This window comes from Callithrix jacchus, chromosome 7 (assembly GCF_049354715.1).
Source record: "Callithrix jacchus isolate 240 chromosome 7, calJac240_pri, whole genome shotgun sequence".
NCBI lineage: Eukaryota > Metazoa > Chordata > Mammalia > Primates > Cebidae > Callithrix > Callithrix jacchus.
This window is the reverse complement of record NC_133508.1, coordinates 71,420,913-71,547,274: the sequence shown is the minus strand read 5'-3', so window position 1 is coordinate 71,547,274 and position 126,362 is coordinate 71,420,913. Positions and strand designations below refer to the sequence as shown.

General features: G+C 45.4%; 3 protein-coding genes and 2 pseudogenes across 11 annotated transcripts; 4 read left to right on the top strand and 1 right to left on the bottom strand.

Annotated features, from left to right (window-relative positions):
- Positions 1–29,805: 29,805 nt before the first annotated feature.
- LOC108592736 (mitochondrial intermembrane space import and assembly protein 40 pseudogene) lies at positions 29,806–32,093 on the top strand (annotated as a pseudogene).
- A 5,197-nt stretch (positions 32,094–37,290) lies between these two features.
- Positions 37,291–38,630, bottom strand: LOC103794356 (guanine nucleotide-binding protein G(I)/G(S)/G(O) subunit gamma-5 pseudogene; annotated as a pseudogene).
- A 7,980-nt stretch (positions 38,631–46,610) lies between these two features.
- DLGAP3 (DLG associated protein 3) lies at positions 46,611–114,943 on the top strand. 7 transcript variants are annotated; one of them, XM_078331148.1, is made up of 14 exons: positions 51,034–51,177; positions 51,416–51,519; positions 53,781–53,828; positions 69,416–69,498; positions 73,666–74,823; positions 78,826–79,031; positions 79,369–79,441; positions 91,321–91,534; positions 91,817–92,130; positions 92,535–92,620; positions 107,271–107,755; positions 108,712–108,803; positions 109,124–109,267; positions 109,985–114,943. In XM_078331148.1, exons 5-14 carry the CDS (start codon positions 73,717–73,719, stop codon positions 110,201–110,203), a joined length of 2,940 nt encoding a protein of 979 aa, XP_078187274.1. In that variant the 5' UTR covers positions 51,034–51,177; positions 51,416–51,519; positions 53,781–53,828; positions 69,416–69,498; positions 73,666–73,716; the 3' UTR covers positions 110,204–114,943. The 7 variants fall into 7 exon arrangements, with proteins under 7 accessions (XP_078187276.1, XP_078187275.1, XP_035106630.3 ...); XM_035308667.3 differs by lacking the exon at positions 53,781–53,828; XM_078331146.1 differs by lacking the exon at positions 51,034–51,177 and having other exon boundaries at positions 51,414–51,519.
- Positions 114,944–116,570: 1,627 nt separating this feature from the next.
- On the top strand, positions 116,571–120,982 carry SMIM12 (small integral membrane protein 12). 3 transcript variants are annotated; one of them, XM_078331152.1, is made up of 4 exons: positions 116,571–116,673; positions 118,246–118,318; positions 119,544–119,618; positions 120,044–120,982. In XM_078331152.1, exon 4 carries the CDS (start codon positions 120,049–120,051, stop codon positions 120,325–120,327), a length of 279 nt encoding a protein of 92 aa, XP_078187278.1. In that variant the 5' UTR covers positions 116,571–116,673; positions 118,246–118,318; positions 119,544–119,618; positions 120,044–120,048; the 3' UTR covers positions 120,328–120,982. The 3 variants fall into 3 exon arrangements, with proteins under 3 accessions (XP_078187278.1, XP_035164555.1, XP_035164556.1); XM_035308664.3 differs by lacking the exon at positions 118,246–118,318; XM_035308665.3 differs by lacking the exons at positions 118,246–118,318; positions 119,544–119,618.
- Positions 120,328–120,982, top strand: LOC103794354 (uncharacterized; the record flags this gene model as incomplete). The annotated part of the gene is made up of 1 exon (XM_009000864.5): positions 120,328–120,982. A coding segment is annotated over one exon (582 nt), but the record flags the coding sequence as incomplete, so codon positions are not given.
- Positions 120,983–126,362: the final 5,380 nt, after the last annotated feature.

The following is a 126,362-nucleotide window of genomic DNA, read 5'->3' as shown; positions in this document are numbered from 1 at the left end:
AAAAAAAAAAAAAAATTTACCCAGAGTGGTCAGCAAGGAAGAAGAGGGCGTAGACAATGGTTTCTGTCACTTATGAGCTTATTTGCAATATTGCTTATCGATATTATTAAATATCAATTTGTTTTACAGGTGAGAAAATGGATTTGGAAAGCTTAAGTGCCTATATATCAGACCTGGAACTAGACCTAAGGCCTAATTGATTCCAGAACCCAAACTTTTCACTACACCAGCTGCCAAAGCTGAAAATGGACAGGCATGGCACCCCTGTTCTGTTCAGCCGGAGGGTAGAGGGGATGACCTGCCTGGTGTGATGAAATCTGCCCTGCTTTTCAGCATTTTCCCTCTGCTTGGAATTTCTTTTTTTTGGGGGGGTGGGGGGTGGGGTTTTGCCATGTTGGCCAGGCTGGTCTTGAACTCCTGAGCTCAGGTGATCCCCCTGCATCTGCCTCCCAAAGTGCTGGGATTACAGGCATTAGCCACCGTGCCCAGCCTTGCCTGGAAGTTTTGAAGCCCCTAGGATCCTGGCCTTAGACTTTCTTCACCCTTCCAGGATGCCACCACCAGTCTCCTGCCAGGACAGACTTTGAGTAAAACTTCTTGCAGCTAGCATTAGATTGAAGGTGCCTGTTTACCAAGTCTGGGCCTGTAGGCTGATAAGCAGCTATAGGACCCCCCAAGCTTGGCTGTAGGACTGCCCAGCAGCTGCAGGAAAGTCAGGGTGCTAGAGGAGTAGGCTGGCCAGCTGGTATGTACTACAAGCAGTTGGGATTGACAGCAGCAGGACGATCTGGAGCCCAAGCAGTGCCTCCCTAACAGCCCAAGGAGAAGCCAGACCTCAGGAAATGTACCCCCCAAACTACAGCCTAAATCTAGGTCAGCTCAGCACAATGACGTTCAGCTGTCTGCCCTTCCTAATACGTTTTTATGTCCCTCCCTGTGCTGAAGGCTCTCCTGTCCTCCGATGACACTCCCCTCGGGGCCCTGGCTGCACCCCCACAAACCCAGCTCATAGCTGCCACAGGTGGGCTCCAGCCCTTCCAGCTGTTGGGCCCATTCTTCATGTCGTTTCCTGGGATTAGCTGGCTGATGAGAGGGTCTGGGATGTGTGGGTGGGAGGGAATTCTGCCCTGTCTGAGATCCTTAAAGTCAGGACCCCAGAGATAGCTCCAGCAGCCATTATAGCAAGAGGTAAGAAAGGAACAATCTGGGCTGGGCACAGTGGCTCTGTAATCCTGTAATCATGGCACATTGGGAGACCGAGGAGGGTGGATCACGAGATCAGGAGTCCCAGACCAGCGTGGCCAACGTAGTGAAACCCTGTTTCTACTAAAAAAACAAAAATTAGCCGGTCATGGTGGTGCACGCCTGTAGTCCCAGCTACTCGGGAGGCTGAGGCAGGAGAATTGCTTGAACCCGGGAGGCGGAGGTTGTGGTGAGCTGAGATTGTGCCACTGCACTCCAGCCTGGGCAACAGGCTGTCTTAAAAAAAAAAAAAAAAAAAAAGGAGCAATCTAGTAGGATGACAGGGGATGGGTCAGGGTGGGGCTACAGCCATGAAGAACAGAATAGAGGAAGTGGGGACAGGAAATACAGTTACCCAGGGTCTCAGAAAGGATTGGAGCCTGAGATGCTCAAAGGCAAAAATCCAAATTTTGGAAGAACTGAGTTTTAGGACCGCCTAAGGATGTGTAAGTGTGTCACAAATAGTATCAGGACATTGGTTTGTGCACTTACCTCCCTTGGGGAGAGGGTAGGAATGTGCCCAGATGTTTTTGTGTTGTTTTGTGTGCCTGGGGTGTTTGTGTCTCTGACACTGTGTGTGCCTGTGTGAGTGTACACATTTATCTATGTGCTGCCTAGAAGGGAAGGGAGCTAACGGTAATGAAGTGTCTCCCCAGTGACAGCCACAGGGCTCAGTTTTACTTATGTTTTCTCATAATCCTCCCAACAATCCTGTGAGGTAGGTATTTTAATCTCCATTTTACTGCAGCAAAGACAGTCTCAGTGAAGCTGAGTAATTTGCCCAAGGTCACATGGCAAATAGATGTGTGTATCTAGAATCTGCCTGATTGCTGGGCCTGTGCAGTTTTTGCTTTTCTGTCCAAAGTTTTGAGTCTGACTCAGGACTTCTTTGTGGTCAAAAAGTGACGGGGAGGAAACAGGCTAGGAAGGCTTGAGAGTGGCAAAACCTTTTCAGCCCACCCAAGGGTGCTTCAGGCAAGCGCTGGGGCAGTTCTGTAGGAGAGGACCAAGGCAAGTCTGAGGTCACTGTGCACAGGCTTGTCCGGTGGGTCACTGCATCATCCTCCATCCATGGAGAAGCTCATTCCTCCATCCATGCTTCTCATCTGGGTGGCACAGGGACAGGGGGTTGGGGCTTTTTCTGGAAAGGACCGTCCTTTATATTCCAGCCTGTTTCTCCAGAACTCCCTGTAGGCTCAGCCCTATGTGGGCTTACTGCACAGGGCTGTGCCCCAACGTGTACAAACCATACTCCATCTGTGAGGGGCAGCTCTACCCTCTCAGTAACCAAGGCTGGAAATTTCCAAGCTATCTAGGACTCCTGCCTCATTCTCACTTCCCCCAGCTCATCACCAAAAACTCTGGAGTCCATCCCCTCCTCTCAGTAGCTACCTGCTGGCCGGGTTCGGTCCTCATTCCCTCTCACGTGGACTCTGCCTCTAGTGTCCTCTCCCAGCAAGTGATGAAGAAGCGGGGACTGGCTGGGAGAAGACAGAACGGGGCTGCCCTTGTGGCTGGCCTCCACAGTAGTCTTTCTTCTGCTACTTCAAGGTCAGAGATGAACAGCAGTGCCGGGGACCTGGGTGTTGGTGACTGCAGCTCCTGGGATGATCCCACTCGCTTCTTCATGGTGCTGGCGGCCTATGCCTTGGCACTGGGCCTGGGGCTGCAACCCACATGGCTGCCTGGACAGTGTTTGTCCACAGCAGCGGGCGCCTGGGCCAGGCCCTGCGTCTCTACTTGCTCAACCTGGCCCTGGCCAATGTGCTGTTCACACTCATGCTGCTGCTGTGGCTCACCTACTACCTGGGCCTGGCCCACTGGCCCTTCCCAGAGGCTGCCTGCCACACGGCCAGGACGGCCTACTACGTGTCCACCTACCTTGCGGTGGCCTTCTTCGTGGCCACCTTCTTGCTGGTGCTTGCGGCCTATGTGAGCCTGGCGCCAACACTCTAGGCGCCCTTGGGCCTGGGCCCTGCTCCTGCCAAGACCATGGTCCTGGGGCTCCCGCTGGTCTTTGTCCTCTGTCTGGCACCATACCACCTGCTGCTGACACCCTGGGTGGCTGGGCGGGGCAGCAACGGAGACTGGTGTCACACCACCTCCACCCTCGACGTCCTGCACACCCTCAGCCTGGTGCTGCTGAGCCTCAACAGCTGCCTGGACCTGTTCATCTGCTGCTGTTTTGTGCACCGCTTCTGCCAGGACTGCTGGGCACTGAGCTCCTGCCCCAGGAGGGGGGTGCCCAGGGTGCATGGGGTCTCCTTGGCCTCCACCTAGAGACTCTTCTTCAGCCTCCCTGCCTGTTTCATCCCCCTGCCACCCTTCCAGTGGCATCTAGGGTGGAGAAAGCTATTTGGAAAGACCTAGATTCTGATCCTCATGCATACTACCACATACTACCCCTGTAGCTGTGAACCTCCAGGCTCATCTGGAGGGCATAGAACATTCTTTGTAACCCGAATGTTCCCTGGAAATTGCCAGCTTTTGGATACAAAGAATACACGATTGTGTTTTTTTAAACCTCTTGAGATAAAACCCAGAGTCCTTATCATGGTCTACAAGGCCCTATCTGATTTGGCTCCCCCTTCTCTCTAGACCTTATCCCACCACCCCTGCTTCCCTGTAGGCAGTCACCTTCTTCTCAGGCCCAGGAACATGCCAGTCTCCTACCCTTCACGGCCTTTGCACCAGACTTGGCCAGGAATGATCTCTGTTCCTCTCTTTCACTAGGTTAGTTCTTCACCCTTGTTTCCTCTAAAATAACTCCTTATAGGGAAGTCTTTCTTGGCTGGCAACACACACAGACACACACACACACGCACAGGGCTGAATCAGATCAGATTGCTCTTTTGTAGCTCTTTTCATAATTATAATGAAGCAATTAATTGGGTTATGTGTTGTTTTCTTTCTCTCATGCCAGAATGTATTCACGTTGATCCATAAGAAATTATCATTTTTATAAGTCCTCAAAAGTTGAATATTGGCAATTTTATTTCCATCCAATTCAACTTAATAAATTCCGTGTTTACCTTGTTCACTGCTGTATCTCCTGTGGTTGGTACTGTGCCTTGCATATAATAAGAGCTCAGTGTATCAGATGAGTGAGTGAAACCTGAATATCATTAATTTAAATTGCTTAAGTACTCACTCAGACATTCCAGTCTCTGATAGCTTTTCCTCAAGTGTTTCTGAGATTCTCCAAGCTTGTCTTACCCGCCCCCTACTATGCATTCCTAGTCCAGTCCTGATGACTGCCTCCTGCTGTTGCTGGATGCCTGCAGTTCTGCCGTCACCTCCACCGTACCAAGACTTGGTGGTAACTAAGCTGGAGATCCAGCCTAATGGAGATCCAATCCCTGCTGCCTCCAGACTCTTTCATGAGTGCCAGGCTGCCAGGGGCTCCAGCTACCATTGCTTCCCCTTCTGTGCTTTGAGAACTCCACAGTCTGCTTCTAACGGGAAAGGGGACCACAGCAAGGTTGCCTGCGTCTCAAGGAAATCAAGCTTAATGAGTGAGAGCAAACGCCCAGTTCATTTGGCGATGTCAGCCGGTTGGGAAGGGTCCATCAGTCAGCCACCATGTCTTACCTGCCTTTAGGTCCTATGGCTGAGTTTGGCTTCTAAGGATACATTTGGTAAATTCCTTTTTTTCTTGATGAATTACCTCTTACTGGTCCCTTATTTTTTCTTTAACTTTTTTCTTTTCCATTTAAAAAGTAGTATAGGTTCATAAAAGTAAATTCAAAGCAGTAGAGAAAAATGTAAGATAGGAAGTACTAGCTTGGACAACACAGCAAAACTCTGCCTGTACAAAAAATACAAAAATTAGCGGGGCATGGTCCTAGCTACTCGGGAGACTGAAGTGGAAGGCTTGCGTGAGCCTAGGAGGTCGAGGCTGCAGTGAGCCATGATGGCGCCACTGCACTCCAGCCTTACAGACGGAGGAGACCCTGTCTCAAGAAACAAATAAATAAAAAGAAAGTAAAAGTCCCTAGTGATAGCCCCTATTCACAGCTTCTCATGTGTGTTCTTTCCAGATGTTTTCTATTCCACTGTAAGCCCGTATGTCATCAGTTTTCTTTAAAAACCTACAAATGGGATAGTATTGCAAGGTTCTTCTGCAATTTACTTTTCTAGTTTTATCTTATACATTGTTCCATATTAGCACATAGAGACCAATCTCATTTTTTCTTTTTCCTTTTTTTTTTTTGAGACAGAGTTTTGCTCTTGTTGCCCAGGCTGGAGTGCAATGGCGTGATCTTGGCTCACTGCAACCTCTGCCTCCCAGGTTCAAGCGATTCTCCTGCCTCAGCCTCCCAAGTAGCTGGGATTACAGGCATACGCCACCATGCCCGGCTAATTTTGTATTTTTAGTAGAGACGGGGTTCCTCCATGTTGGTCAGGCTGGTCTTGAACTCCTGACCTCAGGTGATCTGCCTGCCTCTACCTCCCAAAGTGCTGGGATTACAGGCGTGAGCCACCATGCCCGGCCCTATCTCATTTTTTCAGTAGATACAGAATATTTATTTTACTCAATTGGTCGCCTACCGATGAGCATTTGTTTCCATTATTTTACATTATAAACAATGCTTCAATTTATGTTCTTGTTCACAAACGTTTGCATACTTGTAAATCTGTAGAATAAATTCTTGGCAATGCAACTGCTGTCATAGAGTATGTGTGTGCAAATGTTTAACGACAGCAAATTGCCTTCAAGAATGCTGCACCAGGCCAGACACAGTGGCTCGCACCTGTAATCCCAGCACTTTGGGAGGCTGAGGCGGGTAGATCATGAAGTCAGGAGTTCGAGACCAGCCTGGCCAAGATGGTGAAATCCCTTTTCTACTATAAATACAAAAAATTAGCCAGGCACAGTGGCAGGCACCTGTAATCCCAGCTACTCAAGAGGCTGAGGTAGCTTGAACCTGCGGGGCAGAGGTTGTAGTGAGCCAAGATTGAACCACTGTTCTCTAGCCTGGGTGACAGAGTAAGAGGCCATCTCAAAAAAACAAAAACAAAAAATGCTACACCAATTATACACTGATCAAAAGCATGTCATGAGCTGGGTGCAGTGGCTCATGCCTGTAATTCCAGCACTTTGGGAGGATGAGGCGGATGGATCATGAGCTCAGGAGATCAAGACCATCCTGGTCAACATGGTGAAACCCCATCTCTACTAAAAAAAAAAAAAAAAAAAAAAAAAAGGTCCCTCACCAGCCCTGCACATTATCACCTGCCCCTTCTTGACTTCTATTGGTGCCCTAGTTCCTCTAGATGTATCTGAATATATCAGCATTCTAACTGTGAGCATGGTTAATTTGTTTCTTTTTCTTAGAAGACTTCTCAGTCTCCTCCATAGCTATTTGAAACCTGACTGGGTCAAACTAAGATCTCATACTAGCCAAATCTTCGCTGTCTTGCTTGTTGACGGGATTAAATGAAAACCCAAATGCAAACTGGTAGGTCCTTAATAATTAATTCCCTCCCCTTCCTTGGGAATTGGGCTGTCTCATGCCATGTAGTGCTGACCAGCATCTCAGCCCAAGGCTAGGAGGCAGCCTGGCCCCACATCATGAATTCATTTGCTGTGGTAGAATGAGTCGCTTAGCCCCAGGGGCCATGCAAGGTTGGGTCTTTGAGAAATAACCTGGCATCCATCCACACTAGAGCCAGCTGAATCTCCTGAGGCAGAATTTGATTCTGCCTAAATAAAAAATAATTCCCTTTGGCCACATCCATCCCTGCAGTCTTGTACTATCATGCTTTTGATGTGACTTTTCCCCTAGTAAAGTAGTCAGTTTCCTTTGGGAAATGTCTAACTTAGTCTTTTGTGTCTGACCTGGGGAAAAAGAGCCTGAGAGTTGATTGCTTCTAGGAGGTCAGAGACGATGGAAAGACGCCTCTGTCTGCAGTGATAGTGTGGGGGAATCCCCTCCTCCCTCTGCATCGACTCAGGGAAGGAGGAACATTGGGTGAGGACCCAAAGGTGAAGAACCTAAGGGATGAGAGAACAGACTGCCTTTCGCTAGCAGTCCTTTTGGACTCAGTCTTTACATTCATTTCAAACCTTCAAGAATTTGACCTACGATCCTTCCTCAGTCTAGAAAGGAGGAGAATGGAGTCCAGGTTGGTCAGTTTGCTTGGAGAAGAGAGCTTCTTTCCTCTAGGAAAAAAAGAAAGGAGCTTGATTAGATAGATGCTGGACACCCACTTACTCCAAGGATTTAGGGAAAACTCTGCAGCTATTCTCAGTAGCTACCAATTAGTCTGCGCCAGACCCCCCAACAGTCTTGCAGGGCCAGAAATACCCTATCCCTGCTCCTACCCACCCAGGCCACACCTTATGGCTGTGAAGTGCAGACATGGTCCAAGGAAGCTGCTCCTGGCACACAAAGAACAAAATTCCCTTTCTCTGCAGGACTCTACTCTTTCCCTCACTCAGGTCAATCACAGTCCAGGTCTCTGAACTCAGTCCAACCCAGTTCTTGACCTCAGCCAGGACTGGCCCAGGTCCTTGGCTGTGCACACACCCACCTGGGCCCTTCCATCAGCCATGCATCCTCTGTGACCCTGCCTGCTCCTGCTGGGGCCCTCATGTCCAGCCCCCATGCCACCTGCTCCCCAGGCCTCTGTAGGAAGGCCTGTCAGACTCAAGCTTGATCTCTGTCTTTGGGCCTCAAGGCATTCTCTGCAGCTGATTCTTTGCGTTGACATCTGTCTCCCGCTCCTCTGGCCCTAGGAGGAGGATAGTGTTTGCCCCTCTGGGTCCTGCAGATCTCCGTTGGGCTGCAGCTATCCTTTTCTGACCTTGAAACCAACTCCTTGAACTATATTCCAGCTTTAGGGACAGCAGCCTCCTTTCTTGAAGAACTATTCCTAGGCCTCTCCTGGGCCTGCCCTTTCTTGCCTTTGGTGTGGCACGTACCAATCGCCTAGCCCTAACAGGGAACTGTTGTCATTAAATCAGGCTTCCTCACCCCTCATTCTCAGTGCTCACCAGCCTAGTTCTGAAATGTACTTGTGGTTGGGATGCTGGGCTCATGTTGGCCCCTAGCATCCGTGGCAAGAGGATGAATGGTGGCCCACATACTCTATGTCTATATACTTAAAAGTTATAAATCAAGCTCAAACATTGCTGAATAAAATGTATTTCATCCTGCGTCGACAAATCTACCTTTATAATGACAAAGTAGAAAAATATGTGGGAAGCTGTGGTTTTCAGGACGAAAGTAAAAAAGTTATCAAAGATGACCGCATTCAATTTTACATATTGTGTTTCAGCATTGTGTTTGGGTCATGTATGATACATGATTATCACAGGAAATAGAAAATATTTGAATTTCATAATATAAATTACTGTCATCCATAATGTGAGTTTTTTTTCGCAATTTCTTCAAGCCATATTTATATTCATACAGTATTTCTTAACTATTTCTTTTTCAAAATCTTCAATGATGGTCTATTAATTAAAAGAACAGAAATTTGCTATTGTATAATGACAGTTTGTTGTTAAATTTGTTTAAATCTCTCTTCAATAAATTTATGCCTCAATCTGTAACAGTCAAAAACCAATCTCTATAGCAATTAGTTTTGAGATTATTTGACTGTGAACTTAGTCATTGTCATGCAAACATTTTTCTTTCATTGTTCTAATTGCCTTATGTTTAATTGAAATTGAAATTGCACTTTGGTTGTATATTTCATATGCAGTTTTTTTCCAAACTAGAAAAACCATGTTCTAATACCTACAGAAATATATATATTTTTTAATTTTAAAAGCAGAGTAGTTAAACTTACTTGTCTGTGTCGCTATAAAGGAATATCTGAGACTGAGTGATTTATAAAGAAAGAGGTTTATTTGGGTTACGATTCTGTTGCCTAGAAGTTTCAAGATAGGGCATCTGGCGAAAGCCTCAGGCTGCTTTCACTCATGGCTGCAGGTGAAGGGGAGCTGGCTGTGCAGATATCCCATGGTGAGGGGGGAAGCAAGAGAGAGAAGCAGGGAGGTGCCAGGATCTTTGTAACAAGCAGCTCTTGCAGGAGCTAACAGAGGGAGAACTCACTCAGAATTGCAAGGACAGCACCAAGCCATTCATGAGGGATTCCTCCCAGTGATCCAAACACCTTCCATTAGGCCCCACCTCCAACACTGGGGATCACATTTCAACCGGAAGCTTAGGGGGCAAACGTCCAAACTACAGCATTCATCAATTGTTTAGAAAAGTGTTTACTAACATTTTAAATAGCAAACAATAGTACAAATCAACTAACAATAATACATCTCTAAAATTAATGTTTTTCCACCAAAGACCACAATTTGTTTTTTGAGAATATTAGCTGTTTCATTTAACTTTTCCAGTACACCTCACATCTTAAATAAATTCAATTTAATTTATTCAACAGCATTTAGTTGGGATTGCCATCATGTGTCTGAGAGTAGTTTCGAGGTCAAATTTGATGTGTTTCATCCATATGTTCTGCCTTTGGATATATCCGGAAAATAATGTGTATAATCTGAATTACACCCAAAAACGTCATCAGTATCAGCACAGTTGAAACTATGTCTTCATGGCCAAACAATACTTCTAGAGTTTTGGCCGAAATTTTGCCTCGTGTACCTTTCTTTGTTAGTCATATCACCCTCATGACTGTGGGCTTGTCATAGGCAGTCCTTTAAATCACTGCTGACAATTGAAAGCTGGGTTGGTTGGTTTGTTTTCGGATCCTCATTCAAATCAAGCTTGTACTTTGAGAGTCTGATTGGTATAGGAGGCAGGGCCCTAACACTGCACTCTGCTTGCAATAACCAAATAAAGCCAAATAAATTACAAAAAGCATATATTTAAGATACTGGAGAGCTGTGGAAGCAACAATGACTAGAATTGAAATTTAGACAGGGAGTATACTTTCTGAGTTGAGCTGATGGTCATGGGATGTTTACTTCCTGGAAACATTTGCTTGTTCTGCATATGAACTGAATATTGGGCTTAATTCGTACAGAGCGCTTCTACAATTGCAAGTAGTTAAGAGGGGCTGTTGTGAAAAGTTGGGATTTCAAAAAACACAGATTGCTGGGCATGGTGGCTCACGCCTGTAATCCCAGCACTTTGGGAGGTCAAGGTGGAAGGATCACTTGAGGTCAGGAGTTCAAGACCAGCCTGGTCAACATGGTGAAACCCATCTCTGCTAAAAATACAAAAATTAGCCAGACCTGATGGCAATGCCTGTTATCCCAGCTACATGGGAGGCTGAGGCAGGAGAATCGCTTGAACCTGGGAGGCGGAGGTTGCAGTGAGCTGAGATCGTGCCATTGTACTCCAGCCTGGGAGACAAGAGCAAAACTCCATCTCAACAACAACACAGCTGGTTGTAACCGTAGGACATTTTCCAGGTCCTGAGACTGAGTGTGGAAGGCTGGGAAGCTAGGCTGAGGGCTTCTAAAAGCTAGAACGAAATCCCCCCTACCTTGAAATGGTTAGAACAGAAAGTCGAACCAGAGGAATGAAGCCTGATTCAAAAACATGACCATTATCCCCCTCAAAAAATTAGCCAGTTTAGTCTGGGCATGGTGGTTCATACCTGTAATCCCAGCACTTTGGGAGGCCAACGCAGGCAGATCACCTGAGGTCAGGAGTTTGAGACCAACCTGGCCAACATGGTGAAACTCCGTCTCTATTAAAAATACAAAACTTAGCCAGGTGTGGTGGCATGTGCCTGTAATCCCAGCTACCCAGGAGACTGAGGCAGGAGAATCGCTGGAACCCGGGGGCAGAGGCTGCAGTGAGCCAAGATCACGTCACTGCACTCCAACCTGGGTGACAGAGCAAGACTCTGTCTCAAAAATAAATAAATAATTAGCCAGTTTATAGCTGCAAGAGTAAAGAGGAGCTTGGGAAAAAGGCTAAACTGCTAAGCTCAGAACCTTCAAAGGGCAGAATGGAAACTCCTGTAGGTCTAACAGGGCTGAGGAGACAGAGAGCTACAAGACTTTCAATCAAAAGCCTAGGAAGCCCCGCATGAAAACAGGAATGCATTACAGGTGGACTGCATCATCTGTCTATCTATCATCTATTTATCTGTTATCTTTTTTTTTTTTTTAGAATCTCATTCTGTTGCAGTAGTGTGATCTCAACTCACTGCAACCTCCACCTCCCAGGTTCAAGCAATTCAAGTGATTCTCCTGCCTCAGCCTCTTGAGTTGAGACTGCAGGCATGCACTACCAAGCCTGGCTAATTTTTGTATTTTTTTATAGAGACAGGGCTTCACCATGTTGGCCAAGCTGGTCTCAAATTCCTGGCCTCAAGAGATCTGCCCACCTCAGCCTCCCAAAGAGCTGGGATTACAAGTGTGGGCCACCACACCCAGCCACGGACTGCATCATATTAAAACTGCAACCCAGCCCTGCCTCAGTTACTCCTGATTGGATTGAGGTGATCGGTCAGTTACTCAGTTCCTCATTCTGTCTGCCTTGAAGAGGAAAGGTGGAACTTGGTGGGAGATACCATGCAGAACCTCTTCAGGTGTTTCAGATACAGGCCTCTGCAGCTCTTTTTAAATAAAAAGTCACTAGATATCCAAAGAGGCAGGAAAATATGACTGACAATCAAGAGAATAGAGAAACAACAGAAACAGACCCATAAATGATCCAGATGTTGAAGTAATCAGACAAGGACCGTAATTAAAGTAACTGTAATTAAATAATTGTAGGCTGGGTGTGGTGGCTCATGCCTGTAATTCCAGCACTTTGGAAAGCCAAGGTGAGAGGATCACTTGAGCCCAGGAGTTCAAGACCAGCTTGGGCAATATGGTGAGATCCCTGTCTCTATGAAAAACATTAAAAAAATTAGTTGGGTGTGGTGGTAGTACACACCTACCGCCCCAGCCACTCAGGAGGCCGAGGTGGGAGGATCACTTGAGCTGTGGTTGCACCACTGCACTCCAGCCTGGGCAACAGAGAGAAGCTATCTCAAAAAAAAAAAAACAAAAACCCAAACTATAATTAAATAATTATAATGTAATGATATAATTAAAGTGATTTTAAAATAGAAAATATTAACAAATGAGTGAAAAAATGAATATATTTTTACAATTGGAATTCATAAAAAGGAATAAAATTATTGATTTGAGAACTATAGATAAGGTAACATTGGCAAGATGTGGGATTCTTTTATAATAGAATAACAGCTAATAAGCAGAATTTGATATTGTATAGTTTCTCTCAGTCCAAACCCTATTAAGTACAACAAGTTAATTAACCTCTTGCTGGAAGCAAATCTATCAATAAACATTAGTAATTCATGTTACATGGTAAAATTTCACCAGAGATATCTGGGAAGAAGGAATCACTGGCATTTCAACACTGATGGAAACAAGGTAAGAAAAGTCTGCTATCAAATGTTTTATTGGCCTCAGCCATTCAGGAGGATGAGTGGTGCAGGACCTCCTGACATCCTGTAAGCTGCCAGAGCTTTTATCCAGGGGCATTAGAGGAAATTAGAGGTGGGATAGATTACCCTTGAACACTCTAAGAGCAGCAGCAGTTTTCAGGGACAAGGGGGAACCATAGGAGAAAACTATCTTTATAAAAATGCCAGCTGAGAAAAAATTATATATCATTTTGATTTGAAAGAAAATGCAAAGTCTAATACTCTAATTAAAATAAGTTTGCTTGGATTGTCAAATTCTGCTTGGAAATGAAGGCATGACGGAAGTCTGGAATACAGATGGGAAAAAGCATGGAATCTGGAGTTAGAGAGACCTAGGATAAAATCTCAGCTCCAGCATGCTCCAGCTAGAGACTCTTAGCAAAATGTTGCCCTTCCACATGCCCGGTTTTTCCCAGGTGTAAAAAAGGAGGCAGCATCCATAAGGCATTTCATACAGTGCTTGGGTATATCAGGTCAATTGGTAGTGGTGATAATTCTTACAAATGGGATGCAACTGATATTTGGAGATGAAATGCTCATTATTTTGAAGATATTTTTTAACCTCCAGTTTCATGCTGGAATTTGTGTGTGTGTGTGTCTTGCTCTGTTGCTCAGGCTGGAATGCAGTGGTGTGATCACGGCTTACTGCAGTCTTGACCTCCTGGACTCAAGCAAACCTCCCACTCAGCCTCCCAAGTAAGATTTTGTTTCTAACCAGGAAGAAGTCAAATCCCTGAATAGACCAATAACAAGTTTTGAAATTGAGGCAGTAATTAATAGCCTACCAACCAAAAAAAGCCCAGGGCCAGATGGATTCACAGCTGAATTCTACCAGAGGTACAAAGAGAAGCCAGTACCATTCCTTCTGAAACTATTCCAAACAATAGAGAAAGAGGGACTCCTCTCTTAACTCATTTTATGAGGCGAGCATCATCCTGATACCAAAACCTGGCAGAGAGACAACAATAAAAAATATTCCTGATGAACATTGATGTGAAAATCCTCAATAAAATACTGGCAAACCAAATCCAGCAGCACATCAAAAAGCTTATTCACCACGATCAAGTCGACTTCATCCGTGGGATGCAAAGCTGGTTCAACATATGCAAATCAACAAATGTAATCCATCACATAAACAGAACCAATGACAAAACAACACACGATTATCTCAATAGATGCAGACAAGGCCTTTAATAAAATTCAATACCCCTCATGATAAAAACTGTCAATAAACTAGGTATCGATGGAACATAGCTCAAAATAATAAGAGTTATTTATGACAAACCCACAGCCAGCATCATACTGAATGGGTAAAAGCTGGAAGCATTCCCTTTGAAAACCCGCACAAGATAAGGATGCTGTCTCTCACCACTCCTATTTAACATAATATTGGAAGTTCTGGCCAAGGCAATCAGGTAAGGGAAAGAGATAAAGCATATTCAAATAGGAAGAGAGGAAGTCAAATTGTCTGTTTGCAGACAACATGATTGTATATTTAGAAAACCCCATCGTCTCAGCCCCAAATCTCCTTAAGCTGATAAGCAACTTCAGCAAAGTCTTGATACAAAATCAATGTGCAAAAATCGTAAGTATTCCTATACACCAATAATAGAGAGCCAAATCATGAGTGAACTTCCATTCACAATTGCCACGAAAAGAATAAAATGCCTGGGAGTACAACTTACAGGGGCTGTGAAGGACCTCTTCAAGGAGAACTACAAAACACTGCTCAAGGAAATAAGAGAGGACATAAACAAATGGAAAAATATTCCATGCTCATGGGTAGGAAGAATCAATATCGTGAAAATGGCCATATTGCCCAAAGTAATGTATAGATTCAATGCTGTCCCTATCAAGCTCCCATTGACTTTCTTCACAGAATTAGAAAAAACTACTTTAAATTTCATATGGAACAAAAAAGAGCCCATGTAGCCAAGACAATGCTAAGCAAAAAGAACAAAGCTGGAGGCATCACACTATCTGACTCCAAACTATACTACAAGACTACAGTACCCAAAACAGCATGATATTGGTACCAAAATAGATATATAGACCAATGGAGCAGAACAGAGACCTCAGAATTAATGCCACACATCTACAACCATCTGATCTTTGACAAACCTGACAAAACAAGCAATGGGGAAAGGATTTCCTGTTTAATAAATGGTGTTGGGGAAACTGGCTAGTCATATGTGGAAAACTAAAACTGGACTCCCTCCTTACACCTTATACAAATATTAACTCAAGATGAATTAAAGATGTAAGACCTAAAACCATAAAAATCCTAGAAGAAAACCTGGGCAATACCATTTAGGACATAGGCATAGGCAAAGACCTCATGACTAAAACACCAAAAGCAATGGCAACAAAAGCCAAAATTGACAAATGGGATCTAATTAAACTAAAGAGCTTCTGCACAGCGAAAGAAACTATCATTAGAGTGAACAGGCAACCTACAGAATGGAGAAAATTTTTGCAATCTATCCATCTGACAAAGGGCTAATATCCAGAATCGACAAGGAACTTAAACAAATTTACAAGAAAAAAACAAACAGCCCCATCAAAAAGTGGGCAAAGAATATGAACAGACACTTTTCAAAAGAAGACATTTATGTGGCCAACAAACATATGAAGAAAAGCTCATCAACACTGGTCATTAGAGAAATGCAAATCAAAACTACAATGAGATACCATCTCACACCAGTTAGAATGGCGATCATTAAAAAGTCAGGAAACAACAGATGCTGAAGAGGATGTGGAGAAATAGGAACACTTTTGTACTGTTGGTGGGAGTGCAAATTAGTTCAATCATTTTGGAAGACAGTGCGGTGATTCCTCAAGGATCTAGAACTAGAAATACCATTTGACCCAGCAATCCCATTACTGGGTATATGCCCAAAGGATTGTAAATCATTCTACTATAAAGACACATGCATATGCATGTTTATTGTAGCACTATTCACAATAGCAAAGACTTGGAACCAATCCAAATGTCCATCGATAATAGACTGGTTAAAGAAAATGTGGCACATACACACCATGGAATACTATGCAGCCATAAAAAAGATGAGTTCATGACCTTTGCAGGGACAAGGATGAAGCTGGAAACCATCATTCTCAGCAAACTAACACAGGAACAGAAAACGAAACACCACATGTTCTCACTCATAAATGGGAATTGAACAACAAGATCACATGGACACAGGTAGGGAAACATCACACATCAGGGCCTGTTTGTGTGTGGGGGTCTAGGGGAGAGATAGCATTAGGAGAAATACCTAATGTAGATGACTGGTTGATGGGTGCAGCAAACCACCATGGCATGTGTATACCTATGTAACAAACCTGCATGTTCTGTACATGTGTCCCAGAACTTAAAGTATAATAAAAATAAATAAATAAAGTGAAGAAACTTCAGGAGGTGATGGGTACATCCATTATCTTGATTGTGGTGATTGGTTCATATGCATGTATGTATATCAAAACTAAACTATACAATTTCAACATCTGTAGTTTTTATATTATAATACATATATAAAACAGCTCAATAAAGTTGTTTAAAAAACGAAAAAGATTTTGTTTTTTATTGGGCTGGTTTGAACAGATTTGCTTCTATGGTTCTGTAGAAATAAAATACAATATGATTGAATATGAAATGTGGCATCGAAACACTGGTCACATGCTCAGGACACACACTGAAACTATACATCTACTTCTGAATATTGAAGTGGAAATCTGAATATGTGAAAATGTATTTATATTTATGTATTTTTTTCCAAAGCAAAACAGAGAAGATGGAATGTAACAATGAGCAGAAACTAATTAGCAGCACAAATGTCAGAAGTGGAGAAGTTTGAGATTCTGTGCTATAATTTATCTTCTGTGTTGTGAATTTTAACTAAAACAAGAGTCTGTGCTAAAAAAATAGATTCCTCTGGCTAATTCAGGGGAATGGCCATTCTGAAAAGCCTGCTGTTATCACAAGGTGGGACAAACTTACGCAAATGGGAACAGCAGCTTATATTCCCTGCTGAAAGAAATGCTTACGGATTTCCATTGCAAATGGAACAGAGAATGTTTTTTGCCAGAAGGGTCCTCTTCTAATACTATTTCTTGGCAAGGACTGTGGCAATGACTGGTCAGAGTTGGGCTTCCAAACTGAGCCTACAGCCCATCTTTGTCTAAACTCCCCAGGTATCACCATTTGCCAAGAAAACAAAAAATAAGACTGAGTTTCTCCTTTTTCCTTAAAAAAAAAAAAAAAAGGGACCAAATGGACGTCTAGAACTGAAAAATACAATATCTGAAATTGGGAATTCCTTGAATGGATTTCAGAGAGAACTTGATGGAGATAATAAAATTAGCCAACTTGGAGACAGGTCATTGGAAAATGTCCAAACAGAATGTAAAGAGAATTAAGAATACATTTATTAGTTTGTTTGTTTATTTATATTATATTTATTTATTTATTGAGATGGTCTCACACTGGTCCCCAAGCTGGAGTGCAGTGGTGCAATCACAGCTCACTGCAGCTTTGATCTCCTGGCTCAGGTGATCCTCCCACTTCAGCCTCTTTTTGCAGCTGAGACTATAGGTGTGAGCTACCATGCCCAGCTAATGTTTTTAAACGTTTACTTTAGGTTTGGGGGTATATGTGAAGGTTTGTTATATAGGTAAACTCATGTCACGGGGGTTTGTTGTACAGATTATTTCATCATCCAGGTATTAAGCCTAGTATTCAATATTGGCTAATTTTTTGGATAGACTATTTTGGTCATGCTGTTCAGGCTGGTCTCCAACTCCTGGCCTCAAGTGATCTGCATGCTTCGGCCTCTCAAAGTGCTGGGATTACAGGTGTGAGACACCATGCCAAGCCAAGCATAATTAAAAAAAAAACAGGTCATAAAAGACATGTGGGGTCAATCAAAATGCCAATATGCTTGTAAATGTAGTGTCAGAGGAGAGGAGAGAATCTTTTCTAGGTTGCCGTTTTTTTCCCCCCTCAACACTTTAAAGATGTCATTGTATTGTCTTTCAGCTTGCCTATTTTCTTTGGAAAAATATTTGTCAATCTCATTGTTCCTTTGACTGAAATTGTCCCTTTTCTTCTGTGTAATTTTAAGATTTCCTACTGTCTTTGGATTTCGGCTGTGTGACTATTATGTGCCTATGAGGGTTTAGTTTGGTTGCTTGCTGCAACAAAGAAAGAGAAAGAAGTAAATATTAAAGAGATTGGAAAGGAAGAAATAAAACTATCAATACTTGTAGATAATCGTATACAAATCCAAAGAATCGACTATTAGAATTTAAAAATGAATTTACCATGGTCACTGGATACAAGATCAATGTTCAAAAACAATGGTATATCTATATTGAAGCAAACAATTAGGAAATAATATCAGTCACTGTAGTGTAGGTACTCATACACGCAAACACACACACAAACCCTATGAACAAAGCCAATGAAAGTTGTTCTTGACTTACAAACTGCAAACTACAAAATAGTTAGATATTCTTAAAGAATATTTATGTAAATGAAAGGATATACCATGCTCATTAATTGCAAGTCTCAATGTTTTTGAAATGTCAGTGTTCCTCAAATTGATCCATAGATTTAATACAATCTCAGTAACAATCCAAACATGGTTATTTTTTGTGAAAATCGACATGCCGATTCTAAAATTTATGTAGAAATATAAAGGACCCAGAATAGCCAAGGCAGTCTTGACAGAAAAACTAATTTGGAATACTTACACTTCCAGATGTAAAGACATATATATATTTAATTTATTTCTTATTTGGACCTCAAGAAAGAGACATGTTTTTAAATTTAATGCTTGATCCAATTTGCTAATATTTGTTGTAGACTGTGTTTATATTCATCAGGTATGTTGACCAATAGCTTTCTGAGATGTCTTTGTATGACCTTGGTAACACAGTAATGCTGATCTTATAAACAAGTTGGGAAGTGTTCTTATTCATTTTCTGAAAACATGTACTGTAGAAGATGTTTGATGTTTCTAGGGTGCCCCAGTTCTCCCCATTTTTTCTCTTGTTCAGACCGAGAAAAACAGAGTGACTTGACTGCTCTGTGCCCTTGCCAGCTGCATGTTTTATCATGCAGGCTTCAACCCAAACCTGGACCTTGAATATTCCCAGACACTGATAAACTTGGTTAGCTGTTGCCTGAAATACACATTGCTAAACATGTAGAAAAAAGTAGCTCTCATTCTGAGCCAAATTCCTTAAACCCTCATGTCAACTCCATAACCTGATCCCCTCCTTGCAGATATTGTTTGGCAGAACCTCTCTCTCACCGTTGAATGCAATGATTGCTGCATCAGGTTATAAGTCGCCCTAATACATGTTTTGGACTGATCACTCTGGTGTTTAGTGCTTCTTTCTTTGGAATGCAAATCAGCCCCATGTCCAAAAGGTCTGGAGCAGGCCCTTGCAGGAATTCCCCTGCCATCGCTTTTGGGGAAACTCTAGCCATGGGTTCAGCTAGATGGAACAATGATAGAATTCACCAGAATTCATCTGGGTTGAGAGTTTTCTTTGTGGGAAGGTTTTTAATTAGAAAATCTTTTTTTTTTTTTTTTTTGAAACGGGATCTCACTTTGTTGCTCAAGCTGGAGTGCAATGTTACAGTCATGGCTCACTGTTACAATCATGGCTCAACCTCCCAGGCTAAAGCGATGCTCCCACCTCACCCTCCTGAGTAGCTGGGACCACAGGCGTGCACCACCTGGCTAATTTTTTAATTGTTTTATAGCAATGAGGTCTCCCTGTGTTGCCTGGGCTGGTCTTAAGTGCTCCTCCCACCTCAGCCTCCCAAAGTGCTGGATTACAGGTGTGAGCCACTGTGTCTGGCCCAATGTCTTCAAGAATATAGAGCTATGGAAGTTTTCTATTTTTTCTCCAGTCAGTATTAACTATTTGTTTCTTCCATGGAATTTGTCAGTTATGTCCAAATTGTTGAATTTATTAAAGTTGCCATAAGATTATCTTAGCATTTTAATCCCTGTAGGATCATGATGTTTACCCTTTCATATTTGACATCAATAAATTGTCTTCTTTTTGCTTGATTAATTAAAGGTTTATAAATATTATTGACCTTTTAAAGAACAGCTTTGACCAGGCGCAGTGGCTCACGCCTGTAATCCTGGCACTTTGGGAGGCTGAGGTGGGCAGATCAACTGAGGTCAGGAGTTCAAGACCAGCCTGGCCAAAATGGCAAAATCCTGTCTCTACTAAAAATACAAAAATTAGCCTCTCATGGTGGCAGGCACCTATAATCCCAGCTACTCAGGAGGCTGAGGTAGGAAAATCACTTGAACTGTGGGGGAGGAGGTTGCCGTGAGCCGAAATCAAAAAGAGCAAAACTTTGTTTCAAAAAAAAAAAAGAAAGAAAAGAACAACTTTAAGTTTCATTAAGCCACTGCATTCCAGCCTGGGCAACAGAGCAAGACTCCGACTTGGGGAAAAAAAAAAAAGGATACATTCTTTGCTAAGCACTACTTTAGTCACACCCTTATACATTTTGATACGTTGTGCTTTCATTTTTATTTAGTTTTAAATATTTCTTTTTTTTTTCCTTTTTGTGGAGAATGGAGTCTCGCTATATTGCCCAGGCAAGTCTCGAACTCCTGTGCTCAAGCTATCCTCCCGCCTCTGCCTCCCTACGAGGTGTGAGTGCTAATTTCTCTTGTGATATTTTCTTTGACCACATACAGCTGTTTTTTTACTTTTAATTTAATTTAATTTTTTATTTTTTTGTTTTTGCATATGTTTATTTTTTAATTTCTTTAATTGCAAAATTTAATTTTATTATGGCCAGAGAACACATTCTGTATGATTGAAATCCTTTTGACTTTATTGAGACTTATTTTGTGGCTCAGTGTATGGTCTATTTTGGTGTACATTCTCTGTGCGCTTGAAAAAAATGTTTATTCTTCTTGTCGGTAGAGTGTTCTATTAATGTCAATTAGGTCAAGTTGGTTGATAATTTTCAAGTCTTCTACATAGTTATTGATTTTTGTCTCCTTGTTCTATCAATTACTGGGAGAGGAGTATGGAAATTTCTAACTATGATTGCAGATGTGTCTGTTGTTTTTCTCTTCTCTCAGTTTTTGCTTTATGCTGCTTAAATCTCTTTCATAGATGAATGTACATTTAGAGTTATTATGCCCTCTTGTTTAACTGACTCCTTACTCTTATGAAATGTAGCTCTTTATCTCCGGTAATAGTCCTTGTTTTGAAGTCTATTTTGGCAGATACTAATATAGCCACTTCACTTTATTTTGGTGTATGCTGTATCTTTTCAATCCTTTTACTTTTAGCCTATGCTTTTTTTTTTTTTTTTTTTTTTGAGACAGGGTCTTGCTTTCTGCAATGCAGTGGTGTGATCTCAGTTCACTGCAACATTCACCTCCAGGGTTCAAGTGATTCTTGTTCCTCAGCCTCCCAAGTAGCTGAGACTACAGGTGCCACACCATGTATGACTAACTTTTGTATTTTTAGTAGAGATGGGATTTTGCCTTGTTGACCAGGCTGGTCTCAAACTCCTAGCTTTAAGTGATCTGCTCACCTTGGCCTCCCAAAGTGTTGGAATTACAGGCATGAGACACTGCGCTGGGCATGGGCAATTGGCTGGGCTTGGTGGCTCATGCCTGTAATCCCAGTAGGCTGAAGTGGGAGGATCACTTGAGGCCAGGGGTTTGAGGCCAGGGCTTCAAGGCCAGCCTGAGGAACATGACAAAACTCATCTTTACAAAAAATACAAAAATTAGCTAGGTGTTAGAGCATGTGCCCATAGTCCCAGCTACTCGGGAGGCTGGGAGGCTGGGAGGCTGAAGTGGGTTGAGGCTGCAGTGAGCCATGATTATGCCATGCACTCCATCTTGGATGACAAAACTCTAATAAATAAATAAATAAATATGGCTCTCGCCTGTAATCCTAGCACTTTGGGAGGCCGAGATGGATAGATTACCTGAGTTCAGGAGGTTGAGACCACCCTGGGCAGTATGGCAAAACCGCATCTCCACTAAAAATGCAATAAATAAATATAGCAGGGTGTGGTGGTCCCTGCCTGTAGTTGCAGCTACTCAGGAGGCTGAGGCATGAGAATCGCTTGAACCCAGGAGACGGAGGTTGCAGTGAACCAAAATTACACCACTGCATTCCAGCCTGGGTGACGGCAAAATTCTGTCTCCAAAAATAAATAAATAATAAAATAAAAATAAAATGGGCGATCTCTGCTGCTTTATTGGAGTGTTTTGACTATTTACAATTAACGTAATTATTGACGTGGTTGGTTTTAAATTTACTGTCTTGCTTTTTTAATTTCTATTTCTCCCATCTCTTCTTTGTTTCCTTTATCCCCTTTTCCCATTTTCTTTTGAAGTGAGTATTTTAAAATTCTTAATCTCCACTACTGACTTATTAGCTATATTCTTTGTTTTGTTTATTTAGTGGTTGTTCTAGGATTTACAATATAAATATTTGAACTTATTTCTACTAACTTCCAAACAATATTATGTTATTTCACATTTTACATATTATGTGAGAACCTCACAAGAGTATACCTCTGTGCCCACCCTCCCATCCTTTGTGCTAGTGTTGCCATGCAATTTATTTCTACATATATTATAAACTCCAATGACAAATTATCATTTTTCTTTAAATATAAATGTTTTTATTGTGGCAGAAAAAACCACGTAGCATACAATTTACCTTCCCAACAATTTTCAAGTGTAAACTACAATATTGTCAACTACGTGCACTTTGTTGTGCAGCAAATCCCCAGAACCTCCCTATTCTGCGTGACTGAAACTCTCCATCCGCTGAATAATAACTCCCAATGTCCCCTCTGTCAATTATGGTTTACAGACCTTAAAAAATAATAAAAATGTTTTCATAGTCACTGTTTCCAGCACTTTTCATTCTTTTGTGTGGATCCATGTTTTCATCTGGGATCATTTTTCTTCTACCTTAAGAATTTCCTTTAATATCTCTGCAAGTGCAAGCCTGGTGACTATGAATTATCTCAGTTTATTTTGGTCTGAAAAAACTTTAGCTTCTCTTGATTTTCAAAACAGCATTATTGAAGTGTAATTTACATACCATAAGATTCGCTCATTTGTCTTCATTTTAGAAGAGTATCTTCTCTGCATACAGAATTCTAGGTTGATGGAGTTTTTTTGTTTTTCTTTTCCTTTCAGTACTTTCAAGATGTTACTCCTTGTCTTCTGGAACTTGCTTTGTTTCTGATAAGAAATTTGCTTCCATTCTTATTTGCGTTTTTCTTATTTGTATTTGGTGTTTTTCCCTGATTGCTGTTAATATTTTCCCTTGATCACCACTTTTTAGGAGTTTAAGTATAATGTGCTCTTTTTTTTTGAGACGGAGTTTTGCTCTTGTTACCCAGGCTGGAGTGCAATGGCGCGATCTCGGCTCACCGCAACCTCCGCCTCCTGGGTTCAGGCAATTCTCCTGCCTCAGCCTCCTGAGTAGCTGGGATTACAGGCACGCGCCACCATGCCCAGCTAATTTTTTGTATTTTTAGTAGAGACGAGGTTTCACCATGTTGACCAGGTTGGTCTCGATCTCTTGACCTCGTGATCCACCCGCCTCGGCCTCCCAAAGTGCTGGGATTACAGGCCTGAGCCACCATGCCCGGCCAGGAGTTTAAGTATAATGTGCTCTTATGTGCTTTTTTTTTTTTTTGGTGTTTATGCTTTTCTGGGTTCTTTGGGCTTTGTGGATCAACGACCTTAGAGGTTTCTTCATATGTGGACAAGTTTTGGATTGTTTCTTAAAACAATATTTTGTCCTCCTCCTCCTGTTTTTCTGTGACTCCAATTACAAATATGTTCAACCACTTGAAATTGTTTTATTGAGTCTCTGTTTATTTTTCCCACTCTTTTTTCCCACTATTCTTCATTTTGAATATTTTTTATTGTGTCACTGATTTTTTTGTCTCCAGTTTCTAATTTGCTAATAATTCCATCCAGTGATTTTTTTCATGTTGTATTTTTCATAGATGTTCTATTTAGTTATTTTATTTTTATTTATGTATTTATTTAGTTATTTATTTCGAAACGAGTCTCACTCGGTTGCCTAGGCTGGAGGGCAGTGTCATGACACTGGCTCACAGCAACCTCCACCTCCCAGGTTCAGGCAATTCTTCTGCCTCAGCCTCAGCTGGGATTACAGGAGTGCGCCACCACGCTCAGCTAATTTTTGTATTTTTAGTAGGGACGAGGTTTCACCATGTTGGTCAGGCTGGTCTTGAACTCCTGACCTCGTGATCTACCCGCCTTGGCCTCCCAAAGTGCTGGGATTACAGGTGTGAGCCACCACGCCTGGTCGAAGATCTCTTTTAAATAAATGATAGAGAAAAAAAAAATGAACCATATCCCTACCTTACATCATTCATAGAAATTAATTGGGGATGGAGCATAGATGTATGTGTAAAAGAATAAAGCTTTCAAAACAAACCATGGGAGAATATCTTCACGACCTTCAGGTTGGCAAAGATTTCTTAAATAGGATATAAGAATAACTAAAAGAAAGACTTGTAATTGACTTCATTAAAATACAAAAAAACTTCTCCTCAATAAATCACAAAATTAAGACAGTATAAAGGCAAACCACAACTTCGGAGAGAATTTTTACAATACATATTTTGGAAAAAGAATTCATAACTGGACTATATCATGAACCTTTTCAGAGCAATTTCTTAAAGAGACTGACAACTCAAGTTTCAAAAAGATAAAAGACTTAGGCATTTCACAAAAGAAGATATCCAAATGGCTAACAAACATTTTTCTATAAGTGTTGAGTGTTATTATCTATCAAGTATAGGCAAATTAAAACTACCATGAGATACCACCTCATATCCATCTAATTTTAGAATGGCTAAAGTGGATAGACTGACAATTCTAAGGGTTGACAAAGATATAGAGAAACTAGGAGTCTCATATATTGCTATGGGAGTATAAATTTCTGTAAACATTTTAGAAAACTACTTGGCAGCATCTACTAAAGCTAAGCAAACATATACTGTATGACTGGGCAACTCAGCTCCTGGGCTGACTACATACCCCAGAGAAATGAATATGTATGTTCACTAAAAGATATGTATATAGCATATTCATAGCAGCATTAATAATAATAGCCCTGAATTTGAAGTGAGCCAAATGTTAATCAATAGTAGAATGAATACATATGGTATAGTTATATCTGGAATACTACACAGCAATGACAAAGAATTAACTGCATTCAGTAACTTGGGTGAGCCTCACAGACATAAAGTTGAGCAAAAAAAGACACGAAAGGCTGGGCGTGGTAGCTCACACCTGTAATCCCAGCACTTTGGGAGGCTGAAGCAGATCATCTGAGGTTGGGGGTTCAAGACCAGCTTGACAAACATGGAGAAACCCCGTCTCTACTAAAAATACAAAAAAATTAGCTGGGCATGGTGGCTCATGCCTGTAATCCTAGCTACTTGTGAGGCTGAGGTAGGAGAATCGCTTGAACTGGGGAGGTGGAGGTTGCGATAGAACTGAGATCATGCCATTGCACTCCAACTTGGGAAACAAAAGCGAAACTGTCTCTGAAAAAAAAAAAAAAAGGATAAAAGAAAAGAAGAAGACACGAAAAATTACCCTATTTAGGCTTCTTTTTATGTAAAGTACAGGTAAACTTATTCTATGATGATAGAGTTCAGAATAGTGATAATATTTCTTGAGGGATATTAGCTGGTACAGTGCATAAGGGAGACATTTTGGGGTATTAAAAATTTCTTATTTTTATCTGATGGCAATTACATATATAACAATGGATCTGTACACTCAAGATTTGTACACCTTGTTTCCTATAAGTTACATCCCAATTTTAAAAAATCTTGTACTTCTTACAGTAAGCATAAAACTAGTGATGTGCTAATTATTTTTGACTTTCATATTTTCTTCTGGTAGTTCACACTATAAATATTAAAGTTAGTTGTTCAACATGACTCTGGTTTCTGCACAATCTAGTTGAATGGAGTAATAGTTACATTTTGAACTTTTATGTATCCAGTGGTTCCTTGGTATCCATGGGGACTGGTTCCAGGACCCTCTTGGATGCCAAAATCTGCAAATGCTCAAGTCCCTGATATTAAATGGCACAGTATTTGCATATAACCTATGCACATCCTCCCGCATACTTTAAGTCATCTCCAGATTACTTACAATATCTAATACAATGTAAATGTTATATAAATAATTGTTATATTGTATTGTTTAGGTAATAACAACAAGAAAAAAATCTGTGTATGTTCAGTGCAGACACAACCATTCATTTTTTTCCCGAATATTTTTGATCCCTGCTTTCCATCCTTGGACGCAGAACCATGGACACAGAGGGACAAGTGTTATTTCTTCTCTCACCATGTTGCCCGTTAAAGTATTAATTTCATTTTGAACTCACCATCTCAGACAGTGATTGTTTATCATTAATTTTTATCCACTTTACCTGTCTGTCCATTCTGTCATCAAATTTCAAAATCTTTTCTAGCAAACCTAGAAAATATATATTTTTCTTTTCTGGAAATAATGTGCTTTTGTTGGCTAAATATCAAAACATAACATTATTCTTTGAAGGCTATCATGCCAATGTTTTATATCAAAGTTTATATTCATTTAATACTCTCAATTGTTGCTATTTTTAAGCCTCTTTTTCCAGATGTAATTACTAGATACAATTTCAACAGCTCTGGATTCAGAGAGACAGATATTCATGTGTTTTTTAATAAATTGTGGTGTGTGTGTGTGTGTGTGTGTGTGTGAGAGAGAGAGAGAGAGAGAGAGAGAGAGAGAGAGAGAGAGAGAGAGAGAGAGATGTAAGTCCCTCCAAAGCACAGGGACCAGAGATAGACTCCTTTTGCCTCGATTCAAAGAGGCTACTGGCTGGGTTCATCTGTTTTTTTCCCCAACTCCTGTTTGTAGTAAACAGTTGTAAATATCCCAATATTGAGAGCATGTCTCACTTCAAATATTTAGTTCTGTTGTCCCTAAAGGAAAGAGTGGCTAACATTTACTGAGTGTTTCCTATGTGCCAGGCATTGTTCTAAGCATTTTACATTTATTTACTCATTAACTCAGTATTTACTCATAAGAATTCTATAAGTCTGGATGCGATGGCTCACGCCCATAATCCCAGTACTTTGGGAAGCTGAGGCAGGTGGATCACCTGAGGTCAGAAGTTTGAGACCACCCTGGCCAACATGGCAAAACCCTATCTCCAATAAAAAAAAATAAAAAAATTAGCTGGGCGCTGGTGGCTCACGCCTGTTATCCCAGCACTTTGGGAGGTTGAGGCTGGTGGATCACTACCTCCTGGAGTTCGAGACCAGCCTGGCCAACAATGGCAAAACCCCGTCTCCACTAAAAATACAAAAATTAGCTGGGTATGATGGTGCATGCCTGTAATCCCAGCTACTTGGGAGGCTGAGGCAGGAGAATCGCTTGAACCCAGGAGGCGGGGGTTGCAGTGAGCTGAGATCACATCATTGCACTCCAGCTTGGGTGACAAGAGCTAAACTGTCTTTAAAAAAAAAAAAAAGGAATTCTATAAAGTAAGTACCATAATTATACCAATTTTACAGATGAGGATACTGGGGATATAGAGGTTAAGCAAGTTACCTAAAGCATTGAAACATCCCATGAATGTCAATACTTTGGTATTAAAATTTTCTCTCTTAAGTTTGGGAAAAGCACAAAAATGTGCTTGTCATTAAATCTACCTACTCAGTCCCAACATTTCTGTGGAGTTCTAATCCCATAATTCCAACTGAGTACTAGAAATATTATTGTTATTATTATTATTATTTTGAGACAGAGTCTCGCTTTGTCACCCAGGCTGAAGTGCAGTGGCACAATCTCCATTCATTGCAACCTCCGCCTCCTGGGTTCAAGGGATTCTCCTGCCTCAGCCTCCCGAATAGCTGGGACTACAGGTGCGTGCCACCATGCCCAGCTAATTTTTTGTATTTTTAGTAGAGACAGGGTTTCAAAGTATTAGCCAGGATGGTCTTGATATCCTGACCTTGTGATCCACCCATCTTGGCTTCCCAAAGTGCTGGGATTACAGGTGTAAGCCACCACGCCCGGCCTAGAAATTTTATTTTGTGTATTCCATAGGTATCTTCAACTCATGTTCAAAATCAAACTCATAATTTTCTCCTCGGTATCTCCTTTCCCTCCTGTGTTTCTTATTTTAGTGAATTTCACCACGATCCGCTCAGTCAGCCAAGCCAAACTCTGGGGTGATCTTGGGCCCTTCTTTCTCATGCCACCGAGTCCTTCTTATTTGAACATATACATTAATACTGATAATGCTCTGGTTCTTGATCAGGGTTGGTGACAGGCATATGTTTACTTTGTGACAGTCATCAAATTGTACGTTTACAATGTGTGCACTGTATGTAGATATACCTACATATGTATACATATATAACGCAATTACAATTTAATAAAACTATTTACATTTTAAAATTTAATTCATTAAACATGAAAAATATACTTTAAAAATGTACCTCTAAAACCACTTTAAATTATATAAATGTAACAGAATACCATGGTTAGATACCAATCAGGGCTCAGGTCTTTTGCAGAGAGGTTAGGCAAATCTTCTTCCCCTTGGTATTCATTTGCATTTATGATGTACACAAGGCCTGAGTCATCTCTGAAGAGAAGTCCTGACCTTTTTTTCAGACATACAATGCTATGGACTGGGGGTGACCCCAACAGAAGCCAGAGGGCAGGGAAGGAGATCAGAAGTCAGTGAGGGAGAACTCACTATAAATAGGAGTTGGGCACATTAACCAACTCTAGCAATAGATCCTACGTAATGGAATGGAGTGCTGGTTTCAGGTACCAGACAGAGACTGATACTGGAGATAGTTTCAATTTGGTCACTCCGGTGGTAGATATGCACCCTGGGAGACATGGGTTATGAGTCTGAGTTGAAGGAATGGAACCGCTGATCTCTAAAACGTGATGAGGTTCAGTCAACCTTCCTGATCCCCTCCTCTCTTCCACTGAGTACTCCTCAAAGGGAGATCTCTTTCTTCCTCCCAAGGAGCAAAACCACAAACTTTCTGCCTGGAATGCAATGCAGCCTCCAAGTTCCATGGCCTTCAGGCTACAGCTGAATTCCCGTTCCACCTGCATGCTGCATGGCTGAGTATCCTGCTTCATTGGTTCCTGGTGGTGATGGTGGTGATAACATCAGCAGGAATGGAGTTGCAGCAGGAGTTTGACTCTTGTGAAATCATTAGGGCCTGAGGTTATGGAGTCCCTGCCTGGATGTCCATGGCAATGAGAAAAAGAGCCATATAACTAACAGCTCAAGCAATTTTACTGCAGGACTTCTCCAACTGAGCATAACACAGAAAAATCGTTCTCTCCATTTCACAAGAGATAACTTTAATCTCAGGCATCAAGCCAAAGTAGCAGCATTTCAATTCCACTAACAATGGCACATGGCAATGATTAGAGTCAACTGCCGGTGTGGAGAGACCCTTCCCTGAATGGTTGGGTTCTGAGTATGCAGATTTATGGCTTCATTAGCCATGGCCTAAAGCCTCCACTTTTTACTTGCTTGCAAAAACTCTAGGTTAGCCGGGCATGGTGGCTCATGCTGGTAGTCCCAGTACTTTGGGAGACTGAGGCAGACTGATCACCTGAGCTCGGGAGTTTGAGACCAGCCTGGGCAACATGATGAAACCCCATCTCTACAAAAAATACAAAAATTAGCTGGTGGTGGGAGTGTGCGCCTGTTGTCTCAGCTACTCAGGAGGCTGAGGCAGAATTGCTTGAGCCTGGGAGGAGGAGGTTGTAGTGAGTTGAGATTGTGCCATTGCACTTCAGCCTGGGTGACAGAGCAAGACCATACATATATATATATATGTATATAATATATATATAAATTATATACAATAATTTTATATAATAATTTTATATATAATATATTTATATATTTGTAATATAGTATATATAATAATTATAAATATTATATATAATATAATATAATATATAATATATTTTATATATATAATCTCGGCCTGAGGAGAGGGAGGTTACGGCATGAAGCTGCAGCTGCCGCCGTGGCTTCTGTAAGGTCTCAAAGCCAGGCTGCAGTCATGTCCTACTGCTGGCAGGAAGGGAAGGATCAAATCACATTTGTAACCAAAGAAGACCATGAAACTCCAAGCAATGCAGACTTGGTGGCTGATGACCCGAATGATCCGTATGAGGAGCATGGATTGATATTGCGAAATGGAAACATTAACTGGAACTGCCCGTGCCTTGGGGGAATGGCCAGTGGCCCCTGTGGGGAACAGTTCAAGTCATCATTTTCCTGCTTCCCCTATAGGAAGGAGGAGATCAAGGGGTCAGACTGTGTAGACCAGTTCTGGGCCATGCAGGAATGCATGCAGAAATACCCAGACCTCTATCCCCAAGAGGATGAGGATGAGGATAAGGAAGAGGAAGAAAAGAAGAAGCCAGCAGAACAAGTAGAAGAAACAGCTCCCTCTGAGGCCACTGCAGCCAAAGAAGAAGAGGGGTCAAGTTAATGAAGAACACAAGGCACTGGGCTCCAGTCCTTCCACTTCAGTGATATGGACCTTTTGCAGATGCCTTTTCGTTTTCAAGAAAGTGTCTTTCCCTCTGTTGTCCTGTGCACTGTAATATACAAAATAATTTATTTTGGTGACCAGGGGTCTTGACCTCTTGACATATACACTGAAAAAAATGGGGGTTGTATGTGTGTCCTACCTAAACCTGTAGCCACAACTTTGAATTCTCTTCTCAGATTGCCCTGAATTTTGCCACTTTTAAATAATGTGCTGAATAAGCTCAGCAACTAAAAACCATTACCCAGGAACGTTTCTTGTGAGCGAGCTGATTTATTCTGATTCATTATATTCCTCTTCATAGATTTCGTACCTCTTGGGGAAATAATACAAGTAATAGAAACAAAAACATCTCATCTTAAAATCGCTGGGGTGGGGCCATATCTACTAGCAGAGGCCAGATGGTCAGATACAATTTCTGCAAACCCATCTTAACCTTGAGTATGTGAAGGGAACTGTACTTCTTCATGATACATTTTGGTTTCCATGTTGGCGTTGAGCTCCTGGTTTTCTGTGTTTGGATGATGAAGATTTGGACCCTCCTGTTCATACTCCTTTTCTAAGTGAAGGGAGAGGCTGCTTTGCTGTTCCTCATTATTCTGAAAGCCCTGGTTTGGGGCCCATGTTCACACTGCCTCTCAGTCTGGTCAGGTGCAATGTTCTTGAGAGGTGGGGACCTAATTATTACCAGAGTAGCAGCAAGAGAGGAAACGTGAATTAAGTATTCAATTAAAAAGAAACATGATTTCTAATACATAAATAAATAAAAATAAAAAATCTCAGAAAGTTTGAGATTTTTGCTTATTTTTATGAAATTTTTAATTTTAATTTTTTAGACAGGGTCTCACTATGTTGTCCAGTCTGGAGTTCAGTGGCTATTGACAGGCATGATCAATATCGCACTAAAGCCTCAAACTCCTGGGCTCAAGCTATCCTCCTGCTTCAATCTTCTGAGTAGGTGGGATTACTCGGAAGTAGGCCCTGCATCCAAACCTTTGTGAGATTTTATAATATATCGCAGAATGAAGGTCTAGGATGCAAGAAATAATAAAAATAAAATAGTAAATATGGGATAAATAGGGTCAAGCATGGTGGGTCACACCTATAATCCCAGCATTTTAGGAGGTTAAGGCAGGAGGATTGCTTGAGTCCAGGAGTTGGGCACCAACCTGAGAAGCATAGTGAGACCTCATTGCTACAAAAGATAAACAAAAATTCTCTGGGCATGGTGGTATGTGCCTGTGGTCCCAGCCACCTGGGAGGCTGAGGTGGGGATCGCTTGAGCCTGGGTGGAAGAGGCTGCAGTGAGCTGAGATTGTGCGACTGCACTCCAGCCTGGGTGACAGAGCAAGATACCCTGTCTCAAAAAAAACGGGGGGGATAAATATAAGTAGATCTTGAGTGTATAAAACTGTAATAATGAGGTCTAGTGGGATTTTCAAAGATAGAATTAAAACATATGGCAATTGTGTGTGTGTGTGTGTGTGTAGGTATAAATATAGAGACAGGAAAGAATGGAGTTACAGTGTCTAAGTTTTTTGTATTTTGGAGCCTGATTAACTTCAGGCGTTGATAAGTTAGGTATGTATGTCAAAATTTCTAGAGCAATCATTAAAAGAATAGGAAGAATGTATAAATTACAAAATAGTTGTAGGAAATTTGAAATAAGAGACACTCAAGGGAAGTGGGAATCCAAGTACCATTTCAGAATGATTAAACTGTGTGAGGATAGTGGTAAGAGATGAAGTTAATGATACAGGCATAGACCTCATAAGTGTGATAGCTTAGATCATATATACATATATATATATATAATTTGAGCTGTGTGTGTGTGTGTATTTCCAGACACAGTCTCACTCTGTCACCCAGACTGGAGTACAGTGGTGCGATCAGTCTGGGTGACAGAGTGAGGTACAGCAGCCTCCACCTCAACCTCCCAAGCTCAAGCAATCCCCCTACTTCAGCCTCCACGTAGTGGGACTACAGGTGCATGCTGCCATACCTGGCTAATTTTTTTTTATTTATAGTGGAGATGAGGCCTTGCTTTCTTGCCTGGGCTGGTCTCAAACTCCTGGGCTCAAGTGATCTGCCCACCTCAGCCTCCCAAAGTGCTGGGATGACAGGTGTGAGCCACTGTGCCTGGCCTGGATTTCTTTTTAATTATTCTACTTGAAATGTGTTGGGCATCTGTAGCTTTATATCGTCATTGGTTCTGGAAAATCATCAGCCCTTGTCTCTCTGCATATTGCTCCTGCCCCAACCTTTCCCTCTTTTTTTTTGGGGCTTCCTTTTAGATGTACCTTAGGCTGTCTCATATTCCCTTCTTAACCTGTCTCTCACAGCTTTCTCTCTCTAGGATGCTTTTTGAGTATGTTTTTCAGCTCTCTCTTCCTGTTCATTGATTCTATTAGCACCTGATTCTAGTTGGCTGTTCAACCAATTTATTGAGTTTTATATTTCAGTTATATTTTTCACTTCTAGCTGCTCCATTTAGGTCCTTTTTTCTTATTTGCTTGGTCATTCTTTAAAATTTCTGTTTTCTGCTCATATTTTGTCTTTTATTTTTTAATGAATTTAAGATGCACAGAATTGGATAAATTGTAATTATTGGTTTATGGTTCACTGCATATGAACCTCTTATTTGTGAATGAGTGTATATCTGTAGGTATTTATAAAAGAATGTATTGAATGCCTATAATCCCATCACCCAACCCAAGAGCTACAAGAGCAGCCTCCCTGATTCTCCCCTATCCTACAACTCTGCCTCCTCCTTTCCAAATTTGTGATTTACATTCCTTTTGTTTTTATAGTTTTATCAATTATATATGTAGCCTAAATATTCAGTTTTAGTCACTTTGTGGTATGTACAATCTTCTGGGACTTTTCCAAAAAACCTCAACATTATATTAACTTAGATTTATTCATATTTTTGCATGCTGTATATAATATTTCATTGTGTGACTATTCTATGATTATTCTATCCATTCTTCTGTTAATGGGCATTTGGCTGTTTCTAGTTTTCTTTTCCCTACCACAAACTATCTTTCTATGAATATTCTTGTATCTGTCTCTTGATTAAATATAAGCAGAAGTTCCATTGGGTACATATTAATAACTAGGGGGGAAATGCTAAGTTGTAAGTGTATGTAAGATTGTAGCCGGCCAGTACACATCAGCAGAACTATTGGCTAGCATCAGCTTGGCTGAATCTGTTCTGCTTGGTCATCCCCATGTGGTGCTGGCTGTTAAAACTTTGAATGCTGTCCTTGAGGGACTATGAACGGCAAACTTTGCAAGCCAAATGATTTTAAAATGATTATTCCAATCTATACAACACCAAAAATGTGTAAGAAATCCTGTTCATTCACATTCTGTCCAACACTTGAGCACTTGAGATTGTCAGATTTCTTAATTTTTGCCAATCTGATGAGTGCAAATTGGTTTCTCATTCTGGTCTTCATTTGCATTTCCCTGGTTACTAATACATTTAAGCATGTCCTCAAGTGTGTATCTAGTATATGTGTTTTCTCTGAGAAATCCCTCTTATGTATCTCGCTCATGTATCATGTATTTTTCTATTTGATTGCCTTTTTCTTATTGGTTTGAAGGAGTTCATATTAAAAACTAAAAGAAATCTTAGATGCTGATTCTTGGTCAGTTATGTATGTTACAAATATCCCCTCCCCTTTTATAGTTTGTCTTTTCACTTTCTTTAAGATGATATACGAATGGAAGTTCTTAATTTTAATATATAGTCAAACATATCCAGCTTTTCTTTCCTAGATAGTGCTTTTTATTTTTCAACTTGTTTAAGAAAATCTTCTTAATCCAAAGTCAGAAAGACATTTACCTATACTTCTGTGATGGTTATTTTATGTGTTAACTTGAGTGGGTCATGGAGTGCCCAGATACTTGGTTAAACATCATTTCTGTGTGTGTTTGTGAGAGTGTTTCCGAATTAGATTAACATTTAAATTGCAGACTGAGAAAGCAGATCACCCTCCCCAGTGTGGATGGACCGCATCCAGTTCATTGAAGCCCTGAGTAGAATGAAAAAGCTGAATAAGAAAGAATTATTTTTCTTTGCTTGACTGTCTTCAAGCTGGGACATCAGTTCTTCTCCTGTCTTTGGACTTGAACTGGAACTCTACTATTAGTTCTCCTGGCTCTCCAGCTTGCCTACTGCAGACCTTGAGACTTCTCAGCTTCCGTAATTGTGTGAGCCGGTTCCTTATACTCCTCTAATTATCTGTCTGTCTACGTATGGATCTGTGCATCTATCTATCTAGCCATTCATCCATTCATCCATCTACACACACACACACACACACACACACACACACACACACACAAACACCCTTGTTGGTTCTGTTTGTCAAAAGAACCCAGACAAATGCAACTTAAAAAAAATTTTTTTTGAGACGGTCTCTCTCTGTTGCCCAGGATTGAGTGCAGTGACACGATTTTTGGCTCACTGCAACATCCACCTCCTGGGTTCAAGTGATTCTCATGCCTCAGCCTCCCGAATAGCTGGGACGATAGACACACGCCATCACATCCAGGTAATTTTTGTATTTTTTTTTTTATTGGATTTTAGGTTTTGGGGTACATGAGCAGAGCATGCAAGACAGTTGCATAGGAACACACATGGCAGTGTGCTTTTCTTTCCTTCTCCCCTTCACCCACATTTGGCATTTCTCCCCAGGCTATCCCTCCCCACCTCCCCCTCCCACTGGCCCTCCCCTTTTCCCCCCAATAGACCCCAGTGTTTAGTACTCCCCTTTCTGTGTCCATGTGTTCTCATTTTTCATCACCCACCTATGAGTGAGAATATGCGGTGTTTCATTTTCTGTTCTTGTGTCAGTTTGCTGAGGATAACGCTCTCCAGATTCATCCATGTCCCTACAAACGACACAAACTCATCATTTCTGATTGCTGCATAATATTCCATGGTGTATATGTGCCACATTTTTCCAATCCAGTCTATTATCAATGGGCATTTGGGTTGATTCCAGGTCTTTGCTATTGTAAACAGTGCTGCAATGAACATTCGTGTACATGTGTCCTTATAGTAGAACGATTTATAGTCTTTTGGATATATACCCAGTAATGGGATTGCTGGGTCAAATGGAATTTCTATTTCTAAGGCCTTGAGGAATCGCCACACTGTCTTCCACAATGGTTGAACTAATTTACACTCCCACCAACAGTGTAAAAGTGTTCCTTTTTCTCCACATCCTCTCCAGCATCTGTTGTCTCCAGATTTTTTAATGATCGCCATTCTAACTGGCGTGAGATGGTATCTCAATGTGGTTTTGATTTGCATCTCTCTGATGACCAGTGACGATGAGCATTTTTTCATATGATTGTTGGCCTCATATATGTCTTCTTTCGTAAAGTGTCTGTTCATATCCTTTGCCCACTTTTGAATGGGCTTGTTTGTTTTTTTCCTGTAAATCCGTTTGAGTTCTTTGTAAATTCTGGATATCAGCCCTTTGTCAGATGGGTAAACTGCAAAATTTTTTCCCATTCTGTTGGTTGCCGATCCACTCTAGTGACTGTTTCTTTTGCCGTGCAGAAGCTGTGGAGTTTCATTAGGTCCCATTTGTCTATTTTGGCTTTTGTTGCCAATGCTTTTGGTGTTTTGTTCATAAAGTCCTTGCCTACTCCTATGTCCTGGATAGTTTTGCCTAGATTTCCTTCTAGAGTTTTTATGGTGCCAGGTCTTATGTTTAAGTCTTTAATCCATCTGGAGTTAATTTTAGTGTAAGGTGTTAGAGACGGGGATTCACCATGTTGGCCAGTCTGGTCTCAAACTCCTGGCCTCAAGTATTTCACCTGCCTCGGCCTCCCAAAGTGCTGAGATTACAGGCATGAGCCACTGTGCCTGGCTGCAACTTCTGTTAAGAGTTTTGCATTTGACATTTAAATCATTAACCCAATCCAACTGGAGATAAATTGTGTATTGTGTGAAGTAGGAATTCAATTAATTACTTTTCCAAATGGGTAATCCTTTTCCCACTTATCTGCCATGCCGCCTGTTACACATCTAAGTTCTGTATATAAATATGTTTTTGAGCTCTCTAGTCTCTTGTACTGATCATGTTGTTTCTCTGAGCCAGCACCACGTGGTCTTGATGCTACATCTTTTTAATAAGTCCTGATTCTGATAAGGCAAATAACACCTCTTTATTCTTCTTCAGAAGTGTTTAGGTTAATTAATGAGATCTCCTAGTACCCAGTTTGGAGCTTTTAATACCATTTTTGAATTAAAAGCACTCTGAATCTTTGAAAAAATGGTTACCTTGTACAAAAAATGCACAAAATGAGTTGAAATACTTTCTTGTATTAAAAAGCAAGGAAATTACCAAATATGAGCTTGTGAAGGACCCAGAAGCCAACTTAAAGAGGCTACCTTTGGTCAAATTTGGGAGAAATAGGGCATAATAAAAGAATACTTTCAATGGATTAAAATATACCAAACATGTTTAAATGCATGAGTTCCTTATCTTACCAAAGGCAGGGCACAGTGGCTCATGCCTGTAATCCAAGCTCTTTGGGAGGCTGAGACGGGTGGATTATTGAGGCCAGGAGTTCGAGACCAGCCTGGGCAACATGAAAACCCCTGTCTCTACAAAAAATACAAAAATTAGCTGGGGGAATTGGCATGTGCCTGTGGTCCTAGCTATTCTGGAGACTCAGGCGAGTGGAGCATCTGAGCATGGGAGGTTGAGACTGCAGTGAGTTGTAATAAGTGCCACTGTACTCCAGCCTGGGTGACAGAGTGAGAACCTGTTTCAAAAAAAAAGTATAATTTTACCAAAAAACCCCCCCACAAAACCCTCGTCATTCACCTTTGTAATATGCAAGGGAACAAAATTATTACTTTTATTTTATTTTTATTGAGTTAAAAAAAGACAAATACTAAAGTACATCTTTTTTTCTTTCTTACTAAGTTTTATTGTATGCTGCCGCCAGTGTATATAAAACAATTACCCTTGTGAAATAGAAATTCATGAAAATTCAGAGAGGTAGATGTTAAGGACTGACATAACTAGAAGTTTGTATATTATGGCACAAGTGTTACAGGGATAAACTTTTGTACAGGCTTCAAATGGAGCTCTCTTGAATATTCACTGGATCATAAGAAGTGGTTTGGGAAACCTTTGAAAGATTCATTTTACTACAAAAAGGAACAGACTTTCTGGGGTCTGAATGGATTTGTACTTGAAGATACTCCAGTCAGCAGAGGATCATGTTGAACATTCTGCAGACAGAATTGTTTCAAGTCTGCAGCTTCCTGGGAAACTTTACGCAGTTGAGTCCGGCCTCCAGCCGGAGCTGTTGAACCACTTTCTTCATAGCGGCGACGCTGGAGGAGCCAGACATGGTGTACTGGAGGGCTGGGCCGATTCGTGGGTCGGTAGGTCGTGGGCCGTGGGTCGACAGGGCCAGACAACTGAGCGGTGCGCAGCGGGGGCCTAGAGTACATCTTAAAAGCATAGATCTTAATATATACAACCTAATGTATAATCTTAAATATATTGATTGATGAAAATTTACATTTATGTATATGTCTATGTAACCATTACTCAAAAGATATATATCTACTAATGGAAATATACAACACTACTAATGAAATCTTGCCCCAAAATTGAACCTGTGTCTGATCAAACCTCTAAAACTAGTTACAAATTTACAAGAAATATAGGCAATAGAGAAATATGATGGAACTCCAGAGGCAAAATCCAAACTGGGAAATTCTCAGGATAAATAATCTGGTTTCTTCAACAAATACAATTGCTGGAATTAAGAAAAAAAAGGAGGGAATCTATAGATTTAAAAAGACTTAAGTGGGCTGGGAGCCATGGCTCATGCATGTAATCCCAGCATTTTGGGAGGCCAAGGCGGGTGGATCATTCGGGGTCAGGAGTTTGAGACCAGCCTGGCCAACATGGTGAGCCCCATCTCTATGAATAGCACAAAATAAGCTGGGTGTGATGATGCATGCCTGTAATCCCAGCTACTTGGGAGGCTGAGGTGGGAGAATCGCTTAAACCCAGGCAGTGGAGGTTGCAGTGAGCTGAGATCGTGCCACTGCACTCCAGCCTGGGTAACAGAGTGAGACTCTGTCACAGAAAAAAAAAAAAAAAGACTTAGATGACATCAATTGATTATAATGTATGAGAAGAATCAGAGAAATTCGATTGGATATTTGACTAGATGTTTAATGATATTATGATATTGAGAAATTATGTCACATATGAGAAAATATGTGATTATGTTTAACAAAAATTTCTTTTATTATAGAGATACCTACTAAAATATTTATTAACAAAGTACTATGTTTAGCAATTGCTTCAAAATAGTACAGAGGAAGAATAGAAAACAGATTATGGCTGGGCATGGTGGCTCATGCCCGTAATCTCAGCACTTTGGGAGGCTGAGGTGGGTGGATCACCTGAGGTCAGGAGACTGAGAACAACCTGGCCAACATGGTGAAACCCTGTCTCTATTAAAAATACAAAAATTAGTTGGGCATGGTGGTGCCCACATGTGGTCAGCTACTCAGAAGGCTGAGGCAGGTGAATCACTTGAACCCGGAAGGCAGGGGTTGAAATGAGCCCAGATTGCACCACTTCACTCTAGCCTGGGCAGCAGAGCAAGACTCCATCTCAAAAAAAAGAAAAAAAGAAAATATAAATTTAAATTGGCTAAGAGTTTATAATCATTGCATCTGGGTAACAAACACATGGGGACAAAAACACAGTATTTTTCTATTCTGTTAAAAAAATATGTTTGAAATTTGTCATAATAAAATGTAAAAAAAAAGGAACGGTTCTTGGTTCTTCACTTTTTCATACTAATTTCAGAATCAGTTTATCAAATTGCATGTATTTTTATTGAAATTGGATTGAATCTAGGGATTAATATTGGAAGAACTGACATTGCAAATTAAAAGTTTTTACTCCATGAATGTGAAATCTCTCCATTTATTAAGTCTTTTAAAATGACTTCCAGTAAAAAATTGTAATTCTATTTCTCTTTTACTAGATTTATTATTAAATATATAACATTTGTAATGATTGTGATATACTTTAAAAAATTATGTTTTATTATTGTGCAAATATAAGCATGCAAATGACTTTTGTACATTGATACTTTATCCATACTCCTTGCTAAATACAAGTACTCCTAACGACTTGTTTAGAGTCCTTTTTATTTTCTAGGTAAGTTATCATGTCCTCTGAAAGTAATGATAGTTTCATTTGTTTCTTTTTTAATTCTGAAAATAATAATAGTTTTGTTTCTTTTTTAATTCTGAAAATAATGATAGTTTTATTTGTTTCTTTTTTAATTCTAATATGCATGCACCTAATAAAAAAGCATTAAAATATATAAAAAAATTTGATAGGGCTACAATAGACAAGAGGCAGACAAATCTTCCACCATGGGGGGAGATTTCAACACATTTTAAAAAGTTGTTGTTAGGTCAAACAGATCGAAATTTAGTAAATATGTTGAAGATATGAACAATAAAATTGAAAGAGGCTTAACCTATACAGAATTCTGCTTCTTACAGTCAGAGACTACGAAATTTTCTCCAGAATTGTCTTAGTTGTCCAATTGCTGCAGAAACTTGGTAGTGTAAAACAAGCACAGCATTTATTATTTCTCAGTTTCTGTGGGTCAGGAATTTGGGAGTGGCTTAGTTGGGTGGTTTTGGCTTAAGATTTCTCATGAAATTCAAAGAGAGCTTGTCAGGAGCTGCAGTCATCTGATGGCTTGACTGGAGCTGAGGGATCTGCTGATAAACTCACTCACATCATCACAAGGTTGGTGCTAATGGCTGGAAGTGATGCAGGACAAGGTGGCGCTTAGCCCAGGAGGGTCCTTGGCTTTCCCAGGAAGGAATTCAAGGGCGAGCTGTGGTGTTAGACAGCAACGTCTATTGAAGTGGCCATGCACAGTAGCAGCAGAGGTGCTACTCCTTGCAGAGCAGGGCTACCCTGTAGGCGGAGTGCCCAGAGTTGCTGCTCAGAGGGAGTTCTGCACTCATATTTATGCCTACTTTTAATTATATGCAAATTAAGGGGCACTGTACACAGAAATTTCTAGGAAAAGGGTGTTAACTTCTGGATTCATTGCCAAGTCAGGTAATTGCCATGGAAAAGGGCAGTAACATCTGAGTATTGCCATAGCAATGGTAAACTGACATGGCACCCTGGGTGGGCATGTCTTACAGAAAGCTGCTTTTGTCTCACCCCTGTTTTAGCTAGTTGTCTATTTGGTCCCGTGTCTCACCTCTGGGGTTGAGTCCCACCACTTACCTTAGAAGGAGGGCTCAGTTCCTCCCCATGTAGGTCTACTTGAGTGTCTTCATGACATGGCAGCTGGCTTCCCAGAGTTAGATATTGAGCAACCTCAGACAGCAAGGTGAAAGCTGCAATGTGTTTTATGATCTAGTCTCAGGAGTCATACACTGTCATTTCTGCAAATTTTATTGCTTGTCCATGTTAGCCCTATTATCCAATGTGGGAGGAGGCTACCCAAGGCCATACACACAATGAGGTGAGAGTAATTGAAGCCACCTTGGAGACTGAGAGTTGTGAGCACACACAGAACATTTAGAAACCGCAATCAGATACTAGTCACAGAGCAAGTTTCAACAAACTTCAAAGAATATAAGTACCACACAAGCAAGATTCTTTGATCACAATTCAATTAAGTTAGAAGTTAATGACAAAAATGTAAACTAAATATTACTATCTGGAAATGAAAAATACACTTCCAAATAACTTGTAGGTCAAAAAAGAAATCATAATATGAATTTAAAAACACTTAGGCACCCCCCACGATGCCCGGCTAATTTTTGTATTTTTAGTAGAGGTGGGGGTTTCACCATGTTGGCCAGGCTGGTCTCAAACTTCTGACCTCGAATGATCCACCCACCTCAGCCTCCCAAAGTGCTAAGATTACAGGGCTGAGCCACCACTCCAGACCTAATTCTTAAATGATTAAAATATGGACAAACCGCTGGCAATGTGAATCAAGAAAAAGAGAGCAGGTATAAATAAATATTATAAAGGAGGACATAATTACAGGTAAAGCAGAGATTTAAATGATAAAATAATTTTATCAATAACTTTGTGGCAACACATTTGAAAATTTAGACAAAATAGACATATCCTTTAAAAATATAACTTGTTAGAAGTGGTTAAAAAAATAGAAAGCCTAAACTAGTACTTTAGACAGTCCTGTGATATGGTTTGACTGTGTGTCTCCACCCAAATCTCATGTTGAATTGTAATCTGCAGTGTTGGGGTAGGAACCTGGTGGGAGGTGACTGGATTACGGGGGTAGATTTTCTCTTTGCCATTCTCACGACATGAGTTCTCACGAGATCTGGTTGTTTAAAAGAGTGTAGCACTTCCCCCTTTGCTCTCTCTTTCTCCTACTCCCACATGTGAAGATGTGCTCATGTCCCCTTTGCCTTCTGCCATAATTGTAAGTTTCCTGAGGGCTTCCAGTCATGCTTTCTGTATAGCCTGCAGAACTGTGAGTCAATTAAGCTTCTTTTCTTCATAAATTACCCAGTCTTGGGTGAGAGTTGGGTAATTTACAGCAGTGTGAGAATGGACTAATACACCCTGTTAAGGAAATAGAGGCAATAGTAATAAAGACAGTTCTACAGATGAAACACGTATCTTACACAAATCTCACAAAATCTTACAAGTATTTCATCATTCCAGTCTTACACAATTTTTTTCAGAGAAAAAGAAAAGAGGTAATAATCCCCCAACTCATTCTACAAGGCTAGACTAACCTAGATGCCAAATCATAGGTAACAAAGACAGGAAAATGTCAGGCTCATTTTCGTTTATTAATATAGATGCAAAAACCCAAAACAAAATATTAGCAGATTGAATCTTATTATATTATTTATGAAATAAATCCTAACACTCTATGAGTAAGTTGGATTTCTCTCAGGAAAGTAAAATTTAATATTAGGAAAATCTCTAAATATAATTGAACACATTATATGGTCAAGTGAAAAGATCCAACCTTTGATTAATTTCAATGTACATTTGATAAAAACTCTCAGTAAATTAGAAATAAAGTAGAACTTCATTCACCTGATCAAGAGGGGTCTCCAAAAACCCTATAATAAATGTCATCCTAAAGAGGAAATGTCAGAAACATTATAGTTATGAACATGACAAATATACCCACCATCACCACTTCTATCCAACGTTGTACTCTAGGACCCAGCCAGTACAATAAGACAAGAAAAATAAGCCAGAGGAGCAGGATTATTTTATTTCTCTAAATATATTCAACATAGTTATTTTATATTCTGTGTCTCATAATACTATTAGTTGTTATTTGTAGGTATTTGTCTACTACATGTTGTTTTTGCTGGCTGTATCATTTAGAGTTCTCCAGGGAACAGAGCCAATGGCCTATATATAGACATATCCAAGGGGATTTATTAGGGGAATTGGCTCACAGAATTATGAAAGCCGAGAAGTCCCACAGTATAACATCTGAAAGCTGGAAAATCAGGAAAGCCGGTGGTGTAATTTAGCCTGAGTCGAAAGGCCTGAGAATTGAGGCAGCCAATGGTATAACTCTCAGTTTGACGCTGAAGGCTTGAGAACCAGGAGCTCTAAAGTTTGAGGGCCGGAGAAGATGGATGTCCCAGCTTAAGATGTACAGCAACTTTGCCTTCCTCTGCCTTTTTTGCTCTATCTGGGACCTCAGTGGATTGGATTATGCCTGCTTACACTGATGAGGTCAAATCTGTACTCAGTTTACTGATTCAAATGCTAATATCTTCTGGTAACACCCTCACAGATATACCAAGAAATAACGTTTTACCAGCTATCTGGGTATCCCTTAGCTAGTCAAGTTGACACATAAAAATGAACCATTACACTGTTTCTTGTTCACATTTCCATGTTTCCTTGTGTGTTCAGTGATAAACATTTAACTGTGAGTTATTCATTTTCTTTGGAATTTTATCTTTGGAAATTATTTGAAACCTGAGACAAAGATTTACATTTGCTTCTGCTGAGCACCTGAGGCACTACCAATCTGGGATGTTTTACACCTAATTCTTGGCTTGAGTTTTTCCAGATCCTCTAGGTAGAGTGGATTTGACTACATATGATGTGAAATCTAACCTGTAGTAATGGATACTCAGGAGGTGATTCTTCCTTTCTACACTCATTACTACTGCCAAGATTTAAAACATGCAACTTTCTTATAATTTCCTAGGTTTGGTGATGGGGTGAGCTTTTTCTAGTTCTCCTGTACATTGAGAATACAGCCCTTTGGGGTTCTAAGCTTATGCAGGGGAGTATGTGACCATCTTGGGCAGACTCAGGTTTTATCTTTTATCTCTGGTGCCCTGAGAGATGATGAAACTTAAGTTAAATTTCATCTGTGAGCAAATGACCTTGTATTAGTTATTAATTGCCACAATATTGTGGCATAATACCATACCATACTAAAACTCAGTAGTTGAAATTAATAAGCATTCATTATTGCTCAAGAGTCTTTAAATTAGCTCGATGGTTCTTCTCATTCAGCTGGATCACTGAATGAATGCGCTGCAGTCAGCTGTGGGCAGGTAGATATCTCTGCTGCACTTGTCTAGGCTCTCTCACATGTTTGGAGATCTGCTGGCTATAGGCTGGTCCACAATGATTTTGGCTTGGATGGTTGGGTTGGCATAGCTCTCTTCCACCTTGTCACTCATCCTCCAGCTGTCTTAGGCTTGTTCTTATAGTGGAGGCAGGAGACCAAGAGAAAGAGTAGAAGTATTCATGTCTCTGAAGGCCTAAGCTTGGAACTGGTACACCATGACTTCCCCAGATTCCATTGGCCAGAGCAAGTTACAAGTCCACTCAGATTTCAGTGTCCACCTCCTTTTTTTTTTTTTTTTAATTCTCAGAGATCCTTGTTCCAAAGAGTCCACCTCTTTGGATGGAATGAGTTGCAAAGTCACAAGGCAAAAGAGATGGATTCAGGTACAGATAGAGAGTTGGTGCCCTTTTTGCAACAAATCTATCCAGCCTCCAAGGCTAAAGATGGCTTCAATGCTCTGCTTACTTCTCTGGTTCTGCCTTTACTTAGATTTTGGCTGCAGTGATTCTGATTTTCTTGCCAGCACACTGATACATTTAAGAAGATTTAAAAATATATATATTTATGTGTATATATTCTCTTTTGTGTTTTAATAAAAATATTTTATTTATTGATTGCTATTTATCATGTTTTCAGTAAGAAGGTCAACCAAAGCACCTGTCCTACTGTCTGATTGACACTTTGGGTGAGTCTCTGTCTTTGCATATGTGACTCTCTACCTGAAAGTCTCTCTCCCAATCTTTGAGACTCCACTCAAATATCTCCTTTGAGCTTCTTTGACTGTCCTCTTCACCTAGGCAGAGCTAGGCCCAGGGTGGGCTCCTTGTTCAAAAATTATTAAAAGTTCTAAGACAGTGACAGCAGAATATTCAACCAAGAGTGAAGCCCTTCTATGTGTGGGGCTTTGTATGAGACTGCACAGGTCACACTCCCATGAAGCTGGCCCTGACAGTAATTATTGGTTTACATCTCCATCTCCCTGATTAATCACTGGATAGCTAGGAGAGAGCACTGTCTAAGGTAAGCCTGTCTGATTAATCTGTATGTCCCCAAGAGGCTATCAAGGTGCCAGGTAGAATCAGTATAGGGTTGTTGAGTGAAAAAATACAAATAACCTGTTCTCAATTCTAAAATGCACCAACTCTGATAGCTTTAACAGAAAGGTAGAAGAGCCATTTTAAATGTCCCTGTTTATTGTAAGATGCTTTTCAGTTTCAGAATAGTTTACAAAATACAGAATTGTGAAAACACAGTGGTGCCTTTTAGCATCCTCTATGATGACTGTTCTCTCTCTCTCTCTCTTTTTTTTTTTTGAGACGGAGTTCCAGGCTGGAGTACAATGGCGCGATCTCCACTCACTGCAACCTCTGCCTCCCGGGTTCAGGCGATTCTCCTGCCTCAGCCTGCCGAGTAGCTGGGATTTGTGGCTGGGATTACAAGCGCGCGCCATTGCACCCAGCTAATTTTTTGTATCTTTAGTAAAGACGGGGTTTCACCATATTGGCCAGGCTGGTCTTGAACTCCTGATCTGAGGTGATCCACCTACCTTGGCCTCCCAGAAGTGCTAGGATTACAGGCGTGAGCCACCGTGCCCAGCCTGATGGCTGTTCTTCTGCTCCATGGAAAGTGAGATGTTTCCTTCAGTTCTAAAGTGGATTCCTGGGAAGAACTTTCTTTCTTATTTACTCTGACATCTGCTCTTGACTGGACCCTGGGCTGGGAATGGTCTTCAACCTCAGTTCATGATTGAAGAGACAATGAACTGTTCTTGTGAGCGGCAGGGTAGGTGATCAATCTACTAGTCTCTTATCAGACTTGTAGGTTTCCCTTGGGAGGAGGGCTCTCCAAGCCCTTTATGTCAGTTGATGTATTGTGGCATCTTCAAACATCATCTCCCTGGGGAAAAGAGGTCTTGGCTCCCAGTATTAGCTCTTCTGGGCCTTTGACTTCGCCTTTCCGTGCCTCAGTTTCCCCCTTTATACAGGAAGAAGAGCGAGTGGCCCCACAGGGAAACAAAGAACAGGGAGTTGTTGGGAGCGGGGGTGGGAGTGGGGTGGCGGGGTACCTTGAATCAGAAAAACTCCAAGGGGTCTGTTCCTAGAGGTGAACAGTAGTCTCCCAAGCCTCCCAAGCCCACACCTCACCACCCTAAGCTTTCAAGGCCGGAAAAGGGAGAGGAGGGAAGAGGGCTTTAAGGATGCCCACTAAACCTCCACCCCCAACTTTCAGCGCCAGAGGCAGTGTTCCCTCACACCCACCCTGGAAAGCCGGAATCCGGAGCGACCCCTTCCCCCACCGTCTTCAGTCCCTCCTCCTGCGGCTTCCCCACCGCGGTCCCCTCCCCCCATTCATTACAGCATCGCTCTGGGCGCCAAGACGGATTCAAGCCAGGGACTGCTGCAGTCAGCTCTCCGCCTCTCGGTTCCCGCAGCCTGTGTCTAGGCTCCGCAGCCTCCAGCTGTGCTTAGGACAGTCCCTTTTCCCCCCACCCCGCCCCCGCCATGGCACAATCCCAGGCTCAGGGCCCAGAGGCAGGCGGGCACAGTGGGCGCGGGCGGGGGCCCAGCACAGGAGGCAGGTACAGCGGGGCTGTCCCTCCACACTGGGGATGCCTCGGCTGTGCGGACTGTGGGTGGGAGACGCCTGCCAGCGGCTCGGAGGACGGGCACAGTGCCCCATCCTGGCAGGGGCTGGGGCAGAAGAGGGGGGCTCCCTGACCCGAGGCCAGGAGCTGAGGTCCGGCGGCTGACCGACCGGGAAAGCCCTAAGGAGAGTCTCCCAAGCAGACGGGCCTGGGGGGCTGTGTGTGACATTCAGGGCGAGACTGCGCCTCCGCCGGGTGCGAGACCCCCTCTGTGCGGCTGAGCCGGTCCCCGGCCGCCCGCCCGCCCACCCGACTCCGCGCTTGGGTCCCCTGTGCCCAGGTCGGCTGTGCGTGGCGGTGACACTTTAGGTGCCTGTTCCTGGGTCCCCGGGGAGGGGGGATCTCACTGGTGCCCCCAGGCTGGGCGCCCCCAGCGCCGTCGTTCCGCCAGGTGGGCGCTCCTCTGGGACCCCGGCAGCCGCTCGCGGGTGGCGACCTCGGCCCTCCTGGGTCCGCGCGGGGGCGGGGAGCTCAGTCCCCCTCCCTCTTCCTCTCCCTCTCGCTGCTCGGCCGCCCTGCGCGGGGGCGGGGGCGGGGGCGGGGGCGGAGCGCGCGGGCGGGATCCCCCCGCCTCCCCTTCCCGGTCCCCGGGAAATCCAGCCTCCGTGGCTTGGCCGCCTCCCGCTCCCGCGCCCGCTGCCGCTCGGCGCTCGCTCGGGGCTCCGCAGCCGGCGCGGCCCCTCCGCTGGGGGCTCCGCAGTGCCGGGCCCTGGTCCCTGCCCGCCCGCTCGCCCGCCCAACGCCGCAGCGCCCTCGGCCCGGGCCGCCGGCACCATGTAACCCGGCCGGAGCCCGAGCCGGGCCAGGTAAGCCGTGGGGAGATGAGGGGACGGGGCCGCGCTCGCGGCGCCCTCTGCAGCGCCCCCCAGGCTCGGCCCGGCTGCGGCCCCGGCGCCGCCCACGCCTCGGGCTCCGGCGGCCTCGGCTAGCGGCCCCGGGAAGGGGGAGGGGCTGGGCCTCCTCGGCCGCCCCCGCCCTCGCCCCGGCCTAGCTGCCAGCTGGCCCGACCTGAGGGGCGAGCGGGGGACCACGCGGATCGCGGACCCACTCTCCCGGTCAGGGTCGCGGGGGCCCGCCAGCCCCGGCCCAGCCCTCGCCCGGCTGGAGGCTCGGGTCTGGAAGGGAGTAACCCGCTGGTTGTGGGGGGAAGTCGTGGTGTTGGGGAGATCCGGAGAGAAGTTTCCTCTGCAGGTGTGTGAATGTGAGTGCGTGTTGCTGTGTGTCCGTGCCGAGTGTGTCACTGTGTGGGTCTGTGGGTGATTGTGTGTGCCGGTGAGTGTATGCAGTGTGTGTGTGCGTGTGTCACTGTGGGCGAGACTGTGTGTGCATGTAAGTGGGTGTATGCAGCGTGAGTGTGAAGGGTGGTACTGTGTATGCATCTGTGGACATGTGAGTGAATGACTGTGTTGTCCCCGAATGTGCCTGTGTGTGTCTCTGTGAGTGTGTGTGTGAATGGATGTGTGTGCCGGTGTGACTGTCTCTGTGAGTGGGTCCCGGTATCTGCCCTGTGTGACTGTGTGTGTGTCTGTGTGTGTGTGTGTGTGCGCGCGCGCACTGGCTGTGTGAGAGAGAGTGTATCTGAGCACGGTTCACTCTGAATCACCCACACCTGTGCTTTGTCTCACCCCCCAATCCCCCCATTCCTGGTGGGACATGGGACAGGGAGATGAGACTTTTCTGAGGTTAGATCATACCCCCTTGTCTGGGGACCCTGACCCTTGATTCAGGCAAGAGCTTGGTGGCACTCCCCACCTTGTTCTCCACCTTCACCTACCTCAGGGGGTGCCCTCTGGGATGCTGCTGGTCTTGTCCTTCCTGCACACTGAGGCCCCTGGTGGGTGGGAGGGGGGACCTGGGGTGAGCTGGAGTATGTGCTTGCATGTGCTGCTTCTCCTTTTGGGGACCTGGGAACTTGTGTCATCTCAGTAATACTTCACCCACCGAAGGCCTTTTAGAGCTTGGAGCTGAGGAGGCCAGGTGGAAATCATCAGAGCAGGTGGCACTCTCCCAGACTTCCAAGTCCCAAACCTTCAAGTTCTGGGCCATTGGTTCAGTCCACTGGCTCCTGGTGGGTCCCTACTAAGCTCTTTGAAGTAATAATAATAAAATAATGCCCTCATATTAGTTCAGGGCTTTTGAAAATGCTGTCCTCTGAACTTTTATTTCCCCAACAGCCTTAGGAAACAGGCAGGACACGTATCACGTTAAGCCATTTGAAATTGTCAATATTCAACTGTTTTTATTTAACCTATAAAAACAGCAATTTCCCATGGTTCAACCAAATATAATGCCGATTTACAGATGAGGGTGTTGAGGCTTGAGAAAGGAATTGCATTTCCCACAACCAGACACTGCCAGTCAGCGGTACAGAGAGACTTCAGCCCAGGTCTTTCAGTGACCCAAAGAACTGGGCTGGGCCAAGGTTAGAGAGTGGTGCTTCCTGGTGTGCTCTCTCTGACCCTGGGGGCATTGTCCTCTCCCTCTTCGAAGTATTCCCTGAATGCTGGGGCTACTTCTGCACCCAGCTGCCAATGCCTAAAAGAGAGAGGAGGGGAGAAAAGAGGAGGAGAGGGGAGGGAGAGGCTTCGTGAGTTGGCAGTGAATCAGGGTCTAAAAAGGGAGCTGGGAGGGCTGGGGTGGCAGGTGTTTCTAAAAGGAACATGAACATAGGATGAACGGCCTCAGATGCAGCCCCTACATCTCCCACCCGCCACTGCCCCACTGATCCGGCAGGCAGTGCCCACTGCATTTTGTGCCGGGGGCTCACATCCAAGTAGTGAGCTTGTATGTAACTACAGAATGATGACCAGGAAAGGAACCTTAGAATTGATTTGGTCCAACCTCCTCATTACAGACTAGGGACTCTGAAGCCCAGAGAAGGGAGGGGACTTGCCCAAGGTCACACGACAAATTCATGGGTTCCTAGGCTAATCTTAGACCAGGAACTTTGCAGTCCTCCATGTTGCCTTCTATTCCTGAACTCTCCCCACCCCCATCAGAGCTGAGTACTGGGGATTTTGGAAAAGAAATGAAGACTCAAAAATCCTAAGGCTGTACATCTTTCAACCTGGGACTCCTTGCCAAAGAGAGGGCGCTACAGATGTCGCTGGGGATGGGGATTCCTAGCCACACCCCCCGAGATACACCACGGGCTTGTCTTGATTCCTGCTGGTGAGGGGCTGGAGCTGCTGCAGGCCAGACTCCCAGACTTTCTTGTGTCAGTCCCTGCTTTCAGTGGCTGCCTGACACCTAACATCATCTCTTCCAGCTGATATTGGGGCTTGAGCTGGCTAAGCTTGTTTTCCTTCATCCTACCCAGTTTTCAGTGCATTTCATCTCTAGCTGGATGGACCCTTCCTTACCTTATTGGGTTCCTAAGGGGTAGAGAAACTTCTGAGGCCTGTCTGATTTAGGAAGGGTCTGTAGTTACCCCCAAACCCTTTCTAATGAAATCTTCCAGAAGTGTAGGACAAATGATAAAGGGATTGCCCCCATTTTACAGGTGAGGAGACTGAAATTCAGCAAGGGGCCCCGTATTTGGTTGTTTTTAGTTGTTTTGGGGTGAGGTGATGAAGGGAGCAAATGACAACAAAAGCTTTTGCCTAGAGGAGCTTCCAAAGACCCCTTCTGGTCTTACCATCCCCACGGTCAGGAAACCTTCCCAGATTCTGATTTCATTTCTACTTGGTAGAGTCAAAGCTTTGTCACTCAGTGGGGGTTGGAAGAACAGCTGCGTACCCTCCACTATGCAAGCATTATGTCTTGATTCCCTCTTTATCCACCCCCCGCCCCAGTCTGAAGGCTGCTGGCTCAGCGGGCCTCCTGCCGTCTGGGGAGTCTGGGTTTGAGCTGGGGTGAGGTGATGGCACCATCGTTATGGTAACGAGCTGCCAGCTCATCGTTGCTAATAACTTGTCAGGCCTCTGAGCTCCAAGCAGCATCTCTTCCTCCCAGCCCTTCTTCCCATGTCACAGACAGAAAAAGTGAGGCTTTGAGGGAGGGATCCGGGAATAAGAGAGTTTGGGAAAGTGGGTGGCCTTGTCCCTGGGATTGTAGCTGGAAAGCTGGGGGGAGGTTGTTTGGAGCTGGTTTACACATATGGTTACATAGGCTTGCATATGATTGCATGGGCTGTTTACGTGTGAAAACACTCAGAACATGCTTGAATAAACTTATACATGCTAGCTGACATGTTCATGTGTTTTTATACAGCAGCCAGCCCACAGGCAAACATGCTTCCAAGCATCAGAACATGCTTGTGCCTGAATACCGTCTTTACCATCTGCACATAAGGCACCCAAGAAATCTGGGTTTGTGGGGGTGTCCAGGTATGTGGGTGGGGATCTGATCTTTTTCTGATGCAGCTTCAAAGTGTCTTGTTAACAAAGGGACAGAATGGTCCCAGGGTTCCTTCTTCTTCTTTTCAGTTAAGAGCTCAAGAGTGGAAGTGGGCTGGGGATGGTGTCAGGGGCCCAAGCTCCCAGCTCCCAAAGGCCCCTGCCTCTATGCCCTTTGAGCTCAGGTAGCCCCTGCCCCCCTCACTCTCTGTTCTTTCTCATCCTCTCTTCCTGTGTGTAAATATTAAAGAGCTGAGCCTGCAGGGCTGATGTAGACATGGGGAGAGAATGAAATTAAAAAGGATTCCCTCGCCCCCATCTCGACACCCCCGCCCCGCAGTCCCTCGCTCCTGCTTCTTCCCCTCTCCCCTCTTCCCTCCCCTCACTCAGTGCTTCCACATGTCTCTCCTCCCCCCAGTCCAGATGGGAGCTGGCTCCTTCAGAAAGGGGGCTCAGAACAGGGTGTGGGGAGCTACCTCTCTCTGCCTCCCCCCACCACATCTGCCTGCAGGGCCGGGAGCCCCCATGTGAGTATTTCTTTTATTTTTGGGGTGATGGTTAAGAAGGAAAGTGGTTTTTAGAACCAGCTGTGAGTGGCATTGAGAGGCTCTGGGCTGAAGGAAGGTGGGTGGGGTCCTCTCTCTAGGTTCCTTCAGGGAAGCCCCGTGTCTGGGTTTCTTTTCTCTCTTGGGACATAGAGGGAAGGTGAGGTGGGGTTTGTCAGGTGCCCCCGGTGGATGGGAGCGACAGTGGGAGGGGCAGGGGAGAGGGGCTTCTGTTCTAAAGAGGGTGTGTGGCGGGGTAAGCCTGTTTCTTCCTGGCATCCTGGGTTTCTGGTTACCGGGACCGGGAGTGTCGCTGGGAACTGTCCCGGGTGCTGAATAGGACTCGGCGGAGATTTGTTCTTTTAGAGCTGTCCCTAGTGCTGAATGGGGCTTCGTTCGGTCCCGATGGTGGAAAGGCGGTGGGCAGTGCGGAGGGCTCACTAGAAAAATTCTCCCAGATGACCCATTTTCTAAGGGCAGAATCCCTGGATCGAAATATGGATTTATGGTTCTCCCTATGGTTTAGGTGTCACAGTTGTTAGTGGTATTTAGGAGCCCTTCCCCGAAGGGGTCCCTCTCCCTTTTTGTTCCTCCTCTCCCTTCCAAAACCATCCTACTGTTAGTGTGGGGGTCGAGGTGGAGAATAATATTGTGCCTGTGAGATCTCATCTCCTGGGAACGTTTTTTAGTGCAACAAGCTCAGAGGTATTGATACCAGCCTTTTACCTACTGGGTCCCAGAAGTTAAGTCTCAAGGTGGTTCTGGATTAAGAGAGCTTGGATCTTTCTGGTTAGGTGTAAGGTGGTTAGAGCTCAGGAGTTCAGGATAACTTGATTGACCACTTGATATTCCCTTGCCCATCATACTTTGGGATTTTGGACAGGGGACACTGAAATATTCTACAAGCCTGTCTTCTGTTCTGCCCATTTCGAAACCTAGCTCAGAGCAGCATTTGGGAGAGACTTTTGTTGGGGAGGAAGATTTTTAAGCAAATGATTCAAGGAGTGGGTGGGGTTGTTCAGTGCCACGGAGAAGAGAAGGAGGAGGCTACTGGAGACAGGGCAGTGGGAAAAGAGGAAGATCTGGGGGAGTAAAAAATATTCAAATGGAGGGATGAGGTCTGGGCTTCAGTCTTTAGTTTTCTTGGATATCTTTCTCCTTATGGCTTTGAGTCAGGGTCATTTCAAATACCTGTATTCTTATGGATTGTCTTTGTAACCATGAAGAGAATAGAGCAAGAGTTATTTCTCAAGGTCCCTTCCCTTGTCATCCCAGGGGGATGAGAGCCAAATGTCAGGACATGCAGATGAGTTTGTGGGGTAATAACAGGCAGGAGGGGTTGATGGTGGCTTCACCTCCCATCCCCAAGAGCACAATCAGATATTCAAATGGGATCCTTCCTGTAGGGAGAGGAATGAGACAGTTTCCAGATAATCCTGGGCAAAAATTGGGTGTGGCAGGGAGTTCAAGAAAAGGGAGAGGTATCTAGGGACCTCAAACTGAACTAGTTATCCCTTCCCAAATGTGACTTCTAGTTCATAAGGAGCCCCTCACCCATCATGTTTTTGATGTAACTCATCAAGATGATTCCTGCCTTCTCTAGCTGCTTGGGAGGAGCTGAGTTTTCCTCTGCTGTGGGTGCTGGGAGGTGGTGGGTGTGGGTGTGGGTGCCTGTTTGGGGAGGGGAGGTGTTTGTGCTCCACTCGGCTCCCTTGGTTACATAACAGCTTTGATAAGACTTTACTTTGGAGCTGCTGCTACTGCCTGAAGCAGTCACCCCTCCACCCCCACATGAAATGCTAGATGTCCACCCCCTTTTCCCTGGCCCCTTGGAGAGTCCTGCTCTTCCTGATCCACTGTTCCAGCAGCTGCTTCCCTGCCAGGAGGTGTCTGCAGCTTGCCTCCCTGCTCTCTTCCAAGCTCCTGTTTTTTAAAATACTTGCTTCTTTTGTTATTTGAGCCTAGTTTACCCTCTTTACATTTTTCAGCCTCCTGGTCTACCTTCTCCCTTGGCAGGGCCCACAGGCTGGGAAGGGAGGGGTTCACTGAACATGAAGCTGCCCTCTAGGGAAGAAAAGAGGTATCCTAAGAGGTTTTAGTACCTACAGTTAATTTCTTTACTGTTTCTTCCTCTGCCTCAATAACTGTTTTGGAGTTTGAGAGTGTTAGACCTTGAGGTACTGGGAGGAAGGACTTTGGCCTTGATATTTTCTCTTTCTTTTCTTTCATTCTTTCTTTTTTAGAGTTAAAGGGTTGCACATATGAAGGGATTGTCTCCTGGGTTTGAAGAGGTACACCTACTTTATTGTTACTCCTACCCAGGTTTTCTGAGAAAATATTCGTTTCTCTAGGCATGGGATGAGGGGATGACAGAGCCCTTTTTAAAAAATGACATTTTTTTCCCTGAGAGTGGGTGGGGATGGGATGTGTCCAGGAGTGGGTATATACCATTGATAACAGGACCAGCTTTCCAAATAGAGAAGTGGGAGACTAACAAGAGGAGAGAGCAAATGCAAACTTGTAATATACTTGAAGAGAATATGAACTTTGTGGACAGGATAGAAGCCAGGGGAGGGGCTGGATATCTCTGCAGGACCTGGGACTGCAGTACATATGCATGTGTATTTCTGCCTGTGAGTGGGTATATGACTGTGTATACGCACATAAGTATGTGTGAGTATGCTGTGTATATGTGTATAAGCACATTTATTTACATAAGTGTGGATGTGTATGTATATATGTGTGTATGACTATGCATTCATGGATATATGTCAACGTGAAGAAAATTACTGAATTAAACCTGTGTGTGTGTGTGTGTGTGTGTGTGTGTGTGTGGTGTGCTTACCCAGTAATGCATATATGTGAGTTTAAGCATGCATGTGAGCATGTATTTGGGGCATGCATATATATACCATATTAACCACATATGAATATATGTATTTAAGTTGAGTCAAACGTGAATAAATTTAAGAAAGAGAGAGACAGATTCTCACTGAACGTTGGGCTACCCAAAAGTGTTTTCCCATTAGCTTGAACTGGATAACCCTACTACCTGGAGCTCTTCTCCAGAAAGTAGGCTCCCTGAGGTCTCTCAAATTCTCATGTCTGTGGGAGCCAGCTGTTCTCTATCATATGAAAGGGGTTTGCTGAGGGAAAACATAGAAGGCCTTGGGGATAGATGAGTAAGAAATCCAGGCTCCAGGCTGTTCAGTTGCTGTGGTGCTTAGGGCTGTATGTGGGGAAAGAGGATTGGGGCTTTAACATTAACATTGCTGTAGAGTTTTCAAAATTCAACAAATTGGGCTTAGTGGATGAAAGGGGTAGTGAGTAAAAGGGGGGCCAAAGTGCATGCATAAGCCTCATACATGTGACAATGCACATGTACAGGTATATGTGCATATTACTTGTCTGTGCCATCATATGCATATATCAACATAGGTGCACTTTTTAACGTGTACATACATTAACAAATCTACAGGAATGTTTGTACCAACATGGGGATTTGTCAGCATGCACATGCATGCTAACACGTATACATGTGAACATAATATACAGAAATATGTGGGCATATGCTAACACTTGTCTGATTACAACCCATGGCCATATATATGTGCATCTCACTCATCCAGGTTGACAGTAGCCTGCAAACATACCCTTCCCCATCATACATGCCTCACCCAGTGCAGCCATTCATTCAACCAGTGTTTATTTTATGCCTCTAATGTGCCACATGTTGTGTTGGGCACTAGGGATGGTCGTTGACTCAGATAACTTGCAATCTTGAGAGGGTGAAGGACCTGGAACCAAATAAGGAGAGGGTTAGGGAAAGTAGACACACGTAAGTGTTCATTGGAGGGAGTGGGGACCTGAAGAGAGGTAGGTTGGCTCTGGAGTGGGGAAGGGAAAGGTTTGGTAAAGGATTCATAGAAGGGGAGCCTTTTGAGTTGAAGCTTAAAAGTTGAACAGGTGCTTACCAGGTGAGCAACTGTGGGAACAGGTATTTCAGTGACCGAAAATGTTCCAGATGGTCTTCTTACTTCCACCCTTGCCAGCCCCACCTCCACAGACTCTTCCCCAAAAGGCGGCCAGAGTAAAATGAGGTCTTGACTTTCCAGTGGCTTTCCATCTCACTCAGAGTGAAACTCAAACTGTCATGAGTCCTGAGTGACATGAGTTCTGTGTGTGCAAAGCCCCCTATTACTTCCTAGATCTCAGGGCCACTCCTACTGTGGGCTTCCTTTCTGTTCCATAAAAAGCACAGTTCCACCTGGAGGCAATTGTGCTTGCTTTCCCCCTCATCCAGAAATGCTCTTCCCCCAGATATCTAGGCAACTCACTTCCTCACTGTATCTAAGTCTTTGCTCAAAAGTCACATTTTTAGAAAGACCACCCCAATAGTCTGTCTTAAATAGCCCCTTGACATTCTATCTCCTCACTCCATTATTATTAATATTTTTATCTCAGTACTTGACACCACCATCATTTCCTAGATTTGGTTATCATCCCTCTTTTTCCACTGGAATATAAACTTCATGAGCATGGGAGCTTCATCTGTTTTGTTCATTGCTGTATCTACAGTGTCCAGAAGAGTATTCAGCTTGGAGTAGGAACTCGATACGTATTTGTTGAATAAAGAAATTTTAGATAGCTGGCAGCCAGTGGGGAGAAAGGATCGAGGTGGAATAAGATGCAAGGCAGGGAGACCAGTTAGGAACCTGTTGTCATAGCTTTGGTGAGCAGTTAGGATGAGAGTGGCCTGACGTAGAACACCAGCAGTGGGGGTGGAGAAAAGGAGACACAATGTACAAACACATGCATGCACAAATATACATGCATGTGCTTGTACTTTAATCACATCTGCTATTTTAGTAGGGGAAGGCCAAGGAGGAAAGTAAAAGTGTCTTTATGTGTATATGCGGTATGTATGTCATGAACAACTCATGACAAGCTGGATACCTTCCAACTAATGCTGACTGCTGTTTTCCCTTCCTTTTGTGTCTTGTCACCACCATCCCATGTATGTTCATCCCTGCCAGCCAGGCTGCAGAGGGCTGCCACGAGGGGGTCTCTGTGGTTCCACCCTGTCAGTGAGTCAGGGCTCCTGCTGCGGGGAACAGGAGTCGGGAGCCAGGTCTTGAACAAAGGGAATAGTCTTAGGAGGTCAGAGCCACTGACAGAGACTTAGAGACACTTGGACAGAGGCACATGGACTGTGAGAGCAGTAGAGAGAAGGGGAATGGCTGCAGAGCTCAGAGATGGAGCGCCCAGGCATCGCCTAGACTTCCTGAAGCCAGGTGTGGTGGGGGCGGGACAGCATCCTCAGGCAGCTTCTAATGCCTGGTCCCAGCCTCTTCCCTTCTTCCCTTCTTCTCCTGCTCCACTCCAGGTCCTCTACCCTGGTGATGTGGATGCCTTAGCCAAGTATGGGCTTAGGAGTTATTGGTCCTGAGAGTTGTGATGTGAATTCAGGTATATGGAGAGACCTAGAGAAAGGGGTCCTTATTTCTATGAAATATTTGGTGGTCTGGCAGTAGGGGAGAAATTTCTCTGAGTGTCTCAACTTTGGTTGCTTTCTTTCTTTCTTTTCTTTTTCTTTTTCTTTCTTTCTTTCTTTTTTTTTTTTTTTTGAGACAGAGTCTTGCTCTGTCACCCAGGCTGAAGTGCCGTGCATGATCTCGGCCCACTGCAACCTCTATCCCCCAGGTTCAAGTGATTCCCCTGCCTCAGCCTCCCAAGTAGCTGGGATTGTAGGCACGTGCCACCATGCCCGACTAATTTTTGCATTTTTAGTAGAGACGGGGTTTCTTCCATGTTGGCCAGGCTGATCTTGGACTCCTGAGCTGAAGTGATCTGCCCACCTCGGCCTCCCCACAAAGTCCTTGGATTATATGTCTGAGCCACTGTGCCCGGCCTGGTTGGTTTCCTTTCTCCCAAGAGAGCATGGAGTATTGAGCTTGTGTTGCAAAATGAGCAACTAAGGTTAAACCTCAGGGAGGAGCAATCAGCTGCTAGCATGAAGAGACTAAGGCATAGTATGGGGGAAAGCTGGGAAGATAGCTGGTAAGAAAAGGAGGAAGTGGAAGTTGGGGATCTGCCTCACCCCATGCCACTCTGGGGACCTCTGGTGGAGGGGAGTGGTCAAGGCCTAAGATTCTCTTTGTACCTCCCCCAGACCTACAAGCCTGGGGCTGGGTTGCTTCATGACAGAGAGGCCAGTAATAGAGCCCTTTCCAGGTTTTAGGGGTCCTCTTGCCTCTCTCTTCTCTTATCTGGGCTAGGGGCCAGGGTGCTGCAGCCGCTCCCCTCCCACCTGGGCTGTGAGCATGGGGGTTGGGCCGAAACAGCCGCCAGAGCCGCCCACCTGCCCGCGGTGTCATGGCAACGACTCTGCCCACGTGGACGACGAGGAAAGGGAGGAGAAGAGAGGAGAGGAAGCATCACAGCAGACACGAGGATAGGTGGGGGCTCCTCAGAGTCCTGCGTGCTGAAGCCACCACCCCTCTAGCTTGGCCCCGGCCCTAACTCTTTTCACCCTAGATTCCCCAGGGCAGGGTGGGGCTGGTGTTCCAGCCCTGGCCTCGGAGTGTGCATGTCCTTGGATGTCCTGAGTAATGATGACCTTGTCTTCCTGCACTGTGGGGTGCTGGCCAGGGTCCTGGGGTACATGGGGCTTTGGCATGTTCAGGCGTCGTCTTCTCTCCTTACTCCGCAAGTCGGGGATGGTGCCTGGGGCTGAGGGGATAACAGCCCGACCTACTTCTCCATTTTCTCACTATTTTTCAAAAGGAAAATGACCCACTTTTCAGCCAATCAGACTGGGGCCTGTTCCCCGGTTGATTTCCTGAGCCCCCCTGCCCGGGCGTCTGCCCCATCCTCAGCCTATTAGCCGCGTGCTGGATCCACTTCCTCCGGGTAGCAGGTGAACCCATGTGGAGAGGTCCTCCCCTGCCATCTGCACCAGGCTGAGCCTGTTCTCAGTGGGACAGGGGTGGGACAAGGCCTGACTGAGACCACGTCAGCTCCACATTGAGCAGACCCCTTGCCTGCCTCCATCCTGGGCATTCTGAGGGTCCTGCCTGCCATCCCCATAGACCTCCAGGACACACCTCAAGGCAAGGCAGGAAGGGCTCTAGAAGGGTGGAAGGAGGATTCTGCCCCTCCTCTCTCCCTGTGTCAGTGTATGGTGGCAAGCCATCTTCCCAAGCTGCTTCATTTCCACGTGGAAAGGGAGTCTGTGGCACTGCAGAACCTGTCTGTCTGTCTGTATGCCTGGCTGGCAGAGTTCCTCTCAGAGACCACCCCTGCCCCCACAGAGGGTTCTGACTGTGCCTCACTTCCCAAGCCCCTCCTTTTCTCTAGGATATTGGTCTGGGCCTCCGAGCCCCCTCCCTCCCTCAGCTATATTGGCCTGGGCTGGCTTGGGGGGTGATTAGGGATTTAATTATTTAGTTTCTCCAGCTCAGTAGATTAATTCCATCCATCACAGGCAGGCTGAGCCTTCTTCCCCTCTCTGGACTGCCTGGCCAACCCCAGAGAGAAGGAGCATCATGGCTCACCTGGGCCTAGTACTGGATTTGGGAACAATGGATAAAGTTTTTTTTGGGGGAGGATTCGGTGAATGACCTTGAGCAGGTGTGGATGCCTAAGTGCTGTGAAACAAACATGTATTTCTGTCATCTGGGGATAAACATGTGGACACGTATTTAAGGTTTTGTATCTGTGCAGCTTCTATGCACACGAGCATCGAAGTCTATTGAGTGGCTAGGCACGGTGGCTCAAGCCTACAATCCCAGCACTTTGGGAGGATCACTTAAGCCCAGGAGTTCAAGACCAGCTAGGGCAACATAGTGAGACTGTCTCTACAAAAAAATAAAAAATCAGTCAGGCACAGCATTACATGCCTATAGTCCCAGCTACTGGGGAGGCTGAGGCAGGAGGATTGCTTGAGCCTGGGAGGTCAAGGCTGCAGCGAGCCATGATAGCGGTACTGCACTCCAGCCTGGGTGACAGAGCAAGACCCTGTCCCCGCCCCCTTCAAAAAAAAGGAAAAAAGATCTATTGGATGGAGATGCACATGTGGTGTATGAATCCTCATAGGAACAAGTGTGTGTGTGTGGTCAGGTGCTGTGTAAGTTGTGTGTAGATGACTACATGGCTGTGTCATTTGCCTCTGGCTGAACACCTGCTAATTTGTGAATGAGCAATTTGGGGCCATGTATGGCTGTGAATGAGGAAGAGATTGCAGAGATGGAAGGTTTCCTGAGGCTGAGTGATGAGAAAGGGCACACTGGTGTCTGCCTCCTGGCCTCCTTAGACCAGTTTGGTCAGGGAGACATGCTACTTTAAAGGTGCTCTGAGGCCGGGTGTGGTGGCTCACGTCTGTAATCCCAGCACTTTGGGAGGCTGAAGTGGGCAGATCACGAGGTCAGGAGATTGAGATCATCCTGGCCAACATGGTGAAACCCCATCTCTACTAAAATATAGAAAAAAAAAGAAGGAAAAATTTAGCCAGGCGTGGTGGTGCCCCCCTATAGTCCCAGATACTCAGAGGCTGAGACAGCGGAATAGCTTGAACCTGGGAAGCAGAGGTTGCAGTCAGCCGAGATCGCACCACTGCACTCCAGCCTGGTGACAGAGTGAGACTCTGTCTCAAAGAAAAATAATAAATAAATAAATAAATAAATGTGCTCTGTTTAGCCTGGGGCTTTGTCAGGCCTGGACCCAGACTCAGATTTAAATCCTTCTTCCACCATCTGTGTGACCTTGGGAAATTTTCTTTACATTTCTAAACTTCAGTTTCCTTCTCTGTAAAATGGGAGTAATAATACTGCCTACTGCAAAGGACAGTTGTGAGGGTTATACGTGGCAACACATCTAAAGCACTTAACACTGCGTCTGGACAGCTGTAGGTATTCAGGAGCCTAACCTTAGACTTCACAGTTGAAAGGCACCAGAGGTTGTCTGGTCTGAAACGTATTCAATGTATTCAGTGCTTGAATGCAGTCTGTACCATCCTGCAAAGCGGCCCTCAACCTCTGCTTGCATGCCTCCCCAGACGGGACACTCCCAGCTCTTTAGGAAAGCCAGATCATGCTGGGGCAGTTCTATCTGCTGGGGAGTTCTGGTCCAGCTGCAGGGAGTTGTTGCCTTCCTTTTCCCCCCGTTCCTTCCCATTTCACTATGCCTCAGCTGTGGGGCACTCCTTGATGGCTCAGTTGCTGACGCTGAACTCATTAAGCACCTACTGTATGCCATGTCTGTCCATACAGAGATAGAGCCCATGAATTCTGGCCTTCAAGGAGCTCACAGCTTTCAAACAACTCTACCCTTCTCTGGGGAATAGAGATATGAGATCCAAGAGGAGCTGGCAATTGTGGTGTCCTGGGATTGATGGGAGGGCACTTTTAGGGGAGACCTCTTGGAAGAGAGTACACCTACACTGCAGCAGAGGGTAAAATTGGGAGGAGAGGTCTTCAGTACAAAGGGGTTTTGCAGTCTGTGTTGTCTTTTCTTTCTGTGTGCTCTCATGCTGTGTCCCCCAGCTCCTGGCTGTCTTCTCTGAAACCCAGAGAGAGCAGAGGTATAGACATCCCTGAAGCTGGGGCAGGGTCAGGCAGGGTTTCAGGCAGAGCTGAGGGGTGGGAGGTGCCATGACATGAACCTGGCAGTCAGCCAACCAGCAAGCCTTTGTGTTTGGCTTCCTGTGCTTGACTCCCCTGTGGGAGAGGCCCAGAAGGAAGGCTCAGGCTCTGGTGCCAGGGGCCCCTGTCCCAGCTCACACAGAGACTTCCAGGACAGTGTGCTAATCCAGGAGGTAGTCCCAAGCTCTGGACCCCAGGAGGGGACCAGATGCCTGGGCCAGAGAGTAGGAAAGACCATTGGTGTGGTCAGGCTGCCCAGGTGGACCCCTTCATGGGCTTGGGCTCCTACCTGTTATTCTTTGACGGCCCTGGAAGGCTCGGGTGTGGAGCATCCTGGAGGCTGTGATTTGGGCAGCACCAGCCCAAATCACATACAAATGAAAGAAGGTGCTTTGGTGCTAAAGTCAAAAGAAGTCAACATATGGAGATATATGTGCAGTTGTTTGAATAGGTCAGCTTAGTTACTCATTGCTGCAAGCTAAGGAGGTACGTATTGTGATCCCATTTTACAGATGAGAAAACTGAGGCTCAGACAGATAACACAAATTGCTCATGGTCATAAAGGTAGGTTGTGACATAATGGATGGAGGTGAATGATTGGTTCTCCAGTACCCAGCTATGAGGTTGCTGGGCTTTCCCTTCCAGCTCCCTGGAGTTGGAAGAGAGACCTCTAATCTACAGGGGTTTGTGGGAGTCTGCAAATCAAGGTCCTCTATTCCTCTCAAGTGCCATTATCTTTGACTACCAGGACTGCTCTGCTGTCTTCCATATGTTTAGGGTGTGGGAGGTCTTCACAAGGAGCCCAGGCAAACAGAAATTCCTACATGCTTGAAACAAATGAGTTTTCAGACTACCCATTTCTGATCCAAACCAAGTCATGTATGGATAGTTACAGCCTTTGCCCAAAGCTGTCTAGAGACACTCCCAGCTTCTCTGCCTCCAAGGCTCATGCATTTAAATAGCGTCTTCCTAGTTAGCGATAGCTAACCCTCAGCACCATGCTAGATACTTTACTTGCATTATCTTAGTGCTTGTGACATCACAGGGAGAAAGGGACTACTCTTGCTCCCATTTGAAAATGGGGAAACTTAACTTGAGAGAGACAAAGAGGCTTCCTTGATGCCACACGTCTAGTAAGTGATAGACCTGGGATATGAACCCAAAACAGTTTAGCCTAAGACCCAGAAGCCACAGTTTCTCACCAGTTGCACCTCACCAGGATCCTACAGGAGTTCTGGTCCTAGGAGTCCTCTGTCTCAACAGTGTGCAGTCTTCCCCAAAGAAGGCTCCTGGAGACTTTCAGGAGAGGGGGAAAGTGGAAATGATAAGGCAGCACAGCCTGAGAATTGGTTCAGTTGACAGAAAAGGAAGAGATAGCTGAGAAAGGGCTGGAAGCAGTTGGCCATGGCTGCAATTAGGGGGCATGAAGGAGTGAGGCTGGTCAGGCTGAATTGTGTCTCAGAGGGCTTTTGGCAGCCCTGGAGAAGGAGGAGGAACCCCAGGCTCTGCTTCTAATGCCTCTTGGGTACATAGCTCCAGCTGGGAAGGGAGCTGGGGCCCAGCAAGTCTGAGTGAAGGACGTTTGTGGGGCTGGTAGATCCTGAATCCTCCTCCTGCAGACCATCCCTGAAAGTTGTGCCTCATTCTTTCTCTCTGCAGCATGGGGAGGGTCGCCTTTTTCCTTCTTACTCTCCCTTCTCTCTCCACTATCTTCCCTGAGCTCTGCAGAGTGACGTATCTAGGGGAGACCTAGATGCAACTGGAAAAGAACCATCTTTACCTGCTAAGCGGAGTGGCTAGAGAAACATCGTGAACAAGGCTGGGTATAGAGGCTGGATTTCTAATACCAGAATCTCCAGGGCTTTCCAAAGCCTTTGAAGGGAAAGGAGTGGAGGTCCTTTCTGTGGGCTGTTGTACATAGGAGCAGAGTGGATGAGGGAAAATATGCATTCACAGAACAGGTATTTTTCGAATACCGTTTAGTGGCAGGCATTGTTCTAGCCACTCAAAATAATGCAGCACAGAAACAGACACAGTCCCTGCCCTTCTGGAGCTTATGTTCTACTATGGGGAGGCATACTATAAACAAGCAATAGACAAAGAAAATAATTTCAAAGGGCAATCAGTGCTCTGAGGGCAATGAAGCAGGTGATATAGAGCATACCCAGGGTTGCAGCTCAATTTTAGTTGGAGTGAGTGGTCAGATAGGCCTCTCTGAGCTGAGACCCAAAAGATGAGACAGAGGAAGCCATGGGAATATCTGGGGCAGAGTGTTCCAGCAGAGAGAACATCAAGTGCAAAGCCCCCTGAGGTGGGATTTTCAAAGAGATTATGGGTAGTGTGGGTTATTCACAGGCCGAGCACTGTCCAGTGGGTCAGGAGATGGATTTAGACTTGTATCTGCCTAAATGTCTCGAGTGTTTTGGAGCTGTAAACCCATTTTCTGTAAAATTTCTGCCCTAAGCCTCTAGGAAGTGTTGATTAAATAAAGTAATAAAGATGAATGAATCAAATGGCAAGCCTCCCTCCTTCCATTCTGTTTCCCCTTCTTCCTTCTCCATTTTCTGGGGCAGTGAGGGGAGGAGGAGGAGGTGATTTTCCTTGGGTTCTAAGGGGCGGGGCTGGATACAAGGCATGTGGAGTCTTCAGCAACAAGGCTGGGTAGTGGGGTTGAGGGAGGCCAGGGACTAGGACCAACTACAGAGATCCCGCCACAGGCATCTGGACAAAGCCAGCGTCAAATCAGTCAGGGGGCCTCAGGCAGGACTGGATGCAGGAAGAGATAAGGGGCTGGGGAGGCAGAGGTATGCCTATCCATGGGCACAGTCGGATGATCAGGGTTATGAGCTGCAGGTCACAGGCTCCGTGTTAGGGCTTCCAGTGTGAAGGGGTGAACAGAGAAACTGAGGCACAATCTTGTCTATACTGGTTGGTTAACACAGGGAGAGGGGGTCAGTAGGCAAAGCCTAAAACTTTGGGATCTCAGGGACACCCAAGGCTTACAACAGGCATGGAGGAGCCAGGCTGACAGCAGCAAAATGAATTCTAGGCCTCACTTGCTGGAAGTTCTGCTGTGTTGGAACTGGTGTGGGGATGACCTCACAGACTACAGGTGAGGGGATTGGATAGGGCTGACCTTCACAAGGGAATAACTCTAACGTTTTGCTGCTGTTCGAACTATCATGTTCAACTTGTAGCTTTCCCAGACAGCTTCCTGGGGAAGGAGTTAATTGGCTAATATTTGGTTTTTAAAATCTTCATCTTTGCCTAAGGCATCGCTTTGTGCCAAACTCTGAGATACTGGCCTTTGTCGAACACACCTGGATCCCTGGGTACCCAGATGTGGACAATCTAGAGTAAGAACTTACCTTTTCCCCAGCTGAGGATCTTTGGTCTTAGATGGTCATCCAGAGAAATTAAGTGACCTACTCAATGTCACACTGTAAACCAGTGGAAGAAACAGTGATAAAGATAGCTACTGTTATCACGTGCCAGGGACAGTGCTAGCAGATTTCTATGCTTTACCTTGTTAAACATTACATTATTCATACCTTTACAATGACTCTGATATCATCCCCATTTTTCCGACGAGGAAACAGGTTAAGAGAGGTGAATCACCTGCCCAAGTCTACACAGCCTGCAAGTGAGTAGAAAGGGATTTGAACCCACAGAGTCTGAGGACAGAGTCCACACCCATAACTGCTTGAATCAAGGGAGTTTGTGAGTTGCCTAGGTCTCAAGAAAGGAAAACCAACTGATTTGGCTGGGCAGGGCCCTGAGGGAGAGGGAGAGAAAACACTCTGTCTCCTTCTCCCATTTTCCATTCTTTTTCTGGAAGGTAATTGCTTAGGGCAGTGACAACCTCCTGGTGAATTACACAGCTGGTTTCCCAGTGAGATTTGTAACAACAACCCCGCCAGCCTGGCAGCCCCTAGCAAGTTCCGGTTTAAGAAACGAATTGCTGGATTGTGTAGTTGGTGCTAAATTGGGTAATTTCTTGGTGACGGCATCTGTGCCATTTCTTCCATTCCCAGATAGATTCGAGCTGCATCAGAGATGGATTTGTCACACACGGCACCCTCCCAGACTCCTTCACTCTCCACTTTCCAGCCAGCCATAGGCTACTGCAAAAGTGGCTGCTTCCCTCGGCCCCCAGATTCACCATCTGGGCAGCTCTCTGTGTCCTGGGATAGTGGTTGGATGACTTGGTGCAATAAAAATGGGAAAATAACACCAGCACCCATAATTGTCATAGGACTTCAGGGAGCGTCCTTTATTCTATACTAATCTGACCTTGGACTTGGTATAAACTCGGTGCTCACCACACATGGGAGAAGACTAAATCAGACTGTGGTTAGGTCTGGAAGATATGTATGGATGAGGTCTTTTTATTTGTTTGTGTACTTTAAGAAAATAGATTCACTTTCATTACTCTGTTCACTTCAGAATGGTATTGAATAAGTTTGACTTCTCTGGGCTGGCAACACAGATAGGAGAAAAGCTAATGCTTTGGAATCGGCCATCACTGGATTTGACTTCTGGCTTTGACAGCAGCTCTCAGTGTGACTTTGGGGAGCTCAGTTAGTCTCTCCAAACCTCAGTCTCTTCTTCTGTACACTGGAAGGGGGAGGGGGCGGATAATGTCTATCCCTTGAAACAGTTTTGGGACTCACATAAAATATCATAAATGAAAGGCTCTTGTTTTGTAGACTCACATTCACTCAGCAAATGTCTGCCATATGCTAAGCATTGTTCTAGGGATGGGGAGAATTCAGTGGATAAGATGGATAAAATTCCTGCACTTATGGGGAGCTAACATTCTAGTGGGAGAGATAGACAATCTAGGAGTCACAGGAATTTAAAATGGTAACAATATAAGGGACAGGTACATGGTGCCTTGAGAGCAAACAGCAGGGGGATCTGACCTAGTCAGAGAGGCCAGAGAAAGCTTCCCTGAGGAAGCAACAACTGGGCTGAGATCTGAAGGGTGTGTAGGAGTTAGCAAGGCAGAGGTGGGTAGGAAAAGCTTTCCCAACAGGGGGAATAGGCCCCGTGATGCGAGGGATCATGGGACTGACAAAAGACTGTCCTGGCTGCTGCAGAGAAAGCAAGGGGAGCATGTTGTGAGAAGATGCTGGAAAAGTAGGAAGGGCCAGACCCTGCAGGCCTTGTTGGACAAGTGATGGCATTTTATCCTAAGGACATCAATCAGCCAGTGAAGAGTTTTAAGCAGAGGTGTGACATGATCAGATTTGCATTTTTAAATGGCCATTTGGATTGGAGCAGGGTAAGAATGGAAGCAGGGAGACCAGTTAGGAGAAGATGTGCAGACATGCAGGCAGGAGATGGTGTTCTCAGGGACAGTTGGATTCATTAGCAGTGCTTTCTGCTGCAAATACTACAGGAAATCTGGCCAACAGTGGTTTAAATAAAGAGTGCATTCCTTATCACATGTAGACCTGGAGTAAAGCAACTGTTCATGTTGGTTCCATGGCCTGATGATGCCAGGACTGACATCTCTGCAGTTCTCTAGGCCTTTTGTGGTGGCAAGATAGCGGTCCTAGCTCTGGCAATTATGGTTGTAGTCAAGCCAAAATGGAGGGGAGGAAAGATGGCACTAGCAGGTCCTACCCCTTTGGTCACAAAGGCAAAATCTTTCCCAGAAACCTTCATCATATTTCCATGTATATATCACTAGCCACAATGAAATCGCCTGGCCTCTAGTTACAAAGGAGGCTGGGATAAGGACAAGGAAGCTGGGAATGAGTTTTAGCAAGTCAGCTGACAGTGATTTGATGGATATGGAAATAAATGGGCACATCTGCTTTCTAGGAAGCAAAATCCATAGGACATGGTGATGGATTTAATTATTAGTCCCTTCCTCACTTGTTTTTCCCTCCCATTGATTTTGTTTAGTAATGGAGTGAAGGCAGGTGGTGTGGGGGGATGAAGGCAGGTGGTGTGGGGGGACGAGTGTGATCATAAAGCATAACATATAGGAGGAACCCAGTTGTTAATGAAATATTTTCTTTAGAAAAATCCATAAATTGGATATCTCCTGCTCCCAGTAATTTTGATTTGATTGTATTGTTTACTATTTGGACATTGGAGATTTTGGAAATCCAAAAGAAAGGCTTCTCATGAAGGATTACATTGTATAATCTTTTAGAGTTTGTAAGAGTTATTGTATTATTTGATATCCATTAAAGTCCTGGGAGATATATGAGCAGGTATCCTGAGGCTTAGGGAGGGTAGGCCACTCTGGTATGTCAGGTGTCACAATCATTCTGATCTCAGGACCTGTGCTTTTTCCACTAAACAGGGCTGCCCTGTTTAGGACCTGGGTAAAGGAGTTGAGGGTTGATCTGTCTGGAGAAGGCAGCAATTACAGGGCCCATCTTCTCCAAGACAAGAGCAAGGAGAACGTGGATTGATGGCAAAGGAGCTGAAGTTTGATAAGACCTTGATGAAAGCTGAGTGGCTTGCCAGCAGCACATGTGTGAAGCAGGAGACAGAGGGGCACCTGGGAATGTCCATCACTGGGAAGTTCCGTGAGGCTCCAGCTTGACGTCACCACACATAGAACAAATGGAACAGTCTGGGCTTCTGCCAAAGTGGCCTTTTGTGCTGTGAGTTTCAGATATAGGTCCTGCCTGGGGCAGGAAGAGGGAAGAGAATGACATGGATGAAGGGCCAGGCTATCCTTCTGCCTTCTTTTCAAGGCAGAGAGATGCTTCCAAGTGCTTTTCCAACAACTGCTTGAAAAGCCATCTTGATCTGAAATTCCCCATTTCCCCAAAGAAAGGCAATGGAGGAGAATTGTCATCCAGAGCCAGGCAGTAGGTATCCATGAGGTCACCCCAGTCTTCCTTCAGGCAGGGTAACCAACAGCTTCTACAGTCCAGGTTCCAGGGTGGGCCAGGGCTGGCCATGTCTCACCCTGTCTTCTATGGAAGATTCTTAGGAAACCACAATCTTCTTCATTGTCGCACATCCTTCAGGGTCAGGAAGTTCTTCCTGATGTCTGACTGTGCCTCTTCCACTACTATTAATCATGTTTGCAAAGCTAGCTGTTCTTCCTGATGTCCCTGTGTCTAATAATGGCATCATTAGTCTTCCAGTCACGGCTGCTGCAAACTTCAGAGTCATCTTCCTTTTTGATTTTCTCTCTCCTATTCCCAGTATTTGCCATTCCCTGTCTGCCAGAACTCTCTGAGCCCACCCCTTAGAATTCCCTGTTTGCACACCTCTTCTGCCTGTCCTTGCTGTTTCCTCACAAGGTAGGTTCTCTTCCCCACCACCTGTGTGTGGGACAGACAGACATCTTGTACTCCATCACAAACACCCTCTCTTCTGAGAAGTCTTCCTTGATTGCCCTCTATTGAATCTGATCCTGTCTTCATCTGAAGTAGACCAACATTTTGGTACCTCTTTCCAGCACAGTCATTTATTCATCTATTTAGTGAATGCTTATTAAGGACTGGATTTGGGCAAAGTCCTGAGTTAGGTGCTGGAGATCCAGAGATGAATAGGATTTGGTTTCCTTCCTGCAGAAGACCACATTCTAGGTGGGGAGATAGAAACCAAAACAGACATTTTCAATGCAGTGTGATAGCTGCTTTCATGGGGACACCCAGGGTGTTATAAGCCCAATAAAGAGCATAACCTAGAATAAGAGCACAGAAAGTCTTCAAGGGAAGGTGGGGCTTAATATGAGTAAGTGTTAGCCAGGGGGAGGGCTTTGAGGTGGATGAAAGAACATTCTAGGAGGAGGGAATAGTTTGTGCAAAAATAAAGTGGCCTGTAATAACTCTGTCACATGAGACGTTGTTCCTCTGTTAAACTACAAACCCCTCGAGGACAGCGACCACTCTTAAATAGCCTCTATACACTTCTCACTCTCTTGCTTATGGTAGCTGATCAACAAATGTTTGTGGAATGGAATCATATTTGAGGGCAATGGAAAAAAAAAAAATGCAGTGGCTTAGCACCATGGACAGATCCCACAGACACCTGCAGTTGGAGGTAGTCCAACCTGTACACACATTTGCATGTATTTGCATAATGAAGCCAACCTCATTTCCCTGGGGGTTCAAAGGCTCTGCATCATGGGGGGTCCAATCAGTCTGGGTTTGGGGGGTTGGGAAGGGAAACTGTCAGGGCCAGAGACCATTCCTCTGAGGACTGAGGGAAAACGTCTGTCCCCTTTTGCTTACCATCCTTTCCTTTTTCATCAGGAGCCAGTGGTCCTGAGCCTTCTGAAGTTAGGATTCTGCCTGGTGGTGGGGATCCTGACATCAAGGATGGGACACCCCGGATGGTAAGTGATAGAAGAGTCTGGGAGACGGGGATTAGACTCAGGTTCTCATACCAGAATAATGGGTTTGAATCTTGATTCAAAGTGACTCATCCACTTACTGGCTTTGTGACCTCACCATTTTGAGCTCAATTTTCTCATGGGTAAGTGTGGATAATATCTACGTCACAAGACTTCAGTGAGATTAGAGAATATCAGGTATGCACAGTACCTGGTATATAGCAAGTGCTTAGGAAATAGTAGGAGATGAGCGATGAGCAGGACCTGGAAGAAAGGTGGATGTGGGGAGGTGGTGGTAGGGAGAAAGAGAATGAGTCTCAGAGGTGCTGCTGTCTGGAGTCTTTGAGCCTGTCATCCCTCCTAGTCAGCAGATGGCCCAGGAGCCTGGTCGAGGATGAGGGAAGGCACCGTCTGCCAGCTCCTCTGTCCCTGTCCCTCCTGCTGTCACTCCCTCCTGCTGTAGCTCCTGTCCTGGCAGCTCCTGGAGTCCTGATTGGAGGCAGCTCTTGCTGAGAGCTGACCTCTCTGTCCTGTAGCCTTGGCAAGCCTAGGATGGGGGCCAGGAGCACTGGTTCCAGAGTTTTTTTCTCTACCACTTTCCTTCCTTGCCTTCCCTCTGTTCCTGGGAGGAGGAACTCCTGGGTTCCAATCCCTGTTTAGGATTTGGATGCTACTATGTGTAGCTGCTGTTCTTCTTTATGGATTTTCCTCCTTCATGGGAATGGGAGTGGAGGGTGGGGGTAAAAGGCAAAATGGGAAATTTCATGGGGGGAATATTTGGAACTCGGAAGAGGAATGAGAAAGAGTCATCTCAGGTTCTCCTTCTTATTTCAGTCCACAGGGGAGGGAGAATGAGCCTACAGCCAGATGGAATGCACAGGATGTAGAAAGAAGGGGAGGGATTTTTCTGCGGGATGGTGCTGGATATGTAGATTTGGGTCCAGTGTTCTCTTTCTTCGTAGCAGCTGGGAGCTGTGACCCTGAGGCCTGGCTCTTGCAACAGTGGGGTGTAGAGCAGGGTTGGGGTAGAGATGTGGTTGTGGATCTATTTGCCTAATGCCAGCTTGTGAAAAGCTAGTTCACCTAAAGACTGGTTTCTTTGAATATTTTATGTTTTCTCGGGTATCCTTTTGTTTCTGGTAATCTAAGGATACACACACCCAAAGTATATATATATTTTTATACATAAATGTTCATATATTTATATATATGTATATATAAATATTTCTATGTATATAAATATATATGCATTTATAAATATTTATTAATATATATTTACAAATATAAACATAAATATATATAAATTTAGAGGCCAGGTCTTACTCTGTTGCCTTGGCTAGAGTGCAGTGGTATAAAACAATCATACTTCACTACAGCTCTGAGCTCTTGTGCTCAAGTGATCCTCCCTCCTCAGCTTTCCAAGTAGCTAGAATTATAGGCATGTGCCACCACATCTGGCTAACTGAAAATTTTTTTTTTTTTTTTTTTTGGCGGGGGGAGGAAGGCAGGAAGGAAGGGAAGAAGGACGGTAGGGAGGAAGGAAGGGATGAAGGAAGGAAAGGAAATCAAGCAATGAAAGAGACATTGCCGACCTGGATCTAGAGGTTTACAAGTTGATTTCTTTTTTTTTGAGAGAAGGAAAGAAAAAAAAAATAAGTAAAGGAGAGGAAGAAAGAGGAAGAGAAAGAGGGAGAGTAAATGGAAATATTGCTTTATTTTGAAAAAAATTGGGTATTAATAATGGCCAATCAATGTTTTATTTAAACTAACGGGTAGGTGTGATGTGGTATTGACAAGAATGTATATTTTGTGTATTTGAAGTGGAGAGCTCTATAAATATTTATCAAGTTTACTTGTTCTGGATCTGAGTTCGAGTCCTTGATATCCTTATTAATTTTCTGTCTCATTGAATCTAAGTCTCCTATCTGGGTGTTAGGATCGTTAGCTATTGTTGTTGCATTGATCCTTTTACCACTATATCTTTGTTGCTTTAAAATCTACCTTATCCGATACAAGAATTGCAACTCCTGCTTTTTATTTATTTATTATTTATTTTTGCTCTCCATTTGGTTGGCAAATCCCTCTCCATCCCTCCGTTTTGAGTCTTTGTGTATCCTTGCATGTGAAACAGGTCTGGATGTAACATGCCGTTGGGTTTTGGCTGTGTCTCTTGATTGGGAATTTAGTCAATTTAAATTTAGGGTTACTGCCATTTGATGTTGACTGGCTGTTTTATCCCTTCGTTGGTGTAAATTCTTCTTTATGTTGGTAATCTTTACTTTTTGGTGTATTTTTAGAAAGGCTAATACTGGTTGTTTCTTTCTGTGTGTAATGCTTCTTTCAGAAGCTCTTGTAAAGCAGGCCTGGTGGTAATAAAATCTCTGAGTACTTGCTTGTTCATAAAAGATTTTATTTTTCCTTCAGTTGTGAAGCTTAGTTTGGCTGGATATGAAATTCTGGGCTGAAGGTTCTCTTCTTTGAGGATGTTGAATATTGGCCCCCACTCTCTTCTGGCCTGTAGAGTTTCTGCCGAGAGATCTGCTGTAAGTCTGATAGGCTTGCCTTTGTGGGTTATCCGACCTTTCTCTCTGGCTGCCCTTAGTATCCTCTCCTTCGTTTCAACCCTGGTGAATCTAACGACTATGTGCCTTGGGGTTGGTCTTCTTGAGGAATATCTTTGTGGTGTTCTCTGTATTACCTGGGGTTGAATGTTGACCTGCTTTGCTAGTTTAGGAAAATTTTCCTGAATAATATCCTGAAGGGTATTTTCCAGCTTGGATTCATTCTCTCCGTCGCATTCAGGTACACCTATCAAACGTAAATTTGGTCTTTTCACATAGTCCCACATTTCTTGGAGACTTTGCTCATTCCTTTTTATCCTTTTTTCTCTAATCTTTTCTTCACGTTTTATTTCATTAAGTTGGACTTTGACCTCTGATATCCCTTCTTCTGCTTGAACAATTCGAGTGTTTAAACCTGTGCATACTTCTCGGAGTTCCTGTATTGTATTCTTCAGTTCCATTAATTCACTCATACTCCTCTCTAAGTTGTCTATTCTCAATAGGATTTCATCAAACCTTTTTTCAAAGTTCCTAGTTTCTTTACGTTGGGCTACAACATGTTCTTTTAACTCACCGAAGTTTGTTATTATCCATTCCTTGAAGAGTGATTCTGTCATCAGGAGGCACTCGTTCTCCATCAAGCCTTGTTCCATTGTTGATGTGGAACTGTGATCATCTTTAGAGGGAGAGGCGTTCTGACTTTGAGTATTCTCAGCTTTTTTACGCTGGTTTCTTCCCGTCATTGTAAATTTATCCTCCTGTCGTCTTTGAAATTACCAACTTTCAGATTAGGTCTCTTGAGTGGACGTCCAGGTTGTTAGTTCCCAGGGCCAGAGCAGCGGCGTTAAAACTGATGGTGCTTTTCTGCCCAGGATTCTCCTGTTGGGCTTCCTTCTTGTTTCCGTAGTAGGCGACTCTGCCTTCCTGGGGCTCCAAACCTCGGTCAGAAGGGGAAGCGGTCCCGTTTACTCTGCTCCGAGAGCTGCCGCGTCGAGGTGCCGGCGGAACCGCTGCGCCGACCACGAGAGTCGCACTGGCGACCCGTGTGTTTCCACCACTGGGGGATCTTCTGCTCCGTGAGCGACCAGACTGTCTGAAAGTGTGGCGTCCTCTAGTTCTCCGCGCCTTCCCTGAGAGCTGCAATCCCGGGATGTTAGCGATCGGCCATCTTGGATCGTTCAGAAGCGAAAAAATTTTTTTATAGAGACGGGGGTCTTGCTCTGTTGCCCAGGTTGATCTCGAACACTTGGGGGACCACGTGATCCTCCTGTCTTGGCCTTCCAAAGTGCTGGAAGTACAGGAGTGAATCACTGTGTCCAGTCTCTAAGGACATTAAAAAACCCATTTGACTGAGGGAGTATCCTCTTGTGAATAAGTATTTATCAGATTTGCAGCATTCCTTGAATGATGGGATTAGTTTGCGCCCTTGAGTGTCTTTGTCTATTATGACCATTTAAAGGAATTTTTAGCCCATTTGTGGGAAGATAGTACAATTAATCATAATAAATTGACATGATTTACCTAAAGGAATATAAGAATGCCTAATAAAAGATGGTTTCAGGTGAAGGGGGCTGTTCAATTCACATACCTTTTCTCCCTATTTTTCTAGGAGGTTCCTGGGGCCTGGCCCCCAAGACTATGAAGAGCCTTTGCTGAGGCCATGAGGGGTTACCATGGCGACCGAGGCAGCCATCCCCGCCCAGCCCGCTTTGCTGACCAGCAGCATATGGACGTGGGCCCAGCTGCCAGGGCCCCATACCTGTTGGGCTCCAGGGAGGCCTTCTCCACTGAGCCCCGCTTCTGTGCCCCGAGAGCTGGCCTGGGACACATTTCTCCTGAAGGGCCCCTGAGCCTGAGTGAAGGGCCATCGGTAGGCCCTGAGGGAGGGTCAGGGGGGGCCGGGGTTGGGGGGGGTAGCAGCACCTTCCCCAGGATGTACCCTGGCCAAGGCCCCTTCGACACCTGTGAAGACTGTGTGGGCCACCCCCAGGGCAAGGGTGCCCCCCGCCTGCCTCCCACACTCCTGGATCAGTTTGAAAAGCAGTTGCCAGTTCAACAAGATGGCTTCCACACGCTACCATACCAGCGAGGGCCAGCAGGGCCAGGGCCCGGGCCAGCACCAGGGACTGGCACTGCCCCAGAGCCCCGCAGTGAGAGCCCTAGCCGCATCCGGCACCTGGTTCACTCTGTGCAGAAGCTCTTTGCCAAGTCTCACTCTCTGGAGGCGCCGGGGAAGCGGGACTATAACGGGCCCAAAGCTGAGGGAAGAGGTGGCTCTGGAGGAGACAGCTACCCCGGCCCGGGTTCTGGAGGCCCCCATACCTCCCACCACCACCATCACCACCACCATCATCATCACCATCAGTCCCGGCATGGCAAGAGGAGCAAGAGCAAGGACCGCAAGGGGGATGGGCGGCACCAGGCCAAGTCCACAGGCTGGTGGAGTTCCGATGACAACTTGGACAGTGACAGCGGCTTCCTGGCGGGTGGGAGGCCTCCTGGGGAGCCTGGTGGTCCCTTCTGCCTGGAGGCTCCAGATGGGTCCTACCGGGACTTGAGCTTCAAGGGGCGCTCGGGCGGGTCAGAAGGCCGCTGCCTTGCCTGCACTGGCATGTCCATGTCACTGGATGGACAGTCGGTCAAGCGAAGTGCCTGGCATACCATGATGGTCAGCCAGGGACGGGATGGATACCCGGGGGCCGGGCCAGGCAAGGGGCTCCTGGGTCCGGAGACCAAGGCCAAAGCCAGGACTTATCACTATCTGCAGGTGAGGCTTTTTTGGGGTTGGGGAACAGGGTCCTCGACCTTCACCAGTCTTGTCAACCAGGGACCAGTGGGAAGGGTTGGGTGGAAGCCAGGTGTCTCTGTGATGGAGGGCCTGGATGCAGGGAGGCTCTGGTCTGCCCCAGTGGATCACCCTGAGCTCCTTTGGGTCTTCACTTTTCCCATTTGTGCAATGAAGGGGCCATTCTATTCTAATGATGTGTCAATGCCTGGAAGACTTCCCCTTGACCTACTGTTTTGGACAGACTGCTGATCTCTGTCTTGAGGGGTTGGAGGCATAATGAAGTTGAGGGCAGGCAGTGAACAGGATGATGAGGTACAGCTTAGCTGTAGCTGCTCTTAAGACTGAAGGTTGACAGTTGCCAAGCAGTTCTCCTGCCCCAAAGCCTTTACCAGCCCTCTTTTCTGCTGTAATCTGGGTAGCCCACATGTTTGAATATGAAGATTAGTTATTTCCAGAATGTGCCTCTGTTCAGGTTTGTCATTCTGGGGTACCTGTGGTGGGACAGCTGAGTCTGTAGAGGAGTCCTGGGAGCCTGTCTTATGTGTTTTCCTAGACTAGGGGACAAACTGGGTTTCAGCCCTGATACAATTCAGGTGGGGCCTCCTGGGAGTGGATGGTGCAGGCGATAGCTGGCATGCTTTTCTCATTGTGTCTTACCACCTCTGTGGTCTCTGCAGGTGAGGCCAGAGCTCTGATTCTTACTTGTTGTGGAGCCTTCATCCCAGCCTCATCTAGCCCACATTGTTTTCTTGAGCCCTGCTATAATTTTAGGAGGAAAAGTCAGTACGTGTTCTGGAGGTCAAGTATATTTCCACATTTCACATAGTTGATACTGATTTGTTTATTCAATGAGCATTTCCTGAATGCTGTGGATACAAAGATGAAGACAGATGCTGCTTGTGAGGAGTTCACAGTTTAGAGGGGGAATAGACAAGGAAGCAGATAGAATGTAGTGTGATGAGGCTGAGATATGACAGAGCCCTGAGAATCTTGGGAACACAGAGGAGACACCTCACCAACCTGGCGAGGAATGTCTCCTGAGCTGAATCTCAGTGGAGGAGTTGGATATGTTGGTTGCTGGCTAAATGTGTTCTGGGAAGAGATCATACAGCATGTTCAAAGGTGTGGAGAATAGAGGCTGCGTGTGTCTTTGAGGGACATTGGCATTGCTGGGTAAGTTGTGCACAAGTTAGGGCTCTCCTGGATAACTCGTGAAAGCCCAAGGCAGCACATAGGGCCACAGTGCAAGCAAGAAGGGACTTTTGGAATCAGGACCCTGGTTTGCCCCCTCCCTGGGTAGGGAGGTGCTCTAAGGAACTGAAGAGTCCAGGGAGGGAACCCCCATCCTTTCTCCCCCATAGCCAATTCCTTGCTATCCCTGAAGACTTGCTGCCATTTCGTTGCTCCCTGCTGCTTCTCCAGGGCTGCCTTGACCTCCCTGGGGGCTTCCTTTTTAACATGCACCTCACAGTGTCCTGCAGAGGAGCGAGGAGCTCTGCAGTGGCTACTGTGTGGGAACCCTGCAGTGTGGCCTTCCCATCTGCTGGCCTGCCTCTCTCCACCTGCCTGCTGCTCCTCTCTGTAGAGAATGGGGAAGGGAAATGATCCCTCCTGTCTGGAGTTCCAGTGCATCTGAGGACTGGGAAGTCTGAGCCCATGTGGAGAAGAACCAAGGGGCTACAGGGACCCTGCAGATAGCATCATGCTCCCCTGGCACAAAAACAGGAGGCTAGCCCCATGCGGCCACTGGGAGTCCTTGTTGGACTCTCAGTCCAATTGTTGAAGCCCTGTTTCTCCCACTGGATACCAGCTTTCTCTTAACCCTCTTCCAGAATCCCTCTGTCCACTCTGAGGCCCTGTTTGTTTATGGAGCCTCATCTCTGTGTTTCCATCTTCTGATTGAGTCCTAGCCCCTCAAAGAGGCCTGCTCCTCCCTGTGGGTTCCTTCAAGAGACCCCATCTCATCCCCAGAGTCTCCACCTTTCCCCTGAACCCTATGCTCTCTCTGAGGTGTGACCCCTTTTGGAGCTCCCATCCCTACCCCATTTAACCTGTTCTTTACAACAAGTGTTTTAAATCCTCCTTACCTCCCCCGGTCCTCTCCCCCACATCTTCACTTACACCTCATTTTCCGAAGTGTAGGCTGACATCATGGACTCCCTCAGCTTCCTGTCAGCATCTCTGTAGATGCATCCAGATTTCCAGCCACCCTTGTCCCCTTCCTTGGCTCACAGGAAAAGCTAGGACCACCCATCCCAGGCTGATCCATCCTCCAGGGCTCGAGCCCATCTCCTCATGACCCCCTTCATCCCTGAACGACTCCCCTCCCTCTGAGATTTAAAGACTACCTTTACTGGCTATTTCCATCATCCTGAAAACATGTCCAATGTCACTTGCATCTTAAAAAATATTTCTGCAGCCCCATCCCACATTCCATGTCCTTCGTAATAGAGCTCTTAGAGCATACACACCTGTCCTTCACTACCCTTCAATTCTCCCCTCACTGTGGTCTGACTTCCACACTCCCTGTCATTGAAACACCCTGGCATGGCCACAGATGATCTCTTGAGGGCTGTCCTCAAAAGGTACTTTTCGGTGCTTATATTAATTGTTACCATTTATTGAGCACTTTCTGTGTCCTGGAAACTCTCTATTGACTCATTTATCTTTGCCACCAAGCCTCCGATGTTGGCATACGTATCATGACCAATTCGCCAACAAGGAAAATGACGCTTCGAGGTTAATCCGTTTTGCTTAAGTTCACCTAGGCAGCAAGCGATGGGGCCAGCATTGCACATGGATCTTTTAACTCCCGAGCCTGAGTTACTAACCTCTGAACGCACTGTGGCATTTGACATAATCGACTCCTTTTATTCTTGAAATGTCTCCTGTTTCTATGACATGGCATTTTCCTGACTTCCCTCCTACCCCTCTGCCCACTCCTTCTCAGGTGACTTCACAGGCTCCTCTTCCTTTCTTCACAGTCCCTTTTAAAATGTCAGTGGATCTCTGCTCATCTTTCTTCTCCTCTCCCCTGGGCTGTCTCATTCACTGCTATGGATTCAGCTGCCACCCATGACTCCCACATGTCCGCCTCCAGCCCTGATCTCCCCACTGAATCCCAGAGCCAGACATCCAACCACCTGCTCAACAGTGCTATGCCAAGCTCAAGGTGCTCAACCCTGACCCTATCACCTTTCCCTAGACTTGTTTCTCTGGGGTTCTATGGCTCAGTGAGCGGCAGCACCCTCCCCCAGGTCCTCAGCCAGCAGCCTGGCAGTCATCCTCGACTCCTCCCGCCCCCTCATCCCCCACGTCTAATCAGGCTCACTGATGCTCCTTAACACCTCTCATTTCCATCTCCTCCTCTTCCCCCTCATTGTCATTGTCTTAATTTAGGCCTCATCGTCTCTTGCCTGGATAACAGCATCAGCCTCCTAATTGGTCTTCCTCTCACCACTTGAGCCTCTGCCCTGCTCCTGGCCCTCCACAATCCAGCCTCTGTTTGGACTGTGGGAGAGCTCTTTCTGCAACACAAATCTGATGTCACTCCCCTGCATGAAGCCCTCTGTGGCTCCCCACAGCGGGGAAGAGGAGAGGATTTGGAATGTAAGCAGGTTGAAAGGATGAAGGAGAAGAAGGGGTAGAAGGTTGACTGAGGTCAGATGATGCCTCACTGCCAGGCGTGGAATTGACACAGGTCACTTTGGCCTTTGATCTTCAACTGCTTGATGCCTGGCATGTCACTCCCTCAGACTCTCTGGGTAGCCCTTAATTAAGTGCAGAAGGTCTGTGGAGAATGACGAGGTGTCTCTTGTAAGGGAGGGGGACAGCCTGAGACCCTGCCTCCCCTTCTGCCTCTGCATGTACCTGAGTGTGCCTGCTCAAGCCAGGGCAGAGCACCTCCCACTGGCAGTGGGAGTCCTGGCCTATAGATTTACTAGGGTCATGTCTGAGAGATAGAGATCCCTGTCCCTGCAGGTGCCGCAAGATGACTGGGGGGGTTACCCCACTGGTGGCAAGGATGGGGAGATCCCCTGCCGCAGGATGCGGAGCGGCAGCTACATCAAAGCCATGGGGGATGAGGAGAGCGGAGACTCCGACGGCAGCCCCAAGACATCTCCCAAAGCAGTCGCCCGACGCTTCACCACCCGTCGCTCCTCCAGCGTGGACCAGGCCAGGATCAAGTAAGGACAGGGAGGGCTGGTGGCGGGGGGGCGGTATGGGGTCGGGAGGCTGACATGGGATTCCTGTGGGAGGTGGGTGTAGAGTGGGTGCCAGTCAGGTAGCCTGCTTAGGGTTCAACTGGGGTGTCTCACTTTGCTCCATGTAAAGGGAGGGCCTTGGTGAGAGTCCCTCTCTGGTGCCTAATTGGAGGAGTCTCTTTACCCAGGGTCTCCTAAGGGATCTCTCTTTGGGGGTTCTGAGGAATAGGACTTGCTTAGGGGCCGCCGTGCTTTCATCTCCCCTTTCCCACCTCCTAGCAGTCCACTGTTGTGACTCTGGAATTTTGGCCTTTTCCAGCTGCTGTGTCCCACCCCGGATCCACCCCCGGAGCTCCATCCCCGGCTACAGCCGTTCCCTCACCACCGGACAGGTAGGGAAAGGCCCAATATGCCTGGAGGAAAGAGTGAAAAGGGGATTCAATCCCATGCTCAGCTGAGGCCTTAAAATCAGAGGGTCTGCCCATTGAGAGAGATCAGGCCTGGCTCTGGGGAAACTGGGAAACCTGCACTAGGACTCCTGGAGCTGACTCAGGCTGGGAATCTCAGAGAATCACAGCCTTAAAACCCACCAAATGTCCTCAAAGTGATGAGCTTGTAAGGGCAACGCCTATGCACTGGGGCTCTCCAGGCCTCATTGCTCCCACCCTGCCCCCATGTAAAAGGATTGATTTGTTCAGACAGGGCACAGGCCACGCTGCAGCCTCAGAGATGATCTGGGCCTGAATTCTGCCACCCTGCCCCTCTATCCTGTGGAACCACCAGCAAGAGACTTTACTTTTCAACACCTCTGTTTCTCATCTTTAAAAAGGCAATGGTAGGGACAGTTATTTCACAGGGGTTTTGTGAGAGTTCAGTGAGAAAATGTATGCAAACACAAGATACTTGGCCCGAAAATGGCGTTTTATAAATGTGAGTTCCATATCTAAGTGTGGACTTTCCTCTTAATTAGATGGAGGCAGCACCGTTTAGTAATGAAACACATGAGATGGTGTTGAATTCCAGCTCGGCTCCTTACCAGCTGAGTGACCTGGGGCAAGTTACTTGACTTTTTTGAGCCCCACTTTCCCTTTTTAAAAATAGGCATCATAATAGTGTTCTTGGCACATAGCCAGCACTCAATAAAGGTTAGCTATTTTTACTGTATGCTGGGGAAAAAGCAATGCAAAAGACTGTCCACATTGACTCCATTGTTCACTGCGGCAGTCTCTCAGTATTTCTTTGTTACATTGCCTGAACCGGGGAATCTGATTGGCGCAGCTCTCTTTTCACATCAGACCAGCCTCTGTTGCTACACCCACGAGTTAATGCTTAGCCCTCATTTTACTTGACCCATCAGCAACATCTAACAAAGTTGAAGATTCCCTCCTTCCTGAAACACTTTACTAGGTTGGCTTAGAGGACACCGAAAGCTCTACATTCTCCTAGATTGTCTCCCTGGCTGCATATCCTCACTCTGTGTCTTGGGTGTCTCTATACCTCCCCAGGATCTAGACACGAGCTTTCTAGGGCTCTCTCCCTGGACCTCTTTCTATATCTACTCCTTGGGTGATCTTGTCTGGGCTTATGGCTGAGGGCCTGATGACTTCCAAATATATATCTCCAGCCCAGACTCTCCCGTAAAGGCCAGGCATGTATGTCTAACTGTGTATTGAAATCTCATTTGGATATCTAGTAGACATCTCAAACTTAAGATGTCCAAAACTAAACTGCTGATACACACCCCTTCCCCAATGCCCTCCCACCCCTCACTGTCCCAATTGCTGCTCTATCCTCTGGTTTAGAGGATAATGACAACTTTATCCTTCTAGAAGCTCTAGTTTAAAAGCCTGAAGTCAGTCTTCACCTTCCCTCTCTCACAACTCACCTCCAGTCCTTCAGCTGATCCTGCTGGCCCCACCTTTAAAATACATCCAGGATCCAACGACCACTCCTCACCACCTCCACTGCCACCGGTTCTTCCAGGCACCATGTCATTTTGTCTGGACAATGGCACTGCCTTCTAGTCGGTCTCCTGCATTTGCTCTTGCTCCCCTTCATCCTCTCATTACACACTGCATGATCTTTAAAAGATACAATCACACTCACTCTTCTGCTCAAAACCCTCACCTTGCTCAGAGTAAACATCAAGAACCTAACCGTGACTTTCAAGGCCTGCATGACCTGATGACCTAACTGGAGTGGAGCGGCCTCTGAGTTCCTCTCCTAACGCTGCCTCCCTCCCTCCCACTACAGCCTCACTAGATTCCCTAGGGCCTTTGCATTTGCCACTACCTTTGCCTGGATGTCACCTTTCCAGACACTCCCACGGATCACTTTCTCACTTCTTTCAGGTCTTTTCCCAAATGCTCTAAAATTTTAATTTAATATCTCTTCCAGCATTTTCTGTTCCCCTTCCCTGTGCTGTCATTGCTAAGGTCTCCTCCTCCTTCCTCCTGCCCTTTCTCCTTCTTAGCACTTTGCACTAACATCACATATACTTGACATATTTAGCCTCGAGGTATGGCTTATCATCCTTGCTTTATAGAAGATGAAAAAAGTTTAAAGTACTAGAGATGTCACCCTATTATGTCTCATATATATATTTAGTATTTAGTCTATTTTTTATTTTGTTTAGTATTTGCCTAGAACACCTTTTTTCATTTTTTACTTTAAAGCTTTTTGTCTATGTCTCAGGTATATTTTTAAAAAATAGTTTATAGCTAGATTTTACTTATATCCATTCTGACAATTGCTTGAGAGTTTAGTACATTTATATTTATTGTGATCACTGATAAGCTGTGATTACCCCTCGGCCTAAACCTGGGGTACTGTGATGATCCTAACTCTAACCCGTGGGTTTATTTCTGTCATCTTATTTTGTGCCTTCTATTTATCTTGCCTTTGGGCTGATGCTTTTCTGCTCCTTTGCTGCCTCCTTTTGGTTTGAGTTTTCTCTATTCTTCTCCCCACCAAATCCCACACTGGCTTTGTAGTTATATATTCTATTTTATTGTTTGTGGTTACCCTTATAATTTTGATATGAATATTTGACTTAATGTCTGAAGCTGACAGTTTTTTCTGTACTTCTCCTGAACAATGCAGAGACCTTAGGACATTTTGATTTTGATGACCTCTTCCCTTCTTGTTCTTCTTTTTATTTTTTGGCAACAAAAATTTATTTTCTCACAATTTGGTGGCTAGAAATCTGATCAAGGTATCAGCTGGAGTGGTTTCTACCATTCAGTGAACTATATTTTTATGTTGTTGTTTGGAGAACAAAACATTTTAAATTTGATGATGCATAATTCAATTTTTATCTTCTTGATTGTGCTTTGGTATAAAATTTAAGAAATCTTTGTGTAATGCAAGGTCACAAAAATTTACTCTAATGTTTCTCCTAAGAATTTTATAGTTTAACATTTATATTTAGATACATGACTCACTTTGAGTTATGTGTGTGTGTGTGTGTGTGTGTGTGTGTGTGTGATTCGTGTTAGGGGTACAGCTTTATCTTTTTGCATGTGGATATCCAATTTTCCCAGCATCATTTGTTGAAAAGGCCTTTCTTTACTCATTGAAATTTCTTGGCCCCTTTTTCAAAATCAATTTACCGTAAATGCATGTGTTTATTAATGAATCTTAAAATTTATTCCAATGGTCTGCATGAGCCTGTCTTTATGCTATTGCCACATGCTTTGATTGCTGTAACTGTGTAGTAAGGATTGATTTTGGTAAGTTGAAATTATGCAATTTTGTTACTCCTTTTAAAGATTGCTTTGTGTTTTGTGCTTCCTTTACATATACACATGGATTTTGGGTAGGCTTGTTGATTTCCATAAAAAATATAGCTGGGAATTTGAAGGGATTGCTCTGAATGTGTAGATTAATTTATGGGGTATTGTATTCTTAACACTATTAAATATTATTGTTCTTGAATATTGGATGTATTTCCATTTATTCAGTTCCTATTTTATTTCTTTCAGCATTTACTTTAATTTTACTTTTTATTATAAATTGTCGAGTTGTAGGTGTATATATTTATGGGGTACAAAGTGATATTATGATTTCTTAATACAATGTGGAATAATTAAATCTAGCGAGTTGACATACCCATCACCTCAAATACTTAAGTGATCTTAGGACACCTTAATTTCAATGACTTCTTCCCTTCTTGCATGGACTTATTGCCCAGCATTTTAGATCTACCTTTTAACCTGTCAAATTAGTCTTTATTATTATTGTTACTTTCTATGTTATTAGCTCTTGATTGTATATACTCACATCTCTACCTTTTTTACTCCTCACTCTTCTTCCTTACATCTCATTATTTCCTCTTAAAGTATATTCTTTAGTAATTTTTTCAGTGATTATCTGTTAGTAGGAAACTTTGTCTTTAACAGAAAATATATTTTACCCATACTGTTTGATACAGTTTAGCTTATTATGGGAATTCTAGCTCAGCGTTTATTTTCTCTCAGTGTTTTGAAGATATTCTTTTGTCATCTGTCTGTTGTTGCTGTTAAGGAGTCAGCTAGCAACTTGGTTGTCTTTGTAGGTAGTTTTAATTTCTCGCAGGTTGCTGTTGAGATCTTGCTTTGATTTTATTGTTCTGCAGTTTTGCTATGCTTTGTTCATGTGTGTGCTCCATAGATCTGTGGATTCATCAATTCAGGAAAATTCTCTCATGTTATAGTGCCCTGTTTTTTACTTTCAGCCTGTTAAGGTATGTCTCTTGTAGACAGCATCTAATGAGTCTTTTTTTTTTTTTTTGGTCTTACCACTCTGCCTTTTGAATGAGTATTTCATCCATTCATGTTTTATTTTATTTAATTAATTTAATTATTTTGAGGCAGCATCTTGCTCTGTCACCAAAGCTATAATGTTGTGGCATAAACATAGTCCACTGCAGCCTTGACCTTCCAGGCTCAAGCAATCCTCCCACCTCAGTTCCACAAGTAGCAGGGACTAGAGACACACGCCACCATGCCCAGTTAATTTTTGTATTTCTTGTAGAGATGGGGCTTCACCATGTTGCCCAAACTGGTCTCAAACTTCTGAGCTCAAGTGATCCAACCACTTTGGTCTCCCAAAGTTCTGGGATTACAGGCATGAGCCACCATACCAGGCATTTTAATGTGGTTACTGATAATGGTTGGATTGTGTCATATTATTTTTTGATCCTCAGTTTTTTTCTGTCTTGTATTAAATCAATAAATATTTTAGTGCATCATTTACATTTCTTCATTAATTTTTTATTATACTTTTTGAGTTACTTTCTTAGTGGTCGCACTAGGAATTACAATGTATATCTTAGCTTATCAAAATATAATCATGGTACAATATAGAATATAGAAGCATTGCTCTAATTCATTTTTCCCCCTTTGTGCTATTACTGTCATCTATTACCTATATATGTTTTAAATCTAACAGTTGTTATAAACCAACATTGGTATTATAATAAGTGCTTTGTATAATCTTACATTATTTAAAGAGGTTAAGAGAGGGGGCGAGGAAAATATATTTATAGAGGCTCTTATATTTACTCACATATTTACCATTTCTGGTGCTCTTTATTTCTTCTTGCCTATTTGAGTTACCATTGGGTGTTACTTTCTTTTCCTTTGAGCCTGAGGGATTTCCATTAGTGCTTCTCATAATATAAGTCTTCTGGCAATAAATTATTCAGTTTATATTTAACTGAAAATGTTTTAATTTTTACTTCATCTTGGAAGAATAGTTTTGCTGGATATAGAATTCCTGGCTGACAGTTATTTTTCTTTCAGCAATTTGAATATACCATTCCACGGCCCTCTGGTGTTCATTATTTTTGATGAAAAGTGAGTTGTTTCCCTCCATGTGATGAATTGTTTTTCTCACACTGCTATTAAGATTTTCTCTGTCTTCAGCTTTCAACATTTCAACTGTAATTTGTCTGAATATGGGATCTCATAGTGTTTAACCTACTTTAGGTTCATTGAGCTCCTTTGATCTCTAATGATTTTTGTTTTTTAATTAAATTTGATAGCAAGGCACAGTAGTGGGCATTTGTAGCCCTAGCCACTTGGGACTTGGAGGGAGGAGGATTGCTTAAGCCCAAGAGTTTGAGGCTGTAGTGCACTATGATCATAATGCTTGTGCCTGTAAATAGCCATTGCACTGCAGCCTGGGCAACATAGTGAGACCTTGTCTTTAAAAACAAAAACAAAAACAAAAGCAAAGTTTTGGCTGTTGTCTATTCAAATATTTTTTTCTGTCCTATCTATTTCTTTTCCTCTTTTTCCTCCTGCTCCTCTGGAACTCCCATTACATGTACGGTAGTATGCTTGATGTTGTCCCATAGGCCTCTGAGGCTGTGTTCATTTCCGTTTAATTTTTTTCTCTCTGTTATTCATATTGGGTAATTTATACAGATCCATATGCATGTTTACTGATCATTTATTATGTTGAGCCCCTCTACTGAATTTTTAATTTCAACTATATTCTCTTCAGCTCCAGAATTTCCACTTTTCTTTTTTTTAATCTCTCTTTGTTGTGATTTGTATTCATGAAGTCATCGTTGTCATGCTTTCCTTTAAATCTTTAAACATGGTTTCCTTTAATTCTTTGAATGCATTTATAATATCTGCTTTGTAGTCTTTGATATATCCAACATTTGGGGACATGCATACCTTCTTGTTTATTTGCATGTTTCATAATTTTTTGTTAAATACTGAACATTTTGGCTGATATATTATGGCAACTCTGGATTCTTATGCTTTCCTCTTGAAGATTGTTATTGCTTTATTTGTTTGTTAATCCCTGAATGAAATCTGTAAAACCTGTCTTCCCTGCAACATGTGGCCTCTGATGTTTCCATTCAGTTTTATTTCCTTCTTATTTTTATTTTTAAGCCCTGTTTCTTAGGGGTTGCCCCGTTCAGCCAAGGATTTTTTGGAGGCTGTGCTCAAGAATCTCAAACTAGTTAGACTTCCTCTCTCTGCCTGTAGTTCTGTGTGTGAGCCGGGGAGGGCAAAGTTCAGGTTGTTTTGAAACCTATCCTGGCTTTTAATCATCACCAGATTCTTTTATTTCCCTGGCACACGTATATAGGCCCCATTGGCTAGGGATGTGTGGGTGGCTCAGGCTTCTCTGGTCTCTGCTGTGCATTCACCCAGCTTCTAGTTAACCCAAGATATGTGGAGAGCTTATCAAACTTTCTATGTCTGTCTCACCCCCTGGAATTTTCTGATAAATTTCTGGTTAGTTTGCCAGTCCATTGCTTGCCCCAAACATTGCTGAAACCCAGCCTAGCAGTGCTACTAGCCTTCCCTGTTCTTGATAGTATAACTGACAATGCCTCAAATTAAGTGAAGTCCTCTGGCAGAGACAGTGAAGCAGCTGATTTTTCATAGGCTGCATCACCTTTGTTGAAGTATTGCAACTGATAGTGCTGGGGGCTTGGTGAATGAAGGCAGCCTCAGGTGAGGATACTATAGAGTCATGCTGTTCTTACCCAAAGTTCAGTAATTTTTATAAATTCATGTTTATTTGTTGTATGCCTTTGATTGATTTTCAGAGGGATAAAATGGTGGTTTTGACAATTGTATCCTGCTTTGGAGTCTTATTTTCTTCTTATGTTTTGAGTTTTATCTTTTAAGCTTAGAACTTTTAAACATCATTTAAGTTATTTTGTTTTAGCTAAAGTAACACTAGCTACTATAACAGAGAAATCTTGAATTCTCAATGGCTTAACTCAATAAAAGTTTAGTTTTTGTTTATATCACAATTTGTATTTTCTATTGCTATATAAATTATCCCCAAATGTAGTGTCTTTAAACAACAAATATTTATTATCTCACAGTTTCTGTGGGTCAGGAATCTGAGAGCAGCTTGGCTGGATGCCAGTGGGTCAAGTGTCTCACAAAGTTGTGATCAAGGTGTTAGCCAAAGCTGCAGCATCTCAAGGCTTATCTGGGAGAAGATCTGCTTCCGCTCGCACTCAGACGGCTGTTGGCAGGCCACAAATTCTTGCTGGCTACTGACTGGGGACATCAATTTCTTCTATGTGGGACTCACTATAGGACTACTGACAACATAGCAGCCTGCCTCCCCCAGAGCAAAGGCTCTAAGAGAAAGAGTAGGAAAAGGTGTCTAAGATGGAAGCTATGGTTTGTTTGTAACCTAATCTCAGAAGTGATATCCCATTGTATCTGCCATATTCTATTCATTATAGGTGGGTCAGTAAGTCCAGTCCACACTCATGAGAAAGAAATTACTCAAGGGTGTAAATTCCAGGAGATGGAGATCATTAGGAGCTATGTCAGAGGCCGTCTACCACGTACTACACTCATCTTCAATGGAATTTTATCTATGGGAAGCATGAGCAGCTTGAATTAGGAGTGAGTTCCCCAGGAAATATTTTGCAATTGCTTCTGTTAGAATATCCCTGATTTGGGACTATTTTATGTTAATTTTTAATTTTGGGGGTGTGGCCCATGAAGGTTCATGCAGATACACAGTATCTGTCTGTGTGAGGACCAGCTTGTAGGTACAGATTCTTAGGGGATTTGCCTCTTTTCCCTTCCTGCCTCCTTGTATTTCAGACTAGCTTTCCTGTCATCAGCCTGTGGTGAAGACTAATTTTTTTATTCTAGTCTACGTTTTCATCAAAGGTTTCACTTTTCCTAACTTTATGCAGGTTCTCGTTTCCAATTCCATGCTCCATGTGGGCCTAAAGCCTTCCTCCTGTGCCCAAGTGGGTATTAAAACCTAAGCCTTTACCAAAACACTGACACCAACAGCTCCTGCCCCCACCTCCTGCCTCCACTGGGCTGTTTGCAGCATTGGCTCACACAGTTAATATTCTGATTTTCCAGTCTCCTCTTTGCTTTTGTCCCCTGGGGACTTATCTAGCTTTCTTGTGAGCTCAGCTATGCATATAAAGCAACATTTGTTATATTTTATCCAATGTTTTGAAATAGGAGAGTTTTCTAAAGGTTATCTAAACTAAATAACACATATAAAGTACACAGGATGTTGCCTGGCCCCCTGTTGGACCCATCAACTCTAGTCTGGACAATTTTCAAATAGACACAAAACATTTTTACTTTAAATATTTCGTGAGCTTGGAAATGGCTATTGATTCTCAGTCTGCTTTGGAAAAAGGCTAAGGATCTCAACCCAAGAAGATTCTTTGACTTTGACTTTCCTGTAAGTGGGTGTTAGGGGAAGTAGGGTGGAAGTCAGTGCAAGAAGGAGCATTCACAGCACACTGTTACAGTTTTATAATTGTAAGATAGTAAAGATCAACTTGGGTGCAATGTTTCTCTGGGAGTCTCTCTGAGTCTGTTTGCCTTGTGTCCTGGTCTCCTGCTGGAACTTCAGATGCTCCTCTTGGCCAGCTCAGCTGGCAGGTGTATGACCTGAGGGAGTTGTTCACCCTCTTTTGTCTGCCTTGGATAGAATTGGTAGTGAGTATAGCCTGTGGGTGGGATTTCAAGAGCTTCGGAACCCCAGGGAAAGAGGCACTTCTTATTCTGAGTGGTATTGTTGCTGTGATTTGAGAGCCTCTTGTTGCTAATAATAGTAGCTAAAGTTTATTGAGCATCTACTATGTGCCAGATATTATGTCTAGTGCTTTACACACAGAAGAGGACTAGACAGAAATATATGACAGAGTGATTCCTTTCATCCCTGGTGCCCATACTGGAGACCAATGTGCTTTCTGCTAGGGTTAGATTAGCTCCCCTGTGCTCCAAGAGGGATACTCTGGGCTGTATTTGCTCTAGTTGGGGAGTGTCTTGAGCCTAGACCATAAATAGCAGGAGATAGTTCAGTTCCTATGTTTTAGGAAATACACTGGCAACTGTTGTCCTTGGTGCCCCAGAAATGCAGACAGAAAAGCTGAGTGGTAGATGACAGAGCATCATGGTGAAAGCCACAACTGTGCCACAGGTGTGACTTGTGACCTCAAATATGAGAGAACTTAACCTCTACAGGATCTCAGATTGATTATTCCATGGCCTGTGATTTCCATATACTTGTAATGAAGCTCCTTTAGAAAAAGCTTGAAAAAGTCCAGGCAAACCTTTTTAATTACTGGGCCTACATTGGAACCACTGAATCTAAGTCTCCAGCAAATTTGGCTTTGAGCTTCTAAGCAGTTAAAGCAAGAGAGGTATTTTGTTAACCCTGGGTTCAGATCTTTAGGGTGGGGCCTGAGTTAATGTAGGTTTTGCAAGCTCCCCAGGAGATTCTGTTGCTCAATCAGCCTTACGTGGGAGCCAGGAAGCATGACACTTAATTTCAGTTTTATCACCTACCAGCTGGGCATTCTTAGACAGTTCATCTGCCCTCTCTGGGTCTTGTTTGCCCATTAATAGATTGGAATAGAAATGGCTCTATTTGAAGCAGAATCCAGTGAAATCATGTTATGCTTTAGAGACTGAATTATGGAAACATTGAACTGCAGTTTACACATGGATCAGGCCACTGTTGAGCCTCTGTTGACTGCACATAAATATAATGTTGTGAATCTTCCCTGGGAGATATCACAGGATGCAGCCATTTGATACTTGCTGTTACGTTTGCCATGGGATGCTGTCGAGGACCTTGTCCATGACTTCATCCAATGGACTCTATATAATCATCCACAGGGGACAATGGTCTCTTAGTCTCAGGGGCAGGAATTGTTATGGTTCTCATGGGTATCTGGCCTGTGTTTACCAGGTAGGCCCTGAGACCTTTGCATGCCACTAACTGAGGGCTTGCTGGGTGCCAGTATCTGTACCAAAAGCCTCACATGTTTTTCTTTGAGTCCCCTCAATAGCCCTATGAAGATGGTACTATCATCATTTCCATTTGACAGGCAAGCAAACTGAGGCCCTGAAACTTTAACTTTCCCAGGCCATTCTGCTAGGAAGTCGTATAGCTGGCTGGGCGCAGTGGCTCACGCCTGTAATCCCAGCACTTTGGAAGGCCGAGGTAGGTGAATCATTAGGTCAGGAGGTCAAGACCATCCTGGCTGGCCAATATGGTGAAACCCTGTCCCTACTAAAAATACAAAAAATTAGCTGGGCATGACGGCATGTGCCTGTAATCCCAGCTACTCAGGAGGCTGAGGGAGGAGAATTGCTTGAACCTGGGAGGCAGAGGTTTCAGTGAATTCAGATTGCGCCACTGTACTCCAGCTGGGGTGACAGAGAGAGAGTCCATCTGAAAAAAAAAAAAAAAAAAAAAAGAAGTGGTATAGCCAGCACTTAAATCTAGGTGGGATCTCACTTGTAGACCATGCAGGCAACTCTGAGGCTATACTCCCTGATGCTTTGCCTGCTTGGAAGCTCAGAGTTACATATGTACCCATCTTGAGAAATGTCAGGACTTTGTCACCTGTGTTCTGAGTGTAGCACTTACCTCTGGTGGCACCTTTTCCTACCTTTACTTTGCACCAGTTTTCTCACGTAATGTGAATGAAGCTGCAACCTCTATGGTATATTTAGTCTTAGTGTGGTGGTGTGCAGCACAGTTCCTTGAACAAAATTTTTGTTTTGCTTCTTTTCATACTTTAACTTATTTTTTTCTTTTAACACCATGGATTCTGCACGACCAAAATACCAAACACAAAACCAAGAACTTCATCCAGCAATGGCTAAGCTTTCCTCAGAGGGGAAAGGTAGAGAAGGAACCCACTGGTTAAGCCAGGGCCAGAGTGAGTGGGCAGAAGGTGGGGAAAGGCTTGGGACACTGATAGATTAATAACCTTGCTCCATCACTTACCCATTAGTTTCTATCCTGACACTTGGTATATATATGGGCTGCTTTCGATCAATTTTGTAAGGTAATGGATTATAAATAATAAAATAAAAGGTGTCCTCCATGCAGTCCCTTCCCCCATACTGGGCAGGAGGGTGTATGCCACATCCCTGGTCCTCTCTGTTGGGGTCAGGTGAGAGAAACGTCAGGGGCTGGGACTAGGTGGCGAGGAAAGAAAAACATGGTGGTCTGCAGCCTGGGGTGCAGCCAGACAGACACCTGGAAGAGGCACAGGTGGGGTAGAGGTGGGGGTGGGGTATTTAGAGGAAAGAATGGGCCCCAAGACAAGCCTGGGGAGCAGAATGGGGCAGAGGTGCCCCCCATCTTTTTTTGCAAAGAGTTAGGGTTTCTTGTAGTTCAAATGTGGAAGAGTTGCCCACAGCCGCTGTAAATACAGGGGTCTTCCTAAGGCAGAGTACCCCAGGGACTTCTACTCCCTCCCGGCACCTTGTAACTGTCCTCCCGACCCCCTTCCCCCCAGCTCAGCGATGAGTTGAACCAGCAGCTGGAGGCCGTGTGCGGGTCCGTGTTTGGGGAGCTGGAGTCCCAGGCCGTGGACGCCCTGGACCTGCCCGGCTGTTTCCGCATGCGGAGCCACAGCTACCTCCGGGCCATCCAGGCCGGCTGCTCTCAAGACGACGACTGCCTGCCCCTCCTCGCTGCCCCTGCTGCTGTCTCAGGGAGGCCCGGCTCCTGTGAGTACAACCTCCCTGCCCCTGGCCCCGCCCTAGGCTGGAGAGCGCGCTGGGTCTGGGTCCTGGCCATCCCCTCGACAGTGCTGTGACCCTGAGCAGATCGCTCCCTCCCGGGCTCGGGTGGCGCTGAGAGCGTCCCCTGGCGTGTATGCAGCCCTACGTGGAGTAGGCGCCCCTGCAGGGTCCCGTAGGGCCGCTTAGGGGTGGGAGTCGGGCTCGGACCCGAGACCCCAGCTGGGCCGCGAGCCTCACGCGCTGCGTCTCCGTGCCTGCTCGCCGCAGCCTTCAACTTCAGAAAGGCCCCGCCCCCCATCCCGCCGGGAAGCCAGGCCCCGCCCCGCATCTCCATCACCGCCCAGAGCAGCACCGACTCCGCGCAAGAGAGCTTCACGGCGGCCGAGGGCCCTGCCCGGCGCTGCAGCTCCGCCGACGGCCTGGACGGCCCCGCCATGGGCGCGCGCACCCTGGAGTTGGCGCCGGTGCCGCCCCGGGCCAGCCCCAAGCCCCCCACACTCATCATCAAGACCATCCCTGGCAGGGAGGAGCTGCGGAGCCTGGCGCGGCAGCGGAAGTGGCGGCCGTCCATTGGGGTGCAGGTATGGAACCGGGAAGCGCCCACGAGGGCTCTGACCTGGCTGATTGGGCTGGAGTGAGGGGCTGGAAGCGGCCTTCTGGATATATCGACCTTCTTCGTGGCTTGCCCTAAGCTGCAAGTGGACTTCGTGCCTGGACATCGACGGGGATGTTCCAGCCAGCCCTCGCCCACTCCTTTGTCCCTGTCCTGGCACCATCGCCCCTCCTGGCTAATGGAGGGCTGGAGACCAGTGGTTGCCACTTTGAGGCCTGTGGCCGACCGCCTGGGTCTCTCATCTTGTTCAGGCAGATGGTCTTTGCAGGACCTGCCAACTGGCTTGGGGCGCAGCCATTGCTAGCCGTTCTCCCCGGGAAGGGCTTTCACCTTGGCGCGCCACAGCCACTGACTCCTCCACCCTGCCACCAGGTGGAGACGATCTCAGACTCAGACACCGAGAACAGGAGCCGGAGGGAGTTCCACTCCATCGGCGTGCAGGTGGAAGAGGACAAGAGGTAGGTCACGGTGGGACCCAGGCTTCGTTCGGGGACAGGAGGAGAGAGGGCTGCATAGTGTCCTCACTAGCCCAGAGTTCCTGCACATCCTCTTTTCCTGGAGGTGAGACCAAGCCTTTTTGGAGCGGTTGGAGCATCAACAGAGGCTGTCCACAGAGGAGTCATCAAACCTAGAGTTCCTGTGCCCATGCCCACCCCAGGTGCTCAGAGGCAGACGGGAGATACACAGCGGTTGCAGGGAAGGAGAGGCTGGGAAAGGTTACATGTAGGTGCTGAGCAGGAACAATTGTTTCTTCCAGGGGATGACAGGATCTGCCAATCCCTCATTACATCCTGTGGTGTACAAGTATGCGAGCTCAAAAAGAAACAAACAGGAAGATTGCCGCTCAGGGGCACCTGGCAGATACAACACTCCTCCTCACTTGGCTCACACAAGCATTTAACCAGTTGGGGGTACCTATTACATGCCTGAGTCTGTGGCATACCCGAGATAGTAGAATTACCAGCAGCCACTATTCTGGCATTAGATGGCCTCAGAAAATATTGACTCCTTAATTTTCACTGAAGAATTAGCATTGCCAGCTCTGGAGGGGATACCGGAAAGAGGCCTCTGTGTTGTTTGGTGCCTGTGGGGAGATGCTTTCTCTAATGACCGTGTGGCAGCGCCATCCAGTCATTAGAGATATGGTGTCTGGGAGCTTGCCTTAATGGTTTTGTGGTAATCTGAGCTGCCTAAGCCATATGAGCTGCCTAAGCCATACGATTGGAGAATAAAACTAGTGTCCCAGGCCAGGTGTGGTGGCTCATGCCTGTAATCTCAACATTTTGGGAGGCCAGGGTGGGTGGATCACTTGAGGCCAGGAGTTCGAGATCAGCCTGGCCAACATGGAGAAACCCATCTCTACTAAAAATACAAAAATGAGCTGGATGTGGTGGTGTGCTCCTGTAGTCTCAGCTGCTCAGGAGGCTGAGGCACGAGAACTGGTTGAAATCAGGAGCCGGAGGTTGTAGCGAGCTGATATTGCACCACTGCACTCCAGCCTGGGTGACTAAGTGAGACTGTCTCAAAAAAACCCCAAACACAAAAAACTAGTGTCCCACTAGCAGCCGTTGCTCGCAGCTCCGTTCCCAGTTGCTGTCCTTCCCCTAAATTTCCCCAGCTATTTCTGGAATGCCCTTGGGATGTCTTGTGTGTGCACCTGATCAAGTCTTTTTGGTGTTCCTGTGGGATTCACCAATTTTCCCGACTTCTGCTTTGCCTCCCTGAAGTTCTGTATGCCCCTGCGGCTGTAAATGCCTCCATTGAGGGTGGCATATGCTGCCCTGCTTGCTTGCATGACTTCTAAAGCTGCTGTCCTTCAAACTTTTACTGTGCCACAAAGATTACAGAAAAATAGCATTCTGTGGCAAACTCAATTTGCAAATCTATGACTTGAATTATTGAGAGATGGGATAAGAGTCATGGATGGATGCAACTTTATGTTCTGAATCCTACCCACCCTCAATCTTAGTGCAATCGCATGGACCACCAAGCCCACTCACTCCCTTTAGAGGCTTTTTGCTTCCTTGTCTAGAGAGGGCTGTGGAGTGGGGGTTCCCCCATTCTTCCTAATAACCCTTAAATCCTGGGAAGAGTGCTGCAGGTCTTCTAGCTGAGACTTCTGCTAAATCAGCAAACTCTTGTCATTCATTGATTGATTGATTCATTCATCAGATACTTACTAAGCACATGTTGTGTAATAGCTCCTATGCACTGTGTTAAATGCTTCAGGAAACATCAAAGATGTGACTCCTGCCCTCACAGAAGTTATGGTCTAGAGGGAAATCAAGGCAATGAATAAGTAATCCTTGAATAAAAATAGACTATACATTATGATATAACAGGTAGTGGGATTTTATTGCACATTATGTGGGAACATAAAAGAAAAAAGGAGATAAGAGAAAAGGGATGTTATTTAGACTAAGCAGGTGACTTTTAAGCTGAGACTTGATGATTGACTATGAACTCTCAGATGATGATTGGAGGGAAAAGCATTTTAGGGAGAGGGAATAGCGTATGTGGAGGTGCTGGGGCAGGAAAGAGTTTGACATGTATCGGGAACTGAAAGAAGGTCCATGTGGCTGGTGTAGAGTGGGGCAGGGGAGTGGGGAGGGAGTTAATTGGAGAACAGGCAGGGGGCAGGTTATGCAGAGCATAGACATGATAAGGAATTGGAATCTAATTATGAGTAATGAGTAGCCATGAAAAGGTTAAAGAAGGAGTGCAACATGATGGAACTTATGTTCATGAAAGATCACAAGCTGCTGAGTGGAGAATGAATTTGAGGAAAGCAATAGTGGAAATGAGAAGGCTAGTGAGGAGGATTTTTCATGATCTGGAAGAAAGGTGATTATGTTTTGCAGTATGGTGGCTATTGTGATTGGGATGTTTTTCTTCTGTTGTATTTTATAACTAGGCACTGCTAGTGTGTGGGAACACTGTTAGGTTTCGCATGTTGATTTTATATTCAGTAATGTTGCTGCTGAATTAGGTCTCTTGTACTAGGTCTTATAGGTTTTCTGAAAATCATGATGGGCTTCCTATATAGTCAGTTATTTTTCTGCACATGAAGATATTTCTTTTAAATCTGTATTTTTCACTTATTTTTCTTGTAATACTCCATTTAATAGGACTCCTGTTCTCTCTTGAGTGGTATTGACTTTAGTGGCTATGCTTCTCAAGATGATGTTTGCTACAAATTTTGATGGATACCGTTTGTCAGATTAAGGAAATTCCTTTCTATTCCTAGTTGGCTAAGAATCTTATTTTTAAAAATAGAAAATATGAGTGTAAGTTTTTGAATGCTTTCTCAGAATCTATTTAGATGATCATAGATTTTTCTCTTTCCACGTGTAGCATGGTGAATTATATGAATGGATTTTCCAATCTTTCATTCCTGGGATAAACCTTGCTTACATTGTCAGTCTGGATTAAACTTGGCCGTGAGTCACAGGGCCTCAGTAGTGTCTTAAACAAGTGTACTTCTCTCTCACTTAAAAAAAAAAAAGCCAGCTTAGATGTAGGGAGTGCAGTGTCAGGACTCCAGGCTCCTTGTATTTTGTATGTCACTTTTTGTCCAAGGAGCTGAAGTTCAAGCTCCTCCAGTCATGTCTGCATTCTGAGCAGTGGGAAACAGTAAAGAGGAAGAGGGATGCAGTCCTTCCTTTTTAAAAAGACTTTCTGAAAGTCACATGCAACCACTTTCATCACATTGGCTAAAATCTCATCACATGGTGGCACCTAGCTGCAAGGGAGGCTGTGAAGTATAGTCATAGCTGGGAAGCAATGTGGAGGGTGTGAACTACATAGCTGAGAATCAGGGTTTTCATGCCTAAAAACAAAGAATGGATATGTGGAGCTCTAGGGATTTTGTTACAGTTTTGCTATATTATTTTTATATACATTATTAGATTTCTGAACAGTTGTTACTTTAAAATTTTAAATCATTTAGGTTTATGAATATATCGTAAGTGATATTGGCCTACAGTTTTTTTTATTGTTACTCAATTCAGGTATTGGAGCTAAGATAGACTCCTAAAATGAATTTGGTAGGTTTCTGTGTGTTTTTGTTCTTTGGAACAATTTGTGTAAGAAGAATTATCTATTCCTTAAGGTTTGGGAAAGGTTGCCTATAAAATTATGTAGGCCTGATGCCTTTCAGGCATAAGAGAAACTTTTAAAACTGCAGCTTCAGTTTCTTTAGTAATTATTGACTATTCTGGTTTTATTTTTTTCTTGAATCATTTTGGTGATTTATATTTGTTTTATAAAATGAAACATTTTATAAAAATCGACAGCTTTCAAAGTTTTTGGCACAAATATTCTTTCTCATAGTATTAAAATGTTATCAGTATTTGTTGTATCTCTATATTAATATCTCCCTTTCACTTCTTTTTTTTTTTTAGACAGAGTCTCACTCTGTTGTCCAGGGTAGAGTGCTGTGGTACAATCTCAGCTCACTGCAACCTCAGCCTCTTGAGTACCTGGGATTACAGGCCTCTGCCACCATGCCTGGCTAACTTTTATATTTTTAATAGAGATGAAGTTTCACCATGTTGACCAGGCTGGTCTTGAACTCCTGACCTTAGGTGATCCTCCCGCCTTGGCCTACCAAAATCTTGGGATTACAGGAGTGAACCACTGGGCTTGGCTCCCTTTTTATTTCTAAGACATCTATTTATGTCTTACCTCTCTTTCTTGATCAGCCTTGCCTGAGGTTTGTGTATTTTATTATTTAAATATATTTTTTAGGCTGGGCACAGTAACTCACACCTATACTTCTAGTGTGTTGGGAGGCTAAGGCAGGAGGATTACTTGAGATCAGGAGTTCAAGATGAGCCTGGGCAACATAGTGAGACCTTATTTCTACAAAAAATGTGAAAATTAGTTGGACATGGTGGCATGCATCTATATTCCAACTCCTGGGGAGGCTGAGGTGGGTAAATAACTTGAGCCATGAGTTTGAGGCTGCAGTGATCTCTGATCACACCACTGTGCTTCAGCCTGTCTTTGAGACACTAAGACCCTGTGTCAAAGGAAAGAAGTGGCAGAGGGGGAGAAAAAATAAATATATTAAAAAACTTATATTTTATTCGTCTTTTTAAAAAACTAGTTTTTGGTGAGCAAGCTTTAATATTTCCTTTCTTCTACTACTTTTGGTTATTCTCTTTCTTCTACTGTTTGTCTTTTTTTTCCTGCCTCTTGAATTCAACCCTAACTTCAATATTTTTTATTTTTTAACTTGTGCTCTTAGGGCTATAACTTCCCTTATAACTATATACTTTTTTTTTTTTTTGAGACAGAGTCTCTCTCTGTCACCAGGTGCCAGGCTGGAGTGCAGTGGTGCGATCTCGGCTCACTGCAACCTCTGCCTCCCTGGTTCAGGCAATTCTCCTGCCTCAGCCTCCTGAGTAGCTGAGACTACAGGCGCACGCCACAACGCCCAGCTAATTTTGTATTTTTTTAGTAGAGAGGGTGTTTCACAATGTTGGCCTGGATGGTCTCGATCTCTTGACCTCGTGATCCTGCCACCTCGGACTTCCGAAGTGCTGGGATTACAGGCGTGAGCCACGGCACCCGGCCATAACTATGTACTTTTATGGCTGCATCTCGTAAGTTTTGAGATGCGGTATTTTTATTTTACATTTCTGAATAGTTTGTAACTTTCATCTTTCATCATAATTTTCTTTTTAGCCTATGAATTTTTAGAATAAATTAAAAAAAATTTTTTAGTTTCCAAATGAGTTTTTTTTTTAACATAATTGATTTCTAAACTTGCTACATTGTGGCCATTTATATCATGTATCTATTATACTTCTTCCTTAGAATTTGTTGAGGCTTCCTTCATTATGTGTACATATATCATATATCAGGGGTCCCCAGACCCTGGGTCGGGGACCGGTACTTGTCCACAGCCTGTTAGGAACTAGGCTGCGCAGCAGGAAGCGAGCAGCAGGTGAGTGAACATTACTACCTGAGCTCAGCTCCTGTCAGATCTGCGGTAGCATTAGATTCTCATAGGAGCCTGAACCCCATTGGGAACTGCATTTGTGAGGGATCTAGGTTGCGTGCTTCTTAAGAGAATCTGATGTTTGATGATCTGTCTCCCATCACCCCCAGATGGGACCATCTAGTTGCAGTGAAACAAGCTCAGGGCTCCCACTGATTCTACGTTATGAACAGTTGAGTAATTATTATATATTACAATGTAATAATAATAGAAATTGTACAATAAATGTAATGTACCTGAATCATCCCAAAACCACCCCCACTACGACCCCTGCAGCTTGTGGAAAAATTATCTTCCACGAAACTAGTCCCTGGTGCCAAAAAAGTTGGGGACTGCTGTCATTTGTGGTCAAACTTATAATTTATACTTTTCAAATGTTTATCTTTTTTTTTTTTTGTACATTTGATCTACCATTTCTGAGAGGTGTGTTAAAAATGTCTCACTCTGATTGTGGATACGTCATCTGCCCTGGTATCTTTTTTACTTCAGTTTGAGAGTGTGCTGTTTATAAACATTCAAGCTTTTGACTGTTGTATCTTCTTGGTGGCTTGGCTCTTTATCATTAAATAGGCTGCTTTTCATCCTTACTTGCCTTGAAGTCTTTTTTACCCGATTTTATTGCTTTCTCTGCTTGCTTTTGGTTAATTTTCTAATATATCTTTTTCCATCCTTTTATTTTCAAACTTCCTGTATCCTTATGTTTTAGATGTGTTTTTTTTAATTTCTTTTTTTTTTTTTTTTGAGAAGAGTCTCACTCTGTTGCTGGAGTGCAGTGGCACGATCTTGGCTCACTGCAACCTCCGCCTCCCAGGTTCTAGCAATTCTCCTGCCTCAGCTGGGATTACAGGCGCCTGCCACCACACCTGGCTAATTTTTGTATTTTTAGTAGAAATAGGGTTTCACCACGTTGGCCAGGCTGGTCTTGAACTCCTGACCTCAAGTGATCCACCTGCCTCGGCCTCACGAAGTGTTGGGATTACAGGCGTGAGCCACCACCACACCTGGCCTATATGTGTTGCTTATAAGTGATATGTAGCTACAGTTTAGACATATTCAATCCATGTATATACTTTTTCATTACTGATTTGAGTTTATCTCTATTATCTCTTTAAACATTTTCTAGTTGACATGCTTTTTCTTTGCTTTCTCTCCTACTTTTTATTTACGTTGAACTAATCAACAGGAAATAAAGTTTACTTTATTTCTCTTCTCTCCACTAATTTGGAAGTTTACATTTTAGTAGTGATTTCCCTTAAAAATTTAACAGATATCCTTAATTTCATTATTTTCCTTATAAAGTCTGACTTCTATCTCTCTTTGGCAGAAAACAAGAATCTTGGAACCCTTTAATTTCCTTCTTAATTTTCTCCTCCCATCTTCCATGTTATGTTTCTCTAGTAGTTTGATTATACCTCTTTAAAAGTCTCTGCTAAATCAGCTGCTATTGTATCTTTTATGCTTATAATTTAGATTTACAAATGTGTTTCCATAATTTATGTGCTCCCTATTGTTTGTTACTGCCCTCTTTTTCCTCCTGGTTTAATTTACTTCATGCTGAAGCACTGCTTAAAGTTTTAAAGTTAGTGTCTCACCTTGAGGCTTGAGGTTTCTTGTGTTTCACGGGTAATACTTGTTTGAACCCCACACCTCCACACGAGGAAGCCTTAATGTTCCAATTTCCCAGCATCCTCCTTCCAGGCCAACATTCCTGCATCCCTGCCATGAGTGTTTCGAGTCCAAATTTGCAAATGAAACAGGTCGCCTTCCAGCTCCCCTTGCTGCACAGGTCTGGGGTTTCTCCTCATCCTCTCTCAGCATTTTCATCTAGCCTCTAGCATATGTCTGGACTGATCTCCTTATGGCTCACTTGGCTTAGACCACCTCTCACTATACAGGTTTTGAATTTCCTTCCTGTTTCTGGTACCCGGAAATTTCTCATTCCTATTTTCAAGCCCAGCATTATAGCAAAAACACTTTCTTGATTTTTTTTTAAAAAAAATCCAGCATTTCTACCTGTTTAGGGTGTGAGTGGGAGCTCCCTAAGTTAGTTCAGTCTACTCTATTGATCCGTGGTCTGGGTAAGGCTGATAGCAGTGGATACAGAGAGAAATGGGCCAATTTGGGTGGCATTTTGGAGTGAAAGTCAGGGAAGGGCAGGGACAGGCAGAGAACGTGGCCATCCTTGCTCTTGTGTAAGTGCTTGGAGAGGTCTTGATGTGGCGGGCTGAGGAGAGGACATGGTGTTGAATAAGCATCTAAAAAACCAAATTGCCTGGGACAGGTGATCACACTGGGAATTCAGAGCGAGTGACAGGTGCAGAGAAGGGAAATCTGGCCCATCTCTTTGGCCAGGCTCCCTGGCCTGTCTGCTGCAGGCATCCTTAGTCATACACCTGTACAGCCCTTTCTGTCCCTTATGTCCCTGGCACTTTAAGTCTGGCTCTCCACACACCATGTCCCAACTGGTGCATAAAAGCGAGCCATGAATTCCAGCAGCCTCACCTGGCCAGCATTCAGGCCTAGCCCCCACTGCACACACAGCCCCGCCCCATTTTCTTTGACTCTCTTGTCCTTACTGCTGTCTCACTCATCCCAATGTCTGTTTCTCTCTTTGTACTTCAGTTTTTAAAATTGCTGGACAGGAAAGTCTCTTTTCATCTGCCTTTCAGGGTGTTCCCTGCTCATCTCTTGGGTGAGGAGTTTGGACTTATTGTTCCATCTGGGAATTGTCTGTGAGTCCTTCCAGTTGCCCAGCATCAGCGATGACTTGGCTTAGAATATATGGGGAGGGGTCTGGCACTCCTTCAGTTCTATCTCCACTGCACCCCATCCCCCCAAGATTGATCTGTCCACAGATATTTATTGAATTGGTATTATTGGCCAAACAGTGTTCTGGGCACTGAGGGTGCAAAGGTGAGCAGAACCAGAGACAGCTTCAGCCGTGCAAAGCTTACCCTGCTTGATTATATGTTTAGGCTTTTAGATACCTTCTGCAGGAGCTTCTGCAGGAGCTAGTTTGAAGCCTCTTCCTAGTTGAAATGACACCATCCTTCCTCCTCCCTGCCCACTCCCCCTCCCACCCCTCTAGCCTGCTGCCAAATACTCCTGGCAAAACCTCTTGACAACTTCTGGATATTGAGCTTTCCTTGGATACTGTGTCTCTTGGGATAACCCAGCTTCTTCCCAGAGGCTTTTATGTTATCCCCCAGAGAATCACAGCAGAAACTGTCCCTGAAGTAACCATGATGACAACTTGCAGAATCATCAGGAATGTAATCATTGTCACCTTGGAGAACTCAAAGGAGGAGGCTTCTGCAGCCTCATTTAAAGAAGAGAAAAGATTGTGAACGCATTGTTACACATTAATGACAATTCACAGCTGAAGCCAGTTTTTATCCTGTGCTGACAGCTGTTGGTGGAGACCACAGCAAATACTGCCAGATCTAAAACTAAATAGTGACATAAGCCCTGAACTTCACTCTCCTGAAAATTCATCTGTTAGAGTTAGGAGTGGGTTTGACTGTGATTTACAGAAAACCCCCCAAACAACAGTGATTTAAATATGATAGAAGTTTATTTCCCTCTTGCTTAGAGGAAATCCAGGGAGCATTAGTTGAGGTCTGATAGGTGCCCCACAGTGTAAGGACTCGGAGGCCTTCTATCTAATTCCTCATCCCCCACCCCATTAGCACTTGCCTTTGGCCTCATGTTCCAAGATGGCTGCTTGAGGTCCAGCCATCATATCTGCACTCTGATGACTGGGGAGGAGGAAGAGGCAAGGAAGGGCATACCCCCTCCTTTTAAGGACACATTTTTGGAAGTTGCACATGCCACCACTTCTTTTATCTCATGGACTGAAATTTAGTCACATGGCTACATCTACTTGGTAGGGAGATTGGGAAAGAATCTTTTTTTGTTTGTTTTTTTCTTTGAGATGGAGTCTCGCTTTGTCGCCCAGGCTGGAGTGCAGTGGCGCTATTTCGGCTTACTGCAACCTCCGCCTCCCAGGTTCAAGCTGATTCTCCTGCCTCAGCCTCCCGAGTAGCTGGGATTACAGGCATGTGCCACCACACCCAGCTGATTTTTGTATTTTTAGTAGATACAGCGTTTCACCATGTTGGCCGGGCTGGTTTTGAACTCCTGACCTCAGGTGATCCACCCATCTCGGCCTCCCAAAGTGCTGGGATTATGGGCATGAGCCACTACGCCCGGCTGAATCTTTATTCAAAGTAGCCATGCATCCAGCATAAAATGGTGGGGTTCTGTTACTAAGGGGGAAATGGAGAGTGGATGCTGGAAGATAGTTAATGATTTCTACCTACCTACCTTCCTTCCTTCCTTCCTTCCTTCCTTCCTTCCTTCCTTCCTTCCTTCCTTCCTTCCAACCAACCAACGTTCATGTGTGATGAACTGCCCTATTTAGTGAGGAGACAGTTATGCAAATGACCAGCCATGATACAATGTGATATGGAGTAGAAAAGGGGTTTTGTTCAAAATGCTGTGGGAGAACAGATGGAAATGATCAACAGCAATCATAATAATTAATAACTACAATGCCCTAGCTGGGTTCTCAGTGCTACATTCCGATGAATGTGTTTGTCCAGCTCCCTTTCTTTTCAGTGAGAGCTGCAAACCATTTTGCTTCTCTGGAATAGCTAACACAATGGGCAGGCAGGGTGCTGTTCTGAGTTCTTTATGGATATTATCTCACAACAGTCTTATGAACTGCTACTATTATCATTCTCATTTACAGATGGGGAAATGAGGCACAAGCCACAGAGTTGGGTTTTGGACCTGGGCAAGACTCCAGAGCACACGGACCTAACCGCTCTGTTCTGTTGCCTCCCCTAAAGCTGCTCATTCTCATTCCTTTCCCTGCTCCCCAGACATCTCCAGCAGACAGCCACCGCCATCACCCACTTCATTGTGATGATTGGGGTCAACTGGTGGGACTTCTGTTCACTTCCAGCCCAACCCCCAGCTAACTTAGATCTCTTCCCCTTGTCCCCTCCACCAGTCCTGCCTTCATCTCGGTTTTCTCATCTACAAGTAGGGCTGATACTAACACCTATACAGTGGGACTGTTTGTGAGGATTGAGAGTGTTTATTCATGGAAAGTGCTTATCCTGGCACATACTAAGTGCTCAGAGATGTTATTCTTTTTTATCCCCCTTGTATCTGGTTTCTTGAATTACTGCCTCTCTTTTCTCTCTCTTCATTCAATTTCTCTTTACAGGTTGTATTAATTTCCTATTCCTGCTGAAACAAATTATCACAAACTCAGTGATGGAAAACAATACATACTTATTATCTGGGGTCAGAGTCTCAATGGGGTTTCAAACTGGGCTCTGGAAGGCTCTGGGAAGAATCCATTTAGTCAGTTTCCAGTTTATAGAGGCTGTCTGCATTCCTTTGATGGCAGCCTGCTTCTGTCTTCAAAGCCAGCAGTGGTGGGTTGAGTCCCCACGTTGCATTATTCTAGCCTTGATTCTGTCGTTCCATCTTCTTCTCTGACTCTCCCACCTCCCTCTTTCATTTATAAAATGTGTTTGCACCAGAATAATCCAGGAGAGTCTCTTCTTCTTAGTATCCTTAACTTCATCACATCTGCAACGTCCTTTTGCCATGGAAGGTAACAGATTCACGGGTTCTGGATTAGGATGTGGACCTCTTTGGTGGCCATGATTCTGCCTACAGGTTCTTTCCTCTTGGGATACAGCATGTGAGAAGCACCCAAAACAAAATATTCCTCTTGAACAGTACGTTCTCTCTGTCTTCCTCCCTTCTCAGCCAGGCTCTTCGAGAGTTGCCTTGACTAGTTTCCTCCACCTCCTGACAACCTGCTGCAGTTGGCATCTGCCCCCACATTCCACCAAACCCACTCTTGCTTGGATCACTCGTGGCTTCCATATTGCCAAATCCGTGGGCACCTTTCATTCTTAACCGGCTGTGTTTTCCATGTTAGCTGCCCATTTCTTCATGACACCTGTCTGTCCCCTCTCTGCTTTTATGTCACTTTCTGCTGGTTTTCTCCCTCTACCTTTCCAGCTTAGACTCCTCTATGAGCTGCACCATCTCCACCCAGCCCTGAGATGTCCATGTTCCCGGGGTTTGGATCTTGGATCTGTTGTTCTTTTCTTGGGTGAGCTTGTCCCACACTGCTGGTTTTAAATGCCACCTGCCCAGGGATGAGCGACTCCCGCGTGTGCTGTACTCATCTCTGGCTGCTGGCTGGGAGAGTTGGTGAGGACTGTGCTTCTGGTCATCCCATTGGCTCCTCCACTTCCTCAGTCTCCTTTGAGGCAGACCTGTGAGAGAGCTCACTGAGGCAGTGACTTGCGAAGCATGAAGCCTGGGGCACTTGGTGCTTCTGTTCCTGGCTGTGTGGCTGTTTCCATCTTGATGGAATGTGATCCTCTCAGGACATCTTGGAGGACAGGTGGAAGGCAGCGGACATGGCAGTGCCGAAGGACAGAACTGTGTTTAGCAGGGGTGACAGGAAAGCAAGCAGGAGTGGCAGATCTTCAGGCACAAATTTATTGGAGCAAACCCCTCCTTTATCTTTGTGGTTTGCAATGGCTGAAGCTCTGAAGGAACCACAGGCTAACTAGAGCACAAAGGCACAAAAACATTCAAAGCAAGTCAGGGTGCATCCTAAGAGTACAGTTAGACACACAAGACTCTCACCAGAAAGAGAACAATCTGCCTGAATGGCAGGACTGCCTCTGAAGCCAAGAGGGCTGCTGAGGGAGGTGTGGTACTCAGGAGTGGTCTTGGGGGCAGGGGGAGTGAAACAGGTGAAGCTGGACTTTAAGCAGGGAATGGACAAGGAGCCAGGAGGAGGAAGGCCATTTCAGGCAGGGGAATAGCGGGTGCAAAGGCTTAGAGTCAGGATCACTTTAGAGTCCATCTTGGGAACAGGAGCATGTTGGGGATATGAGGTTGAAGAGGACTGTGTCCAGGGTATCAGGGCCTCAGATAATGCTGGCACAGGAAGTCTGAACTTTGTCTTGTTGGCAATAGGGGGCTGTGGAAGGGTTTTGAGCAGGGGAATGACTTGGCAGAGTTCAGCTTTAGGAAAACTATTCTAGTCTTGGGTGGACTGGGAAGGGCCCCAGATCTTAAAATATGCAAAATATAATTTTAGAGAGAGGAGCTACCTTGGCAATTACCAATCTATTCCTATAATTGTATATATGTGTGTATTTTTAGATGTATATGTGTGTGTATATTTATATCTAATATATATATTTTAAGTACATACACTATACACATTGGATGTCCTAGATGGAGGGTGAGTGACAAAGGCACACAGTGACAAAGCCAGCATTAGAACTCAGAGCTAACTCCTGGTCCCATGCTCTTCCTCGACAGGGTACTTAGTGGAGGCAGATGTATCTGAAAGGGGGCCAGTCTAATTGTCAAGGCAGTTGGTGATGCAAGCCCTGACCAGGGCAGGACAGGGCAGACACAGAGGGGAAGACTGTGTGGGAGGCAGTGAGGATATGTTCTCTCTCCTTTTCCCTCTCTGGGTGGGGGCTGGGACATAGGGCTCGTTGGAGACTGCACATGAGTGCATCTCTTCTTCCTGGGTCCTGCAGCATCCTTCTGGGCCTGGTTTCTATGGCAACAGGCTCCCAGCAGGCAGCCTGCCAGCTGGAGAGAAGTAGGCAGGCAAGGAGAGAAGGCCTGGGCAGCAAGAGAAAGGCTGAAGTTGAGGGGGTTGGGAGAGTCTCTGGGGGAGCTGTAGGGACCCCTTGAGCCAGCCCCACGATCCCTTCTGACTGTGTAGAGGTGGAGGTAGCTCAGGACACACAGGCTTTTCTTTTGTGGTCCTTGAATTTCCAAACCTTGATCTTCTGTTTATCCCCCTACCTCCCACATCGCCTGACTCCCACTTCTTAAAGTATTGCCTGGTCCCAACCTCATGCATCTTAAGGGGTCACTGACTTCTTCATAGAAAAGAACTCTGAACTCAGGAAAAAAATGAACAAGGCCAGTTGACCTTCTGGTTTGCATAAGATTTGCATATTATTAACTCAAAGACAAGAAATTTCCAGGCCCTATGTCATTCCTGCAAACAACTTAATTCAGCTCCACTGGCCCTGGCTGACTGCGTCTGGCCAGGCTCTGGGCTGAGCCATCAAGGTCCCTAGAGAAGTCCTCCCAGCTGCAGGCCCACTCCACCCCCAGCTGCTCCAAGGCATTTCTTCCTGTGACGTTCTAGCAGCTGGTGCAGTGCCAAGTGCTTGGACTATGGAGCCCAGCAGGCCTGAGTCCAAATCCTGGCTCTGCTGCTTAGAAGTTGGGTTGACTTAGTTTACTCATCTCTAGGTAGCGCCGAGGACACACTAGTGCAGCTGGTGTAAACTAGCATAGACATAGCATTTGTTAAAATGTTGAAATACCGGCCGGGCGCGGTGGCTCACGCCTATAATCCCAGCACTTTGGGAGGCTGAGGCGGGTGGATCACAAGGTCAAGAGATCGAGACCATCCTGGTCAACAAGGTGAAACCCCGTCTCTACTAAAAATACAAAAATTAGCTGGGTATGGTGGTGCGCACCTATAGTCCCAGCTACTCGGGAGGCTGAGGCAGGAGAATTGCTTGAACCCAGGAGGCGGAGGTTGCGGTGAGCTGAGATCATGCCATTGCACTCCAGTCTGGGTAACAACAGCGAAACTCCGTCTCAAAAAAAAAAAAAAAATGTTGAAACACTTCTGCCTTCGCTGGTAAAGAGCCACCACCCTGGCTCCTCCCTGGCACCTCTAGCCCACCCCACAATCTAGCCCCTGCAGGGCACTGCGGCAGCATTTTGGTCTGTGTCTCCTCTGCCTGGTGTATGGCAGCATCTGCTCTGTCCATGGACCGAACTGGCTGCTAAATAGTGTGGATATCACCTCTGTCTAGAGGCAGTGCAACAGGTAGGTATATTATGTACGTAGCTGTTGCAAGAACCAATATATTTAAAGTGCATAAAGTCCATCACTTTGTAGGTTCCCTTTCTCATTCCCTTCCCTTTTTTTTTTTACTTGGGGTGGGGATGAGAGAGAGCTGGCATGAGCCTGGGCAATGGGGAATGACAGGCACCCCTCTCCCCAGGCGAGCAAGGTTCAAGCGCTCCAACAGTGTGACGGCCGGCGTGCAGGCAGACCTGGAGCTGGAGGGCCTGGCTGGCCTGGCCACGGTGGCCACAGAAGACAAGGCCCTGCAGTTTGGACGCTCCTTCCAGAGGCATGCCTCTGAGCCCCAGCCTGGGCCCCGGGCCCCCACCTACTCAGTCTTCCGCACAGTCCACACGCAGGGCCAGTGGGCCTATCGTGAGGGCTACCCACTGCCGTATGAGCCGCCGGCCACCGATGGGTCACCCGGCCCTGCCCCCGCCCCCACCCCTGGCCCCGGGGCCGGCCGCCGTGACTCCTGGATAGAACGTGGTTCCCGTAGCCTCCCTGACTCAGGCCGTGCGTCCCCCTGCCCACGGGACGGCGAGTGGTTCATCAAGATGCTGCGGGCAGAGGTGGAGAAGCTGGAGCACTGGTGCCAGCAGATGGAGCGTGAGGCGGAGGACTATGAGCTACCCGAGGAGAGTGAGTCACAGCATTGGAATGATGGGACTCTGGGAACCGTGGCCTCGTGTGTGCTCAGGAGACCCTGATGGGGTGGCTGGGGCTGCAGTGTAACAGGAGGCCCCTTCAGTTGGTGCCTCACTGGTCTTCTGCATGGAGCGTGGGGGTCAACACTGGCAGCAGGGCATGCTGGGAGCTCTTGGAAGGGAGCACGGTGCACACAGTGCAGCTTTAGAGGCCAGGGCGGGGCCTTCTAGGGATGGCTGCTAGTCCAGATCATCAAATTTATGGGGACTAAGGGAACTCCGTTCAGATCTGGAGTGGTGTGGGCGTCTGGGTGGTGGGACCAGGATTACAGAGAGGGAGGCAGTTCACAATGTCAGGTCCTGTCTGAGGCATAGATGAGGAGATGCAGCCAGGGAGACATGGTCCTGGCCTGAGGGAGAGCATGGCCCTTCCTGTAAGTTGTATCTACTGGGAGACACAGTCTTACCTCAGAATATCCAAGTTGAGGGGATAGTGACTAGGAAGATGTGTTATGGACATGAAATTACTTGGTCATTTTTAAAGGGCACAGGACTCATGCATGCACTGGTGAGTGAGGAACAAAGCCCAGCCAATGGGTAGTTAATGAGCTAAAGCCCTGGCCAGGGCCATAGCGCTAGGCTGGGGCTGGTCGCCATCTGTTCTCTGACACCAGAGAGAGAAAGGCTAAACGAGGATGAGCACTCAAGAAATGTAGGTTGTATAAAGGAGGGAACATCAGTGTCTGAGGATACAGTCTCCGTGCTCTATCCAGGTGTAGTAGAATAAGAACTGATTAGGAACTTGAGGATGATATGGGGCTGGGGCTGGAGGAGACTGATGGATAGACAGTGCCAAACAACCGAGGGGTCAGCATCATTCAGGGCAGACTTCCTGGAGGCTGGGGAAGGAGAGGCATCATTTCCCTCCCTGAATTTCCCTCTGCTTCCTAGTCCTGGAGAAGATCCGCAGCGCTGTGGGCAGCACACAACTTCTCCTGTCCCAGAAGGTTCAGCAGTTCTTCCGGCTCTGTCAGCAAAGCATGGTGAGCACCTGTAGTAGTAGATCCTACAAGATATGTGTGACCCTGTGTGTGTGTGTGTGTGTGTGTGTGCGCGCGCGTGTGCCGGAGGTGTGTCCATGCCTGCAGGGCTAGCTGTGAGTCTTGTGCCTGGAGGTAGGACCAGGTGTTTGTGCACAAGACGGGGAGGCCTGGGCTCTTTCTTGTCCCCCTGTCTCCCAGCCCCCACCCACTCTCTCAGGCTGAGCTTCCTGGCAGTAAGGATGCATAGGGCTTTCTCTTGTCCTGGCTGGGGCTCAGATCTCCCTGACCCACCACTTTCCTTCCATCTCCCTCTGCTGCAGGATCCCACTGCGTTCCCTGTGCCCACCTTCCAGGACTTGGCGGGTTTCTGGGACCTCCTACAGCTCTCCATCGAGGATGTGACCCTCAAGTTCCTGGAGCTACAGCAACTCAAGGCCAACAGCTGGAAGCTCCTGGAGCCTAAGGTGGGGCTGGGGTCCCTTTAGGCAAAGAGTCCAGCCAGACTCTGGGAAATTCCCCTCCCCAGAGAGGTGAGGGTGGGGCAAACAAGGGGGCAGGGGAAAGGACCCATGGCAGTAAGGGCAGCTTGGTCAGGTGATAGGTAACCATCCCCTTCCAGAGTGACCACGCTCGCGGCCACTGCCACCTGCTTGGCCCCAGTGCTCATCACTGCTTGTGCTGAACCCCAAGGCTTCCTCAGCTGGGGCACGGCTGCCGCTGGAGAGCAAAAGTAGACTTTACACAAGGACAGACTGTCCTCAGTTCGGGCCTAGGCATCGAGGGCAGAACCTTGAGGGTCCCCTCAGCCGCCAGGTCGCTGGACTTTGCGATATGGCCCAGAGGCCTGGAATATGCACCCTCCTGGCGTATCCTGGGTTGGGAAACGCCCTTCTTGGGACCTGGAGTGAAAACCCCCCTTTGATGCAAGCTGTTGAGAATGGCGCCACCAGGGAGCGCTCGAACGCGCCGCGCTTTGGTGGAAAACGTGGGGATTTGACCTTGTCGTAACAGGCGCACCTGGGGCTTCGGGTCACGGGATCCGATGCTGAGCGCCATCGCGTTCGGAGCCCCGCGGTTGTCAGCGCTCCGAGTGCGGGGGGCCGCGGGGGCGGGCACCGGGGTGCGGGGTGGTAAGGCACCCCGGCTCAGCGCCGGGCTCAGCGCCGTCCTCTGCCCCGCAGGAGGAGAAGAAGGTCCCTCCGCCGATACCAAAGAAGCCCCTGCGGGGCCGGGGCGTGCCGGTGAAGGAGCGCTCCCTGGACTCCGTGGACAGGCAGCGGCAGGAAGCGCGCAAGCGGCTCCTGGCGGCCAAGCGCGCTGCTTCCTTCCGCCACAGCTCGGCCACCGAGAGTGCCGACAGCATCGAGATCTACATCCCCGAGGCCCAGACCAGGCTGTGACCGGTCCGGCCCGCCCAGCCCGGCCCGGGCCCGCGGTTCTCCACCCGTACTGTACACCCAGCGTCGAGGTCACTGTGAACGCGGGCCGCCCCCGAGCGCCCGCCCCACCGGCACCGCACGCCCCGGCCCCCGGGCCCGTCACACTCTCGTGGGTTTTTTACCTTCCTGACCCCACGCGAAGGCGCCCAGGCTGGGCAGGGGGCCGTGCCTCTCCGCCCTGCGCCCCTCACCTGGATTCCCCCGCCCACCTGGTCCGACGCTTTGTCCCCACCTTCTCCCCATGGGCACCATCTCTGCCATTCTTTCCCCCCACGGGCCAGGCCGGGCCGGGTCCCCCATCTGGGCTCTGCGTTCCCCCCACCCCGCGGGGCTGGGCTTCGTGGGGATCAAGCTTCGTGGCTTTTTATGAAGAATCCCGAACCCTGCCTAGGAGCCTGCCCCACCCTCCCAGGGGCTCCATCCTCAGCCCTCAGCCCACCGGGCCCAGGGACCACAGTGGCTGGACCAACCCAGGACCAGGGCGCCTGGGCCTCTCCCCTTTCCCAGCGGCTGGGGAGGGGAGATGGGGGCTTCCCCTCACCACACCTGTGGCTGTTCCCTCACCCCCTTGAGTATCCCAGGAAAAATAAAACGGCAGAACTGCACTCGAGCCAGCTGCTCTCTCCAGAAGAGGCCACCTCCGTCCCGTGTGTGGGAGGACGGGGGTGAAGGGAGAAGGGGCCAGGAGCCCACTCTCTTGGTTTGGAGACAGCAGGGGTTGCCTGGGCTCCTCCCAGGGATGGGCCAGCTGGTGGAAAGGAGATTCGGCCCCTGGTGCCCACAGTAAGAACCTGGACCCTCCTGCAAGGGCCCAGGTAGGGTGAAGAGGGGGAGGATGTCTATCTTCCTGCTCTCCCTGTTTTGGTGTTTTCCATTCTGCCTCCCAGTCCCCAGGGGTCCCCCCCAGAGAGGGAAGCCTGGAGCTCGCTCAGCACACAGCATGTGCTCAATAAACTGGGGGTGTGGTTATTGTTAGGTATTGACAAATACTGGTTTCCCTTCCCCTAGGGGCACAGTGTTCCTTCTGCTCCAGTCATTACTGATCAGCAGAAAAACTTCAGGCCTGCCACATTTTCTGATGCCTCCTATGGGTGGGCACCTTGGTGGGGGATGGCGTGGGGGAGCAGGAAGTACAAAGAACCAAGCTCTCCTGGGAAGCCAAATGGCAACCAGAACCTAGTATCGATGGCTTTATTGAGTGGTCAGTGCGGGTCAGGCAAGGGGTGAGTGCTTTACATGAATGTGGCTGGTCCTTACAACAGATGAGAAAGCCAAAGCTCAGGGCAGGTTACATGACCTGTCCGAGGTCAAATGCCAAATCATGAGATTTTAGCTCTGCAGCCTTCTTAGATCAGAGAGGCTGATGGCAGTCTCCACCCAGAATGCCCCTTTCCACTCCTTGAGCAGTCCTTTGGGTTGGTGTGTCACCTCCAGGCAGGAGGAAAAGCCTTCAGTATTGGCTACTTTTCTGGGCCACACTGGATCAGCTAATTCTTCTCATTTGTTTATGTGGCACACACCACAGGGATAGCCCTGAACAAGATGTAGTTTCTACCCTTAATGGAGCTTAGTATGGTGGTATGGGAAAAACAGACAAGTAAGCAGGCAGTTAAAATACAGGAGTGAGTGCCAGAAAGATGATGAGAGGTTAGCAGCTGGAGGAGGGCCAGGGCTGGGAAGAATGTTCCAAGATCAGGGAACAGCTGTGCAAAGGCCTGGAGGACGAAGAGACATTGGGAGCACAGAGACTTGATGATATCAGTGTTTGGGTCTCATTGAGGAGGGTGGCCTGGGTCTTGTGGGCTGTAGGGAGCCAGAGGAGGGTTTTGAACAGAAGAGTGGCATGAATGATTTATAGACTGGTTTCGTAGATGACTTCTGAAAAGCAAGAGATGGTTCACATACACACTCATGTGAGCCTGGAAGGTGAGGAGGGCTCTAATGGGATCTGAATTCCCAAAAGTAATCAGTTTGGAGCTGATCTCATACAGACTCCTGAGCCTGGTCCAAGACTTAGTGAATAGACTCTGCCCTCCAATAAGTTTTTAACAAGTGCTCCACAGGATTCTGAGCAGCCAGGTTTGGGAAGACTTAAATTGGATGACTGTCCAAAAGTCTCCGATAGAAGTAAACTGGGTCAGTTTCCTTTGCTAAGATTGTTTTATCATCTCTAAAATTGGGACATGGGTGAGGTTTGAACTCAGAGCAATGCTATAAAACAGGTATTGTTATCACCCCCATTTACAGATGAGGAAACTGGGGCTTGGAGAGGTTTAAACAGCTTACCTCAAACCATGAAGCCAGGAAGTGGCTGAGTCTGAGTTTAATCCTTTACATTATACAGCATTTTATGGGTCTATGACTTTTCTCAGAAACAGCTAGGTTTCCCAGGATTGTGAGGTATACGGGAGAGGGCACAAAGGAACAGGTCAGCATCTGCAACTCTGTGGTTATCCTGCTGCAGACATGATGTCCAAAATCTCCCCAGCTGGGGCTGGTGTGGATGAGTCTCCTTTGGTTTTTGTGGCCTAGGTAGTTATGCTGAGCCCCGTAGGTAAGTTGAAGATTAGATCCAGTCCTTTTGCTTGAGTTGCTTACAGTCTGGCCATGGCCAGGCACATAAACAGAAAGTTATGGTGCAAAGGGAGGCCTGCTCTCCCAGAAGGACTGAGGGATTGAGAGGAGAGAGCCTCCAGCAACCAGGGTGTCTTAATCTATTTCGTGCTGCTATAATAGAATACCACAGAGTGGGTAACTTATAATAAACAGGTATTTATTGGCTCACAGTTCTGGGGGCTGGGAAATTCAATGTCATGGTGCTGGCATCTTTTGAGGGCCTTCTTGCTATGTCATCCCATGGCAGAAGTTGAGCAGGCAAGAGAGGGAGTTGAACTTGCCCTTGTATAAGGGCATTAATTCCACCCTTGAGAGTGCAGCCCTCATGGCCTAATAACCTCGTAAAGGTCTCACTTCTTAATACTTACAATGACAAATTTCGGCAGAAGTTTTGGAGGGTACAACCATAGCACAGGTAGTCTGGGAAAGCTTTCTGCCTTCTGAACTGGATCTTGCAGGATGAATTAGCATTTTGCAGTCAAGGAAGAGAAGGGAGAAATTCATTTCTGGCCAAGGGACCAGCCTGGGCAAAGCCATGGAAGCACATGTGTGTTGGGAGTGAAAGCATAGGCTGGAGAGGGTGGCAGGTGATGGTGGCTGTAGAGGACGTGGAGGAGATATGGCCAGAAGGGACCCATAGAGAGTTGGTGATTGGGGGCTAAGATGGAGACCTCATAGTTTTATTTGAAAGATAAAACTATGATAAACAGAATGGAAATGAACTGGCAGGGGCAACAAGACGGCAGGGAGACCATTGAGGGAGCTGCTAAAGTGGTCCAGCTAAGAGAGAATGATGTTGACTTTAAGGGAAATTTAGGAGGCATAGGTGCCGTAAGCTGGATCTGGGGAATAATGCAAAGATGGGACGCCTTGAAGGTGTCACTCAGATGTCTGGCTTAATGAATGAGTAAAGCCACGAATGGACATAGGACATTACAGAAGGAGCAATACAGTTTGGAAATACTTAACATGTCAATAACCATTTACTGAGCACTGAGAAGGTGCAAACTACTATGCCAAGCACTTTATACATGTTTAGATTGATTTAATACAGCAACCCTAGGGGCGGGTTCTATTATTGTCTTTTTTTTAAAACAAAGAGTGTAAATAGCTTTTCTGAGATTAGCAGACAAGAGTCAGGATTCGAACCCATGGCTATCTGATTTCTAAGTCTTTGCTCCTGAGCCCCTCAGCACTTCTGCTTGAGGGAACCACTAGCCATGACTCAAGACTCAGCTCAAGGCCTGGTTCCTCTAGGGAGCCTTCCTTGAACCTTCCTGGCCGGGCTGAAGATCCTCTTCTGTGCTGCGTGTGTATACTTCTGTCATCACATTTCTTACACTCTGTTGACATTTTGTAGACCCATCTGTTTCTTTAGTCAGAGAACTCCAGAGGCAGGTTGGTCCCAGTCATTTTTGCATCCCCAATGCCTGGCACATGATTGGCTGACTGGATGCCAGTTCCTCTGGGCAGTTCTGTTCCCTTCTCTCCACATATTCAATTAGTGAACAGGTTCTGCTAACAACGGTCTCCTAAATATTTCTTTGTACTGTTGGGGCTCGGAAAGCAATACCCCAAAGACTGGGGCTTTGACATGCCGAGAGGCCTTCGAAGCTGCCGCAGAATCAAGGTCCCTCTAATCTTGTTATCCAAGTACAGGGAGGGACTCTCTGGAGTTTCCTAATCTGATCAAGAAAACTTCTTTCCAAAAGAAACAAAATTGCCTTCCTCCCCTCTCCGAAATCTCATCTATCTCTGAAAAGAAGACTGAGGAGGGCAACCACACCTGGATGGATTTTTTACAAGATGATGCCTGCTTCTCGGGCTCATTCAAATTCTAAAGAGAATCATTTACAAATGAATTTCTGTCCGTTTTTTTTCTGCTCTAAGAATCACTTAGGGCCCTCAAAAGAATTGTCTATATTCTCTGTCTCTCCCCTTCCCCTGTGAAAAAGGGTGTATAATCTTCTGTACCCCATTGGATTATTGGGTAACCATTCTCCTGTGACCCTTCCCTTCCCGGCCACCCCACCCCCCGTGCTATGCACGTTAAAATAAAATTTTGTATGTCTTTTCTCCTATTAATCTGCCTTTTGTCAGTTGATTTTCATTGAACCTTGGCCCGTACAATAATGTTCCCTTTTCTCTGTCTTCGCTCCCAGAGCTTAGCTTTGAGCTCTTTAAGATAACAGAGGATGGGTATCTAATGTGATAAGCAGTCTATATATGAGGCTTCCTATGAAGGTCACCCTTAAGCTTGAAAATTGTGCCAGAGCACAGTTTGGCATAGTAAAGAAAGGTGGGAAGGGCACTTCTTGGCCAGGCATGATGGCTCACGCCTGTAATCCCAGCATGCTGGGAGGCTGAGGCAGGCAGATTGCTTGAGTTTGAGACCAGCCTGGCAACATGATAAAACCCGGTCTCTACAAAAAGTACAAAAATTAGCCGGGCCTGGTGATGTGCATCTGTGGTCCCAGTTACTCGGAAGGCTGAAGTGGGAGTCACTTGAGTGCAGGAGGTCGAGGCTGCGGTAAGCTATGATTGTGCCACTGCACTCCAGCCTGGGCAACAGAGCAAGATCCTGTAAAAAAAAAAAAAAAAAAAAGGTGGGAAGGACACTTTAGGTAGATGAAAAAGCATCAGGAAGGCGCTGAGGTGTGAAACAGTATGGCCTGCTAGGTTTAGTATGTGCTAGTAAAATAAATACGCAGGCTGATATTCGTGGGATGAGGGTGGGAAGGGCCTTCCCTGTGGGGCATTAAGAAGCTTTAGCTTTGGGACTTTTCTGTATATGATTAAATTGATGTCTATGTAGGGTACAGAGGGGACACAGAGGAGGAAGTGAATACCTGAACTCGAGAGGTCATGTAAGACTTAGGTTTTACTATATTTCAATTATTTTTAGACTAACAATAGCCACGTTTAGTTTCCTGCTGGCTGTGTGCCTGGCACAGTACTTTACAAATATTATGTTATCTAACCCTCACATCATCCCTGCGAAATGGATCTTATTACCTCTACACAGAAGGGGAAGCCTCAGACAGTTTAATAATATTCCCAAGATCACTAGCAAGCTAGCCCAGATCCCAAGAGGTCTTAAAGGACCAAATTATACTCTCCTAAAAAGAGCTTCTTGGCCGGGTGCAGTGGCTCACACCTGTAATCCCAGCACTTTGGGAGACCGAGGTGGGTGGCTCACAGGATCAAGATATCGAGACTATCCTGGCCAACATGGTGAAAACCCATCTCTACTAAAAATACAAAAATTAGCTGGGCGTGGTGGCGTGCGCCTGTAGTCCCAGCTACTCGGGAGGCTGAGGCAGGAGAACTTCTTGAACCCTGGAGGCAGAGGTTGCAGTGAGCTGCGATCGCGCCACTGCACTCCAGCCTGGACCACAGAGCGAGACTCCGTTTCAAAAAAAACAGCTTCTTGAGGACAGGGACCACGTCTTTTGTTTTTGTGTGCCCAGACCTAGGTCTTAGAAGACGCCTAGTACACATCAGTTGAAAAAAATAACTGGATTATCTTTCACTTTTTCCACGCAGAAAGCACGTGGCAACATCACTGAGAAGCCTCCACGCCACCAGGGGGCGCAAAGTTCATCTCAGCGCAGCGAGGTCCGGTTGCGGACGCCTAGCTTCCTTCCGTTCTTTGGCTAAAGTTCAGCCAATCCCTGCTCTCCGAGAGGGCCGGCGGCCAGTGGGCAGGGTCACAGGGCAAGGTCCCGCGGGCCGCTGGGAGCGGCGGCTTCCTTGCTCCCGGCGAGCGGGCGGAGAGCTGGGGGCTGCACTGAGGAGTGTGGGCTGGGCCGCAGGTGAGCGCGCGGTCCCGGCGAGCAGGTCCTGTCAGCCCAGGCCCGTAACCTCTGAGTTATTGGAGGAGTGATCTCTAGGGTCCACCCCGGTCCTGGCCAAGCCTGACGACTCCCTGTTTTGCGGGTGTTCTGGTACCAAGTCCCGGAGCCCAGCTGGCCCTCTGCAGACAGGGCTTCTCGGCACCTCAATGAGGACGGATGTTGATGAGGCCATGAATGACGTGGGCTAGGGGCAGGGGACTGGCAGCCCCAGAGAAGGGAGAAGGGTAGGCAGTTGGACCCTGACCTCATTGGCGCTCCCATCCCAGGAGTGCGCTCGAGTGACTGTCAGGGTTAATTCTTCCGGCATCTCAGGCCTCCTCTGTCCTTGTTAGCAGTTCTTTAATGTGGGACGACGGTTCTGGCCTCGTCGGGCCTCCGGTCACCCAACTGGGGCAGGTTTCCCAGCAACCCAGTTGACCTTTACTGGATGCTTTTGGCAGACTTCCTCCATGCCGGGCTGGAGATATGCGTCACAGTATTTTTCACTTTTGTCTCTTTCATTGTGATACCCTGGGGATGACTATGATGGAGTCTCTAGGTTTTTGTAATCAGCAAAATCATGTTATGTCCCTGCCACCTTTTGGGGGAGTGGGTGGAGGATGTTGTGATTTTACACTAGGGAGTTGTTTGGACTGTCATTCATTTGTTCAACAGACCCTTTTTGGGCACTCTGCCAGACATGGTAGGAGAGGTGCGGGGGTGGACAGGGCACAGTGGGGTCAGACAGACACGGTTCTTGTCCTTTTGGAGCTTAAAGTGTCTTGAGAAATGCAGACAGGTTAGTTTGAGTCAGCACCGTGCCTGCCACAGAGCAAGTGGTTATAAGGGTTGAATAAAGGAATTAATTGACTTATTTGGGAGTGATAGAATGTGAGCAGGCCTGTAAAGAGCGACGTTATGCTGCCTGTGAGAGATAATTGTGAACTCATGCTCGATACGTTTTAAGACAAATTTGAAAATCTGAATGGACAATTGCTATTTAGGGAAAGCATTTACGTATACAGAGGACTTGCTTTAAAGGTGGGAAATAAAATGGAGAAGTATGAGGTTTGGGATTCTTTAGAGGTGCCTCTTGTAACTACTACTATATCTCAGAATTTCACCTGAGTATAATCTTAGAGTCTTGGAAAAAGGAGCTCTTCTAGGTAATGAAATGCCAGGCTGATGGGAAGAAACTGTAGGAAGCTCTCCCTAAGTCCAGGATTTGGACAGAAACCATATACCTCTGCAGTGTGTTCTTCCCACTAGAAAGAGTGTAGGCTTTTAAGTTGGAGAGGCCTGGGTTCAAAATCAGTGGCTCTATCCCTTCTAGTGATCTTGGGTAAGTGCCCCAAAAATGTCTGTGAGCCTTTGTGGCTTAACAAGAGTCTGGCCTAATAATTCCTAAATCATAGAGGTGTTATGAGGATCAGAGGATGATTAGTGTGTAAATTGTCATCATAGCACCTGGTGCTAAGACAATAAGGAGGGGAATCTTGGAGCTGCTGCAGTTTGTTTTTTTTTTAATTTCATGATACTTCCTTATTCCAGGGGTCCTCAACCCCCTGGGGCACAGACTAGTGGTGGTCTTCTGCCCATTAGGAACTGGACTGCACAGCAGGAGGTGAGCGTTGAGCAGTGGATGAGCTGGGAAGCATTACCGCCCGAACTTCATCTTCTGTTAAATCAGCAGCAGCATTATAGTCTCACAGGAGTGCAAACCCTATTGTGAACTGCACATGTGAAGACTAGGTTGCCTGCTTCTTATGAGAATCTAATGCCTGATGATCTGAGCTGGAACAGTTTCATCCCAAAACCATCCCTCTCCACCTCTCGTCTATGGAAAATGTGTCTTCCATTAAACCGGTCCCTGATGCCAAATAGGTTGGGGACCGCTGCCTTATAGTGTTAGGTCCAGAGAACACTGGGATTCCTTCAAAAAACCAAAGACAGCGAGAGTCATCTTATCCTTGGTGAGGTTTTGATTGTTTACTTTAGATTGGAGATAGCAGTGTTGGAGAAATACCTACTAGGGCATCAGATAGAAAGATTTTTTTAGTTGATACTTTTGGGCAAGTTACTTAACCTTCTGATAGTGGGTTAAATATCTACCTCACGTGGTGGACATGAGGATTAAGAGAGAGAGTGTATATGAAGCACCTATCCCAAGGCTTAGCATGTAATAAGTGCTCAATAAATGGCAGCTGTGTTATAACTGTCAATGAGCTTTGATAATTGATAATAATAGTAATAATCATTTCAGCCTGAATAGTCATTAGAGTGACCCAATTTGTGTGTTTTTACATGACTTCGGTGTTGGCCTACTTCATTTCAGGAGGCCCTGAGGCAGTTCACTCTGTCCCCCTCAACTGTACATGGCTTGTACAGTGGTTTTTGCAGAAAATCTTTGAGTCTTATGTTGTCCAGAGTATGTGTAATGATTTGTGGTATTTTCAGGAGCTTTTTATGTCAATATGAGGGTATGGGTTTGGTTGAAGGTGGGAGTTTTTTTTCCCTTGAGACAGAGTCTCATTCTGTCACCCAGGCTGGAGTGTAGTGGCATGATCTCAGCTCATTGCAACCTCCGCCTCGCAGGTTCAAGCAATTCTCCTGCCTCAGCCCCCTGAGTAATAGGGATTATAAGCCTCCTAAAGTTCTGGGATTACAGGTGTGAGCCACTGTCTTGAGCCAAGATAGGATATTTTGAAAGCGGTTTAGTTAGCCAGATTTGTAAAGTATAGGTTTGTCTCATTGTTGGAAAAGCCAGGTTCAGAATAGGATAAAACTGTTATCTGTTTACCTAAAATCCAGGATAATTAGGTAATGCATTATGGATTTGACTGTTTCAGTATACTCCTTATGCTTTATATGTGGAAAAGGAACTACACTTCATATCGTGGAGCCAGGAGATTCATCGTAGCCAGGTGTGTCATGGGGAAAAGGTGGCTGGCTGCACTCATGGAGAAACTTCACAGAGCAGAGGAAGGCTGCTTTTCCCTGTCTTGAAATGCTGGCAAACTAGAGGGAGGGCCTGGGGTCAGCTATAGACTTGAAGCCCTATTAGGTAAGGCTCAGAGGTCCCCTTGTGAGGAACATTGTCTTATATTGGTGCACATGAGTCAAAGAGTACAGTCAGTAAAATGGAGATTCTTCCTTCTTCCTTAAGAAGGGAATCTTTTGAAATTTCCTAGATTATTTCAGGGACCCACCTCTTGCATTGCTCTGCACAGGGCTGGGCGCTCAGTAAATTGGGCCAGGCTGCCTGGTGAGTGGAGAGCCCCAGTAGGTTGCTCTTATTGGTGGGAGAGGATGCTGGGTTCTCTCTAATGCACCTTGTGCTCTTCTGCAGATGTCATGTGGCCTGTGTTTTGGACCGTGGTTCGTACCTATGCTCCCTATGTCACATTCCCTGTCGCCTTCATGGTTGGGGCTGTGGGCTACCACCTGGAATGGTTCATCAGGGGCAAGGACCCCCAGCCTGTGGAGGAGGAAAAGAGCATCTCAGAGCGCCGGGAGGATCGCAAGCTGGATGAGCTTCTAGGCAAGGACCACACCCAGGTGGTGAGCCTTAAGGACAAGCTAGAATTTGCCCCGAAAGCTGTGCTGAACAGAAACCGCCCAGAGAAGAATTAATGGAGGACACAGGGCCCTGTGGTCCTACTGTGGCCAGTGACTAGTCCTGCTACCATGTCCACCCAGCCCCAGAACCCACATCTGATTGGCTTTGTTGCTTATTCTGGCCCCTCCCACACCACACAGCCATACAAGTACTGGCTGCTCCTTGATGGCCAGGCAGACCCAGCAGCCGCTGAGGGGCCAGTGAAGAGGAAAGCCGCATCTGTTGTGTGGTGGCCACAATCACTCGGGCGTCTGAGTTTACTGGTGCACTGCTGGGAGGAGAGTTATGAGATGACTGTTGGCTATCAGTCTCCGTGGGCAGGTGGCTTGGCCTTGAGTGGGAATGGCTGGGATTTGGGTGTTGCCTTTAGGAGGGATACCTGCATGTCTTGTTCCAGTCTGCACTGGGAAGAATTCAAATATGCACCTGGCTCCCTTCACTATTTTGCCCTATCCTTTGTGCTCATTCTTACTGAAATCTGTCTTGTCAGCTCAGGAATGGGAATCCCCAGGGAAGGAAAGCATTTTTTTGTTCTGGGAAGCCCAGACTGTTCACTTTGGGGCAGGGCCAAACATGTGCCTGGTGAATTTGCTTGAAAACCATCACTGTCTTCTACCCCCATCACTGTATAGTGCAAAACTTGATTAAAGTGGTATCTGAGAACCATAATGATCGAATCCTATCATCCACATGGTATTTGGGGGTCTTAGGAGTCAGGCAAGTACAGGCATTGTACAGGAAAACATTGGTACTAAAGGGTGCCAAGGAGCCCTGGAAACTGCTTTACTAGGATGGTTGCACTGAATCCTGGAGGCACAAATTCCCAAGAACCTTTTACCATCATTACTATTGACTGTAGCACCTTCAAGTCTAAATGGAAGTAGACCACACACACACACACACACACACGCACAATTTTCCCTATAAAAGTATTATACGCACATTCAGGAAAATTTGGTAGGGATTTTAAAAAGGTCACCCATGTTCTCAGCTCTTTCATAACCACCTGTTAACATTCTGTTGTCTTTTACTAATTCTCTGCATAGGTTTTAAAGATAGTTATCACTCCTGTACATTTAGTTTTGTATACGTTTCTTATATACTATTACAATTTTTCCATTTTGTATGATCATCATAATTGGGTTTTTGGAGATGGGGTCTCTATCACACAGGCTTGAGTGCAGTACAATCACAGCTCAGTGCAACCTTGACCTCCTGGGCTCAAGCAGCCCTCCCACCTCAGCCTCCCAAGTAGCTGGGACTACAGGAGCATGCCGCCATGCCCAGCTAATTTAAAAATTTTTTTGGTTGAACCAGGTCTCAATATGTTGCCCAGGCTGGTCTCAAATTCCTGGGCTCAAGTGATCCTCTGGCCTTGGTTGGTCTGTGATTTGTATATATATATATATATATATATATTTTTATATATATATATTTTTTTTTTTGAGACACAGTCTCAGTCTGTCACCCAGGCTGGAGTGTAGTGGCATGGTCTTGGCTCACTGCAACCTCTGCCTTCTGGGTTCAAGTGATTCTCCCACCTCAGCTCCCTGAGTAGCTGGGAACACAGACATAAGCCATTATGCCCAGCTAATTTTTGTGTTTTTAGTAGAGATGGGGTTTCATCATGTTGGCTAGGCTGGTCTCGAACTCCTGACCTCAAGTGATCTGTCCGCCTTGGCCTCCCAAAGGGCTGGGATTACAAGTGTGAGGCACTGTGCCTGGTGGCCTGTAGTTGTTTTTAATAGCAACATAATTGTCTGTCAAGTGGGAGTATGGCATAAGTTTATCCTGGACAATTTCCGTATTGCTGGACATTTGAATTGTTTCTGGTCATTCACTCCTTTAGACACTGCAACAAATATATAAAGCTTTTTTTCTGCATTTTGGAATAGTAAAAATAGCAAATGTCATTTTGGATGAAATAGGATGAATGAGCAGTTTTGAGGATCTCATGCATAATACCAAATGTCTTTCCTAAAGGGTTCTAGGAGTTTCTACTAAATGTTGACATGTAAGATGTTGCTGGTGAGGCTGTGAGGGGAGTAAAAGCAGAGGTTAGCAAGAAGCATAAGAAGCTGTTGCCTCTTGAAGCCAACTGACGTTTAACTTAAGTGAGTAAAGGGCAGTACTGAGCATTTCATGAAGAATGAATCTGTCTCTAAAAGGGAATGGGAATTGGCCCTACTTCTTATCTCAGGCTCTCTCTCCTGAGGCCTGATGGTGTTCACAGGTGGGTGAAGGTGGAGTTCCTGAACAGTTAGAGGTGCCAGCTGTGGAGAGGTGCCAGCTGGAGGTGCCTTCCTGCAAGGTGGTGGCCTGAGAGGAGGGAGCAGGTTGAGTCGTTGGCTTCTAGGTCACTGAGGCCTAGTGGGAATGTGGAAGTGAGCTGCTGTTGCTTCCCAGGGAAAAAATCTGATAGGGAGCTTAGGGAGTGACTGTCAGCTACCCAAGTAAGGGGACTTCTGGTTCTGGCTGATGAGCAGGCCTCATCGGCACACTAGTGCTGCCACCCTGTTGCATCCCGGGCATTACTAAGCCTGTGGTCACTTTCCTGGGCTAAACCTAACGCTGGTGCTGGCAATGTCAGGTGACAAATGAGCCAGCACGCTGGCAGTTAGAAAGCAAAGACCTGCCAAAAGGGGGCAGTGGTGACTCACCTTTTAATCTGTGCTGCTCATGCAGTGGTACCAGATTTTGAATTTTTCAAAAAGACGTTCTAAGATGTTCTAAGAGCTCCAGAGGGGGTACAAAATTAAAAGATGCTAGAAATTCAGGGTTTTTTGGTATGTGTAACCTTCTGATTTTTAAGTGTTGATAATTCATTATGAAAAATTCTAAGCATGCTAACATACCCATGGGGTTAATTTGACCCAGTGGCTGCCAATTAGTGACCTCTCAAACTGCCCCCTCCCTCTGATTACACCTAAGAAGAATACTTTTTTTTTTTTTTCAGTCTAACAACTTTTGACAAATACTAGATCCCAGAATTGGTTTCCCTCAAAACACTTTTGGGCATCCTGAACAAAGGCAGCTTAATATCAACCTAAGAAAAACATGAGGATGGAAAGCCTACAGAAACAATACCAAACAAATTTTCCCACTGACATTTTTGGGTTTTTCAGATCTTTTAGGATATCCCTGTCACCACCCGTTGGCCTCCTCTCAGTGTCAGGTCGAGAGAGCCCTATCTTTGGAAATCCAGGTGGCACTTCACTTTGGTTGTGCCCCCTTCCAAGGGCACATCCTCACTGAATTTCTTCCTCTAGCAAATCTATTAATACTCTCAGCTAGGTCTTTCTTTCCCACAGCCTGGCTGAGATCAGCAGTTGCAGTCACTGTAAGATAGTATATGCGTGCTTCTTGCCTCTGCTCAGGTGACATTAGGTAGCAAGGTTTATGTGGATGCAGGTATGACAGGTGAGGGTTGCTGGGATGAACCAAGGTGCAGGCCGGTTTTCTCCCATGCTTACTGATTCACCTTGGAGGCGTTTGACCCTCTTTTGACTGGCCTTCCAGTCACAGTTCGCTGAAACACATGAGTAAGTGGACGTGCTTGGGGCTTTTTGCTGCCTCCCTCCCCGGTCTCTTCCCAGCCCTGTGATGGTGGTGGCTTTAGCGTGGGGTTATCCTGTCTGAGCACGGCAGGAATCACTTCTCTCCCTGCAGCGGCTCAGTGTCTGGTGCTTTTCCACTCTCTCTAGACCCTTTCCTGTGCCTGTTGCTGTGTTAGCACAAGTTGGCTGGGCAGGTGCCAGAACAAGCCTGCCAGGGAGCCTTTTGACTTTTGTCAGCTCCCCAGGGCTCCAGGCTGGTGGGACTGTTGGCAAGTGAAACATCATGGAATTAGCCTTGCAGGAGTCTGGGTTGGGAGCCAGGCAGTGAAAATGAAAAAGTCCCTCTGTCTTGCCTCACTTTTCCTTTTCCACTTTGCTTTAGGTCTCTAAGTACTTGTAGGGTGGGGAGCCAGGGCAGTGTAGCAGAGGGAATGTAAAGTGGACTCTGGAGTCTGGCAGATTTGAGTTATGAATACTGCCTTAACCGCCAACTGGATGACCTTGGGGAAGTCACTTAGCCCTTCTGAACCTCAGTATCCTCACCTGTAACATAGGGATAAGAATTTTTGTTGGGTTGTTGTGAAGACTTGGTAATTATGTAAAGTTCTTAGTATAGAGACTATGCTAAGAACTTTACATACATTGTCACAGACTGTGATAAAACTTTACATACATTACCTCATCCTCACAATAATCAGTAGGTACTCAGTAGATGTTAGCAACTTTAATTTTATTGCAGGAAGAACCTACGTTTTCTGTAATAGTTGTAGGTATCCTTGTGATCCTGGTGAGGTGGGGATCTGAGGGAGAGAGCAGCCTTGGCTAAGGGACAACAGGGATCCTCAGACCTGGTGGTTGAGAGCGGCTTAGAAATATTTTATAGAAAGAACTGGCTTGTGTTAAGAACCAAGAAGCACAGGCTGCTCAGGAGATTGTAGGCTTCAGACCCGCATTACTCTGGTAGTTCCGGTAGTGCAGTCTGCAAAGTCAGAGGGAAGTAGATTGGCCAGAATGCCTAGGAGGTCACAGATCAGGAGAATGGGGAGAGGAAAGAGCCTTGGACTTGGAGGCAAGAGATCTGGGTGGTGACCTGGGGTATGCTGCTTCACCTCTCCTGGCCTTGGTTTCCCTGCAAAATGAGGAACGTGTTCCCTGCTGATAGTGTGAAAAGAGTGAGAAAACCCCTTTAGAGTGCTCTGAAAACATGCAAGCGCTAGGTATTACAGCCCAGTAAAACCTCCGTTTTATCTAGCTGGGATGGTGGCCAGTCTGAATAATAAAATACAAATAAATGTGCTATTATTTCTTTTCTGTACACAGCCTGTTTTAAAGTATCTGCTAAATAGAAGTCTTTAGGGGAATTAGTTTGAAGAGTAAGCAGTAATTAGTAACTGCTGTATCAGATTTCATCCTGTTCCAGCAGTGCCTCTGGTACCTAAAAAATGGTTTACTCTTTTTGAATTAAACTTGTTAATGTCAGTTATCTGTTGATCAGATCCTTTTTACATAGTACAGCAGTAAACCCTGGTTTTGTGTTTTGTTAAAAATACCAAATGGGCCCTTCTAATTATTCCTATTTAAAAAAAAATCTGTACTAGTGTAAAAATCTTAACAGCTTTTCCATCTAGAAGATTCCAGAGTCCTTAGCACCCTTATTTCCTCTCTCACTGCCCAGTTTCTTCACTTCCAGCCCCGCTCAGGTGTCCATTTCTCCTTCTCCGAGCCAAAGCTGCTAGTAATTTGGAGTAATTTGCATAACCATCTTGCCCAGCCCTCTTCTTTCATGGATTGTGGATGCTACAGAGTCTGTAGCACTTCAAGGTAATCTGTTTTTAAACCAAGCTCCTTGAGGCTCCCAACCCCATCCCTGGGCCCTTTTTGCTCTTTACTGCTTGTCTCTGCCTCCACCAATACAGTGGTCAGGGCATTTTGGTTCAAAGCTTTTGTAATGGAAAATTGTATATACTCGTCATATTCTAGCTTTTTGCAGTACACAATATTCTCTTCATGGGATTCTCCCTTGACACCACCACATCTCAGTTTTTTTTTCCAGTTCTCCTGCTCCTGCTCCCTCCTGTTCTAATGCAAGTATTCTTCCAGCTTCGTTCTTGCCTCTTTTCTTGCTGGATAGTCTTAGCCTCATCTTTGGCTTTACCCACTCCAGTGGTGATGACTTGATGACTCTCTGTGTATCTCTCTAGTTCTGAATTTCCCCCTAAATTCCAGATGATTATCCAAAACAGCATACCACCCATCTCTGTCTAGATTTACCATATAGTATAATGGTTAAAATGTGACCTGGGTTTGAAGCCTAACTCTGTAATCTAGTTGTGTGACTAGAGAAGTTATTTAAATTTTCTACATATCATCTGTAAAATGGGGCTAATTCCGCCTACTTCACAGAGTTGTGAAGATTGACACAATGTTTATAAGTTTATAAGACACCTAGTGCAGTACCTGTCATAGAGTTCCTTCCCTCTGTCCTGGTGATC

Bases quoted from the DNA above. Each gene is read 5' to 3' on its own strand.
- SMIM12 (XM_035308665.3), top strand. From the start codon at position 120,049: ATGTGGCCTGTGTTTTGGACCGTGGTTCGTACCTATGCTCCCTATGTC.
- DLGAP3 (XM_078331150.1), top strand. From the start codon at position 73,717: ATGAGGGGTTACCATGGCGACCGAGGCAGCCATCCCCGCCCAGCCCGC. The intron at 91,535-91,816 runs GTGAGTACAACC...TGCTCGCCGCAG, and splicing joins CTCAGGGAGGCCCGGCTCCT to CCTTCAACTTCAGAAAGGCC. The intron at 109,268-109,984 runs GTGGGGCTGGGG...TCTGCCCCGCAG, and splicing joins GGAAGCTCCTGGAGCCTAAG to GAGGAGAAGAAGGTCCCTCC.